Source organism: Castor canadensis, chromosome 14 (assembly GCF_047511655.1).
Source record: "Castor canadensis chromosome 14, mCasCan1.hap1v2, whole genome shotgun sequence".
NCBI lineage: Eukaryota > Metazoa > Chordata > Mammalia > Rodentia > Castoridae > Castor > Castor canadensis.
The window spans coordinates 31,577,077-31,721,255 of record NC_133399.1 but is presented as its reverse complement, the minus strand read 5'-3'; the positions used below and the strand labels follow the sequence as shown (position 1 = coordinate 31,721,255).

At 38.3% G+C, this 144,179-nt stretch overlaps 4 protein-coding genes and 2 pseudogenes across 8 annotated transcripts; 5 read left to right on the top strand and 1 right to left on the bottom strand.

Annotated features, from left to right (window-relative positions):
* The first annotated feature begins 7,555 nt into the window (after positions 1-7,555).
* LOC109701482 (lipoamide acyltransferase component of branched-chain alpha-keto acid dehydrogenase complex, mitochondrial pseudogene) lies at positions 7,556-31,336 on the top strand (annotated as a pseudogene).
* Positions 31,337-55,484: 24,148 nt separating this feature from the next.
* Positions 55,485-56,431, top strand: LOC141416221 (olfactory receptor 7G3-like; annotated as a pseudogene).
* Positions 56,432-61,669: 5,238 nt separating this feature from the next.
* LOC141416784 (uncharacterized) lies at positions 61,670-89,705 on the top strand. The gene is made up of 8 exons (XM_074054192.1): positions 61,670-61,863; positions 76,977-77,147; positions 82,402-82,520; positions 83,559-83,689; positions 84,387-84,513; positions 84,971-85,066; positions 86,766-86,848; positions 87,645-89,705. Exons 3-8 carry the CDS (start codon positions 82,490-82,492, stop codon positions 88,959-88,961), a joined length of 1,785 nt encoding a protein of 594 aa, XP_073910293.1. The 5' UTR covers positions 61,670-61,863; positions 76,977-77,147; positions 82,402-82,489; the 3' UTR covers positions 88,962-89,705.
* Positions 89,706-109,125: 19,420 nt separating this feature from the next.
* LOC109701481 (olfactory receptor 7D4-like) lies at positions 109,126-110,103 on the bottom strand. Its single transcript, XM_074054204.1, has one exon. The coding sequence runs from the start codon at positions 110,101-110,103 to the stop codon at positions 109,126-109,128; it is 978 nt and encodes a 325-aa protein (XP_073910305.1).
* Positions 110,104-110,262: 159 nt separating this feature from the next.
* Positions 110,263-139,713, top strand: LOC141410415 (olfactory receptor 7E178-like). 5 transcript variants are annotated; one of them, XM_074054198.1, is made up of 4 exons: positions 131,669-131,708; positions 132,327-132,413; positions 135,821-135,915; positions 137,133-139,713. In XM_074054198.1, the coding sequence occupies exon 4, from the start codon at positions 137,146-137,148 to the stop codon at positions 138,085-138,087; it is 942 nt and encodes a 313-aa protein (XP_073910299.1). In that variant the 5' UTR covers positions 131,669-131,708; positions 132,327-132,413; positions 135,821-135,915; positions 137,133-137,145; the 3' UTR covers positions 138,088-139,713. The 5 variants fall into 5 exon arrangements, with proteins under 5 accessions (XP_073910298.1, XP_073910301.1, XP_073910300.1 ...); XM_074054197.1 differs by lacking the exons at positions 131,669-131,708; positions 132,327-132,413; positions 135,821-135,915 and adding exons at positions 110,263-110,390; positions 122,438-122,595; XM_074054200.1 differs by lacking the exons at positions 132,327-132,413; positions 135,821-135,915 and adding an exon at positions 122,564-122,595 and having other exon boundaries at positions 131,609-131,708.
* On the top strand, positions 122,476-127,178 carry LOC141416785 (olfactory receptor 7E178-like). The gene is given in 3 exon segments (XM_074054203.1): positions 122,476-122,595; positions 123,839-124,345; positions 124,348-127,178. Coding segments are annotated over 2 exon segments (1,089 nt in total). The 5' UTR covers positions 122,476-122,595; positions 123,839-124,075; the 3' UTR covers positions 125,167-127,178.
* Positions 139,714-144,179: the final 4,466 nt, after the last annotated feature.

The following is a 144,179-nucleotide window of genomic DNA, read 5'->3' as shown; positions in this document are numbered from 1 at the left end:
AAAAAAAATCTTATTGGCATTTTTTGAAATCACTGTATCTGAAATTTAATCTTAAAATATTTGTTTCACATTTACATGTTTACTACTTGACATTGTGGATTGAAAGCAAGGGCCTTCCACATGCTGAGCAATACTGTACTAAGGAGTTACACTTCAAACTCCTGTCTCATATTTGTTAACTGAACCCTGCTTTAGCAAACTAAGTTGCAACATCCCTTTCTGATAAACAAAGGCATCAACTGAGATTCAGTCAATCTCAGTGAAGTTTTGCACATGCATTCATGTATGAGACAGTCATTTTAGTTTAAGATATAGAATACTGTCATCTCCAACTGATATACTTTATGCCCCTTCCCAGTAAATATCAATAACTTAAATACATTCCTTTTATCCTATGAGTAGGCATTAATTTTGTTTGTTCTTGAGCTGCAAATGAATAAAATTATACAAGATAAGCAATTTAAGCCCGACTTTCTTCAAAGTTTATGCCTTTTTGTTGTTCCCATGTTGTTACATGTAGCAGAATTTTTAACATTTTCATATCAATGTAGTGTTTTTGAAAATGAAGACAATGCAATTTTACTTCTCCTTTCTACTGCTGATGAGGTTTTTATTTTGATGAGGTTTTTAAAACTGATTTTCATTATTGATCTCATGGTATAACAGTTGCTGACCCTAGATACAGGCTGTGTCATAGGATAGAAGCATATTTAGGTGCACCATTGGAATTTTTCAAGTTCATTGTGCCCATTTATGAACACTCCACAAATGTAAGAAATACCAATTGTTATACTTCCCAATCAACAATTGTCAGTCTTCTTAATAGCTATGCTAGCATATCTGCAGTGTTTAATCATGATTTCAATCATTAATTTCCTAAGAACTGGTGCTATTGAACACCTTTTTTACTTTTACTCCTTACATCTCCCCATGTATGCAGGGTCCTCCGTACCTTTCTTACCATTTCATGGAGTTCTGTGAATATTGAGAAAATAGATCATATTGAAATGTACAGTTATAATGTGTGGCTTACATGTTCCTTTCTAATTTCTAACTTAATGAAAAGACAATTACATTTAGTAGAGTCAAATCAATCACTTATTCTTTTTGGTACTTTTTCATAATATTGAAGACTATGAAATAATCTGCTGTATTAATTTTATAGTAATATCTCACTTTTCTAGTACCATTAACAGGCCATCTTTCTACTTAATTAGATCAAAGATCAGGTGACTGCATGTTTTGTGAGTATTTGGAACTCTGTATTCTGATTAGTAGTTTTTTCTTTTCTTGCACTAGTACATTTTAGGTAAGGCCAAATTTTATTCAGCCACTAAGAAGAATGAAATTTTGTCATTTGCAGGTAATGGATGGAGCTGGAGAACGTCATCTTAAATGAAGTTAGCTAGTTTCAGAAGGCCAAAAGCTGCATGTTCTCTCTCCTCTGTGAAATATAGAACTAATATAAATACAGCAATAGTATGAAAAACATGCCAAACTAAGGGGAGGCTACATAGAAGAGGGGGAAGGTAAAAGAAGTTAAAAAGGTGAATATGGTTAATATGCTGTCTATCCAATAATAAGTGCAGAATTTTTAAACCTGTTGAAATCACCATAAGAAGGAGACTTAGGTGGAAAATAGAAAAATAGAGGAGATGAACCAATTCAGGCTATAATATGTATACATGCAAATGTCACAAGGAAACTACCTGTGTAGTTATCTTAAACAACAAAAATGTCATTTTGCTTTTATTTTACAAAATCATGGAACAGGAGGGTGGAATCAGTCCTACATGGAGGGTTGGTACCAGTGAGAGGGGAAGGAAGTAGAGAAAGGGTCTAGCAGGGTGAATACGGTGCAAATACTATGCACACATGTATGAAAATGTAAAAATGATATCAGTTGAAACTATTCCAGGAATGGGAGAAAAGAGGGATAAAGGAGAGTCGTGGAGGGAGTGAATTGAAGTATTGTCCATCACAATCTAATATTCACTTCCCATTGATTTGTCTGGTTAGTAATAAGTTCTGAACCATAAGTCAAAGGAGTACAAAAAGTCCATGCAGAAGGGAAGCCCTTTACACAATTACAAATATAAGGAAACATTTTACAAAGGTTCATTACTATAAGACCATTTCCTTTTTGTCCAAACTTGGCACAAATGAAGAATTTTTTCCTTTACTGTAGGAAACAAGGCACAAATAAATATTTATGACTGGATTCAGTATGGTCAAATACTTTAAATACTTTAAAGGCACAGATGTTCACATTATTAGCTAAGTCCAAGTTTCTTACATAACCATTCTTAAGTTAGGTCTCCACCACTTCTTTAAAACACCTGTGTGTTAGTTCAGCTGTTGGACTTATTCTTACTCCCAGCATACATTATCCATTATAAAGCACAGAGGATATGAAACTCTTCCATCATCATGCTGGTTTGCTCATGCTGAGCAAACGGTGGTTGCTCAGGTAGTTCATCTTCAAATTCATGTGGGAAATGCTCTCATATTCCTTGTCCAGTAACACCAGGCATTTGTCCATGTCAATTCTCATTAGAACAACAACATTGTTAGTTTCTTTATGCAGACAGAAATTTCTCAGATTTTCCACTAAATCTTATCCAAACTGCCAAGGAATTATTTATTTTCTTTCCAGCTTTCAATAGCCCATATATGTATGTATGTATGTATGTATGTATGTATGTATGTATCAAACACCTACATAAAGAAGGGATATAATAGTTAAAAATCACATAAATGAGATGATGGTTTTGATTTTAATTTTCTCTAGGAGCATTTCTTATTCTAGGTATGGTCTGAGGATTTGGCCTGAGCCAGGCAGAGAACACTTCTCAATGAGGAACCAAGTTAGGCTTGTAGTTGTCATGGTAACAACTTAGGGCTGCTTTTCCCTAAGGCCTTTACTAACTATGAGGTTCTCAAGAAGTTTGGGGAACAGAGTGGGAGAAAATATTTGCCAACTATACATCAGACAAAGGACTGATAACCAGAATATACAGGGAACTTAAAAAACTAAATTCTCCCAAAACTAATGAACCAATAAAGAAATGGGCACGTGAACTAAGCAGAACTTTCTCAAAAGAAGAAATTCAAATGGCCAGAAAACACATGAAAAAATGCTCACCATCTCTAGCAATAAAGGAAACGCAAATTAAAACCACGCTAAGATTCCACCTCACCCCTGTTAGAATAGCCATCATCAGCAACACCACCAACAACAGGTGTTGGCGAGGATGCGGGGAAAAAGGAACCCTCTTACACTGTTGGTGGGAATGTAGACTAATACAACCACTCTGGAAAAAAATTTGGAGGCTACTTAAAAAGCTGGACATCAATCTATCATCCTGTGAGATCCCCTGGGCTCTGGCTACCTGATCTTAAATAGAGATTAGTGGATTTGGGAAGTTGAATTAAAATGATTTTTTTTCTATGTCTTCCTCTTGTGGCCACTGCTTATGTCTACCTGCTACCTGTCAATTGTACTGAATGTGCATACATGTATGTTGCAATTGTATATATTTAAATTATATGTATATATAATATGGTTTTATTAACATGGTTTTTTTTTATAATTAATTATTTGGTAAGTATTGGATGGCAGTAAGCTTAAGATTGTCCTTCCAATAATAATTTTGAATGAAGTTGTTGTCCCTTGCAGGTATGTGTAAAAGTTCTTAAATGTCCAGCTAGAACATACTGAAGTGGCCCTTGTTAGTCATCCTTGTGAAAATGAAGGATCCCAGCAAAAACATATTAGTTAGAGCTTGGGAGGACTTAGTGTGGCAGGAAGGCAGGGAGGGGGAAGAAAGATAATGAGAGGTAATGAGTGCAACAGTGAAACAAAAGAAGAAGAACAGATTTGAGGAATGTCAAGTAGCACCTGGGGCATTACCAGAGAAGGGTCACCTCCCACCAGAGGCTAAAGTAAATAGTATAGGACCATGTATGGGACAAGTCGTATCCCCCATTTCTGTAACCTGCTATAAACGGTATATAAGGAAAGTCCCTTTTGTTTTTGGGGCTCAGCCTTGGGATGCAAATCTGCCTAATGAGTACTGGCCTGCTTAATAAACTTGCTTCCCAAAAGCTTTGGTGCCTCATCTCTGTCTGAGACTTCCTGCAACATTTCCAGGGGTTCGTGTCCTGGATTCAGAAGTGGTATTTTCACCTCCTCATCACAGGTTCAGCAGCCCCAGGAGGACTGACCTTGCCAGGCACCACAGGATGGCGGTTGATGTGATGGGAGGGAACCTCTCTCTCAGTGAACTAAGGAGGAGAGATTTGGTTGCACAAAGGAACCCAGAAAGGCTCAGGAACCAACTTGGGAGCCCCACTCATCAGACTGGTAAGAACCCAGGTTCAAATTTAGGCCTGCCTTAGGAGGCAGAGATGGAGTCTGATCAACTCCAAGAGACACCTGAGTAACCCCCTTTTGGGGCAAAGCCATGTCTCTTAAGTCCAGGCAGAGGGGTGGAAGTACTGTGCTGTGTGAGAATGTGTGAAAGTGCGAGCCTGAGATGTAGCCCAGCTGCAAAGTGAGTGAGAAATCCCAAAGCAGTTCCATGGTGATCCTCATATAGTCTATGGTGTGTGGCCCATTTGGGGCTCCAGTACATGGTTTATGTGGTCTCACTATGGCTAAGAGGTGCCTATGTCCTCACAAGGGGAATGGCCAGAGACAAGGTGAGTGGTGTTGTTTTTGCCTGTGTATCAGAAAGGAGGACCCCTTACCTCCTCTCCACAACCCTCATACATTCCATTTCTGTCTCTGTCTTGATATCTGGTAACTTGAGGAATAGGAGGAGGTCAGAGTAAGAACAACCCCTCTGAGTGCATGCTTAAGAACTTTAAAAAGGGACTTAAGGAAGATTACAGAGTCAAGCTGACTCCTGGCAAGCTTAAGACCTTCTGTGAAATAGACGGGCCTGCTTTTGGTGTAGGATGGCCCTCAGAGGGGTCATTAGATAAGGTCATAGTCAATAGAGTCTTTGAAGTGGTTGTAGGGGAGCCTGGACACTCAGATCAGTTTTCTTATATTGATTGTTGGGCAGGATGTGGTCTGCAGTTGGCCCTTGTGGCTAAAGCCCCATCTAGAGTAAGCATCTAGGGTCATGATAGCCAGAATGGCAGCAGCTTCCAAGTGCAGGGGAAAATGTGAAAAGCCACAGAAACCCATATTAGTGGGGGACCCCAAGGAGATCCTACCCCCTTATGTGTCTCTGTACCTATCTTTGCCACCACTTTCCATCCCTTTGCCACCACCCTCAAAAGGGGAAGCAGCATCAGACAGGGAAGCCCAGCAGCAAATATGCCTACAAGGCTGGGCCAAGGAGTCCTTGAACCTACAACAATCACACATTCCTCAGACTCTGAGCCCACCAGTCCTCACTCCACATCTCCTTGTGAGACCAGCCCCTAGGTCCAACTAGGAACATTTGAACAGTCCCAAAAATGGGCCTAGCCTCTCCCCTGGGACACACTTCCCTGCAGATGCCCCTGTGAGAAGTCCAGATCCCAATATATTATGACCAGCATGGTCAGATACAAGAAGAAAGGCAGACATTCATCTACCAGTCCTTTATCACAACAGACCTCCTAAATTGGAAGCACCATATCTATCCCCTCCTTCATGGAAAAGCCTCAAGCTCTGATTGATCTAAGCAATTCATCATCCAAACTCTTAATTATGCCCACCTGAACTGACTGCTGACAGCTTCTTCTGACTCTATTTAATACTGAGGAGCAATGCTGTATAACCTTGGCAGCTCTAAAGTGACTGGAAGATCATGCACCTGCAGGCACTTTAAGTGTCCAAGCCTATACTTATGGCAAGTTCCCTGAGGAGGACCTCCATTGGGACCCTAATGATGACTGAGATTGCCAGCAGCTTGAATGGTATCTGGAGGCATTATTAGGAAGCATGAAGTAATGTATGTGTTCCTTTACCTTCCTGATTACCCCTATGGCTTTGATGGGCAAAGACTTATTGTGCAAACTAAGGGCCCAGATAACTTTTGACCCAATGGCACAGCAGCCTTAAAGCTGAGAGGGCCTGACACCAAGATTCTAACGCTCATGGTTGCACAGGAGCAGGAATGGCAACTCTACACCCCTGAGAAAGAGATTCTTGTCATGCCTGAGCTTCCTCCTAAGATTCCAGGGATATGGGCTAAGGACAATCCCCCTATACCAGCTTGGAGCATACCTCCAATGGTGGTAGAATTAAAGCCAGGAGCCATTCCTGGTAGCCAGAGGTCATACTACATTCCTTACAAGGCCCAAGTTGGGATCCAAAATCATCTTGACAGGCTCCTAAGTATGAGATGCTTCAGACTTGTTAAACTCCCGGGAGCACTCCCTTTTTGTCTGATCAAAAACAAGGGACTGAAGATTTTAGGCTAGTTCAGGTCCTCTGTGCAGTCAACTCAGCAACTGTTACTTTACACCCTGCAGCCCCAAACCATATATGCTTTGGGGCCTTTTCCCACCTGAGGCAAAGTTCTTAATCTGCCTAGACCTTAAGGACACATTTTTCTGCATCTGCCTGGCCCCACAGAGCCAACCCATCTTTTCCTTCCAATGGGAAAGTCCTAGTACTGGAGAGAAGGGACAATTGACATGTACTAGGTTGCCACAAGGCTACAAAATCTCTCCACTCTCTTTGGGGATACCTTGGCATCCTACCCAAAGGCTCTCTCAGCTGACCAGCATGGCTGCACACTCCTCCAGTACAAAGATGACCTTCAGTTGGCTAGACCAACTCAGGAGGATTGTATGGAAGGAACTCACCTCCTTCTCTCCCTTTTGTGGAAGAGAGGACATAAGGTTGCCCAAAAGAAGGAAGGCTCAGATTTTTCAAATACCTTGGGTTTCACCTGTCACAATGACAATGTAGACTGGGCCCTGAGAGGAAATAGGCCATCTGTTCCATTCTGGTCCCCAAGATCCATCAACAGATTAGAGAATTTCTGGAAGTACAGGTTTCTGCCTGATCTGGATCCCCAATTAATCTCTCTTAGCAAAACTCTTTTATGAAGCTAGAAAGGATAGAAAACAGAAACCCATGGTATGGGGAGAGGAGCAAGAAAAAGCCTTTAAGGAAATTAAAAGGGCACTCACAAATGCCCCTGCTCTGCACTTGCCAGATGTGATGAAGCCCTTCTTTCTATATGTACATGACAGACTGGGGACAGCTGTAGTAGTCTTGACCCAGCTGCTAGTTTTCTGGCACCAACTTGTTGCAGCTTCCTGAGGCTGGCCACCCTGCCTGTGCACCCTGTTGGCTACTGTCATCTTGGTGACTGAAGCAGACAAACTTACTTTGGGAAAAAACACACAGTTCCCTACTCTGTTTTGAGTCTTATGGAATATAAAGAAAATTATTGGCCGGCAATCTCCCAAATGGTCAGATATTAAAGCATGTTATGTGAAAACCCATGTATCCAATTAGAGGTTGTTTTGACCCTAAACCCAGCCACCCTTTGCTGATTGATTCAGGCCCCTCAAGCATGACTGTTAAGAGGTTATGGACAAAATGTACTCCACCTGGTGGGACTTGACTGATCAGTCTATCAGTCATCCAGACATTGAGTATTTCGCAGATGGCAGCAGCTTTGTATGGGACAGCACATGTTTTGCCAGATATGCATTAGTGACTCTGGATACTGTCACTGAAGCATGTCTGTCAGTTGGGACCTCTGTACAAGAGGCTGAGCTTATTACTCTCACATGGGTGCTCCTGCTCACTGAAGGAATGCAGGTAAACATCTATATGGACTCAAAATATGCCTTGCTTGGATTAGGACAAGCCCCACTAAGTGGACAGGTCTCTCCCCTTTTGAAATTCTTTTTGGGTGCTTACCCTCTTTAGTCAAGGGCCTGTCAGGGGACCTTAAGGCAATAGGTGACCTCACCACAAGGCAGCAGTTGCAGGTCCTTGGGTTCACACACAAAACCCAATGACTTGATTAGAGAGAGACTCCACATTAGACTCACCACTCCCACATAGCCTTATAAATCATTGGATGCTGTTTGGGTAAAGGAATGGGATGGTCAACTGCTAAAGCCCCACTGGAGGGGCCCTTCTGTTACTTTTTTATCTACTCCCATCACAGTTTAGGTAGCAGAGATCATTCCCTGGATCCCCCACAACCAAGTGAAGCCAGCTTCCCTCAAATGGGAGTGCATCCCTGACCCAGTCCCATCATGCAAGATCACCCTCCAGAACACCTGTGCCCTTCCTGGCAAGACCCTGCTTCCCAGGAGACAAGAGACCACAAACAATGAGGCATCAGTCCTAATTATGATTTCAAATAAATACTGAGGAGTTTATTCTTCAAAATATATAACAAAAATTGTTATATCAAAATCTATAACAATATTATCATATCAAAAGGCTAAAAAGCCCTAAGCAATTCAATTTATCCCTAATGTATTTGACTTCATTGGGTTTTACACTTGAATACTTAAGCCCTAAGCATGTGTATATTTCTTTTCAGAATATTTATTTGACAACTGAATTTGAAATATGTTTGAGAGGAAATGTTATACTTTTAGGAGATTTGTTAAACTAATAATGACTAATATTCAAGATTAGAGAGTATGACATATAAAAACTGAGTTATTATTTGATTTAAACTGAACTGGAATATGTAATTATAATTTTGAAAACAATTGGAAGAGCAGAGCTTACAATCTTTAGAAACTCTTGAAAGAATGTGAGAAACATTCTCCAGGCCACTAATTGTATTGTGTGTTTTAATGTGGAGTACTCTGTAGAGGGTACAGAAGTACCCTTACTTAAAAGAAGTTCTGGAATTCACCAAGTAAAGGTAATTGATATTCATAATATTAAAATATCAATGCATTGATGACCAATTTTTGTCTATAAGAAAATATTTTTCACATGAGATGGCAAGAATCAAGATTGTCAAGGAACAGAACTTATAAAATGAGCTTTGAACGTAAACAATTATTAGCATATGAAAGAAGTCTTTTCTTAAGTAAGAGTTGCTAATATAGTTTGACTCCTACATTAATATTACTTTACCTGACTTTTAGTATTTCCAGTCTAATCCTAAATGTACATTGCCTCTTAAATACCATTATCAAGTCCATATCTGTAATGATGGTATTAGGACTTGAAGAAAACAGAAGGAAAGTTAACACAAATATCTAGATCCTCCTTGGCAAGTGGGAGCGCATTCTTAGAAAGGTTCTTAACTAAAACAAGTGTTGACATAAAATGAAATCAAAGGATTTAATTACACAATGTTCAAGGTGTCAGCCCATATGTTAGATTAACTGCTGGTTAGCAGTCTATTGTAAAGAGCATGACATGTTGCAAAAAGTAATCTATAGATTCATTGCAAAATTCATCAAATTCCATTTGCATTCTTCACAGAAATGGAAGAAAAGTCCCAACATTCATGCTTCTTTATGGAAGCATAGAAGACCCCTCAAAACTAGGGCAATCCTGAGAAAAGGTGCTGGAAGTTATCCCAAAACTTGACTTCAAACTATACTACCAAACCACAACAACAAACACAGCATGGTACTTGCACAGAAATAGACATGTAGACAATGGAACAAAATAGAGAACCCCCAAATAAGTCCACATAGCTACAGTAACCTGATTCTTGACAAAGGAACCAAAACCATGCATCAAACCAACAAAAAAGCACATGCTCTTTCACAGGGTGTTGCCAGGAAAACTGAATATTCACATGTAGAAGATTGAAACTAGATCCTTACTTCTCACCCTGTATAAAAATCAACTCAAAAAGAACTTTCTTTAATGAAAGACATAAAACTTTGAAACTAGAGGAAAACATAAAAGATACACATCATGACATAGCACAAGAAAAAACAAGGATTGACAAACGGAATTACATCAAATTAAAAAGCTCCTGGACAGTGACAGAAAAAATTATTAGAGTAAAGATCTTTGTTTATCTAGCAGAAGATTAATATTCAGAATATATAAAGAAGTAAAAAAATTAAACTCAAAATAAGCAAATATTCCAATCAATAAATGAGTAAATGAACTTAATAGGTTACTTTTTTTCTGTTTTGAGAAAGGATCTCATTTTGTTGCCCAGGATGATATTGAATTTGAGATCCTCTTGCCTCCACTTCCTAAGTGCTGGGATTACAGGAATAAAATGAATATACTCTTTTCAAATCAAGCAAAAACGGCCAATAAATACATGGAAAACGTTCAGCATTCTTATTCTTCAGAGAAATGCAAATCCAAACTTCCTTGAGCATCAATGTCCCCTGAGTCAGAATGATTATCATCATGAAAACAAAACCCAGCAAAGAGTGGTGAAGATGTAGTGGAGCAAAGAATGCATTATACCCTGTTGGTGAGAATATAAATTAGTGCAGCCACCATGGATATCAATGTGGAAGTTTCCCAAAAAATGCAAAATACAGCTACAATATGATTTGGCTATACCAGTCCCAGACACGTATTCAAAAGAATGAAAACAGGGGGAATTCCAAGATGGCGGCTAGAGGTAGGAAGCAGAAAGCGACCCTCCTATAGTGAAATCTTGGAGAGATGCTGGAGACACACTTTGCAGGCATAATCACCGAGAAAGGGCATAACTTTGACTCCTCCACATCTCCAGCCAGCGCAGAGAATCTCCACTTCACGTTAAACGGAGAACCGAGGAGGGCCCCCGGGGCCGCCAGTGGCCGGCGCCCATACGGCTTGGGAAGACGCGGACCAGGTGAGCTTCGCGGTACCGCGGTAGCCCCACAGACAAGCCTGGGCCAGAGCAGTATGGCCCCCTGGACAGACTGACCTCCACCCGGGAAAAAAAGAGAAACTGAGTACTAAGCAATAAGAACAGTTAAGACATGCTGGAAAGAGGGTGGGGCGTCCTGAGCGCTGAAGATTGGGGGAAGGGACTCCTTCCCGGGACTGTAAATAAAACAAGCCGGGCGGGCCGGAGAGGCTCTGGTGGGAGCGGGGCGCACCCAGCAACCAGGAGCAGGGACGCTTGTGAGAGGAGGGAAGACCCACTTCCCACGTGAACTGTAAATAAACACGCAGGCCTGACAACGCGGGGCAGTGTCACCTTTCCCAGTGCTTGGAAAGGGGAAAGCCTGTAGCAGAGGCCCCCCCCCCCCCGCACAGGAGAACTCAGAGCAAACAAAGCCTGTGGGACCAGGTGAGTGCTAGCTCACCCCAGAGATCTGCATAAATAACTCCGCCAGCTACAGGCTGAGAGCAGCAGGCAGGCAAGCCACAGTTGCAGATACCACTCTCAGAACTGCCTCCAGACGCTTTTTTTTTCTTTTTCTCCCTACCTTTGATGAGAGAACAACCGAATTACACCTGCAAGCCGAAAAGCTTACTGAAACTGTATTGCATTTGAACTGGGGACACTTGGTGGGGCTTTTTTTTTTTTCTTCTGTGTGTGTGTGAGTGTAGTTTTGTTCTACTTTATGCATCCCCTTTGATGAGACAACTACAGAACAACATCTGAGGCACCAACTCCAGGAGATTGAGACGGACATCCAAATTATTAAGACTGAAATTGGATTGCATATAAACTTGGAAGTTTTTTGGTTTTTTTTTTTTAATTTTCTATTTTCCATTTTATTTTAATTCATTTTTATAAATAGATATTACTTTCATATACTTATTTTTTTTATCTTTGATTTTCAATCCTCTCTCTGTCTCTCTATTGTCTGTTCAGCTTACTGTCAATTAGTACACTAACACTCCCTGTTTATACCTTTGAAACTCTCTTGTCTGATACCTTGTTCTGCTTTCTCCCTCTTGTCTGTATATTTGTTTTCCCCTTTTCTTTAACTTCTTGCTTTCCATCTCAGCTCACTCTTCCATTCTCAATATTACCATTGTTATTATTACAAGCTAGAAAATACTTAATTACACACAGTACAGGGACAGTAACAACACCAAGGACAATGACGGGAAGACAGAAAAAACAAGGAAACCAGTTTCCCCACAGCAAAAAATTAGTACAGGAACCAGAGGGGAATGAAGAGAACAGAAACTCAGATCCAGACTCCAACAAAATGAAGATAAACTATGCCAAAGGACCCAATGAAGCCCACAAGAATAATTTAAAAGAAGACATACTACAAGTACTCAATGAGAATTTTATAGAGATGATACTGGATAGGGTCAACCAAAATGTACAGGAGACACTCAAGAAATTCCAAGACAATAAAAATAGAGAATTTGAAAAAGCAAAAGAAGAAATAAAGGAAACCATAGAAGCACTGTATAAACACCAAAGTGAAAGAGAGAACACAATGAATAAATGGATAAATGAACTCAGGACAAAAATAGACAACAATAAAGAAGAAAACAGCCAGGATATGGAAAACCTCAGAAAAAAGAATGAAACAGAACTGCAAAACAAAACGGAAGGCCAATCCAGCAGAATAGAACAAACAGAAGACAGAATCTCAGAACTTGAAGATGAAATGGTAATTAAAGGAAAAACTGAAGAACTATTAATTAAACAACTCAAGACCTGTGAAAAGAAAATGCAAGAACTCACTGACTCCATCAAAAGACCAAACTTGAGAATCATGGGCATCGAAGAAGGAGAAGAGGTGCAAGCGAAGGGAATGAGTAATATATTCAACAAAATAATAACGGAAAATTTCCCAAATCTAGAGAAAGATATTCCCATACAAATGCAAGAGGCCTCCAGGACACCAAACAGACCAGATCAAAATAGAACTACTCCACGACATATCATCATTAAAACAACAAGTTCAGAAACTAAGGAAAGAATATTGAAGGCTGTAAGAGAGAAAAAACAAGTAACATACAAAGGTAAACCCATCAAAATGACAGCAGACTTCTCAACTGAAACATTAAAAGCAAGAAGAGCATGGGGTGAGATCTTCCGGGCACTGAATGAAAATAACTTCAACCCCAGGATACTCTACCCAGCAAGGCTATCATTCAAAATAGATGGAGCAATAAAAGTCTTCCATGATAAGCAGAAACTAAAACAATATGTGACCACAAAGCCACCATTACAAAAGATTCTGCAAGGGATCCTGCACACAGAAAGTGACACCCAACTTAACCATGAAAAGGCAGGCAGCACCAAACCACAGGATAAGAAAAAGCAAGACAGTAGAGAGTAACATCAAGTTAGGTACACACAATCAAACCTTCAAACAACTAAGATAACTAAATGGCAGGAATCACCACATACCTATCAGTACTAACACTTAATGTTAATGGACTTAATTCACCGATCAAAAGACACCGTTTGACAAAATGGATTAAAAAAGAAGATCCAACAATTTGTTGCTTACAGGAGACTCATCTCACTGACAGAAATAAGCATACGCTTAGGATGAAAGGCTGGAAGAAGATTTACCAAGCCAATGGCCCCGAAAACAAGCAGGAGTAGCAATACTTCTCTCTGACAAAGTAGACTTCAAACCTACATTGATCAAACGAGATAAAGAAGGACATTCCATACTAATAAAAGGGGAAATAGACCAAAAGGAAATAGTAATCATCAATCTGTACGCACCCAATGTCAACGCACCCAATTTCATCAAACATACCCTGAAAGACCTAAAAGCATATATAAACGCCAACACAGTGGTTGTGGGAGACTTTAACACTCCATTATCATCAATAGATAGGTCATCCAAACAAAAACTCAATAAAGAAATCCAAGATCTAAAATATGCAATAGATCAAGTGGACCTAGTAGATGTCTACAGAACATTTCATCCAACCTCTACACAATATACATTCTTCTCAGCAGCCCATGGAACCTTCTCCAAAATAGATCATATCCTAGGGCACAAAGCAAGCCTCAGCAAATATAAGAAAATAGAAATAATACCATGCATACTATCTGACCACAATGCAGTAAAAGTAGAACTCAACAACAAAAGTAAAGACAAAAAACATGCAAACAGCTGGAAACTAAATAACTCATTACTTAATGAAGAATGGATCATCGATGCAATAAAAGAGGAAATTAAAAAGTTCCTAGAAGTCAATGAAAATGAAAGCACAACCTACCGGAACCTATGGGACACAGCTAAGGCAGTCTTGAGAGGAAAGTTTATAGCCATGAGTGCATATATTAAAAAGATTGAAAGATCCCAAATCAATGACCTAATGATACATCTCAAACTCCTAGAAAAACAAGAACAAGCAAATCCCAAAACAAATAGAAGGAGAGAAATAATAAAAATAAGAGCTGAAATCAACGAAATAGAAACCAAAAAAACCATACAAAGAATTAATGAAACAAAAAGTTGGTTCTTTGAAAAAATAAACAAGATTGATAGACCCCTGGCAAACCTGACTAAAACGAGGAGAGAAAAAACCCAAATCAGTAGAATTAGGAATGCAAAAGGGGAGATAACAACAAACACCATGGAAGTCCAGGAAATCATCAGAGACTACTTTGAGAACCTATATTCAAATAAATTTGAAAATCTTAAAGAAATGGACAGATTTCTAGATACATATGATCATCCAAAACTGAACCAAGAGGAAATTAATTACCTGAATAGACCATAACACAAAATGAAATTGAAGCAGCAATCAAGAGTCTCCCCAAAAAGAAAACTCCAGGACCTCATGGATTCTCTGCTGAATTCTATCAGACCTTTAAAGAAGAACTGATACCAACCCTCCTTAAACTGTTCCATGAAATAGAAAGGGAAGGAAAACTGCCAAACACATTTTATGAAGCAAGTATTACACTTATCCCAAAACCAGGCAAAGACACCTCCAAAAAGGAGAACTATAGGCCAATCTCCTTAATGAACATTGATGCAAAAATCCTCAACAAAATAATGGCAAATCGAATTCAGCAACACATCAAAAAGATTATTCACCATGACCAGGTAGGCTTCATCCCAGGGATGCAGGGGTGGTTCAACATACGAAAATCAATAAACGTAATAAACCACATTAACAGAAGCAAAGACAAAAACCACTTGATCATCTCAATAGATGCAGAAAAAGCCTTTGATAAGATCCAACATCATTTCATGATAAAAGCTCTAAGAAAACTAGGAATAGAAGGAAAGTTCCTCAACATTATAAAAGCTATATATGACAAACCTACAGCCAGCATTATACTTAATGGAGAAAAATTAAAACCATTCCCTCTAAAATCAGGAACCAGACAAGGATGCCCACTATCTCCACTCCTATTCAACATAGTACTGGAATTCCTAGCCAGAGCAATTAGGCAAGAAGAAGGAATAAAAGGAATACAAATAGGTAAAGAAACTGTCAAAATATCCCTATTTGCAGACGACATGATCCTATACCTTAAAGACCCAAAAAACTCTACTCAGAAGCTTCTAGACATCATCAATAGCTATAGCAAAGTAGCAGGATATAAAATCAACATAGAAAAATCATTAGCATTTCTATACACTAACAATGAGCAAACGGAAAAAGAATGTATGAAAACAATTCCATTTACAATAGCCTCAAAAAAAATCAAATACCTAGGTGTAAACCTAACAAAAGATGTGAAAGACCTCTACAAGGAAAACTATACACTTCTGAAGAAAGAGATTGAGGAAGACTATAGAAAGTGGAGAGATCTCCCATGCTCATGGATTGGTAGAATCAACATAGTAAAAATGTCGATACTCCCCAAAGTAATCTACATGTTTAATGCAATTCCCATCAAAATTCCAATGACATTCATTAAAGAGATTGAAAAATCTACTGTGAAATTTATATGGAAACACAAGAGGCCACGAATAGTCAAGGCAATACTCAGTCAAAAGAACAATGCAGGAGGTATCACAATACCTGACTTCAAACTATATTACAAAGCAATAACACTAAAAACAGCATGGTACTGGCACAAAAACAGACATGAAGACCAGTGGAACAGAATAGAGGATCCAGATATGAAGCCACACAACTATGAGCAACTTATCTTTGACAAAGGAGCTAAAAATATACGATGGAGAAATAGCAGCCTCTTCAACAAAAACTGCTGGGAAAACTGGTTAGCAGTCTGCAAAAAACTGAAACTAGATCCATGTATATCACCCTATACCAAGATTAACTCAAAATGGATCAAGGATCTTAATATCAGACCCCAAACTCTTAAGTTGATACAAGAAAGAGTAGGAAATACTCTGGAGTTAGTAGGTATAGGTAAGAACTTTCTCAATGAAACCCCAGCAGCACAGCAACTAAGAGATAGCATAGATAAATGGGACCTCATAAAACTAAAAAGCTTCTGTTCATCAAAAGAAATGGTCTCTAAACTGAAGAGAACACTCACAGAGTGGGAGAAAATAGTTGCCAATTATACATCAGACAAAGGTCTGATAACCAGAATATACAGGGAACTTAAAAAACTAAATTCTCCCAAAACTAATGAACCAATAAAGAAATGGGCAAGTGAACTAAACAGAACTTTCTCAAAAGAAGAAATTCAAATGGTCAGAAAACACATGAAAAAATGCTCACCATCTCTAGCAATAAAGGAAATGCAAATTAAAACCACACTAAGATTCCACCTCACCCTTGTTAGAATAGCCATCATCACTAAAAGCGAGAGCACACAAGGGAGGGGTGAGGATAGGTAAGACACCTAAAAAACTAGCTAGCATTTGTTGCCCTTAATGCAGAGAAACTAAAGCAGATCCCTTAAAGCAACTGAGGCCAATAGGAAAAGGGGAACAGGTACTAGAGAAAAGGTTAGATCAAAAAGAATTAACCTAGAAGGTAACACCCATGCACAGGAAATCAATGTGAGTCAATGCTCTGTATAGCTATCCTTATCTCAACCAGCAAAACCCCTTGTTCCTTCCTATTATTGCTTATACTCTCTCTACAAGAAAATTAGAGATAAGGGCAAAATAGTTTCTGCTGGGTATTGGGGGGGGGAGCGGGAGGGGGTGGAGTGGGTGGTAAGGGAGGGGGTGGGGGTAGGGGGGAGAAATGAACCAAGCCTTGTATGCACATATGAATAATAAAATAAAAATGAAAAAAAAAAAAAGAATAGCCATCATCAGCAACACCACCAACAACAGGTGTTGGTGAGGATGCGGGGAAAAAGGAACCCTCTTACACTGTTGGTGGGAATGTAGACTAGTACAACCACTCTGGAAAAAAATTTGGAGGCTACTTAAAAAGCTGGACATCGATCTACCATTTGATCCAGCAATACCACTCTTGGGGATATACCCAAAAGACTGTTACTCCAGAGGCACCTGCACATCCATGTTTATTGCGGCACTATTCACAATAGCCAAGTTATGGAAACAGCCAAGATGCCCCAGCACTGACGAATGGATTAAGAAAATGTGGTATCTATACACAATGGAATTTTATGCAGCCATGAAGAAGAACGAAATGTTATCATTCGCTGGTAAATGGATGGAATTGGAGAACATCATTCTGAGTGAGGTTAGCCTGGCCCAAAAGACCAAAAATCGTATGTTCTCCCTCATATGTGGACATTAGATCAAGGGCAAACACAACAAGGGGATTGGACTTTGAGCACATGATAAAAGCAAGAGCACACAAGGGAGGGGTGAGGATAGGTAAGACACCTAAAAAACTAGCTAGCATTTGTTGCCCTTAACGCAGAGAAACTAAAGCAGATACCTTAAAAGCAACTGAGGCCAATAGGAAAAGGGGACCAGGTACTAGAGAAAAGGTTAGATCAAAAAGAATTAACCTAGAAGGTAACACACACTCACAGGAAATCAATGTGAGTCAATGCCCTGTATAGCTATCCTTATCTCAACCAGCAAAACCCCTTGTTCCTTCCTATTATTGCTTATACTCTCTCTACAACAAAATTAGAGATAAGGGCAAAATAGTTTCTGCTGGGTATTGACTGGGGGGAGGGGGTGGAGTGGGTGGTAAGGGAGGGGGTGGGGGCAGGGGGGAGAAATGAACCAAGCCTTGTATGCACATATGAATAATAAAAGAAAAATGAAAAAAAAATTAACAATTTATCATATTTAATAATATAAAAAAAAACAAAGGCAACTAAAAAGACGAAAAAAAAGAATGAAAACAAACTTGAATAAAGATACCTTCACATCCATTGCAGTACCATTTGCAATTGCCTAATTATGGAATTAGTCAAGGTGTCAATCAATGGATGAATGGATAAAGAAAATGTGGTATATATATATGTATATATATATCTTTGAGGAAAGACGAGATTGCTGACAGGCACCATTTCCCTGTGTCTCTACGAATCTGAAATAATCCCTCCCGAATAATCAACAACCCTTTGCACATAAAGTGAACAGACAATTTTCAAAGGAGGAAGTTCAAGTATGTGAAGAAATTCTCCACATCTCTGGTCCTAAAGGAAATGCAATCAAAACTACATTGAGATTTCACCTCACCCTTGTCAGAATGACTATCAATAATACAAAAATGATGCAAATGTGAGGAAAAAGAAACCCATAAATATTGTTGATAAGAAGGTAAATTAGTTCAATCATTATAGAAAACAGTATGGACATTCTCACAAAATATTAGTAAGAGCTACCATATGTGTCAGCCATACCATTCTTGGGCATAAATCTGAAAGAATGTAAGCCAGGAAACAATAAAGACACTTTTCACACCCATGTTTATTTCAGCACCATTCACAATACCCAAGCTATGGAAATAGTGATACAAGGAAGGTGTATAGGATGAAGGTAGAAGAAATATTTGGGGGAAACACAATAAAACAAATACACATAATGATAAAACAAAAATGGCAGTCAGTATTTCCTTCTTGCTGAGAAGATGAAGGATGGATATGGATGTTTTACTTGGTTCCACAGGCTTCTTATTTTTCAGTTTACATAGTGGGAAGAAGTTTGCAAAGTGGGGGGGGCGGAGAACTGAGTCATCTTCTCACTGAAATTCAAAGAAGTAAGACCAGAAAGGGCCTTTACAGATGAAACCCCACCTTGCCTTTCCCATTGGGTTGCATATACTTTGAGGACCACTGCTGGGCTGAATTTGTACCCGTGTTCTTCATATGCAGCCCCAGAAATGTGGTAACTATAGAAGTCACTCAGTCTGCTCCCCTCAGCTGAGCCTTACACTGTCCAATTGCAAACCTTCTTTCTCAGAAGGTCTCTTTCAGTGTATGTGTGGGCTTGGGTAAAACTCAATCAGCAGCCACATTTCTGTAAAAAACTTCTGGGCTCTGAGAGTGGAGAAAGCAGTCAGAGCATGTAATCTGGAATGGTGAAACATGGGCACTAAGTGATCATGACTGCCCTGCCACTCTGGTCACAATCCCAGCACCTGCATTGTATTCACACAAAGCTGGTCACACTCTTCATCCCAGAAATTAGATCTCAGTTCATACCTATTAACACCTTCTACTTTTCTCTGCACAGTGGCCTGTACTTCCTACTACATAAACTTGTGTCCCTGTGTCTGTGTTCAAGTCACAACCAGTTTCCTGGGCCACATTGAATCACACGATGGTTGTTCAGTTTACAACTGAGTCTGCTAAGGGGAGACTCAGGAAATAAGTAAATAAAAGCTGCAGAAACTTCTGCTACCCCTGCCAGAGAGATTTGACTGTAAGAAATGCAAGTTGATTCCCTACCCATGGCTTCAGTGAGCAAGCTAGAAATTTCCACTAGAAGTGAACCCCTACTCCAGCATCTGCTTCCTGCATGAATTACAGATGTCCTGTCTTAAACTGTACTTTTATAGAGTGCCAGACTCTAGCCTCTGGGACTCACCTAGCCTTTTTTTTCTCTCTCTCATTTAAAGCAAATGCTTGGGGTGATTCTATCCTTTACCTACAATTTGCCTAGCACTCATTGGGGCCCATTATTTTTCCAAATATAAAGATCATTATTTCTCTATTTTACCTGGTCTGTCTCCTGTTTACCATTGGACTCCCGGACCTCTCATTGCCATCATTGCCATCATTGCCATCCACCTCTCCCTGCATCTATGCGCCTGGTTGTGTATTTTTGTTTTGTTTTGTTTTTAGTGGTCCTAGAGTTTGAACTCAGGTCTTTGTGCTGGCAAAGCAGGCACTCTACCACTTAAGGGCCCTATTCCAGCCCACAGCTAATGTTTTGTTTCAAACTCAAAGAGGTTGAAGACAGTTCTGGATGTGTCTACTCCACCATTATTATCAGCCCAGGCAGGATTTTAACTCAGATTTACTAATTCTAAAATTCTACCCTTAACAATTTTATCTTGGGCATCATGTATACTTCCTGAAGAGTAAGTACCTACAGAACTGAGGTACACTCCAAGCTGTCCCACAGAGTAATAAAACAAGTAGTGTGACCCACTGTTACAGAAGCTTTATACTTTCCACCAGCTGATGGAATTTTTAGTACAGATGAGACAGTTTGAATGTAAGGGAATATTATTTCAAAGAGGGGAACAACACCCTGGTGTTGACTGGTCATCAAATACACGAAAATGTTATTGATACTGTTATTAGAACAAACAAGTCTACTAATATGAACCAGTTCATTGAAAATGTGAGTGATTTTCAGATTTGAGCAGAAGAGCAGTCTCAGTGTCTTCACAGTGTGAAGCAAGTGTCTAAGATAATAATGAGGAAGCACAGTGGACTCAAAAGCTCACAGAGTCTGGGCATTGTGATGCCATTTTACTTGCATGGGTGACAGATGTTTGCAAGTTGATCGTAAGTCACCATTGCTAGAATTCCATTTTCAACTCAGCAAAAAAGCAGAACAAATTAGATTTGTGGAAGCCTGCATAACTGATGAATTTATTCTGTGCTTGGATATTCACCAGCAACTTTATGGTCATGGAAGTGTTGAAACAAATGTCAACAAAGGAACAGTTGGAAATGGAAAATTACATGGGGATATTGTAGTTGGTGTCATAGGAGATGGCCAGGATGATGAATAGATTTCCAACCACTATGACCAGGTATATGGACAAATAGAACATAAATGGATGGGTTGCAATTTTGTATCTTCTGCAAAACCTGGAAAGAGAAAATCTGCAGGACCTAGAATGATCCTAGTTTCATGTAGTTGATGTGTGTGATAGGAAGGATAGGAGTAGGTCTGGGGGAATGGGTCAACAATAGAGAACTTGCCTAGCATGTGGGAGGCCTTGGGTTCAATTCCAATCACTTCCAAAACAGTGAAAAGAAAGTAAGAAAAGATGGAGGGGAGAAAAGAGAACTTCTTTAATCTTTTTTATCATGTGAGACCAAATCATTTACATCATTTTTTCTTACACTTCTCTTTCTCTTTTGTCCTTTTCTTGCTTTATATTTTTCTCAACAACTCTTCCCCTATCCAAATGTATTTACATATCCTTTTTAAAAAATTTTGTTAACATATGATAGTTTCACATATTTATGTGGTAAAATGTGATGTTTTGATGCATGTATACATTGTGCAGTACTCAAATTATTTGTATTGATTAAATCAGTTAATGAGGAAACTGGTATAATCCTCACCTCACTTTTTAGTGCGAGCTTTCAAAATCCTCTCTTCTAGTTATTTAAAATATACAGTCCTCTTGTTAACTCTGAAAACCAAGATTTTATTTTCCCATTATTCTTGAAATAGGTACTTATAAGAATAAGGATGGCTTAGCATGGATTCAGGCAAATCATTATAGAATGATATTTTTAAAGCTATGCTCAAGAGTATATTTTGGGAAAACATAGTCTTTGGGAAAAATACTGCCTGCTTCTTGTTTTATAAATATTTAAAGGAGCACAACCATTCTTAAATATATCCTATAGCTGATTTTATGCAAAAGATATGGAATTGAGCACTTGTAACAGAGGCAATGTGGTCCACAAAACTTAAAATATATACTATCTAGCACTTTGAATAAAATTTGCCCACATACATAAAAGAAATTTGATTAAATTTAAATTAAATATTTGTTGAGAGGTATTGTTAAATAATAACAAGAGTAAATGTATGTTGGCTGCTTGTCTTGCATCTTGTTGTAATTATTGCCTGAATCCATTAATTTACTGAAAGTTGCAAATACAAAAGTTTGGTCCCATGACTAGAGGTTGCAAAGGTAGAGAGGTGAATAATTAATTGCAAAAATTATTCAAATGCTAATGAGAGTCATTAAAATGAAATCCTCATGGATAGACTGATGACTGAAATAGATCCACTTTTGCTTTACTTTTCATGCGTATTCATAGGAGTCTTCCTCACCAACCACTTTCACTTATTTCAATTTGTGAAAATAAAAATTAACCCTTTTATGTGATAGCATAAGTCTCTCTTCCTATTTTTATTTCCCATAGCACATGTCTTTCATTTGTGTGACATGTAATGTTACAAAAAATGTATTGAAGGTGAGCCCTTGATTAGACTCTCACTTCTATCATTCCTTCTTCAGACTTCAGCCCTTGGTTCAAGGGAACATAAGACCTAGGCAAATTCTTATAGAAGCTCAGGACCAATTGGAAGCCTCTATTACTAAAATTTCTAAGAAATAAATCCTAGAGCCCCTTAAATGTGCAATTAATAAAAACTGTCATTTTGCCACCACTTCTACTGTAGCCATTTTGGCTACATGACCACCTACTCATCACAGTTCCTTCTGCTTGAGAATATAGATGAATATATAAGATCAATATTTCACTACAGAGATAAGCTCAGAAAGACAAAGGCTGCAAGTTTTCTCACATATGTGGAAGATAGACACAATACAAATATAAGCAATATTATGAAAAACAGATCACACTAAAGGGAGGTCACTAATGGGAGAGGGTGAAAGAAGGAAGTTAAGAAGGTGAATATGCCTGAAGTGCTTTCTGTACAAGCATCAGTATAGAATTTTTAAACATGTTGAAATCATCACAAGAAGTTGGCTAAGGTAAAAAGGAGAAAAATAGAGGGGATGAACCAACTTGGCTTATAATACATATGTACATATTATGTATATACATATAGGGATGTCACAGTGAAATTCTCTGTATAGCTATCTTGAACAAAACTGCATTGTTTTCAAAAACGGAGGACAGGAAGATAAAGCAATGTCTATCTGGGAATTGGTACTAGTGGGAGAGGGAAGGATACAAAAAAAGGGTGTAGTAGGGTAAATTTTGTGGAAATATTATGTGCTCATGCATGAAAATGGAAAAATGATACATGTTGAAACTATTCCAGGAATGGGAGGGGAGATAAAGGAGAATGAGGGAGAGAGTGAATTCAACTATGATAATTGCAAAAAAAATTTGTAAATGTCACAATGTACCCTGTTTACAGAATAATACGATAATAAAAATACCATAATATAAAAGGACAGGAAAAAAAGATTTCACTATGAAAAATGATACTTTAAATGGTTGGTATATTTTCTGAATTTTATAATTTTATCACTATGGCTCTGGAAGATGTAACTGATTTTGAAATCTTATATGAATGAAGGCTTGCTAAATTAGGTAACATTTAGTAAACCAAAGTAAAATACAACCTTCTTGTTCCTGTGGAAGAAGGACCAAAATCTGAATGGATTTTCTTGACAAATGCTACATTCTGGTTTATGTTAAAATGGCAGCAGAATAGAATTTTTAAATTTACATTTTAGTATTAAGATTCCTTAGGATTCCCATTAAATGGAAATTCTTTGAAGATGTATTTTATGACCATTTTTGTATGTAAATAATGGTTACCTTGAGAAAATTAGAAAATACCTTCTTCTTTGAAGATAGAAGACTAAAAATAAAGGTAGTGTTTGAGGTTCAATAATAAAATTGGTGGGTTATAATACATACATACATGGAAATTCCACAACAAAACTCTCTGTATAGCTATCTTATACAAACAAAAATATCTTTTTTTCAAAAACAGAGAATAGGAATGTAAAACAGTTCCTGCCTGGGGGTAGGCACAAGTGCAGGGGTGGGGGGAGGTTGTAGGCAAAAGGTGTAAGAGGGTGAATATAGAGGAAATATTATGTGCTCATGTATGAAAATGGAAAAATGAGACCTGTCGAAACTGTTCCAGGAATGGGGGTGGGGGGAATAAAGAATAATTATGAAGGGGGGATTCAACTATGATATATTGTAAGAACTTTGGTAAATGTCATAATGTACTCCCAGTACAACAAAAATCTTGAAAAAGATTTTTTAAAAAATTGATGTAAGACTGAGTTTGTGGCTCAAGTGGTAAAGTGCTGGTCTAGGAAGAATTGGTGTATGCTGGTGATGGCAAAGGATCTGTCTGCTATTCTGAGAACAAATGACATAAGCAATTTCCATAATGGTGCCTCTGCAGTTGGTTAGAAAAGAGAACCATGACAAAGCACTGGAGGTTCATGCCTGAACTTCTAGTTACTTGGGAGGCTGAAATAAGGAAGATGATGATTCAAAGACATCCCAGCCAAAAAGTTTCAAGACCCAATCTCATCCAATAACTTGGCAAAATATCATGTGACTGTCATCCCAAGCTATTCAGGATGCTCAGATGGGGAAAATCACCATTGCAGGCCATCCCAGGCAAAAATGTCCATGAGGCCTCATATCAATAGAAAAAAACTGTACACGTGGGTGCACTTGTCATCAGGGCTATGGTAGTAAGCATAAGTAGGGGGATTGCAGTTCAAGCCATAAAAAGTGAGACTTTCTCTCCAAAATAAGCAATGTAAAAGGGGGTGAAGTGGTAGAGCACTGCCTAACATGCCTGAACCCTTGGTTTCAAACCCCAGTACACCACAAGAGAGGTGGTATGTGTGTCTTTGAATAGTGCAGTAAGCCCAACTCAAGCACTCCTCTTTCTTCACAATTTGAAGGCTTGAGCAACAGATGACTTGTTTGGAGCAAGGAATGATAATGAAAGCATTGAGCAGTTGAGCATAAAACTTGAACTCAGACAGTTATTGATGCAATCAGGAATTTCCCCATTGTGACATAAGAAATTTCAAGAGATTCTTTGAGCAGACTCATTTCTCTCATTTATACAAGATGAACTGCTGTGAAAATGTGCAAGATTATTGTAGGAGGCATAAATAGGTTAAGCATAGGGAAAAGTATATGGAGATTTATGACGACTTCCTTTCAGTTTTTCTTCAGCTGTGAACATGTTAGAAGCATAGAAGCTTAGAAGTTGAGGGTGACAGCATGAATGAAAAATAGAAAAGAAAGACAGAGGATACCCCATAATTAGTAGCTAAATACTGAAAAAGGCAGAACCATGCTCAAATTCTTCCCTGGGAAATCATCCATGTGTAATGATGTAGAAGGAACAGAGTATTAACAAACATCAATATGGCAGTAACTATTCAAACTATGTCACAGTCAGGTAATGCCATATTAATGCTATTTATACTACTTTATATAATTTAATCATACATAATATTCAAAATTATCATTATGTTTTAAATGCTCCAAATGAATATATACCTATATATTAGTTCTGTATGTATAAAATTAAACTGAAAAATATAAAACACATTTACACAACAATAGCTAGAACCATGTGAAATCTTTACTCGTAAAGGTTGTCATGTTACACATAAAGATATGTTACGTTTATACATAAACATAAATTCCTTTCAAAATAATTAAATGTTGTTCTACTTACGATGCACTAGTTGAAAAATACTGAAAAGTACAAAAGTGGCAATGAAAGGCTTAAACCCATAGGCCAGCATGATCAAATTCAAAAGCAAATATTATGATGCACTTGCTTTGCTTTTTAGACATAAGTATATAAAATGGTCTAGATCAAACTTTGCAGTTTCAGTGAATACTTGCAATCTCAATTATGACCTTATCTCCCTAGGGACAAAGTATGGTAATGAACTTCACATTTACCATTCACCAGGAATGCTTTATCTGAACTATGATATATCCTATGCTTATGCAACATTCCATATTACATGTTCATAGTTTTATGCATGATATTATACTAAATATTTAATTCAGTAAATGTATTATTTGTTTGACACTGTATTGATGATGAGGTTTCCCAGTATTGTGAAAGGTACATGATAGCCTGACTTTTGTCACTGTTCCATATACCTGACAAAACAACATAAAAGGAGGAATGATTTACTTTGACTCATTGGTTAAGAGGTTTGAGTCCATGGTCAACTTGCTCTCTTATTGTTCACTTGAGATGAAATAAAACATCATGGCAGCATTGGCACTGAGAAAGAATGCCTGTGCTAATGGCTTTTGTTTATTTTCCCCTTTTATCCCATCTAGGCCCCAAGTCTATTGGATGGTACTGTCCACAGGAAAGGACTTCCACTATTAGTTAATCATTTCTGGAAATGCTATCTCAAACAAACCAAGAAGTGTGATTAATAATCACCCAGGCATCTATCAATCAAGTTGACAATGAAGATTAACCACCAAAGGTAAGTGGACAGAAAAATGCTAAAGAGGAAGGACTGCAGTTCTGGATCACCACTCAGTCCTGTAAGAAGGAATTCTGAAACATTTATTTGGTTTCTAGTTTCTCTGCTGTTAAATCTGAAGGGATGAGGCAGTGAAAAAATAACAAAATACATTCTCAGAAACAGCATCACTTAGAAATATGTTAGGAAAACACTCCTGCAGACACCTTGGTCTTTGGACTTCTAGACTTCAGAACTTTGAGAAAATAAATTTCTGTTGAGTCACTGAGTCCTTGGTTCTTAGTTATAGCACCACTAGTGATGAATACACACACCATATACCTCTCTAATGTCTCTGTGAGAATTTGAGTAAATTTTAGAATACATTATAACATTCACAATGTTTAAGAAATGGCAGATGAATGATTTGAAGGATATGGCCTTATCCATGTACACAGCATGAGACTAGAAAAATGAGAGAGAGGTGTGTGTCAGTGCAAATGTATTTAAGAATTGGTGAAGGGGCTAGTGGAGTGGCTCAAGCAGTAAGAGCACCTGCCTAGCAAGTGTGAGTTCCAACCCCCATGCTGCCAATAAATAAATAAATAAAAAGAATAAAGATTTCAAAAAAAGAATGGCTTGAGAAAACAGCAAACATCTGAGGTCAATACAAGAAACAAGAGAGGGAAAGAAAATGTAAAGAATGAAAAATATTGAAACATCCCATTTATATATGGGATATATATATATATATATGAATATAACATGACATAATGCACTGTAAGCTGTTGAAGAATAAGGGAGCATGGTGATAGTGAAAGAGTAAATAATTGGGGGTTAATCTTATTAAAGTATAATATATGCATTCCCAAAATGCCAAGGCAAAACTCCCTCAGACTACTAATATACACTGTTACCAAATTGAAAGACAAGAGGGAAAAACAGATCTTTTCATGGGATGGATATCACTGGAAGGGGGAGAACATAAGAAAGGAGTAAATGAGGAAATATGATAGATGTATTTTGTAATCATATATGACAATAGAGAAAGGAAACATGTTGAAATTGTTCTAAGATGTGGGAAGGGGAAGAAGAAAGAATCATGGTGGAAGTGAATCTATCTAAGATATATTATAAGCTTATATGTAAATATTACCATGTATCCCCCTGTACAACTATTATATGCTGAAGAAGAAGAAGAAAAGAAAAGAAGATGAAGAATAAAAAGGTAGAGGAGGTGGAGAAAGAGAAGGCAGACAGTTGGGAGGAAAGTCTTGGGAGTTGTTTTTCTCATCATTTCCTCTCCTTTGTTTCTTATTCTCCTCACTACTTGTCAGGATAAAATTCTGGTAAATTCAGTTGCCCTTTACCAAAGGCTAAACTAAGGGATTTAGTTAGGTGGTTGCCTCTTAGAGAAATGATGTTCATCATCTCACATGGATATAGACGATGGAAGATATATCCTTCAAAAGTGCAGCCCCACCAAATGAATCAATAAGTTTCTGGTCAACATATATCATCTATCTAAGAAGAGGCTCAGAGTTCCTTTATAACTAGGTCAGGGCTGGTAGGCAGGTGAGGTGTCACTTGCTGACTCCTATCATCTCTATATTCCCAGTGCCCCACATCCAAAGGTCCTCACTAGATCAGATATTTTACTAGTTTTAATATACCAGGAGTGCATGTCCTTAAAGATGAAGAATATAAAAGTGAGCTGCACAGTGGTGGCTCACACTTATGATCCTAGCTACTCAGGAGGCAGAAATCAATAGGCTCACAGTTCAAAGCCAGCTTGGGGAAATAGTTTGTGAGACCCTATCTCAAAATAACCCTTCGTGAAAAAGGGCTGGTGGAGTGGCTTAAGGTGTAGGCCATGAGTTCAAATCCCAGTACAACAACAACAAAAGAATATAAGATTGAGTTCAGGATAGCTGGTTTCTTGACCACCGAGGCTGGCTGTACACCATTCAGTTCTCCATATTATTTCTGCTCATTTCATAGACTTTATATACAAATACACAACACTTCTATACTATTTTCTATCATTTAATTAAAACTACAAAAGAATATCCCATATTATTAGTGATATCAGGAAGACTGCTTTCTATTTTAGGATGAAAATATTCTTCTATATATACATATTAATACTGTAATTAAATATTAACTAAGATTTTATAAAACAGAAGCATTGAGATTGTATACTATCATCTATTCCAGTTGTATATTGATAGTTTGCTCAGAAATTTCTAATCTATTTTTCTGTTCAATGCTCATTGCCAAAATGTATATAGGATCATGACTCCATTGTTTTTATAAACAGCTTTTCCATGTTATCACAATAGTTTTTATAGTTTATACAAACTAAGAACATATTTTCTCTCATATATGGAATACAGACCTAATACAAATACAAGCAATATTATGAAAAAACAGGGCATGCTAATTGGAAGTCACACACGAGAGATGGAGGGTAAAAGAAGGAAGTCAAGAAGGTGAATGTGGTTGATTTACTTCCTGTACAAGAATGAATAAAGAATTTTCAAATCTGTTGAAATCACCATAAGAAGGGGACTAGGAGAAACATAGAAATAGAGGAGATGAACCTATTTGGGTTATAATAGATATATTCATGGAAATATCACAAGGAAACTCCCTGTAGAGCTAACTTTAAAAAAATAAAGATCTGCCTTTTTTTTCTTTTATAAAATTGGAGAACAGGATAATAGAACAGGTCCTGTCTCTTGGGGGTTGGTACCAATGAGAGGAAGGAGGATGTGAGGAAAGGGTGGAGCAGGGTGAATATGGTGCAAGTACTTTGTACACATGTATGTTAATGGAAAAACTAGACCTGTCGAAACTATTCTAGGAATGGATAGAAAGGGAATAAAGGAGAATGATGGAGGGGATGAATTCAAGTATGATATATTAGAAGAACTTTTGTACATGCCACAATGTATCCTCAGAACAACAATAAAAAAATGAAATAAAAATAAACAAACAAGAAGAAAACTGAGAGTATATGTTAAAGTTGTTTCTTCTTTTTAATTGAAGCTTTAACTCAATTAAAAATCTCCAGGTAAAATGGTCTCAGCAGAAAATCACCAGTGGTTCATACCTAGCTACTTGGGAAGCTTTGATATCAAGAACATCAGGAAAATAGCTCATGAGATCACATCTGCAAAATAAGCAGAGCAAAATGGAATGGAGATGTGGTTCAAGCAGTAAAGTATCTGCTTTGCAATCACAAAGCCCTGAGTTCAAACCCCAGTCACACCAAAAGAAAAAGAGATGGCTGTTGAGCATGTGCTGAGGACCTGGAGCCAGAATGCTGGGCAGTTGTTATCAACAATTTGGTCTGTGAGCTTTCTTTTACACAGTTGTTCAAGCCAAGTCAAGCTACTCACTGCCAAATCAGACATGGTTTGTGTTCAATTTTTCCAAACATAGTAATGTCCGTAGTTTGAAACCAAAATGTATATGTTTTCTTCAGTTGTTCTTAATTCAAATAGTTATCACATTGCTTGCTGAAAACTACTGCTGCTCTGCAGGGACAGGTTCTCAAACTTTCATACCCCAGAGAAGGGATTAGAGAAATAACTGTTCAACAATGGTATATGTGGCCAGGTGCTGGTCACTCATGCCTGTAATCCCAGATGCTTGGGAAGCTGAGATCAGTAGAATCATGATTCAAGGATAACCCTTGCCAAATAAAAAATAAAATAAAAATGAGACCCTATTTCAAAAGTAACCAAAGATAAAGAGCATGTGGCATGACTCAAGCAGTAGAGCACCTGCCCTACAAGCCCAAATACCTGAGTTCAAACCCTAGTATCACAAAAAACAAAAATATAAAAAGAAAGAAGGCGATAAAGTGTCTTGGTTTGATAGAATCTAAGAAGTTCAAAGTGATAAAGATTCTGATACCATCATTAGTCATTATGATTGAGTCATTAAAAAACCCTTTCAATTTAGACAATATTGCCTATGTGGGGAAGCCATTAGTAGACATAGAAAGGGAAGTTATAAAAGATTCAGAATAGCTGAATGCTGGCAGCTCACACCTACAATCCTAGCTATTGAGAAGACAGAGATCAGGAGGATTGTGGTTCAAGGCCAGCCCTAGAAATAGTTCTCCAAACTCTATCTCAAAAATACCCAACATAAAAAAGGGCTGGCAAAGTGGTTCAAGTAATAGAGTGACTGCTTAGCAAGTGTGAGATGCTGATTTCAAACCCCAGTACTGCCACACAAACATGATTCAGTAGATGTTGCTGAAATTCCTTCTATGTACCACAATGAGCACGCACACTAAAATATAAAGGGCCAAAAAAAATCACAACTCCTGAAGTTCACCATCTGACAAAGGAATACAATATCAAGTTAAATGAAGTTGTTGGCTCAGAAAAAGATGGCAGGAAACTTAAAGAAGATATTCTCAACTCTTTGGAAAACTAGACAGGAACCATATTTCCTCCTCCACTAAAAGCTGAAATTACATCTTCTCCACCAAAACCAAAAGAGAGGATTGTTTCCATACAAATAGCAAAACTTCCAATATTCACAGGCAAAGATAAACAGAATTAGTGCCAAGCTTTCAAAAAACAGTCGTTAGGACCATAACTGCAGCCCTGAAGATACCTCATTTTGCTCATAGTGCTGAGGTTGCCTGTACTGACCTGGTAAGCCACAGAAAGAATTAAAACGCATTGCTTTGGCTGGTGGTATTAAATTCCCTTTTATGCCCTTCCCCTTAAAGCCTGCTTCTTTGAGATTGCTACAGATTCATATGCTTCATGATTCTGGGGATGAAAACTGCCAAAATATAACAAACAAGGATTCTCATAACATGAGATAGCAATTGATACTTAGTAGTGATTAATAGTACCTAAAGTGAGAAACATTCAGATATACTTTGCATTTGAGATCACCCCTGAATGAAACAACCTCCAGAAACTGGGCTTAGCACCATTGGACTTACTGAAGGAACATTATTCTTTCTAATCCTGGATCAATTAGTAGTACCTATGACAAACCAGTGATGTTGCCAAAGAGTATATAAAACCTACCTGTGCTAACATATATTATTCATTACAATTTGCATTAGAAATGTTTTGTGTTGTGTCCTCAGGTGCAATATTTATCACTATTCTATTAGACTTTCATTGAAAATGAATAATGGTGTAATGATTCTCCTGGAGCTTTCATGTTTTATAGGTCAGAGCATGACTTTTTTGGGGGGTAACAGATCAGTAGTGTGTGATTGAACTCAGGGCCTCACACTTGCTAAGCAGGCACTCTGCCATTTGAGTATGACTTCTAACTATGGTACTAAAATATGTGTCCCAAAATACGGAAAGTGGTACGGAAACAAAATTAATGTTACTAAAAAATAAGTATACATATACATACAATATTTGTCTTGTTTATTTTTTATTTTTATCTATTCCTTAATTAAACTTTTGAATTATACTTAAATTTGAAAAAGAAATTTTTGTGTAAAAATATTTTCCATTTCCCTACAATTGTGCTACTTGTTATATAAAATATGTGCAATTAAGATAACCAGGAATCTATTCTTGCTTTATAGAAGTTATCATCAATAAATGTCTTGTTTTATAAATCAACATATTTGTTAAAGGGAAAATTATTACCTGGTCGTAATTATAGTTTTATAACTAGAAGGGTATTAAAGATATTTGTCTAAAATGCATATGCCTTTAAAATTTTGGTAATGCTTTTGATTTGGGCAAAATCTTGACCTTTGCAAATTCATTCCGTTTGAAAAAGGTACTTTAATTGTAAGAGCCACTGACATTTTTTAATATTCAAAAGTTCACTGTATTTTAATTTTCTCAATCTTCTGCTAAAAATGGGATCAGAAAAAGAATTTGGGTCCACCCCATTCCCCAGATCGTGAGTAGGAACATGAAAAGAGTTTGGTGGGAAATCATAGGCATTAAAATAAAACAGTACATTTTAAACAGAAATGAAGGCTTCAGACAAGAATGTAAAACAGACTCTGACTGGAAATGGGGACTAGTTGGGGGAGGGTGAATATGGTTGATGTACTTAATACAGTTGTAAAAACAACTGAACAATGAAACCTATTGAAATTGCTTTAAGAAGTGGGGAGAAGAATGGGGGAAAATGATGGAAGGGGTGTACTAATCAAGGTATAATGTTAGCAAATATAGAAATGTTAAAATATTTGCTAGTATATGCTAGCAAGACATTAAAGAAATGAAGTCTTCATAATGATCATTTTGTTAAAAGTCCACTTACTTCAGAAAGAAAGAGCATAAAGATGATTCTAATCCAATATCTTCTTCAAAATTCAGAAATCAATGTTGTTTCTAATACTGTCCAGCTGAATATGGCATACCAAAATGGTTGTTTAAGAAGAGTTTTTTGACAGACAAAGGATAGCTTTATGTCTACATGATTTTTTCCAAAATGGGAATCATTTCTAAATCAAGATAATAATCAAATAAATGCTGTTATTTTAAAAATTCAGAGCTAGGAATTTTAGTACATGCCTATAATCTCAGCATTTCTCCCTGGAAGGAGACTCATGAATTTGTGGACACCATGGGCTACATAGTAAATAAGTTTGAAGCCTCTCTCTGATATGTAGTGAGACCATGTGACACACACAAAAAGAGAAACAGATAATAAGAGTTACAAGGCTGGTGGAATGGGTCAAGTGGTACAGTGCCTGCCTAGCAAGCATGCAGACCATGAGTACAAATCCCCAGTACTGCCAAAAAATAAAAAGGGAGAATTACTAACAAAATAAAATAGCACTTAATCATACTGTTAACATTTTGATATGTATATCTGTATTTAATGCTATCCTTTTTATAAAAATTAGATCATACTGTACCCACTATTTTATAACTTGAGTTTTTAATCTATTATTCTATTATGAGTAACTTTGTGTATTAATAAATAATTCCACATTATCATACTTTTAAATGACTATAAAAAATATCTCCAAAAGGCACTGGCATACAAATGCGTCCATATGCTCAGAACATTGGGATAGATTTCAATCATGCTTAATAGGTGGAGATTATATCCAAGATTAAGGCTCACTTTAAAATATTTTGTATTTAAGAACATCAATATTTTCAGGTGTTTATCAACATTTATCCTACATGAAATTATAATATTAAAAATAGATAATTTAAAATTCAAGGCATAGCCTGTTAGCTCTTTCTATGTCATTCAAACCCAGTTACTTTCAAAAAGTATAATAACCACTAAAGTATACAACTCAAGCAGTAGAGCACCTGCTTTGCAAGCTCAAAGTCCTGAGTTCAAACCCCAGAACCTGCCCAAAAAAGTGAAATAAGAAGTAATACAGAAATTTGCCAATGGAGTTGAAAGACAAAAATCAAATTTCTTTAAGCAAAGAACTGTAAAATAAAATAAGAAAATAAAGTATTACACTTACCAAAATAAATGCAGAGAGACATGGTTATCAGGCTAAATACAAGGGGTTCTATAGACTTAGCTCCATAAGCAAGAAAGTACTTTCTGTTCTCAGATCATGAGGAAGTAGTGTCCTGGAAGATTAGTTGTAAAGGGCAGGTATAAAATTTCTGCTAAAGAAAGCATTTTTAAGGGTGGGGGCAGGGGGGAGAAATAAACCAAGCCTTGTATGCACATATGAATAATAAAAGAAAAATGAAAAAAAATAAAAAAAAAAAGAAAGCATTTTTAAATGATTTATTTTTGTACATATATATGAGGTACAATGTATGGTTTCCTTCTTATAGACACTGATTAGTTATCAACTTAGAGTAATTACTAAATTTTTTAAACATTTTTATTAGTATATATTAGTTGCACAGTGAGGATTCATTCCATGTGTGCTTACAATATACCTTGATTATTCACCACCTCAATTATTCTCCCACACATCCCCCTTTGTTACAACAATTTCATCAGGTTTCATTGTTCTGTTTTCATACAAGTATGTAAAGTACATTGACCTTATTTACCTTCCTTCACCCTCTCCATTCACCCTGCCCACTCTCACTCGTACAAACCCCATAACAGAACCTGTTTTACATCTTAACCTTCATTTTTTGTGGGACTGGGGTTTGAACTTAAGTTTTGGTTATTTTGTACATGGGGTCTTGCAAACTATTTGCCCAGGCCAGCCTCAAACACTATTCTCCAGATCTCAGCTTCCTAAGCAGCTAGGATTTTAAGAGTTAGACACCAGTCCATGGCTCTATCCTTCACTTTCTAAACTGTATATTAATTATTCAAGGAATTTTGCCATGGTATTTCACACATGAATATTTTATTTTATTCAGATTAAAACCCTTTATTACTTTCTCTTTCCATTTCCTCCCTCTCCCTATTTTTAACAGCTTTCAGTGTGTTTTTTAATGCCCTCTTTCATACGCAGGTGCAATATATTAGATATTATTCACTATGTCATTCTCTTTAATTCTCCCACCTTCCTCCAGTCCTCTTAAACAGTTCTACTATTATAAACATGTCCTCTATAAACGCATGTATGTATATGATCATTTAAGTATATGTTTATCTTTTAGGTCTATTTTCCATATAGGAAAGAAAACATGTGATCTTTGTCTTTTTGAATCTGGCTTACGTGCTTAGCATGATGATCTCCAGTTCCAACTATTTATTGACATTTTATGGCTGATTAATGCTCCATTGTGTATATATACCACATTTTGTTTATTGATTCATTTGTCATGAAAGGTATCTGAGCTGTTTACACAGCTTCTAACCCATTATATTAAACTTCTATTTTTCCCTTTGTGGGAAGTGCATTCACACTTCCTTCTGCTAATATATATTATTTCATATAAACAATGTGTCTCTATTATTTATAGTCACCTTGTTGTGACATACATTAGAACTTATTACTCCTCTCAAACTGTAACACTGCTCCTGTTAATTGACAGCATCATCCTCTCCCCTTTCCTGTTCTCCTCAGTCTCCAGTAACCACTATTCCACTCTCTAATTCCACAACATCATCCTAGATTCCATTTTTTGAATGAGTTCATGCTGTTTGTCTTTCTATGCTTGATTTATTTCAATTAATGTAATGTCCTTCAGATCTATCCTCCATGTCACTGATGGCAGAATTTTGTGCTTTTTATATGCCTTTTAAAATATATACCCTATTTTCTTTATCCATTATGTGCTGATGGACAGTAATATTGACTACATGTGGTGGCTATCATTAACAGTAATGTAATCAGCATCACATTGCATTTTCCCCATATGTTGATTTAATTTCTTTCCTTGTGTACATCATGTCATGATTCCTGGTTTTTATGATATCACTCTTCTTTGTTTTTTGAGGAACCCCTATACTGTGCTCCACAATGTCTGTACTCATTTACATCCTCACCAACAACACACATGGTCCTTCTTTCTCTACGTCCTCACCACTTCTGGTTATATTTTGCCATCTATACAATTATAAGTTCCTAAACTCTGATGTCATTGTAAGAAGTGATAATTCTTTTTATTTTCTCAGTATATTAGAATTAAAGTTTCTCTTTCTTTGAGAAGTGACAGCATCTTTACTGATGAAATAGCAAAATCACAAAACCATCTTAAGCAACAGATTAAATTCACTAATTAAGTGAATTTTATAACTCATGATACTGAGTCTTATATGACTGCATAAGACTAAAAGTTTTCAGGCAAGGTCTCAGTAATTATGTATTTGAGTATGGAAGGTCAGTATCTTTGCCTCATAATAGGTCTGCATGTGGATTCAATCCATGTGATCCTAGCCATGAAAACAGGCCAAACCTACACTCTACACTCTGGCTTGCTTAAACTTTTCCCTGCTCTATCCGCCTTCCACAAATTTCCTTCTTTCAAGACAGATTTATAAAAATTTGTTAAAACAACACCCTCACCTCAAGTTCTGCTTCTTAAGCAAAACAAAGAAATGGAGCTCAGAGATTGAAATCACTTACCAACTATCACAGAGCAAGAAAAAAGGCAAAGTTGAATTTGAAGTCCAAGTTGAGACATATTTAAACTTAAACTGTCTAGGCATTTTTTGAAGAACTTCATGATGGATGACAGGAATTATGGCTACAGGTATTGCTGACACATTGACTATTTCTACAAATTCACTTCCAAAGTGGATGGCACAATAACAGAGATGATATCCTAATAATGAAATGTCTCAAAGCTTCCTTTCTTTCCCTGTTCCTCAAACTGTAGCTAAAGAGGTTCATCATTTGCGGAATCACAATGTGCATCATTGAAGTGACTACACTGTTGGTGAGAGAGTCCATAATCACAGAACTCATATACACCCCAAAAGCTGTCCCATAGAATAAAGAAACAACTGAGAGGTGAGACCCACAAGTATAAAATGCTTTATACCTTCCTCCCACTGATGGTATCCACAAAACAGATCTGACAATTTAAGTGTAAGAGAAATAATCCCAACAAGAGGGATACCAGCAAACAGGCTAGCCACCAAATATGTCAGGATGTTATTGACAGTGCATCATAACAGGGGAGCCTGATGACCTGAAGAAGTTCACAGAAGTAGGGGATTTTCACATTTGTACAGAGGACAAACACAATAGCATCAGACTGTGGAGCAGGGCTTGCAAAATGGTAAAGAGCAGGAAGGTTACAACCAGCAGAATACAGAGGAAAGGAGTCAAGATGACCAAGTACCTCAAGGGGTGACAAACGGCCACTTAGTTGTCCTAGGCCATTACCACAAGGAGATAGTTCTCTACACCACCAAATATCAGAACAAAACAGACCTGGGAGAGGCATCCTCTGTAAGTGATGCTCTGAGTCTGTGTTTGGATGTTCACAAGCATCTTTGGCATTGTGGTGGTGCTTATACAGGTGTCAGTGAATGACAGATTGATGAGAAAGAAGTACAGGGGAGTGTGGAAATGGGAGCCTGAGGTGACAACCTGTATGATGATCAGGTTTCCCAGGATAGTGACCAGGTATATGGACAGGAACAGACTGAAGAAGAAGGGTTGCATATCTCGATCATCTGTCAGTCCCAGAAGAAGGAATTCTGAAATAATTGTTTTGTTTCTGAAATAATGTTGTCCAGGAAGCTTGTGGAAAAGATAAAGTAAAAATATAATAATAAACTATATGGATAATAGCAGCAACAAGAGCTGAGGGCATGATGGAATTTCAAATTCTTGGTCCCCACACCATACTTACATTCTGAGGATGAAAATTGGCATTCTACTATTATCAAGATTTTGGTGCGTGCTAAATTTTGATAACTAGTTCATTGAAATTTTATAAAATAGCATCTATACTGTGAATTCAAACTACTACTTGCCCCACCAATCATGTTTACTCAAACTCATATTTTTCTCCACTCCCTTTTTTTAAATAAATGTGTACTGAATACCAACTCTGCTTCATACATGGTGCTAAATGCTGAGAATAAAATGGTGTATAAGCCATGGCATTTCTGTCACAGTTATGCTCTGCCTTCAAATAAATAGGGCTGGTGGAGTAGCTCAAGTGGTAAGAGAGACTGCTTAACAAGCGTGAGGCCCTGAATTCAAACACCAGTACCAAAAAAACTAATAAATAAATAAATAACATGACTAGCTTTATGAAATATGTCCTCTAGAACAAGGCTTCACAACCTGTGCTTCTCTCACTACCACTGAAGATCTTATTGAAGTGCTGAGATGTTCATATTACCTCTCTATTTATCACAAGGACACTTAGGTAAGGTGAAGTTGCATCAAAGGTATGAAATAAATAGTTAATACCTGATAAAGACTGTGTCAGAGATCAAATGAAGTGACTGCAGGGATGACTCTCTTGTTCCTGGGTAGCACAAAATTGGCATACCTAAATAATCACTCAGATTACATTATTTACCTTTCTAACTTTAATGTTTTCTTCCTCAGCAAAACTTCCAGTATTTTACTTGCCTTCAAAGTATGCACACCAATACCATAAAATTTCTTATAGCAAGTGAATGGCAACTGCCCAGCTGGACATGAGCAAATACTGTAAAATATGCCAGATGTAGTATTTAGGAGATAGAGATGAGAAGGATCACAGTTGGAGGGCAACCCTAGGAAAAAGTCTGCCAGACCTTATCTCAAAAAACAAGCTGGGCAAGGTGGATTGTGATCTGAGACCTTATCTGAAAAATAACTAAAGCAAAAAAGGAATGGGGACATGGCTCAAGAGGTAGAGCACCTATCTAATAAGCATGAAGCCCTGAGTTAAAACCTCAGTACCACATTAAAAAAAAAGAAAGAAAAGAGAAAAAACATTGCCTCTGTACTTGAATCTCATAAGATTCCCCATTTGGAATGTTAGTCCTCATCTTTACCAATTGATTGTAGAGAAGCAGGCAAACTTATCTATGAGATTGTCTGCTTCATCATAAGCAACTCTTTCTATAGGGTGATAAGTGGCATAGCATTTATTTATTTATTTATTTTTGGTCTTTTGTTTTTTGGCACTGGGATCGAACCCAGGGCCTCATGCATGCTAGGCAAGCGCTGTACCACAGGGCTACATCCCAGAACATGGCATAGCATTTTAAAAGACAAGTCAAATTCCTATTTACAAGATAACTGATGAAAATAAAAGTGATATGCTGCTCTTCAGGAAACAGAAACTTACCAGATTACACATACTTAATAGGATGCTCAGAAGATAATTAGAGTCTTAGTAGGAGTGTCTGTTTAGAGGGATGGACTCTGTCTTCAAGAAGAGGCAGAAGGGCTATGACAGCAGTTACCACTTGATGAAATACTGGACTCACACCATTCTCAAATCCAGCACAGGCTTTGAGAAGAGGAAAATTTATCATCTGTTTCAAAAGTCTGGATGTTCAATTTATTCAAGAAGAAATGCATGATAGATGTGTTAACTACTATGATTGATATAATCATTTTGTAAAGTATATGCATATCAAATCATCACATTATACACCTTGAATGTGTACAAATTTTCTCAATTATAATTCAGTGTAGTTGGAAAAAATCTTGGGGTGATTTCTTAACGAGAAATGAATAAAACAAAAGCACCAGCACAGTGCTCAACACATGCAACAGTATGCTGTAATTTCTTTTTCCTTTACTGTCATGAAGTATTACATTCATTTCTTAGAAAGTAGCATCAGGTTGGGGTAGTTTAAGAAAGAGAAAAGAAACAGACTATTCCTTGCCAATATCAAGAAATGCTAAAGTCAGGAAGGTATAAATGTGCAAATTACCTCTGGGATTGCTCGTCAGGTAAGAAAAATGGGAAAGTAAACATTGGTGATACCAGTATGCATTTGGCAGGAATACATGATGAAATATATAACAATTAAAATGAATTAAACAAAAAAGAAACAAATATATGACTCATACATGACCTCACTTCCGCGATACCTCCTGCCATTTTTGCTCACTTATTTTTGAGATAGAGTCTTACTTTTGACCTGGGCTATCTGGACCTCACTCCTCCTACTTATTCTTCCTATAGCCAGTGGAATGACAGGCATGTGCCATGACACTCAGATTTTTCTGTTGGGAAGAAGGCTATGAGCAAAAACTGGGGATAAATGACCAACTTCACAGCAAGTTCAGATAGGATTCTGCTTACTCCAAGACTCAGTCCTCAGAATCATCCCTTCTCTATTCATGCTTACTCCCTAAGTAATATCATCCAGTCTTGAGGATTTAAAGCATCTCTAACACATAAAAAATATCTGTCTCTACTACTAGTCTGAGAGCGTTAGTCTCACTTTCCAGGGTTAAATATAGATATGAGCACATTACATGTATGATGGAAATATTTGCTTAGGTAATAAATTATTCCATCAGAATGACCACCCATTTTTTGTGACATGGGCAGACTTTTGTCATTGTTTTAGTTTCCCAAATAGTACTAAGCAGGGTGGAGTCACTCACAACATGTAATTCTCAGCATAGAAGAAGGTTTTTATTGACTGTCCCTATACCATGAGAAGTCCTGAGATACAGATTGAGTTATCCAGGTTATTGAGATTTCAAGTTATTAGGAGATACATTCATCCCAGAGAACAGGAGTGTATTTTTAGAGAAAGAAAAATGTTTTGAACAACCTATGTCTCAGAGTGAAAATTTTCTTCCTCTGAGATCTTCTTTTATAAACAAGGAGGGTCTTGAATAGGTTAAGCTAGAGAAGGTATCAGGGTCCCCATGATTAATGTATGTATAGTTTCAATTTCTATAGACCATGACATTAAAATTCAGGAAAGTGGAGTTATCTTTAGCAACTTCATGAAACAGATGGACAGAAAAATTAACTACCTCCCTTAAATTTTCCACTCCTTCCCATCTAAGCACATATCCTTCCTCAATAATCAAAAAGTGTTCCAAGTATTCATCAGACTCCAAACCCGCTTCCTGGCAGTTCAGCCCCTCCTTTACAATCCTCCTTTATGACTACTTAGACCCTTTTAATTCTCTAAGGAATGTGAGATCCTAAATCCTAGTAAATTTCATCCACCCAGTAACTTACTAGATATAGTACATGTACATGTGGCTGCCATTTTGCAGGTTGGCAAATAAATACACCCAGATGGCAGCTAGGAGAACCATGATGCTTCTTTTCTTGCTTCTATGGTCCAAAAATTCAGGAAATGCTCTGATATGAATATTAATAAGAACGATCTGTTGAAAAAAATCTGTTCCTAGGATGTACAAGTTAAAGAATTTGTCCCTGAGTATTTTTATTAAAACAAACTAAAATCAAAACATTAAAACATATTAGTTAACAGGAAAATGTTCTGATATGTGAAGTAAAAGAGAATTGAAAGCATTATTTCCAAACCTATCATGGTAAAATCTTTGCCTCTTGGAGCTTGGTTGTGGTGATACTTGATCTTGAGGCAGAAATAGGTAATGACTGGGCCACCAAACTGGGTTAAATACAATGTTTGCCTACAATGCCACAGAAATTATACATGTAAACCATAGTATGGGATGAACCAAAGTATAGGAGCTACCAATAGCTAACTCCTTTCTCAGACTTCCATGGACCATGAGCCACATTTTCAGGAAAATGTTGAATTTGAAAGAAAACAACAGCAACATCAAAAACCTCAATGGTTTCTCTTTTGGGGCAGGGCCTTTTCTGGGGCTGATTGGTTGTTTTTTGAGATTGGTTGTTTTCTGAGACAGGATCTAGCAACATAGTCCAGGTTGACCTTAGACTTGTGATTCTCCTGCCTCAGTCTCCCAAGTGCTGGGATTACAGGTATGTATCATCACATCCAACTTGTTTCTTTCATCAGCTCTACAAATATGAAGATCTCTGCCTTCTTACCAAAAGCCAACTTTCTTATGTTGCTGTATGAGAGTCTTCTGTTATTGGCAGCATTGATGTTTGAGTCATGATATTTCATTCTTATGGGGCCTAGGACATCCTGTGTGTTGTTGGATGCTTAGAAACACCCTTGGAATCTACCAATTACATATGAGCAGTATTTCCTGTTGTGAAACCAAAAATGTCTAGATGTTACCATGTCAGGGAGGAAGCCTCATCCATTCCTTAGTGTCAGCAAAATAATTTTAAAATTGTACAAGTTTTTGACATCTGCCCTCCACATTAGTCTCTTAAAATGACAGAAAAACATCACCAATCACAGGTTTAATGGGTTTAATAAGTTTACCCTTTCAGTTCCTATTTGCAGCACCTGATATTCCTTTGAAATACCAGTCATACCTGGCAGTGGCCAACAGTAAATTTCCAATTAAACGTGAGCTCACAATTAAACGTGAGCTGCTTTCCCCAAAAAAAAAAGTACAGTCACTTTTGTTTTATGCAGGAATATATAATGGAAGGAATTGAGCTCCATACCAAAGAAAGACCATTATCTTGTAGAGCTTCCCATGATATAGTACTCAGCAACAGCCAAGGGAGATAAGCATGAAATTTGTGGATGAACAGTGGAATTAGTTTTATTCTCCCAGAAAAGCATGGCCTTCTTTTGATCAATCCATAGCGTTCTAGGACAAAGGAAAGAGTTCCCTGCAGTGGACATTTGTGTACATGAGTCCTTGCCATTGGGAGATATAATGACTTGACTTGCATCCTGCAGAGTGACCTAGGCAGAACTGAGAAGTAAGTCTGTAAGTGGAGAAATATCTCAGGAATGGAAGAGAACCTGACCTGGCTGAAAGACCCAAGGGTATGAGTAAAGACTTTCTAGTGTTTATCTTTAATGGTTACAGTCACACTACAAAAATTATTGGGGAGGGTTTCTGCCTGAGTCCAAGGGGGGGCCATTCAACCTTCAAGATTGGAGTTTGACCTATAAAACCTACAGAGTTAAATAAAGGGCTAAGGGGGAGTTTTCCATAAGTAATCAGAGTAGGTTGTTTAGACTGGCTATGATATTGTATAACTTCAATAGGAAGCTGATTACCAGAGGGTCCCCAGTGATAGACAAAGGACAGTTCTCTACAGATTGCCCCCCATAAGGATTAGGAGGGTGCACCTTTCCTGAACCCTAAGGGGAGGAGTTTATACACAGTCAACTGTTGATAGCATATAATGAGTTTGTATATTGCAATAATCTCCGTGTGGCCCTTTATGGCTCCAAAATATGAGTGTGAGGTAAAGTCAGTTTGTGTTTTCTGTTTGACAGACAGATTACATTCAAAAGGAGCATTTTATAATACAGTGTGAAGATGAGTCTGAGGGACACAAATGGTAGTTGAATGATCCTTAGGTGGAATTCATGGAAGAGGAGAAGGAGTTCAAGGATGTGATTCCATTTATGTTGAGGCAGTGAGGTTAAGGTAGTTTCCCAGGGTTTAGGCATGTAGTTACAGAAAAAAAGGAAGGAACCTCTGGCTGGAAAAGAAGAATTTTGTGTTGGGGAAAGTCAGAAAATTCACCCTACAGAAAAAGATCTTAAGACTCAGAGAGATCAGTAAGGGACAAGTGATTAAGCCCCTGGAGAATAATAGGGAAATGAGGTGATACTGTGAAATGAGATCCATAAAAAGTTATGGCACAGAAATAGTATCACCTGGAGCATGTTAAAAAGCAGATGGCGGTCTCCTGTGGTCTCACAGTGATAACTGGAATTCAGTGAGTTTCCAGATGGGAGTGTTGTCTTGATCTTGAAGACATGAATCCAGGGAGAAATACCTGAATATTTAACTGCTGTAGGGATTGGAAGTACTTGATGGGGACCTGTCCAGATAGAATTTAAGGGTTCCTTATCATAGGGAAGAATTTTAAGATATACCCATTCTCTAACTCAAGGGATAGATTTTCTGATGACTTTTCTGTTAGGTCTTGTTTAGAGTTGTTGACATGTCGGTGATCATAGATATCTGCAATGGTTGTTCCTAGTGATTTTACATACTGGGTCAAACAGTGGGCTTGAGGTCTGATAAGAGATTTGTCTGAGTTGTATGGTTAAATGGTAGGAATGGTCTACCATATAACACTTCAAATTTTTTTGTCTTTGGGGTAACTCAGGCTCAAAGAAGTGCTATTGCTGCCAGGTGCTAGTGGCTCACACCTGTAATCCTAGCTACTTAGGAGGAGGCAGAGATCAGGAGGATTGTGGTTCAAAGCCAGCCTGGAGAAATTGTTCTCAAGACCCTATCTCAAAAATACCCATCACAAAAAGGGCTGGTAGAGTGGCTCAAGGTGAAGGCCCTGAGATCAAGACCCAGTACTGCAAAAAACAAAAAAGTGCTATTAGAAGCATAGTAGGCCAGAATTTCTGAATTCTTGCATAAGTTTGGTTATATGTCTTTTTAGGGTATGGTTAGGATTTTCTATCTTTTGGGAGGATTGGGGTGGTGCTAGGCACTGTGTAGGAAGAATTTAATTTAAAGAGAAGGTATTAGTGGCTCATGCCTGCAATCCTAGCTGCTCAGGAGGCAGAGATAAGGAGGATTGCAGTTTGAAGTCACCACCAGACAAACAGTTAGTGAGGATGTATCTCAAAAATACCCAACACAAAAAGGACTGGTGGAGTGCTTAAGTAGTATGAGCACCTGCCTAGCAAGCATGAAGTCCTGAGTTCAAACCCCAGTAGCAAAAAAAAAAAAAAAAAGAAAGAAAGGCAAGAACCTGGCAGACTCTCTGAGTTACCAGTGAGAGAAAGGTTGAGTTACAATCTGATTGTAGACATACAGGGAATCTAAAATGCAATATTATATGTTCAATGAGAGTGATAATCACCTTTGAGGACTTTACCTCCAAGGACTTTTCCATTTGTGTAGGAAAAGTATCTATATATCCCATGAAAGTATCCACAAAAACAAGCAGATATTTGAGGCCCTAACAAGGGAGCATATGGATGAAGTTGAATTGCCAATATTAATAAGGTCCCTCACCTCAGAATAGGTTCCCTTTGATTATTCCATAGGTGTTACTTGATAGTGGTCCAAGGAGACTTTGGTCAGAAGATTTCAGGTACTTGCATCCTGTCAATTCTTGAAGAATTCAGGCAGGATGTAAAAATGTAGTGAAAGTGATAGTAAAGTTTATTGAAGGGAAGGGAGGCACCACAAAAGAAAGAAGTAGGCTCCAGACAAATTGCATAGACTCTTCATGTCTCTTTTAAAGGGCCTTTATAATTGAAAGGACAAATGGCAGGAAAAATCTATGCAGTCTTTTCAGGATGGAGTAGAGTGTTTGATAGGTTTGATTGACAAGATCTTATCATACAACATGGGACTCTCTCCACATCCATTTATACTAACTTTCAGGTATTTTAGTGACATGCATGAAATGAGATTAATATTCATGTTTTAAGCAGAGGCCTTTTACCCAAGAGGTAATCAAGGATAGAATACTCCCAAGGCTTCCTGTCTCTGGGGAAACTTACAACAGCAAAGGATTTACAATGAAAGAAGACTCTGCAACCTTTGCAGTTATAAATTTTTTTTTCAATTGTAAAATTTTAGAAGTTGTAGAGTCCTTTTTCATTTTAAGTCCTTTGCAGTTGTAAGTTTCTCCAAAGGTAGCATTAGGTTGAGAGGAGGAGGCATTTTAACATGAAATGCACTGAGAAAAGGCTCATGGCACCAGAAAGTTCCATGACTCCTTTCCCTATTAACCAGTCTGCCTTACCAGCACTGCAAAAAAAAGTATGCAATTCTGTAAATTGAGCAGGGGATGTAACTCAGTAATAGAGAACTTGATTTGTACATTGAAGACCTTGAGTTAAAAAAAAATTCTGAGTTCAATCTCCAGCACCACAAAAAAGTATGCAATTAAATAAATTGGTCTGAATCATTTGTTCAGTAGTGAAGTGCTTGCCTAGCATGTGTGAGGCCCTGAGTTAGATCTCCAATACTGCAAAAGTAAAGGAAAACCTTGGCATACTCTCTCCCCATTCACCATACATAGAAACCATTATTTTACACATATTGTGAATACTAATAGGACTCACTGAAATATTCCCATACATTCCAAACATGCACACGATGTACATTGATTATTTCCAACCACTTCATCTCTCTTCTGTCCCTGTACCTTTCTCAGTCCCAAGTAATCATTATGGGTGAAATTGAATTGCCAATCTTCCCTTATTAATGTCCCTCAATTCTGAATAGGTTCCCTTTGATTAGATCCCCAGTGTTGAAACCCACAATTAATCCTTGACATGCCCTTCTTCCCTTCAATGTAAATGGAAACCCATTGAAACTCAGAATAATCCAAGACACACCTTTTTCCACAGCACTCCTATCCAATCAACCTAATGGTCATCTCTTCATTAGGAAAAACCTCAAACCTTTGCACTCCCTGCCCCCATCCCTTATCACTAATAGGTAATTCTTCTTGTCATTTCTCAGTCTATTTAAAAGACATTTCTTCATAACTACCTGTGTTGTGATAAGCTACATATCCAACATAAAGTCAGTCTCCTTTGATTTTAATCACCGAGAGCTCACTTTATTTTTCTAATATAGCCTTTACCACAATTTGTAATTATATGTTCAGTTCTTTGTTTAATTAGATTCTGTCTCTTCCACTGAATTGTCCTTCCTGAAAGTACAGGAGAATACCTCTTTTTTCCCCTGGGGAAATGAAAATTATTCTATTGCTACATGTCCAGCCCCAAGTTTTTCTTTCATTAAAAATTATACCCACACTAGCACATGTTTAGCCACATCATAAATGTTCAAAATTCTGGGTGTTGAAATGAATCACAGAAGCATCAATTCTACCCTCTATGTACCCCCACAACATCACTTTGTGCTACTTTGCAACCTTCGAGTGTCTAACTCACTCTCATTTTATTTATTTATTTATTTATTTATTTATTTATTTATTTATTGGTGGTACTGGATGTGAACTCAGGGCCTCTGCTTGCTAGGAGTCACTCCACCAATCCTTTTTTGTGATGAGTTTTTCGAGACAGGGTCTTGCAGTCTAGTTGCCTGGGCTGGCTTCTAACTGTGTTGATCCTGATCTCTGTTTCCTGAGTAGCTAGGATTACAGGCATAGGCCACCATCACCCAGCTCCCTCAGGCACTTTCTTTTTTCCCTCCCCACTAGTGGTTAAACCCCACTAACAACATTTCCCTTGTCTGTATTCAGTGAACTGAAAGGATTTTTAGTAATACACATTTATAAACAATTTTAATAATTGATTAATAATGTAATTAAATTATTAATGTAATAATTATAAAAGTAGTTCACCTTAAATGTTAATAATACTCATTTATAAGCAATTGTTGATAATACACGTTTACAACCAAATTGTCCTTTCTTCAATCCATTCCCACCATGTAGCTGTCTAATCTAAGTACAAATTTAATCATGAAACTCCTCTGCTCAAAATGATTTCCTTCCAGTCTTAAAATTAAGGTCTTTATTTGCTTTTCAGGACCCAAGCCACCTGACAAGGAAACCAGTATGTCACCTTCCACCTGGCAAGAAAGCCAGTACATCACCTCCACTATTATTTTCTTTTTTAGTCACTCATTTACTGTCTTGCAATTTCTGCTAAGCTCCAGGGTTTAAGTTGCTTCAAGGATTTTGCATATATAAAGACCTCCTGCTAAAATGCTCTCCACCCACTCCCCATTCCAGGTCACACTACAAGCCCACATTTTACTGGCTGTATTCTAGTCATTTCTAAATTGTGGCTTAAATAGTTTTCTAATTTAAAATAACTTGCAGTCAGCTATCATTCACAAGGACACTTAACTTCGGGGAACCTGACCCTTGAGACATGTTTTTCCTATCCTACCACTGAGTTTGAGTAAATACTCCCAGACAATAAATCATATCCCAAGAATATTTTTTAGTGTGAATACACTACATTATAAGAATTATTAAAACACACCAGGTACAGTGGCTTACACTTGTAATCCTAACTAGTTGGAAGGCTGAGATTGGGCAGATGTCAGTTCAAGGCAAGCCCAGACAAATAATTTCAGAAACCTCATCTCCAAAATAACCAGAGCAAAATGGACTGGAGGTGTGGCTGAAGCAGTGAAGCACCTGTTTTGCAACCATGAAGCCCTGACTTCAAGCCCCAGACCCACCAAAAACACCCAAAACAATAAAAGAGAAATACTAAAACACATTTCATAACAAAAGGTGAAAACAATGAAGTTCATAAGTGAGTTTTTAAAACAAAGTGAATTATACTTGTAAGAGATGCTCAAACTGCTTTTGCCAAAAAGGAGTTAGGCAGGCCAGAATAATGGAAAGTTTGGTACTGAGACTCTACCTTGACACACCTTAAGAGCTCCATTGTAATTACAATAAATTAGAAACAATGAGAAATTCCTCCCTCATGGGTGGAAGTCAAAAGAGCCAGGTAATAATATGCCCAGTGAGGAAGAAGGGAAGGAAAGACCAGAGAAAGAAAGATCCATGATCTGAGGGTAGAAGGAATATTAGAGACTGCAAAGGGAAATAGGAGGAAGGAAGTGCAAATGGAGGGGACCAAAGATAGAAGGGTGGGTAGATATGATCAATGCTTCATATATGCATGTATAAAAGTGTCACAGTGAATCCCATCATTTGTAGTCAGTGTGTGTTAATAGTGAGCCAATAGATACCAAAATATCCTCAGACCAGCAGCCAGGGTGTACAACCTGGGCAGTTTCAGAGAATCCCTCCTAGGTTTAATACTCTGATGTCACCCTGTTGGTATCAGGGATAAGGATACCCATATTATAATTTTTGACCCAAAAAAACTGGTACCTGGTAGGTTGGTCCTGTCAACATTATTAGCATCACCTGGGGAGCTCTTTTTCATATATACTACAAAATAGGACTTATTTATGGGGTACCAAGTAATGTCTAATTCATGTATACATTGTGAACTGTTCAAATCAGTGTAAACTTGCCATCATCTCTTCAAATAAGTATCATTTCTTTAAGTGAAAACATCCAATAACCTTCTCTGTAGCCATTTTGAAATATAAAATCCATTATTAACTATACTCACCTTATTGCACAATAGAACAGCAGAACTTACTTTTCTCATGTACCTATAACTTAGTGCCCATTGACCAAAAGTTCCGCATCATTCCCTCCCCTTTCTTTCACCAGCATCTGATAACCATTTTACTTTGAACTTCTATGAGATCAACTTTTCCTATTTGTTGATACAGCTTCTCAGTATGTTACCTAAGCTGGCCCAGAGCTCATTATCCTTGTGTGTTAGCCTACAAAGTGCTGGGATTACAGGCATGAGCCACCATGCCTAGTTTAAATCAACTTCTTTAGATTACACATATGAAATGTTTGAAGTACAATTTCTCACGTCTTATAAAGTGAATCACAAACTTTAGGGTAAAGTGAATATGGTGGCACACCCTGTGGTCTCAGGTTCTTAGGAAGAATAATACACTCTTAAGCCCAGAAATTTGAGGCCATCCTGGACACCAGAACAAGAAAGAAACAAAGGGAGGAAGGAAGGAAAGAAGAAAGAAAGGAAGGAAGGAAGGAAAGAAGGAAAGAAGGAAGGAGGGAAGAAAGAAAGGAGGGAAGAAGGGAAGGAGGGAACAGGGGAAGAAAGAAGAAGAGAGGAAAGAAGAAAGAAGAGAGAGAAAAAGAAATATAAAGAGAGGGAGGGAGGAAAAAAAGTAAAATGAAGGGAAAGGGAAGAGAAGAGAAGGGAAGAGAGGAGAGGGTAGGGGAAGGGAGGGGAAGAGAGAAGGGAGAGAAGGAGAGGTGAGGAGAATAGAAGAGAAGAGAGGAGGGGAGAGGAAAGCACAGCAGAGGAAAAGAAAGGGAAGTGAAAGGGAGGGGAGGGGAGAGAAGTGTTCACTCCATTGGGGCCAATAATTTGTGATTAAGTGACTTTCATGCATAGTCATGACTGAGGTATCATCTTCTACATGAAACATCTAACTTTTCATTAACTTCTCAGCATATTTCCAAATCTGTCACTAAATTCACAATTCCATATAACTATTGACTTCTACCTTTTAGCCTAAAATTGCAGACTGATTCCCCACTCAAAATAATCAGTACTTTCTAAAATTTTCTAATGGCTAGAGGCTGCTCCAAAACTTTCCCTTATTTGCCAGTGTCAATTAATGCAACCTCACAAAGTACAAAAGTAAAAAAAAATTATTTGGAGTCATGTGAATTTTAACTTGGGAGACACATGTTCAGATAGCTCTGAAATAGTGTATCAAAGAATATGAGGGTGGTTTAAGCTTATATTATGCAAATGGTGCTTAATTACAAAACAGTAAAAATCCCTTGGTGGAACAAATTCTGTTAGAGTGGAGAACAGGTGTTGTGCCAAGTGGCAGATAGAAGATAAATAAAAGAATGTATTTACTTCACTTAATTACTGACTAAACAATAATCCAACAAGCTGTTCACATGCATTTTGTTTTTCTGGCCAAGATGTTTCTAGGATTTCTGCAAACAGTGAAGGCAATGAAAGATCCCATTCCTATGTGGCAGCAATAGTGGTGCATAAGTCCTGATTCTCTAGTGGTCCTCCAACTCCATTATTTCTTTGTTTTGTTTTGTTTTAATAGTTTTTAAATGCACACATCAGTGGAGTTCAGTGTGATACTTCATTACATGTATGCAGCATTCTCTGATCAACTTCAGCCTCCCTTTTCTACCCTGTCCTCTTGTATTTCTCAATCTCTAGTAATCACCATGCTTTCAGGTTGTGTTTTGTGTGTGTTTGAGCTTCCACATTATTAGAGAACGTCTGGTACTTGTTTCTCTGTTTCTGGCTTATTTCACTTAACCTATTGTTCTCCAGTTCCATCCATCTTGCTGCAAATGACAGGATTTCATTCTTCTTTATGGCTGAGTAATACTCCATTGTATATACATACTGGATTGTCCTCATCCATTCATCTGTTGATGGACACTTTGGCTGAACCCAATCTTAGCTGTTTTGAAGAATGCCACAATAAGTTCTTTCAGGAATGGAGCTAAACTGATCAAGATGTAACTCAGTGGTGAAGCACTGGCTTAGCATGCATGAGGTACTGGGTTTAATACCTGCACCACAAAAAGAGAAAAATAGTTCAAAATGAAAAGGTCTTTCAGAGTTGTTTTCTTTCTTTCTTCTTTTTTTTGGTGGAATTGGAGTTTTAAGTCAGGACTTTGCACTTGCAAAGCAGGCTCTACTGCTTGAGTTCTACCTCTAGTCCATTTTATTCTGGTTATTTTGGAAGTGGGATCTCACAAACTATTTGCCCATTCTAGCCACACCACCATCCTCCTGATCTCAGCCTCCTAAGTAGCCAAGATTACAAACTTGATCCCCAGTCACCCAGGTTAGAGTTTCTTTCTTACTTTCCTTTTTCTTTTCTTTCTTTCTTTTTTTTTTTTGTACCAGGCCTTGAACTCAGGGCCTTCACCTTAATCCAATCCACCAGCCCTTTTTGTGGTGGATATTTTGGAGATAGGGTCTCATGAACTATTTGCCCTGGCTGGCTTTGAAGGTTACTCCTCCTTATTTCTGTCTCCTGAATAGCTAGAATTACAGGTGTAAGTCTCCTGCACCTGGCTAGAGTTTCTTTTATTATAGTTTTTTCTTTTATTTTCATTACAGAAAGGGGAGGGTGATACCTGCCTGGCTATAAACTTACATGATTGGTTGTAGACCCAGCTTTATAAGACAGACATGGAGGTTTGAGGAAAGGAGGCCAGTTTTCCCAGTCAACTCCTTGTTATGATCAAGGGACCTAGTAGTATGTTGGAAATGGCCCTCTCTTACAACTCAAGGGTTTTTGTTCTATGGCTGTTCACTACCTCCTTCCCTCCTTTTTCTCCTTTCATTTTCCCAACCCACTCTAACACACATCTTTTTTAAATTACTTTTTATTTTTTATTTATCACACATTAATTATATGAAGAGATTTCATTGGGATAATTCCACACAAGCTTACAGTGTACCTTGAAAAATTCATCTCTTCTATTATATTCCATTGTCCCTCTCCCTCTTTCTCCCTCTTTCAGTGTTTGCTGGGTTTCATTATGCTGTCTTCATAAGTATATATGTAGCATATGTTCATCCACTTCCCCTTTAGTATCTCTTCCTTTCCCTCTCATACTGATTCCTCCAAGGTAGGCTCCCAGACATATTCATGTCCAAAATTCATCACTGTCATCTTCATTTCAGGTCTAGGTTCCACAGAAGTGTGAGAACATATGATATTTGACCTTTGAGATTGACTCAGCATGATGATCTCCAGTTCCATTTATTTTCTGGCAAATGACATAATACATCTTTTTTCTTTTTCAATGCTGAGGATAGAGCTCAGTGCTTTTACACATGTGAGTCAAGCGCTCTCCTATGGACTTACACTCCTAGTCCCAAAACAACTTTCTAGGGAAGAAATCATGTGAAACTTGAGAATCTCTTTTTAAATCCTAATATAACTATTACAATATAACCATTTTATTATATATACATACATATATACATTTATGTGATTATACATACATACATATAACCAATACATTATACATGTATACACGCATGTATAGACACATATACATATATCAGTATATATTCACAAACATATACATATATATATATGTATATAATATAACTAATACAGCCAAAATGTGAAAATTTTGTGCTACATAGTTTATTTTTTTCCCTTTCCATATGTATTTCTGGAATGTGAGAACTGAATTATATTCCCATTACACAGATGAAAAACAAAAGTTCCAGCAGTTTCAAGGTTTTACTTCCTTGACTTTCCACAGGATTTGAATCAGATGTGGCAAATTTTACTCCATGTTCCAGCAATTTCAATAGTAGTGGCACTTAAAGTTTGGTCCCACCATGGGCAGTGTTAGTGAGGCTTGTTAGACATGCAAATTCTAAGTTCCCACACTAGACCTAGTAAATCTGAATCTCTTGGGTGGGATCCAAAGTCCAGTGTTTTAACAAGCCCTTTGGGTGATTTGACTCACACTAAAGTTTGAGAGCCACAATGGTGGAGTAATTTTCATCTTCCTAGAGAGTAATTCTCTAGTCTCTGTCCCTTTTTTGTGTTCCCTGCTGTGTGGACCTGGGAGGATGGTGTTGAAAGCTTTGTGATTTTCTTTGTCTTTTCATGTCTGACCCCTGAGTGGTCATTATGGATGATCACTATACCTTTATTTGTGAGAATAATTGCCGGACAATTAGAAAACCATTCTGTTCTTTGTGACTTCTATGCATTCTCCAATGAAGAATCCTCTCCCAGGAGCTAGAGGTGCAGAGGGGACCGAGTTGAAGAAGATTTAAACCTTTCACAGACTGTGGATCCTTCCAGGATATGCCACTATCCTTTCTGAGCTGGACTTGGATGTGATCCTACCAAGAACAGAGAGAGAGAGAAAGAGAGAGAGAGAGAGAGAGAGAGAGAGAGAGAGAGAGAGAGAGAGAGAGAGAGAATGGCTCTATTTCCTTAAAAGGGGCATTTGTATCCATGAAGTTTGAGAAAGGAGGGGCAGTTGATTTCTAAAACACCAGGAAGGAGAGGGGCAGAAATAAAAGTAAAGGAGAGCCTACCACAACACAGGAGGCTTATGCCTGTGATGTTATCTACTCAGGAGGCAGAGATCAGAAGATCATAGTTAGAAGCCAGCCCCAGGCAAATAGTTTTCAAGACCCTATCTCAAAAAACCCTTTAAAAATAAATGGCTGGTGGAGTAGCTCAAGAGTTATCTCAAGTGTGAGGCCCTGAATTCAAACCCCACTGCTGCAAAAAAAAAAAAAAAGAAAAGAAAGTAAATAAAATGAATCAGAATGTGTTCCCTCAACACTTTTTAATTAAATTCTTTTAAAATTACATAATTATATAAATAATAAAGTTTACAATTTTGATCATTTTTTTTTACATTTTTACATTTTTTACATTTTTTCTGTGGCACAATGTAGTGGCTTTAAGCACATTCACATTGTCTGCAACCATCAACACTACCAGAAATTTTTTCTTCTTGCAAAACTCAAAAACTTGACCCCATTAAACACTAACTTCTCATTCTCTTTGCCCAGCCACCTACTCAGCCCTGAGCAGCCCTTCATCCTATTTCACTTATCTATGGATAGTTAGATATCAGTAGAATCTCAGTGTATGCTTTTTTGTGTCTGGTTTATGTCACTGAACAAAAGTTCATCCATGTTATAGCATAGGTGAGAATTTCCTTTCTTTTCAGGGATGAGTACTATTTCACTGTATGAATATACCACATTTTGTTTATCCATTTATCTATATACACACTCTTGAGTTTGCTTTTACCTTCTGGCTCTTGTGAATGATGCTGCCCCTAACATGGGTACACAAATATGTCTTTAAGTCCTTGAATGCAATTATTTAAGGTAGATATCCTGATGTAAAGGCGAACTGCTATTTTTACTTGATTTATTCACTTTTTCACAGTCTCACTGAATTACCCAAGCTGCTCTTAAACTCCTGTGCTCAAACCATTCTCCTACCTCAGCCTCTGGAGTAGATAGGACTAGAGGTTCAGACCACTGTGCTTGGTTTGGTAATTTGGTAATTATATTTTAAATTTTCTAAGGGATTCTTCAACATTTTAATACAAAAAGTTTGTAAAGAGTCTCTTATTGGATTTAAATTCTTCTAAATATATAATCTCCATTAATATTTCCAGAGTGCTTACAGAGTGTTAATGCAACAATCAGCCTGTCGATCAGAAAACACAGGGAAAAGGGAACAGCCTAAACCAGGCTGAACATTTGTCCTCTCATAGTGGACCAAGACAACTTCCTGCTATACCACAACTTTGTTTTGTATCAACAATAGTACTGCTACTAGTAAAAATAATAACAACAGCAATAATTATAGCTACCATTTCTAGAGTATCAACCATGTCCCTAGTAATGAGGAAATTTTTTTTTCTGATTTATTTATGTGTTTAGTTTTTGTGGTACTGGGGTTTTAACTTAGGGCCTACACGTTGAACCACCCCAGTAACCCATTTTGTGATGGGTTTTATCAAGGAAGGGTCTTGAAAACTATTTGCCAGGGCTGGCTTCGAACTGCAATCCTCCTGATCTCTGCTTCCTGAATAGCTAGGATTACAGGCAGCTGTGAGCCAACAGTGCCTAGATATACAGAGTTTTTCACTATGATATTTCCATACATGCTCACAATGTACCTTGGTTAGATTCATCCCCTCCATCATTCACCATAATCCCCTTGCCTGATACTTAAAACACTTTCAACAGATTTCAATGTTTTAATTTCATGTAAATCTATAAAGTACCTTGACCACATAAACTCTCCTTTGTTCTTTCCATTCACGCCCCCCACCCCCACCACTAATACGTAATCCCTAACAAGACCTGTAAATTTATTACAATTTAACACTAGTTTAATAATAGCAGTCAGGCTTGATAGTTTCTAAAATATGATTTTTAAAAATTTTTTTAATTTTAGCATTAGAAAAGCACACTCATTTTATTTTATATATCATAATACATAAAATTTACCCAAGAAGTAATGGTGAAGGAAAGAATGAGAGGGAGGTTATGAAGGGAAAATGTATTAATAATACTAGAAGTTAAGGCAACAATGGAATTTAAGCAAAATTCAAGAAATAATTATTAGGTGCTCCACACCTTTTTCCAACAAATGATAGTTGCATGTCTGTTTCACTGTCACACATATCTGTGTTCCAGCAGGCCACTCAACAAGATGGAATCAGAAAACCAAACAGGTGCAGCAGAATTTCTCCTCCTGGGACTCTCAGAGGATCCAGAACTGCAGTCCATCCTCTTTGAGCTGTTGCTGGCCATGTATTTGGTCACTGTACTTGGAAACATGGTCATCATCCTGGCAGTCAGCTCTGACACTAAACTCCACACTCCCATGTACTTCTTCCTCTCCAATTTGTCCTTTGTTGACATCTGTTGCACCTCCACTATAGTCCCTAAGATGCTGATGAACATCCAGACAGAAAACAAAACTATTACTTCTGCAGGCTGCCTTACTCAGGTCTATTTTTTCTTGATTTTTGTGTGTATGGACAATTTACTCTTGACCATAATGGCCTATGATCGCTATGTAGCTATTTGTCATCCTTTGCATTATACAGCCATCATGAACCCTGGCCTCTGTATCCTGCTGGTTCTGGTCTCCCTGTTCATCAGCAGTGCAGATGCCCTGCTGCACACTCTGATGATGTTGCATCTATCTTTCTGTACACACCTAAAATTCCACCATTTCTTCTGTGAACTTACTCAGTTCCTCAAGCTTGCTTGTTCTGATACTCATCAATAACATCCTGGTATATTTAGTAACCATTCTGTTAGGTATTGGTCCTCTCTCTGGAATAAGCTTCTCTTACACTCAAATTATCTCCTCCATCCTGAGAATCCCATCAGCTGGCGGAAAGTATAAAGTTTTTTCTACCTGTGGGTCTCATCTAATTGTGGTTTCCTTGTTCTATGGGACTTCTATTTGGGTTTACCTTAACTTCTGCAGTTACTGATTCTCCCAGGAAGACTGCAGTGGCCTCGATGATATATGCTGTGCTCACTCCCATGATGAACCCCTTCATCTACAGCCTTAGGAACAAGGACATGAAAGGGGCCTTGAGAAAACTCACTTTAGGATCATTTTCCTTTTCATGCTTATATTAAGGGCCTTAAGTGTGGGCTTCCAGAATCAGAGAGACTGAATTACTGGGCATGCCAGAAATCCTGTCTATTTCTTAATTCAGTTCTCCTGGCAATGACTTACCATGATATTTGAAGATAATTAGCTTTATCTTGAATCCTGCTTCCCTATGTTTTACTCTATGTCATCAACTTACTAATAATCTGTGCTCAATTTCTACTTCTATAAAATGGGCAAAGGAAAAATCTCAGTTAGTAGTGATTTTTTAAATTATAACTCTAGTGTTGTAATATCTGAGAAAATTCAATAAATTGTAAGTGAATAGAAATTTGTCTTTATTGAGCACTACTAAAATTAAAGAAATAATCACTGAGTGTATAACTTTATGTTAGGAAGCCTGTAATGGATGCTATTTTGCTTCCATGTTAATGATTAGCTCAAATCTCACTTTGAGTCATCCTCATTTTTCTTTTTACTTTGTGCTCATTTCTGCTGGACTCTATACAGATAAATGATTTTGAATAAAGTACTTTGTGATTTCTCATGTAATTTCTACATTATATAAAAATGCATTTCTTTTTGATTAGCAGGTATTAATTGTACAGGAGAATTTAATTGTGACATTTACATATGTGCTTACAATGTATCTTAATTAGATTCACCCCCTCCATCATTCTTCTTCATCCTCCATTCCCCTAGAAATGTATTTCTTTCTTTCTTTCTTTCTTTCTTTTTTTTGGTACAGTACTGACTGGAGCTTGAACTCAGGGCCTCATGCTTGATATCTCCACCAGTGCTTTGTTGAATTGGGTATTTTTCAGCTAAGGTCTCATGAACTATTTGCCCTAGAATGGCTTCCAAATGCAGTGTTCCTTATCTCTGCCTCCTGAATAGCTAGGATTACAGGCATGAGCCTCTGTCACCTAACTAGAAATGCATTTATTCACATCCAAATATAAGAGGATATCTTTTCATGTTCTTGTGATTTATTTCTAGTCTAGTCGCACTGTGGTCAGAGAATATACTCTATAATTTTATTTCCTTGAAATTAAAAATTCATCTTTTATAACCAAGTTTGTGCTCAAACTTAGTAAATATTCCATTTGTTCCAAAAAATTATATGTGTGCTATACAATTGTTGAATGCATTGTTCTTTATATATCAAAAAGTTAAGTTTGGGCCAGGCAAGGTGACCCCGCCAGTAATCTTAGCTACTCAGGAGGCAGAGATTGGAGGATTGTGGTGAGCCCCAGGTGGTTAAAAAAAGTTTGCAAAAAATGTTTGGAAGACCCCATCTCATTCATTGGATGGGCACGGTGGCTTTTGCCTGTCTTCCCAGCTACTCAGGGATGCACTAATAGGAGGACTGTTGTTCAGGATGGACCAGGTATAAAGTGAAATGCTGTCTCAAAAATAACCAAAGCAAAAAGGGCCTATGGTATGGCTCAAGGGGTAGAGCGCCTGCCTAGAAAGCATGAGGTCCTGAGTTCAACCACCAGTAACAACCTCCCTCCAAAAAAAGTTAAATTTCTTAATCATGTTCAGATTCTGATTTTGTTGATCTCATTGTATTGTTAATCACGGAATGACATATGTTAAAATCACCTACTTTGATTTTGAATTTGTCTATTTCTGTTGTAATTAAGTCAAATGACTATTAAATAAGTATACATTCAGAATTATCATTGTCATAGCTTTCTGGTGCCTCTGACCTGGAAATCACTGTGTAGTTCAGGCTGGCCTTGATGTCATTATTCTCGTGTGTCAGCCTCCAAAGTATCAGATCTTTTATATTTATGAAATCACCTTTGCTATAATTGGACAAGTTTTAACATTAATGTCTACTTTGTCTGATAGTAACAAATTGTAGTTACACGAGCCTTTTCTGGGTCCTCCAGATGATGGGAAACCTGGATTCAGTCCACACTTCCAATTGATTTACTTCCAAAACTCCTTTATTTCTAAGACATATCTTGTTATGGTCCCAGGCCAAAGAGAGAAGACCTTGACTCTCACTCTTCACTCCTGAGCCACTTTAGATTCACATTGCTCCTCAACTGACTGTTCTCTAAATTTAGTCCTGGTGCCCATTTCACCTCTTTGGAGCCATATCTTCTCCTGGTATGTACATAGTGATTTGTTCTATATTCTTTAAAAAATATGTGTTTCTTATTTTATTTTTGGTAGGACTGAAGTTTTAACTCAGGACTTTGCCCTTGCAAAGCAGGTACTATACCACTTGGGTCACCCTGCAGTTCATTTTGCTATAGTTATTTGGAAATGGGATCTCATGAGCTATTTACCCAGACTGGCTTTGAACTGCAGTACTCCAGATCTCAGCCTCCCAGGTAGCCAGGATTACAGGCATGAGACACTGTTGCCTGGCTATTTTTATTTTTATTTATTTATTTTTTTGGTGGGACTGGAGTTTGAACTCAGGGCTTTACACTTGCAAAGCAGGTGCTCTATCACTTGAGCAACAACTCTAGTCCCAATTTCTCTGTCTCTTTCTTTTTTCTGTCTTTCTTTTTCATGGCAGTACTGGGGTTTGAACTCAGGGCCTTGTGCTTGTTAGCAGGCACTCTATATTTGAGCCACATCCCCAACCCCTTTTTTAATTTTTAATAAAAACTTTTTTAGTTTTCCCATTGCAGATGGGGAAACAGAGGCATAGAGAGGTTAAGCAATGTCCCCAAGGCTGCACAGCTGGCCTGGGTTAGTGAAGATCTGGATCCAACAGCCCACTGAAATTCCACACCATACCCTCCATTCCATGTGGCCTGAATAAGCATAATATCTAAATGTCTTCTTAGTCACACAGCATGGAATTATTTTTGAAATTAAATTACTGTGAACTGAGACCACAAAGGGGCTACTCTTTGATTCAGAATCCTCAAAGTAGAGCTGTGGAGACATTGAGAGTATAGGGCCCATCGATATTTTCAACTGAATATTTTTTTATCTGGACCCTCACTGTTGTTATGTCCACAAATGCTGAACAATAACCAATAGACTGTTGAATCTATAAACTGGCTGTTTTCTTCACCAATCATAATTTTGTAAAACAGTTTATTATTTTTATTACTGACCTTTTTGCTTCCCTTTACAGCATAGTTTAGTTGCTACTGGTCCCTGGGTCTGCAGTATTGCAATTCCTTAAAAGATCCAGAATCAGTATTTTTTATTCAAGTCTCATAGCTGGTTTTGCTTCAGGTTTATTGACACCATGAACTTTGGGCAGTGATTCTTATATATAATTGCCAGATGCTAAGTACTTACATATACTCCACTAGTGATTCTCAAAATATAGTTACTGGACCAGTAGCAGCAGTACCTGGAAGGTTGATAGAAATGCAGAATCAGGGGCTGGGGGCATAACTCAAGAGATAGAGAGCTTGCTTAGCATGCCTGACATCCTTTGCTCAATCTCCATTAGGGATAAAGGGTCTCATGTCTATAATCCCATCATTCCTGAGGAAGAGATCAGGAGGATCAGAGTTCAAGGCCAGCCCAGAGAAATAGTTCATGAGCTTCTATCTCCAAAATACTCAAGAAAAAGAAAAGGGCTGGAGGTGTGGCTCAAGTGGTAGAGAGCCTACCTAACAAGTTGGAGGCCCTGAGTTCAAATCCTAGTACTGTAAAAACAAATAAATGAATAAAAACAAATAAATAAATAGAAATGCAGATTCTCAGCCCCCTCCCCAGACCTATTGAGAATTGGAAACCAATTCTCACATGTTCCAAATCAGGACTTTGCTTTACCCCCACAAAGCCCAGTATTAATTAATTACCCACACATACTTAGATATGCCCGTTATGGCTTGAAGAGGTCCCCAAGATTCATGTGTTGGAAACATAGCTTCTTCTATTTCCATGTCCTCAATATTTACAGGTGGAGCTTTCTAGGTGCAGTAGTTTTTTCTTTTTTCTTCCTTTTGCGTTGTTAGGATTGAATTCATGTCTCATGCATGCTAGGTAAGCACTTGACTTGACCCTGTAAATAACTGGGGTTAGAGGACTCATAGTGTCAGGCCCTCATGATGAGATTATTGACTTTATAAGAAGAGGAAGAGCTGGGGGAATGGATCAAGTGGTAGAGTGCTTGTCTGGCAAGCTCAAGGTTCTGACTTAAAAAAAAAAAAGCTGGGTGCTGGTGGCTCATGCCTGTAATCCTAGCTACTTAGGAGACAGAGATTCGGAGAATCTTTGTTGGAAGCTAGCCCCAGTAAATAGTTTGCAAGACCCTATCTCAAAAAAAACCATCACACACAAAAAAGGGCTGGTGGAATGGTTCAAGGTTTAGGCCCTGAGTAAAAGTCCTAGTAATGGAAAAAAAATTTTTTTAAAAGAGGAAGAGAGAAAAGACCAAGGCAGGACCTCTCTTTCACTCTTGCAAGTTCATCTGGTGCAGATACTACTTTAAAGCTGGTCTTCCTAACTTTATGACTGAGAAATTCTACAGGAGGAACCCAACATTCTATTTTTGTTTCGTTTTTTCTGGGTCTTGCCAGAAAACTTTTTACTCAGAACCAAGAAAAATCTTCCTGGCAAAATAGTCAGGTTCTGGGTTGGCATTCCAAGGTAGAATTGACAATGTTCTGTGATGAATTCCACACATATGTGCAACATATAAAGGATCCAAGGCAGGGCACCGATGGCTCATGCCTGTAATCCTAGCTACTTGGGAGGTTGAGATCTGGAGGATCATGGTTCAAGGCCAACCCAAGCAAATAGTTCTGGAGACCCCCCCGCCCATCTCCAAAACAACCAGACCAAAATGGACTGGAGGTGTGGCTTAAATGCTGGGGGACCTGTTTTGTAAATGTGAAGCCCTGAGTTCAAACACCAGTCCCACCAAAAACAAAACAAACAACAACAAAAAAAAAAACGGAGAGAAGTTGTTTAAAGTGGACAAGTGCCCTTAAAACTCCAAGTGGGGAATGCTGCAGTTTGGCATTTAGGGTAGAGGCATGGGATATGACTGCAAATTTGAGAGTTTAGATTTTATAAATAGTACTTGAGGTAGGAATAGTCATAGTCACTGCTACCAGAGATTGATTTGAGGACGAGAAGACAGTGAGGAGTGACCTACATAGCACTGGGATTATTAGAATCTGGGGAAACATGCTGTGTTGTCAGATTCCAGTAGAACATCCCCGCTGTGCTGGTCAAGTTTACGAACTACACTTCCCAGAATCCGGTAGTCCTAATTTCCGGGTTAGAGGCTACCAATGCGATCCCGCGAGATTTAAAGGCGGAAGTGAAACGGAAGCCATTATTCTCCGGAGGCAATTGCACTCAGACACATGGGCAAAGGAGAGGTTCGCAGCTGCTCCCTTCTACCTTTTTGGGGACCCAGGCCTCCCTGTAGGGTATGGGACCTTTCGTGTGAACTTCTCATCCTTCGGCTGCAGTTTCCGAGACTTCCGCTTCCTCGTTTTTTACCCAGAGTCATGTAAGCTCCGCTTTTATCACTTAACCCTTTACACCCCGGCGTCCCTGAGGACCAGAGGCCCTGAGCAATTGGGGGTAGGAATAACGGGACCCGATAGCTGGCGAAGGGTGTGTTTTAGGTTCTGATTTCCACCACTGCATTTAGTGACGATGGAGGCATCTCTAACCTGCTTTTAGAAACTCCTTGTTTCTTGAGGCGGAAGAGCCCAGCCGAAGCCATACACAGAGGCCGGATGAGCTGACGGCAGGAATTGGACGTAGCTAAGATAGAGGACTTTTTCTTCTGCACTGTAGTCAGTTTTGTCTTATATTCCATGGACATGCTGGTTTGCGTTCTGTTACCATTTAACTTGGAGAATGCCCTGTATATTTTAAGCTAAATCTTTGGTAGAGTTATTTTAGTTGACGTTCTCGTGGACGTAGCCTGTAAAGTTTATAATGCAGTTTAACATTTTGTTACTGAACTCGGAAGTTAGTTTATGTAACACCTTGGTCACTAATATTTTGCACTGAATTTTGCCATCTTTTGTACTGTTTATTCTCATTTTTAAATTGGAAAGTAGGACATGTATGCAAAATAAAAGTGGTAACTCACACTTAAAATGACAACAATAAGGCGAATATATAAACTAGGCCAAGAAGACTGGCTAGGGAGGACTGTGTTCTCTTTGTATGCTGCCTCTCCTATCCCCTGTGATTTTCTTTATGTATTTTGCTGTTTACATGTGTGTTCCCCAAAACATTTAGAAATTTTGCTAGTTATTTGTGAATGGACTCACTTGCTTAAGTATTTCACAGACATCCTTTTTTCCCAAAGTGATGGAAAAGAATTGCAAATTACGTGTATCACTTAGAGATTTCTGAATATCATGTCGATGAAAAAGTGTTTTAACACCTTGCCTTTCTCAGGAATGTCATGAGAAAATCAGTTTACCAAGTTAGTGGGCTTTTGTTTTTAAATTGTGTTGAATCTGTTTATGAATTTTCAGAATATTAGCTTTTGCTTTTTTTTTTGTTTATTTATTTATTGTGTTTTGACGGGGTCTTGCTCTGTAGCTCAGGCTGGCCTCGAAATTGCTGTTTTCCTGCTTCAGCCTCCTTAGTGCTGGGATAACAAACGTATGCCATCACATCTGGATAATATTGCATAATTGTCCTAAGTTTTATGTAGTTTTTGGATGTTCTTCATATACAGTTTTATCATCTTTATAAAATAAGTATATTTTCCTTTGACTCATACACATTTTCTATTTTCTTCCTTTGCTGGACTGGCTGGAGATTTACAGTATCATTGACTGGAGTTTGGTTAGCAAACCTTAGGCTGTCCTGTTTACTTTCTGATTTTAAACTTAATTATCTTTTTGTTTGCTGGAGATTTTTCTTCCTAAAGTAGTTACTTTTCTTTTTTGGGCGGGGGGGTGATTACTGGGTTTGAACTCACAGTTTCACACTTGCTGGGCAGGTGCTGTACCACTTGAGCCACATCTCCAGGCCCTGAGGTAGTTTATTAGTTCAAGGAAAGTCCCCTCTTTTTCGGGGTTTAAGAGATTGTCTAGTAAATTTCTGTAGGAGTTCATCAAGTGATTTTTTTTTCATTCTACTCTCATGTTTAATTAATATATTTTACTGCCTTAAAATCTAACCTGTCATAAGCATTGAGCAATTACTGTGTATTAAATGAATGAGTGAATAATATAATTTTCTCTTTTTAGTCAAGTATAGTAGAACTAAATGAGCTGATTTTCTAAGGTTATATTAAATTTGTATTGGTAAACAACTTTTTTGGAAAGACATATTTCCTGTCATACTTCCCATCAGTTTGCTAATATTTTTTTGGTGTTTTTGGATCTGTATTTCAGTGAAGTTTTCCTTTTTTATTTCAGGTTTATGCCGGTTTCCTAAAATAGGCTAGGGAATGTTTACTCTTTTTTTCTAAATTCCAAAATAGGGAGCAATATCTAAAAAATCCATTTGAATCTGGAGTTTTCTTTTGTTTTTTTTTCGTGGGCCTGGGCTTTGAACTCAGGGCTTTGCTCTACTGCATGAGCCACACTTCCAGTCCACTTTTCTTTGATTATTTGGGAGATGGAGTTTCCAGAACTCTGCCCTGACTGAGCTTGAACCAGATCTTCTCATTCTTAGCCTCCCAAGTAGCAAGGATTACAGGTGTGAGCCACTGGCCCAATTTGGAGTTTTCTTTGTGAAAAGTTTAAAGTTTTTGTGTTCCCATAAGGACCCCAGGGCATTTACGTATTTTATTAAGGTAAAATTTCTTTAGTGGGCTATAGGTGTGGCTCAAGAGACCCTGCCTAGCAACCATTAGGCCCTGACTTTGAACCCCAGTACCACCAAGAAGAAAACAAGTTCTTTAGGAATTTATCCATTCCATCCAAGGTTTAAATTATATAATCAAAGTTGTTCATAATCTACCCATATTTTTAATGTGTTCCAGCGCTAACATTTCCATTCCTAATATTTGGATGATTCCTTTCCCCGCTGCCATGGGTGGACTTGTACTTGGAATCCTGCTTCAGCCTTCTAGTGTTAGGATTATAGGCACAAGCCACCATGAGTGGCTTAGATAATGTTTTTGTTTTTTATGTGGGGTTTGAACTCAGCCTTGTGTTTGCTAGGCAAGCTTATTATTACTGGAGCTACACTTCCAATACTTAGGTACTGTTTTTTTTTTTTAAGAAAATTAGTCAGAATTTTGGTTGGCTTGATTGATCTACTTTATGATATGTTTTCTATTTTATAACATTCTGTTTTTTAATTTTCTTCATTTAACTTTTGTGACATGTTTCTTTTCCACTTAACTAGATTGGATGTCTGTCACATACCAAAGAATTGTAGTGTAGTTTTTTTTTTTTTTATTTAGGTTCTAAATATTATAACACATCAGGGCTCCTTTGACATGTAAGTTTTTTTCTTTGAATTGTTTTTCTGTGGTATTTTTTCTGGATATTCTTTTGTTTTGTTATTAGAGCAGGGATGAGGGGATTCCCACAGCTTCCCAGTATCCATGCAAAATCAAAGGTCCTTGAGATACACAAAATGTGAAAAGCATCTCAAAGCAAAAGGCAGATGGATAGAGCCTCTTTATGTCTTCCTGTTCTTGTTACTTTAATATCTAAAGAGAGGAGAGGGACCTAGCTGCTCTGACTTTTCAGTTTTTACTTCCTTGTCCCAATGTCTGAGTCTTTCCCTTTTAATATTTATTACAATAATATAATTTCTCTGTCTCCTTATATATCCTGCCTCAGTCTTGCAGTGCTGGGAGTAGAACCTTGAGCCTTGTGTGGTCTCTATAAACATTCAGTCCTTCTGGTTGTTTTGTTTGCTAACTTCATTGCACTGTCCTCAGGAGATTGATGTTGTTTTCTGAGACACATATCATGGTGTGGTTGGATTTTATAGTTAGAAAATAGTATTTTCATCTTGTCCCATCTGCATATAGTTGCTTAATTGACTGCTTGAACTGGATTAGTGAGAGCTCTTGTAAGAGACGCTTAAGCTGTTTTTACTAAAAAGCACTGACTTCTTATTTGGGCCCTTGTTTAGGTAAACACAGGAGAAAAGCTTGGGATCTCTGTTTCCATTTTGTACCTACTGTCCTTTGCTCTGATCCATTCTCTCCTGCAGCCGCATTGGAATGAAGGTAGAAGAGGAATGATTGGTAATGTCTTTATGACAAGGGACTAAAACTGTCCTTAAGGAACGGCACAGCCTTGCATGACAGACTACCCTACAATGAGGACAGTTACCTATAGTGATGAGGTTGCAAGTGATTACAGTGATACCTTCTCCAGGCACCCTCGAACTGAGATAAGGATCAACCAGAAAACATATGTGTCTGGGACTTTTTATGCTTAACTTGTCCCCTGCTCCCAGTTCTTTTGTCTACTTATATTTAAAGCTCATGTCTGTATCCTGAATGTGAGCTGAGTATTTACTCTGCCTCTTTCCACGGCATGTCCTGAGCCATGTAATACTTCTCCTTTCTCTACCTTCATCATGCCTCTTTGTTTGGCATACAGGAAGATCTGACCTAGTATGTAGAATCCCTGGAGTTTGGGCCTTGGGTCTGAAAAATTTTCTGGTGGTGGCTTCACCATTTATTAGAATTCCGTCATCCTTCCCACCATCCCTCTGTACTTTGGAGGTTATGTTAAATACATATATAGCTTTTCTTGCGTCATCACCCTTCATTATATTATATCTTTTTCTCTGTGAGCCTTTTTTGCCTTTATCCATTCTGTTTTATATTGTTATTATTATTATTGTCATTCCTGGTTTGAACTCAGGCCCCTGTGCTTGTATTTTTTTTTTATTATTATTCGTTTATTCACATGTGCATACATTGTTTGGGTTATTTCTCTCTCCTGCCCCCGCCCCCACCCTCTTCCCCCTTCTCTGCTCCCTTTCAGGCAGAACCTGTTCTGCGCTTTTCTCCAGTTCCATTGAAGAGTAGAAATAAAGCAATAATAAGAAAGACATAGCATTTTTGCTAGTTGAGATAAGGACAGCTATACAGAGAGATTCCTTTTTATTAACATATAGTAGCTGTGCAGGGGGTTTCATTGTGTCAATACCATAAATCCTTACAGTGTGTCTTGGTTAGGTTCATCTCCACCATCATTGTCCCACGTCCCTTTCCTCCCTACGTAAAGTAATTTCAGCAGATTTCAATGTTATGTCTTTATACATGTATATAAAATACATCAACCATATCCATTGTCTTCATTCACCCTCCTCCTCCCACTAGTACCTTCCCCCTAATAGGACCTGTTTTACATTCCTGTCCTTCATTGTTTAAGAATATGGTCATTGGTCAGTGCCAGTGGCTTATGCCTGGTTCCTAGCTACTTGGGAGGCTGCGATATAGGAGGATTGAGGTTCAGGGTTCAAGACCAGCCCAGGCAAATGGTTGTGGAGATCCCATCTCCTAAATAACCAGAGTAAAATGGACTGGAAGTGTGGCTATAGTGATTGACCACCTGCTTTTCAAGCACAGAGCCCTGAGTTCAAGCTCCAGTCCTGTTCTCCCACACCACAAAATATGTTCATTGTTTAGAGGGGTTTTGCCAAGGTGTTTCACCTTTGAATATATTGTACTTTAATCATTCTAACTCCCTCTGTTACACTTCCTTCTCACCCACAACAACTTTCAGTGCAGTTCCTTATGCTTTATTCCTACAGCAATGTGATATATTTCCATACTGTTTACCTTATCATTCTGTTTTTCTTTCCCTCCTGCTAGTTTCCTCAAACAGTCCCACTATTGCAAATATGTTATATATATGCATATACATACATATGATCTTGCTTGTATTTATGTATATGTTTATATTTGGATCATTCACATATGAGAAAAAAGTGTGACTTTGGTCTTTCTGAAACTGGCTTACTTCACTTAACATGAGTTCTATCTATTTACCTGCAAAATACATAATTTCATTCTTCTTTATGGCTGAATAATATTCCATTGTATGCATTACCACATTTTCTTCATTTGTCAGTTGTAGGACATGTGGGCTGTTTTAGTAGCTTGGCTATTGTGAATCCTGCTGAGATGAACATGGGTATGCAAATGTTTTTATTTATTGTATCCTGACTTGTATTTCTTCTGATATATGCCCATAAGTAGTATCACTGGATCAGACTATAGTTCTGTTTCTGGTTTTCTGAGGAACCTCCATACTGCTTTCCATAGTGATTGTGCATTTCCACCTAAATGTATAATGCCTCCCCCACCCACATTTGTTTTTGTGTTATGAATAATAGCAGTTCCAACTGGAGTGAGGTGAAATCTAAATGTGGTTTTGTTTCACATTTCCTTTATGGTCAGGGATGTTGAGCATTTCATGTATCTATTGGCTGCTTGTACTTACTCCTTTGAAAATTTCTGTTTAGTTCATTTGCCCACTTCTTCATTGGGTCATTGAATCTTTGGAAGTTTAGGTTTTTGACTTTTTTTTTTTTATTTTTATTTTTTATTTATTATTTTTTGCAGTGCTGGGGATTGAATCTAGGGCCATGCTTTGTTGCTGAGCTGTAGCCCAGCCTAGTGTGAATACATTTAGAGCACTGGATCTATACATACATACTATAAAATTTCTTTCATGTATACCAATTTGTGGTTCTAATAGTAGTTGTATAACATGATTATGCATTTTACTGTACCCTGGCCATACTTGATCTATGTAATTACTTTTTTTTTTTTATTACTCATATGTGCATACAAGGCTTGGGTCATTTCTCCCCCCTGCCCCCACCCCCTCCCTTACCACCCACTCCGCCCCCTCCCTCTCCCCCCCACCCCCTCAATACCCAGCAGAAACTATTTTCCCCTTATCTCTAATTTTGTTGAAGAGAGAGTATAAGCAATAATAGGACGGAACAAGTGTTTTTGCTGGTTGAGATAAGGACAGCTGTACAGGGATTTGACTCACATTAATTTCCTGTGTGTGTGTGTTACCTTCTAAGTTAATTCTTTTTGATCTCACCTTTTCTCTAGTTCCTGGTCCCCTTTTCCTATTGGCCTCAATTGCTTTTAAGGTATCTGCTTTAGTTTCTCTGCATTAAGGGCAACAAATGCTATCTAATTTTTTAGGTGTCTTACCTATCTTCACCCTGCCCTTGTGTGCTCTCGCTTTTATCTTGTGCTCAAAGTCTAATCCCCTTGCTGTGTTTGCCCTTGATCTAATGTCCACATATGAGGGAGAACATATGATTTTTGGTCTTTTGGGCCAGGTTAACCTCACTCAGAATGATGTTCTCCAATTCTATCCATTTACCAGCGAATGATAACATTTCATTCTTCTTCATGGCTGCATAAAATTCCATTGTGTATAGATACCACATTTTCTTAATCCATTCGTTAGTGGTGGGGCATCTTGGCTGTTTCCATCACTTGGCTATTGTGAATAGTGCCGCAATAAACATGGGTGTGCAGGTGCCTCTGGAGTAACCTGTGTCACAGCCTTTTGGGTATATCCCCAAGAGTGGTATTGCTGGATCAAATGGTAGATCAATGTTTAGCTTTTTAAGTAGCCTCCAGATTTTTTTCCAGAGTGGTTGTACTAGTTTAATTCCCACCAACAGTGTAAGAGGGTTCCTTTTTCCCCGAATCCTTGCCAACACTTGTTGGTGGTGTTGCTGATGATGGCCATTCTAACAGGGGTGAGGTGGAATCTTAGTGTGGTTTTAATTTGCATTTCCTTTATTGCTAGAGATGGTGAGCATTTTTTCATGTTTTTTGGCCATTTGAATTTCTTCTTTTGAGAAAGTTCTGTTTAGTTCACTTGCCCATTTCTTTATTGGTTCATTAGTTTTAGGAGAATTTAGTTTTTTAAGTTCCCTATATATTTTGGTTATCAGTCCTTTGTCTGATGTGTAGCTGGCAAATATTGTCTCCCACTCTGTGGGTGTTCTCTTCGGTTGAGAGACCATTTCTTTTGATGAACAGAAGCTTTTTAGCTTTATGAGGTCCCATTTATCTATGCTATCTCTTAGTTGCTGTGCTGCTGGGGTTTCGTTGAGAAAGTTCGTACCTATACATACTAACTCCAGAGTATTTCCTACTCTTTCCTGTATCAGCTTTAGAGTTTGTGGTCTGATATTAAGATCCTTGATCCATTTTGAGTTAATATTGGTATTGGGTGATATACATGGATCTAGTTTCAGTTTTTTGCAGGTTGCTAAACAGTTTTCCCAGCAGTTTTTGTTGAAGAGGCTGCTGTTTCTCCATTGTATATTTTTTGCTCCTTTTTCAAAGACAAGTTGTTTATAGTTGTGTGGCTTCATATCTGGGTCCTCTATTCTGTTCCACTGGTCTTCATGTCTGTTTTTGTGCCAGTACCATGCTGTTTTTATCGTTACTGCTTTGTAATATAGTTTGAAGTCAGGTATCTTGATACCTCCAGCAGTTTTCTTTTGACTGAGTATTGCCCTGGCTATTCGTGGCCTCTTTTGTTTCCATATAAATTTCATGGTAGATTTTTCAATCTCTTTAATGAATGTTACTGGAATTTTGATGGGAATTGCATTAAACATGTAGATTACTGTTGGGAGTATAGACATTTTTACTATGTTGATTCTACCAATCCATGAACATGGGAGATCTCTCCACTTTCTATAGTCTTCCTCAATCTCTTTCTTCAGAAGTGTATAGTTTTCCTTGTAGGGGTCATTCACATCTTTTGTTAGGTTTACACCTAGGTATTTGATTTTTTTTGAGGCTATTGTAAATGCAGTTGTTTTCATACATTCTTTTTCAGTTTGCTCATTGTTAGTGTATAGAAATGCTAATGATTTTTCTATGTTGATTTTATATCCTGCTACCTTGCTGTAGCTATTAGGTTTTTGCACTTTTGTAAATCCTGATTATTAATACCTTGTCAGATGTATAGCTGGCAGAGATTTTCTCTCATTCTGTGGATACCTTTACAGAGCAGAAGCTTTTTAGTTTCATGTAGTCCCATTTGTCAGTCCTTTCTCTTAGTTGCTAAACTGTTGGAATTCTGTTTAGGAAGTTATTGTTTGTGCCTATCTGTGTTCCAGTGTTTTCTCTATTCTTTTCTGTAGTTTCAAAGTTTCAGGCCTTACAATAAGATCTTTCATCCATTTTGAATTGATATCAATACAGGGTGAAAGACCACTGTCTTTTTATGTATAACCTACGTGGCTTCAAAGCTTCAATTTACATTCCTCTTGCCTCAGCCTTTCAGGTGCTTAGATTACAGTATGCACTTGCTTGTCCAGCTGTGATTTCTTTTTATTGCTCCTCAATATGTTTATACCTTTCATCTGATATGAAAAACCCACAGCTGCAGTATTTAGCAGGAAGTCTAATTAGCAATAGCTCAGTTCTTTTCCCTACGTGCCCCTTGGCTATTATCCATCTTCAACTCTGCATCTTTTTTTATGTGCTGCCCTCAGGTTTATTTCTAGAGCTAGTTTTTAAACTTCCATTTGTATAAAAGCCACCACTATTAGTGATTGTTAAAACTCAGTTTTTCAGCCCACTTCACAAAGTCTCATTTAATTGGACTGCAATGTGATACAGATATTGAAATGATTAAAAGTATTCCAAAGGAATGATGCTTATGAAGCTAGCCTGAAGACCATATTTTGGGTTATACCCAGGAAATAATTTTTTTTTCTTTATATAATCTACAGTTATTCTCTCATGTTTCTTGTTTTCCTTCCTGCATTTATTTCAGCAATTGTATTTGTCCTTTAAAAAAAAAATCACAACTTCTAACCAGGAGAGTGGTACATGCTTGTAATCCTGGCATTTGGAAGGCTTAGGTAGGTTGAGCCTCACTTAGACTACGTGGTGAGACCCTGCCTCAAAAGTGAAACAAAACTTGATATCACAGATTTTTAATTTCTGAACATTAACTTGTGTCAGCACATAAACAACTTAAAAGGTATTAAGTATCTGTGTTTCATGTTGCACTGAAAATAGTTTTTATGGAATGACATAGGCAGGGTACCAAGGTTTTTTTGTTGGAAACAGATATCTTACCATGCCCTTCTAGCCCCCGGGGCATTTCATCTATTTGATTGAAATCTTCAGATCATGGAGGGCATATAATTATATCAATTTACTAATGCCACTTATTTTTGGACCGAGGAAATGATCTATAATATTCTCATGCTTTGTGTAAATTTGCATGGGTAGTAACACTGGTAAAAATAGTTTTGTCAGTGAAAGAAAAGAAGTATTCTATCTGTATTATATGCATCTACATTGTGAATGGCCTGCCATAATGTGAAGTTGAATATGGAAATAAAATTACATATTGGAAGAATTTTCTGCACAAAAGAACTCACAGTGAAACAACCTGAAAGGTCAGAATTAGTTTTGGACCACAGACTTGATGGAAGGTGCAGATGTTGTGCTTTGGTGAGGATCAGGGCTGGGGCTAGGATGATGTATATGAGGTTTCCAGGTGCAGCAAATTCAAGGAGACACTGACTTTCATGACAGTTTATTTGCATGATGCCTCTGAAAATGCTGTCTTGAATTTTATACTGTAGCAGTCTTACTTTCCACACCCTAGTTCTGGTCCTGCTGAAGAGTAAAATGGATTCTAGTAAGAATAGAGTAAGATTTGTGGAAGTAAGGCAGTGCTACAACAGATACCACTATGTTGGAAAGAAATGAAAAGAGAAATTAAACGCTTCAGTAAGTCTGACAAGTTAACTCTGTTGTTGTCCGTGGTGTTTGTCTGGTGATCATTGTTTTGTTTCTGTGTATCTTGCAGAAACTTTTTCTGAGTTGATAGATCCTACAGCTATTACTACAGCTATGTTCCACATTCTGCATCTGTATTTAGGGCCACCAATTCTTTGTCACCCTCGTGTAGCACTGACAAACCTTGAATGTAGTCCAGTCACTCAGGTGAGAAATTTCTTAGAAACTCTTCTCTGGCCTCTAGTTTACATCACTACAGAGTGATGAAAAGGTTCTACAGGCCTGAATTTGATGTGGGTGCATTCTCTAAGCTTTAATCACATAGGCCCTTAGTCCCATGTGGGGAGTGATGGTAGCTGATAGGGCTCAGTGTCGTGGGCTAGATCATATGTCTGTGTCTTAGCACCTGGGTTACTCTTAATTTTAAATTACAGTACCTTCTGAGAAGGTACCTTTAAATTCCATAGGCCACTATGATCCAGCCAAGATGCCAGTACCTTGGAAGCTGTCTTTACAATGAAGGCAAATGTGGATCAGTTTTGATTCATTGTTTATTTTTTTTATTATATGAGGCACAGGGGGAACAGTGAACAAAACTTGAGAGAAGTCAAAATTTCTGCCCTGGAGCTTATTGTCAAGTTGGGCATACATGAAGAAAACTAAACAAGTGAAGTATGTAATATGTGGGAGAGGTGGTAATACTTACTGGCCCTTCTCTGTTTTGTCCACATTCCCTATGATCCTTGTAGCTAGCAGGGAGATAAGACTAGTGTTAACCAATGAGCTGTGAGCACTTCTGGGCGAAAGCATAGAAAGATTCCTTTCCTGTTTTTCTGTGAGATGAAAGGACCCAGCGTTTCAGTTGGTTCAGGTATAGGAAGATACTTTGAGCATCTGGAAATGCTCACCACCATCTCAGCTTGAGCTATTGACATGAGCAAGACACAAACTTTTACTTTAGTTTTGCTTTTTTCTGGTGTTGGAGATTGAACTGAGGCCCTCATGTCTGCTAGGAGAGTGTTCTGCCAAGAGTATTCAGAGCTCCACTTTATAATGTATTGAATCAGATTTGGGGTTGTCTGTTTGTGTTAAAATATAACCTGTCTGGTCTTAAGTAGTATGTTTAATGATCTTTGTGCTTTGGAAAAAAATAAAAGGCAAGGCTTTATATTTTAAAATTGAGTGACTGATAAATTCCATATTGAAAAACTTTAAAGTAGGTTGGTACCAGTGGCTCATGCCTGTAATTCTAGCTATTTGGGAGGCTAAGATCAGGAGGATTGAGGTTCAGGGTCAGCCCAGGCAAATAGTCTTTTAGACTCTGTCTCCAAAATAACCAGAGCAAAATGGACTGGAGGAATGAAGCCAAGGAGCTTTTGCTTTTCCAAGCACAAAGTCCTGAGTTCAAACTACTGTCCCAACAAGAAAGAGAGAAAGAAAGAAAGACTGAGAGTCAATGAAGATCTGAAGGAGGAGAGGAAAGCAGGCACACTGAGAATGTGGAGAAGAACATGGGAAGTAGCTAAAACATCAGGTACAAAGGCCCTGAAGTAGGAGCTTGTGTGGCATAGATGTGAGGCCCAGCAGGGAGGCCAATGTGACCTGAGTGAATAAGCAACAGGGAGAGGAAGTAATTGGTGAGGTGACAGGGACATGGGCTCTTTACCTGAGGAAGCCAGGGCACCAAAATAAGATTTTGAGCAAAGAAGTTATATAACCTACATTTTAGAGACAAAGTTATGGCTACTGTGAAACTAAAGAGAAACAAGCATAGAAGCTGGGAGATCAGTTAAGAAGCTGTTGGGTGCAATTAAAAGACAGGTGATGTCCTAGGGCAAGGCAGGTGGTGGAGAATAGTCATATTTTTGGCTAAGTTTTGAATATAAAACTGCCAGTATTTGCTGATGATTCAGATGGAGAGAGTAGGGAAGAAAGAAGAGTGTTAAGGATAGCTACAAGACTTTTGAGTTGGACCCTGGAAGGTGGAATTCCCCTTGAGGATGGGAGCCTGGCAGTAGCCAGTTTGAAGCATTGAGTGGGAGATCTTAGTGGACATTGCAGTGGAGATCCTAAGCAGGCCCTTGGCTGTTTTCATTCTCTGGATTGTGCTGGGGTGGGGCAGGTGCCAAAGACTGGAGGACTGCACTAACCACATGTATTCTTAGCTCTGTTAAGTAATTTGTGATATCATCAGTAGTCTTGGATATATGTATGTATTTCTGAGATGGTTTCACTATGTAGCCCAGGCTGCCCTGGAACTTAAGATCCTCTGGAGTGCTGGAATTAGGTTGTCCCACTTCACCCAACTAGTAGTGATTTATTTTAATGAATTTTAGCTTGAATGCTTAGCAAGCATGTAGAGTCCTTTCAGATGAGAAATCCGAGTTTAAGTGGACTCACTCCCTCAAGGGTCCCTAGAGAGCAGAACTCTGGGCTTGTAGCAAAGTGAGGTCACTTGGGTCTCAGGGATAGGTAGGTAGCAGTCTTCATGGAAATAATCAGAACTGGATGTCAGTCTTCAGGATGTGGACATGTGTGGGATGAGGGAGAAAGTTTCAGGAGAACCCTGACCCTTAAGGGAAAAGTCAAAAGAACTTTGGGGGTTTTCTTTGGTGGGGGTTGTGGGGCACTCAAGTCCCCCGCACGTTAGGCATGTACTCTTTATCCACAGCATAGCCCAGGAGTCTTTTAAAAAGAAAATCCATAGATGAGGTATGACAACCTGGGATGGGGCCCACAAGCAGCCCAGAGCAGAGGTGTTTTGAAGAAGGAGGGAGGTTTTAATAGTGAGCAGGGTCCAGTTTGTTGGGTCAGGCAATAAAAGACTCAAAATTTGGGTTCAGGGAGTTTACTCATAGAGGACTAAAAGTGGTGACATAGGACACATGGAAAGGTGACCCATGTGGATCTGGACAGCCTCCAGCCCTCCTCTGTGACCTTTACCCTCTTCCTTCCCCTCTGACTTAATTTCTCTAGGATAGTTAATCTTAGCAGATTGTGAGGATTAGATGGATGTGCTTGAGAACTCAGGAGAAAGCCTACACAGTAAGCACTGCTTATGCTATTATTTGTATCATTGGAATTGATGTTGCTAAGAAAAGATGGGAGGGTGTGACCTTCAGAAAGTTAATTCCACATTGATGAGTGAGTAGAAGCTCATGGTATAGATTTTGTTCCTTGGTCACTGAGCCTCTCTCAACCACTTCATAGTGATATGATATGAGAGCCCCAAAGGCAGTGTAAGAAAGGGCATTAGGGAAAAGAATCTCTTCTACTTGCAAAGGTTAACCTGAGATGGCCTGCAGTACCACTTACATACAAAAGGTAGCAGCATGGGATCTCAGTTGGAGGCATTGGTATTCATGGTGTCCAGAAGTCAGTGAGTGGTAGTTAACATTTGTAAATTATCTCATACTGCGTAAGGGAAAACAGGGCTCATATTTGTTGGAAATAGGTGTCAACAGCTGGATGGTGACAATATTGTGATCTAATTCTATTTCAGCTTCACTGTGTCAGGCAATAATGGAAAAAATAATCCCCGACTCCTACCACCTCAGTGGAAGAATGAACTCAGTTTTTGTAGTTAAGGAAGTTGGAAACCATTTCCTTTGCTGTCATTTTTCTGTGTTGCTTTCTAGCAAGCACTTAACATGGGGCCTGTTTCCACGTCTCTGATGGTGCTAATAATGCCAATTTGATTGGCTTGCTGTGGAATTCACAGAACCCCAACAGCAGACAACATGTCACACATAGCCTGGGATCTGGTTTCCACCCAGAGGCAGTGCTGTTTCTACCCTGTACAACTGACCCAGAGGTATTCACTGGCCACTGTCACCATTACCTCACCCAGAGTTTCATTAATTGTCTTCCAGAGAGATTTTAAGTTTTCTAATTTACTTGCAGGTTTGTTTTGTGTTTTTAAAGTTATGTTGTTATTTTCCTATTTCTAGGAAATAGGTAGGGCTACTGTTTGGTAACTAACAGTTAACTTAAGTCCATGAAATTTGAGCAACTTGCCTGTCCTTTTTTCCTCTCCCTTCTGTGTTGAGGAGCAAAACCAGAACTTCACTTGTGCTAGGCAAACACTTTGTCACTGAGCTACATCATCAGCTTGTCCCCCTTATTTTCAAATTAACAAAGTATAAAATTGAATTCTGTCTCTAAACATGTATTTTGTATCCTTCATCTAGTTTTTAGTTTGTTTTTTAAAAAATTCATCTTGGCAAACAAGCAAGCCTTCTCCCCCACCCCCCATGCATGGAATTATATACATAGCTAAAGGAACTGTAAATAAAGCAGTTTGGGGGATAATCTTGCAGCACTAATAAAAGGCTTAAACATATTCATAAATATTGACCAAGCATTTCACTATCTAGAAACACATACAATATCTAGAAACAAAGTCTACAGTGTGTGTGGGGTGGGCTACAAAAATGTAGGTGAAAATATTTTTTGCAAGTGGTATAGTTTTTCTTGTTAGGACAGATAAATACTAAATATTTTTAACATAGGGTAGCTCAGTAAATCTGCTTATTTAGTGAAATAGCATGTAGACAAAAATGAAACATTAGTAGTGTATTATTTTACAAATACTATAGCTGATTCTAAGTTCTACCTATAGTAAAATATCTAAGAATATTGAACATTTTTTTCATTCCTTTTTTGGGTGGGAGAGCAATAACTGTGAACTCAGTCTTTCACTTGTGAGGCAGGCTTCCTACCACCTTAGCCATTTCACACTTGACCAGTCCTGTTTTGTACTGGGTATTTTTTAGATAGGGTCTCATGAACTATTCGCCCAGGGCCATCTTTGAATTGCAATCCTGCTGATCTCTGTCTCCTGAGTAGCTAGGATTATAGGCATGAGCCTTTGGCTCAGCTAATTTCACATTTTGTTCTCATTGTATTAGATGGAGAAAGGAAGGCGTCACCAGTTAGAGAACTGCACTGTTCTGTTGTCATTCAGACAGAATTGGGATCCAGTTTCTCGTTGTCTTTATTGAGGATTTGAGTCAAGAGTCCTAAGAGGTTGAACACTGCTGCTGGAGGCTGGCGATTCCTGGGAGAATGGCAAGGAACAGGTATGGAATTGCCTGTGAGGGGTTCATGTTCCAGGTACCTGAGGATCCTTCACAGAGATCACAGGTGGAGGGGCCCACAGTAGCTCCTCAAAGTAAGCAGGAGTGCCACGGTCCTGGTATGTAGAATATGAGAGTTCAGAGCATCTTCACAGAGAGGAGCTGAGAAGTTATTGTCCTCTCATCTGTATCTCAGGATCCTGTCCTCAGAATATTGCCTCTCCATAAGGACAAGGCAAAGTTTTGTAACACTTGGCCCCTGGTTGGCCTCAGGAGTAGTACAATACACATCCTGCAAACTTACTAGCATGTGGAAACATTTTTTCCAACTTTCCTTTATATGCCAGTCAAATTGAGACATAGGGAAACTGCTTTTGATACTATGCGATTTTTCTCTCTGCCTTGCACTGCAAATTCAAGAAATTCCCATTCTTGCAGAAAACTTCAGATTTCATGGTCATTCCATGGTTTAACTGGCCTGAAGACTTTCCTGGTTCTTGGTTTTCTGGGTGTTTCTGGAATTTTCATTCTGAAGTGCCATTTCCTGTGTTTTTATTCCTGAGTTGCCTCCTGGGATTCTTCTCACTGCAGCCAAAGGGTCTATTCCAAGTTTCCAGGAAAGTCGGGGTGCCTGCATCTAACAGTTTCTTAATATCAAACATTTTTGATGAAGAAAAGTGATGTTGAGATGGCAGGTGCTTGATAGAAGAAATGAAAGCAATGTGGTGTGGACTCCGGGCCAGACACCATTTTATCTCATGTATATGAATAGTATGGTATGGGTAGGGGTTTGAGGGAATGTGGAACTGGCCTAGGAAAATGATTGCCATGGGTGTCAGTAGCACAGGTAGGTTTGATTGGGTCACAGTGTGATAGGTTGTATATGTGGAATGTCCATCTCAAGAGGATTCTGCTTGTGGCTAGTACATAGCCAGAGAGTGCTTCTCTTGCTTAGCAGGGAAGGGAGGAGTGATACTTCTGGGAGATCAGAGGAGGACTTAGGTGTTTAGGTAATGTCACTTTGCAGCATGGCAAGACCTCCAAGGGGCAGAAGTGAGTTCTTTATTGGTAGGTAACAACTGTCCAGTGAGGTCTCATGGGTTATGCAAAGCAGGTGAGCTCTAAGTGACTAAAATTTGCTTGTCTGGGCTACTTTTTAAAATAATTCAATGTGTAAACTTTTGAGTTTACCATCAGTGGGCTTTTGAGCTAAGGGACTGCCTACACTGAAGATGTAAGTGGCCCAGGGCCATGTATACGCAGGGTGTCCTTTAGCTCATGTTTAAACAATCTGATATGGAGGGATCATTTCAAATTGGGGAAAATATGGGCTCTTCAATAAAAGATCTTGAGAGAATTGTGTGCTTTTTGGGTATAATTATCCAAATGGATAAAAAGCTAAATGTAAGATGGTAAAATACTGGGGGGTGAGGTGGGGAATGCCTCAAGTAAAGAAAAGCCTCTTTTTTGAGAGACATTTAAAGAAGTCTATAAATGAAATTTAAAATACAGTTGAGGTGGGAATACAGTTCAGTGGTCAGTGTTAAAGCACTTGCCTACCATACACTAGGCCCTGGGTTCAATTCCAACACAGGACCCCACAAAAAAAAAAAAATAAAAGTAGAAAATAGTAAAAGTGTTGAAGTATTTGTCTACACCAAAAATAATTTTTTTGTACTGTAAATGAACAGCTTTGAGAAAATTCTGTAGAGACATAGGAATGTATCCTTACTATAGAAAACGAAATTTCAGTAAGAAAAATGGTAAGTAACTCAGTAAATTGATTAGGAGGAACCAGCATTTCCCAGATAAGTAGAGTCAAAATGCCAATTAATAAACAAAATAAAATCTGGGTACATGGCTCAAGTGGTAGAACACCTACCTGCCTAGCAATCAAGAGGCCCTGAGTTCAAACTCCAGTAATACTGGGGTGGGGGTGAGGGAACCAAAGTGCTTAACCTCAGTGGCTTTAGTTTTATATATTATGTTTATATATATGCATATTGAGTTTTTTAAAACTCTGATAGTAGATGTGAATTTTACCTAATATTTTATAAACTCAAAACAAATATTAGATTTTTAAGTCACAAATGAGAAAGTTTTAAAAAGCAAGGAAATTGAAAGTTTAAACCATCATTATGTTTGGGATTATTAAACATGGCATGAACTAGGGTAGATGCACAATTGAACAGCAATTTGAAAATCAGAGAGGTATACATCCTATATATTTGTTATCTTAGAATTCACTTTTAGTATTGTTTTCTTTTCCTAAGAACGTGAAGTATTTTTCTATTTGGCATTCAGTAAGCTATTTTCATATTGTAAGCCTTTCATATATATGTGTGTGTGTGTGTGTGTGTGTGTGTATATATATATATATATATATATATATATATATATATATATATATATACTTTTTTTTTTTTCTTTTGTGGTGCTGGGGATTGAACTTCATATTAGACAAATGCTAGACCATTTGGCTCGATCCCCAGTCCATGTTGCTGTAAAGGTGCAGAAATAGATGAAGTTACTAGAAATGCTCAAGGTTTGGGAGGTTGCTGTGTATTCAGTTTTCATAAATACATATAAAATTAGTATAAAGGGTGTCCTTACAGATCAGTGATGATACTGTCTCATTAAAAAAAAAGATCAATTTTGTGCCTCTGTGGTATCAAATAAGTTAGGAGAGAATTAATAAAATGGAAGCCTGAAATTAAGAAAAAAAATTACAACAAAAGGAAAAACAGTTGAAATAATAAAAAAAAAACTTCCAAAGAATAAACTCAAGACTAATTTTTTTAAATTTTAATTTAAATTTTATTTTTTAATTGATAGATGAAAACATAAAATTGTATGTCAGTGGGGTAATGTCTGATACATGTATACATTGTTCAGTGCTTACATCAGATTAAATGTGTACTTATGCAAACATGTATAATTTCTTACGGTGAAAGTTTCCACCACACTTGCTTCCTTTTCAGCCTTTTGAAATGTACTGTGCATTGTTGTTATGAACAGTTATCTGTAGGTACTTTCCGTGCAATATTTTTTTTTGGCACTTTTATAAAAATTGTGACAAAATAAAAAATTTACCATTAAGTGTAGAGCTCATTGGAATTTTGTTCATTCACATTGTGTTACCACACCTGTTTCCATGTGTAGTGATAATCACCTAAGTCACACATTGTGCTTTGGCCATTACTGTATAGCTCCTGAACTTTCATGTAATTATAAACTGGAACAGGAACCCGTTAAAGAATTAGTTTCCTATTTCTTCTTTCCACAGCCCCTGGTAAAGACCATTATACTTTCTGTCTTTATGAATTCGACTACTCTAGGACTCATGTGAGTGAAGACATAAAACATCTGCTCTGTGTGTCTTGTTTCTTTACTTAGCATAATGTCTTAATGTGTTCAGAGTTCATCTGTGTTGTAGCATGTATCTGAATTTCATTCCTTTTAGCACTGATTAATAGTCCCATTAGTTACGTACACACATCACATTTTATCCATCTGTTGCGCTCCCTTTCTCTTTCCCCTTATCTCTCCTCCTCTCCTTTTCTGCCTCATCCTCCAGGCTAGAGGCACACACCACTGCAACCACCTGTGATTTTTTTTTTTTTTTTGGTGTGTTGTCTTTTCATATAAGTCAAGGTTGTTGAAGATTTTGGTGTCTGATTCATCTTAAAAAGGTTTTTAAACTCAAATTGAGTAGAGGTCAGAGTTCCTTTTTATTGCAGTGTTTCAGCACCTTTTGTTAGAAAAATGCTTTTCCCTGCTGAATTCTTTTATACCCTTATTAAAAATCATTTGTCTGCACATGGAGGTCTCTTTCTAGCCCTACTCTGTTCATTGATCTGTTTGGTTATATTTAACTCCAGTAGCTTTTCTAATTCATAATACGAAGTTTCCAAGTTTGCTTTGTTCTAATTCTTCTAGATTTGTATGTGTATATTTTTTTGGAGACAGAGTCTTGCTGTGTAGCTCATATTGGCATTCAGACTTGCAGTCTTCCTGCCTTGGCCTCCCAAGTGCTAGGAGTACAGGCAGTTGCCACCATGCCCAGCTTTCGCATTGATTCATGCATTCATTCAGATGTGCGGGAGGTAGGAAGGGATGCCAGAGATGGAACCTAGGGTTTTGTGCATGCTAGGCAGGTGCTCTATCACTGGTTCACACATGCAGCCCCAAGAAAAGGTTTTAATTCAGAGAAAAGCTGGTGAGATTTTACTTGATCTCCTTGGGAGACTGTTAGCTGGGATTACCTAGTCAACTTTTCTTCAGTGCAGATGCCCATTTGGGGTTAGTTTCTGTACCACTTGTGTGACTTAATTGGTTCTGTGCAGACTAGTCTTTCCAGTTGCCTTCAGGGAAAAGGCAGATGGTTGGAATCAAGCAGGGCTGGTCTGTTGCTACATAGGAGTTCTATTAAGCATGAAGATAAAGGAATTTGGATAGGTAAACTGTTGAAGTGGTGGATTATGACAAATCTCAGCTTGATAGATGGCACAATGGGAAGAGGAGGTAGCTTTTAGGCAACATGATGGCAGAGCAGAGGTGGCCTAGAGTCCTCTCCTAATTGGGAGAGATAGTGAGATAAGAAAGTTATGTGGGAAGTTTTGTTCGTAGAGTAGTTTCCTTCCTTCCGTCTCCTTTTCCCTCCCTTTCTTCCTCCCTTCCTTCCTCCCTTCTTCCTTTCTAGAGAACTAGGGATTGAACCCAGAGCCTGGTTTGTGCTAGGCAAATGATCTACAACTGAGCTACACCACCAACTCAAGAGAACAGATTTCAGGATCATTGGGAGGGGAGGCTGATTCCAGTGTTAATAGGGTTTAGGCACTGGCCTAAGGGTGTGTGTGGTGATGTGGAGTGTGGACATAAAACGTATGGGAGATTAGGACTTGTCCAAGATGGATGTCCTCATGGATAAGAGCCATCCTCAATGATGGTAGGTGCCTTAAACATGAAAGGAAGAACACAAGTCTGGTGTCAAGAGTATTTGATAAGTGAGAGAGTTGAACAGAGTTGTGCGTGGTGACATCACTTAAGTAGAGTGAATTTGGATCATACATGAGGAAGATCAGGGACTTACCACATTGCTTGGAGGTTTCACCTAAGTGAGATAAAGGCCTAGGAGCAGAAAACCTGTTGCTCAAAAGAAGAAATGCCAAGAAACAAAACTCAGACAATTGCCTCAGTGAGCAGGAAAGATGACAGACAGCTTTTAACTTCCCCTCTGTCCTTTCATTTACCACAGATGCCCTGCTTGGAGTGTCCCATGAGAATAAGAGAGTAGCTTCCTAGTTCTCCCAGTGCTTTGCTGTTAAGGCAAATTGACTGTCAAGATGGCAGCCCTTGGTCTGACTTCCACATTTGGTAAGTTATAGGGGTTTTTTGTTGCTGTTTTTTGCAGCACTAAAGTTTGAACTCAGCCTCATGCTTGTTAGGCAGGTGCTGTACCACTTGAGTCATTCTGCCAGCCCTTTTTATGTTGGGTATTTTCAAGGTAGGGTCTCATGAACTATTTGCCTGGGTTGGCCTTCATCCATGATTCTCCTGATTTCTGCTTCCCCCTTAGCTAGGATTTTAGGTGTGGGCCACTGGTGTCCCACTAGTTCTTGGGTTCTTGCCTTTAGAAATTGAGCTTATATGGGCCCTGCCACTTGAATAAGTTAAATGGAATGTGTAGACAGAGCAAGGGCTGCAAGGGATGGCAGTTGAGCTAAAAAGTGGTGGCGGCAGGGTATTTGTGGTCCTGGAACAAGTAAGAGCATGTGTGTAGCTGATATTTGAAGAAGGTGCAAATGATAAGTGATCTTGTATTACATATTTATTGTCTCATGGAATTTGAGCAAGGCAATAATTTCACCTCTCAGAACTTCAGTTTTTTAACTCATAAATTGGAGATATACCAGTTGAGAATCTGTAATCAAAAAATACAAAATGTGAAATTTTTGCAGTATGGACATGATGCCACAAGTGGGAAATTCCATACCTGATCTCTTGCAATGTGTTGCAGTCAAAACTCAGGTGACGTAAAATACTATATAAGATTGTTTTCTGTAATCTTTCTGTGAGGCAAAAATGTAATTTGTGTTTAGATTTGGATCTCATCCCCAAGGTACCTCATTTTATGTAAAAATATTCCAAAACACAAGAAATGTGACATATGAAACACTTCTAGTTCCATATATTTCGAGTGCAGGATTTTTAACCTGTGTATTGCTTCTCATAGGTTTGTGGGCCTAGCATCTTCTTTTCTGTCTTTGAGAAAGGAGCAGGGCTGTTCTCATTTGTTAATAAACATAGTGTGCATATGTGTGTGTGAGTGTGTATGTGTGTGTGTGCGCACTTGGGGATGTGGATACTTACAGGCTGGTAGTTGATTGACATGGATCTCATTTTCTTCTCTAGCTTTGTCTACTCAGGATCCTGCCTGTCTCCACGAGTCAGAATTTCCTCTTCCTTCCAAACACCATTCCTGTCCCCAGAATTTGGAACTGTTTGCTTGCCATAGTTTGGAGCCAACCAGTGTTCCTTCTCAGGTACCCAAGATCTTAGGGCTCCAGGACAGGATGTGTACTTCCTAGAATGCCCCTACCATCAAGCTTTGGATTTCTTTCAGATCCTCATCCAAATCTGATCAGGGCCCAAGAGAAATCTAGGGAAGATTGGATGGCTGTCCTGGTGTCAGGGAGTTAGAGGAAGGGATTTATGTACATAGCAAGTGTTTCTCTCATGCTTGAGGCCTACTCATGCTCAATCCAAGAGACAGAAGGGAAAGAAAGCTAAATGCTCTAATGAAACCTACTAAAAACTGTTTGAAAAGTGTGTATGTGGAGGGGTGCTAAGGTAATATAATGGAGACGGGTGAACTTATTTAAGTACACTGTATGCATCTATGAAATATTGATAATGAAATTCCCTTGTACTATTAATGAATCCTAAAATTAAAATATTTTATGGAAAAAAAAAGAGCTAAATGCTCTCAGGTCAAGCTTAGCTGTGGAGAGTGATTTGGTCCCTTGCCAGATTTGAATTTGAAGCCATGAGACAGGACAAGATTGCCTCCCAGGGAAGAGATGTCTTGGAATTGGCTTCTGAAATACATGCAGAAATCGACAGCACACCATCTGTAAATCCTGTTTTGAGTCTCTTGTGCCCAGTTTTCAGCTGCCAACATCTTCCTCTGAACTTAAATAACTGGTTTCTCACTGACTTCAAATGTATGTGGTGTTCTAGGAGTCCTTGACTTTCCAAGACATTGCTGTGGACTTTACTGAGAAGGAGTGGCCCCTGCTGGATTCCTCTCAAAGAAAATTATACAAAGATGTGATGCTGGAGAACTATAGCAACCTGACTTCACTGGGTAAGGCTGGCCTTGTTTCCTTATTTATTCATTCAGGAATCAGATGTTTTAGTACAGGTGTTTGCTATGACCTAGGAACTAGTCAGTGGTATGGAGCACAATCATGAAAAAAGCAGAGCAGGTGCCCACTTTCACAGGGTCTTTTGGCCATCACATTGTTCTTGGGACTATCTGAAATGTGTGTGTTTGAACTTGAGCATAGGATTCTGAGATTTTTTTTTAGAAATCGTCATTCTTTTGTTGGGCAGAGGAGGACAAAACATACAGGTTTTTGTAGTTTTGTTTTTTATGGAAGACTTTTACTGTGTTCCTTAGAAATGTGACACTGTCATTTTGCTGCTCCTGTATCACACTTGTTCACCTTCAGAACCCTGAAGACCAAAATGTTGACCCCAGTCTAATGGAAGGGGTTTTGCTCTGCAGTCTTCCTTCAACATGTGTCTTTCCCTGTGAGTAGGGTATCAGGTTGGCAAACCCAGCCTCATTTCACATTTGGAGCAAGAAGAGGAACTGAGGACAGAGGAGAGAGGCATTCACCAAGGCACTGGTTCAGGTGAGTGAGTGGGAGGCAAATAAGTGTTTTGAGTGTCATCTCTAGTTAGTGATTGGAATGGGTACATATCCTATTTCTATTTAAAAAAAACCAAAAACCTAAAGCTCATTAATATATCAGAAAAAAGGTTTGTTTGGTTTATAAATCTGTAAACTCAGAAATAAGGGGCCATCATCCTGGTAAGGTCTTCCCCTAGCTGTACCATGACATAGCAGATGACATAATAGTGTGAGCAAATTTGAGAGGCAGTGATCTCTGGTGAGACAGGAGCAAGAGACCTAGGAAAAGCTAGTCTTAGTGTTTTTATAAAAGACCATTCTTTTTTTTGGTACATTTGTTGTACAGGGGGGGATTCATTGTGACAATTCTAAATAGGCTTACATTGTACATTGGTTAGATTGCTCTCACCATCTCTCGCTCTTGACCCCCTCCCACTCTGCTTAAAGCAATTGCTAAAGGTTTCATTGTTCTATTTCGTATATGAAGTCTATCATCCATACTCCCTCACCTTAATCTCCTTCAGTCACCCTTCCCCCTCCTACAAGTATTCCCCCCACACTGTACTTGTTTTACAATCCTGTCTTTCATAAAAGCACATTCTTAATGAAAACTAACTTATTCTATGAGACCAATGTTGGTCTCATCTGAAGGCAGCATCTCAAGGACCTAATTACCTCACAGCTCTTAAGGGTTGTACCACCTCAACATTACCACACTTAGAACCAAACATCTGATGCAAGCCTTGGGGGACATACAATCTCCAAACTCTAGTATGGCGATTTCATTAGGTAATTTCACCCAGGAAGTTTGAAAATGCTCTCTTTTATTGTCCTTTCATTCTCTCACTGATTCTTTGTTCTACTAGTTCCTTTACCTTTGAATGTGATGTTTACATATGGTGTTTTTTACTTACTCTTTGACACTTGACTTTCCTGATGATACTCTGTTGTTATCAACATCAATCTGAATCAACTGAGATTTTTGTCCTTTCACCATTGCTAAATACCTCACACAAGCACTTTTTGTTTACTAGTTAATATTAATTTGTATATAGTACTTTCATTATGGCATTTCCATACACATATATTTTGATCATTTTCACCCTATTCCTTTTTTACCCCCTTTCCCTTCTCTCCTTCCCCTTCTATCTGCCTAGTAGTTCCCTTTCTACTTTCATGTTCTGTTCCCCCCCCTAGATTCCATACATGAGAGAAAGCATGTGATACTTGTCTTTGCAGGATTGGCTTATTCATTCAACACAGTGATCTGAAGTTTCATACGTTTTTCTGCATACTACATAGTTACATTCAGTTGTATATATATGACACATTTTCTTTATCTGTTGTCTGTTGATGGCACATTGACTAATTCCATAATTTAGCTGTTGTGAATAGTGTTATGATAAATGTAGCTCTGCAGGTATCTCAATAGTAAGCTTTGCCTTTTATTTTTGGCAGTACTGGAGTTTGAACTCCAGGCCTCACATGAGTATGTACCCAGAAGTGGTTTAGCTGGATCATATGGTTGCTGTATTTTTAATTTTTGGAGGAACCTCCAAAACAATCATTTTGGTTATTTCCTTTTGCGTTGCCTTTTATTATGTATAGTTGGTATTTGCAAAGAAACCTGCCTGGTTTTGTTTCCAGAATCTTACCATTTTCTTTTTACATCAAGTTTATGTTTTTCTAATTTGTTTCAGATTGGGATAGTCCATCTAAAACCAAGTGGTCAATGCTTATGGATGATATTTTTGGAAAGAAAGCATCCAATGCTGTGACAGTGGTAAGATTTCCTTTAATAGATAAGCCTGGATCTTCCACATTAGAGGAGACTGGGGCAGCTAGAGTTGGAAAAACAGCTTACTTAGGAACCAGGCAACTGGCATCACCAAGAGGAATCTGTTCCAGAGATGAGGGTATAATTGTCCTTTGATGCTTGTGGGAAGCTGGTTCTTGGGCTCCCTATGGATACCAAAATCTTAGGGTGCTCAAGTTCCTTAAATACAGTGTTGTTTTGTATTATCTACATAAGACTTACACATATTTTCTGACATGCCTTAAAGTTTCTCCAGATTTCCTAAAATAACTTAATACAGTACAAGTGATTTATGAAATAAGCTGTCATACTGCATTTTCTAGGGAATAGTGACAAGGAAAAAATTGTGTAATGTTCAGTACAAATGCAGGTTTTTTCTTTGAATAATTTGGTTGGTTGAAAGGATGTGGAACCCACTGATACGGAGGACAGGCCTGGCACTTATGGTCATCCTGCAATAACCTTTTAAGTGCTAGGGTTACAAGGTGCTCAACCACATTTTCTCTTGGATAGAGCTCAAATGCGACAGGAACAATACATCTGTACTGCAGATTATAACATCTTGATACATAGTGATTTGCTTCTATTCATGTTAATGTATGCAGAAATAATTACTGAGAGAGAGTAGGTCTGTAGCTCCAGCTCAGTGGTAGAGTACTTGCTTAGCATGCATGAGGCCTTGGGTCAATCCCCTGCACCAAAAAAGAAAGAAAGAAGTGAATGTGGAAAATGCCAAGGTCACCTCTCCTCTCTTTACCAACAGGAAAGAACTCATCTTGGAGAGAAATCCACGGAATATGCCCACTTGTTTGAAGTCTTAAGCATGGGTGCTCATCTTACTCAGCCAATGGGAAAGCCCACTGGCAAGAGGCCCTATCATCCTCACAACTATGGGGTTGCTTTCAAGAATAGGACACACCTAACACAGCATATGAGCATGTATGATGGTAGAAAAATGCACGAATGTCACCAGTGCCAGAAAGCCTTCACAACAAGTGCTTCCCTTACCCGGCACCGTAGAATCCACACTGGAGAAAAGCCCTATGAGTGCAGTGACTGTGGGAAAGCCTTCAATGACTCCTCAGCCCTCAGGAGCCATGCGAGAACTCACCTTAAAGAAAAGCCCTTTGACTGCAGTCAGTGTGGAAATGCATTTCGGACACTCTCTGCCTTGAAGATACACATGAGAGTTCACACTGGTGAGAGACCATACAAGTGTGATGAGTGTGGCAAGGCCTATGGCAGGAGCTGCCACCTTATAGCTCACAAGCGGACACACACCGGAGAGAGACCCTATGAGTGCCAGGACTGTGGGAAAGCCTTCCAGCACCCCTCACATCTGAAGGAGCATGTCCGGAACCACACTGGGGAAAAACCCTATGAGTGCACACAGTGTGGCAAAGCCTTCAGGTGGAAGTCCAACTTCAATCTGCACAAGAAGAACCACATGGTGGAGAAAACCTATGAGTGCAAAGAATGCGGGAAATCCTTTGGTGATCTCTTGTCGCGGAGGAAACACATGAGGATTCACATTGTGAAGAAACCAGTTGAGTGTCGCCAGTGTGGGAAAACATTCCGAAATCAGTCCATCTTGAAGACGCACATGAACTCTCATACTGGAGAAAAACCATATGGATGTGATCTCTGTGGAAAAGCCTTCAGTGCAAGCTCCAACCTCACTGCACACAGGAAGATACACACTCAAGAGAGACGCTACGAATGTGCTGCCTGCGGGAAAGTCTTCAGTGATTACCTATCACGGAGGAGACACATGAGCATCCATCTTGTAAAAAAACGTGTGGAATGTCGACAGTGTGGAAAAGCCTTTCGGAACCAGTCCACCCTGAAGACTCACATGAGAAGTCACACGGGAGAGAAGCCATATGAGTGTGATCACTGTGGGAAAGCTTTCAGCATAGGGTCCAACCTTAATGTGCACAGGAGGATCCACACTGGAGAAAAGCCCTACGAGTGCCTTGCCTGTGGGAAAGCCTTCAGTGACCACTCATCGCTCAGGAGCCATGTGAAAACTCACCGGGGAGAGAAGCTCTTTGCACCCTCTGTGTGGAAAAGGCTCTAGTGAGTACAGAGGCCAAAAGGAAATCTGGTAGATGAGAAGAAGGTAGGAAGCATTTATCAGTTCTCCTCTTACTGTGCACAGAAGAATACATGGAGCTTAGGAACAATTCAATTTGTGCAAAAACTAAAAAACCTTGTTTCTTCTCTCTTAAAAGATTCCTGAGAATGTACACACTAGGGGGGGAATGTGTACCATGGTGTGGAGACATTGTGCATCAAGCTGTTAAGTGCACAGTAACTTAGGGAAAGAAATCTCATCTTGGAAACAACTTCAGCAATATATCCTATCTTGTGGGCACATTAGGGAGAATCTTTATCAATGCAGTGACAGGGAGTCTCCTGGTCTCTCACTTCATGAAAGAAACCACACTAAAGAGAAGAACCTTTAAAAGTAAGGAATGTGGCAAAGTCTATAAACATAGTGAGCCATCTGTCTGGTTTTTATGGCCTGCAAGCGAAGATGTTCCATTTTTAAAGAGGAAGCATATGTGCCAGAGACCTTACGTGGCCCTCAAAGCCTGAAATACTATTTTTGCCAGGAAGCGTTGCTGAATCTTGATCCACCGCAGTGATACTCAACTGGGGGCAGTTTTACTGTGTAGGGGACACCTGGCATTATCTGGAGATGTTTTGGCTTTTTGAATGGGAGGAGATACTATTGGCTGTAGCAAGAAGACATTAGGGATACAGCTAACTATCCTGTAATGCACAGGAGTCCCCCACATTAAAGAATTATGTGTCATTATTGCTGTGTTAAGAATAATCTGTTATGATTCAGCTATTGCCTATAGCAATTCCTCAGTTTTTGTGATTGTGTGTGCACTCTCACTAGGAGAAACTTCTTTTTAAAATGCCAAAAAACAGATCCAGCTGTTTGAGGAAGTTTGTGAGATCTTGCACTGCTGATGATCCCTCTTGGAAATGATTTCCATCATAGTCATCTTGCCATTGTCATAGGGAATCTCCATGGAGAGAAATCCTAATGATATTTTCCTGTGAATGTGGGATTGCATTTATCGGTCTTTCATTGTGAAATGCGCCTGGCTCATTCATTTCTCTTTACTTTTAAGTTTATGCTCCTGACCCTCAGGCCTCATCACACAAGGTTTGTATATAGTATTTTTGCTACAACTTCATTTGTGATATCTTAATTTTCTTTTGAATAACTTACTTGACCACAGGCATATTTAGAATTGTATTGTATCACAAACTGGATAAGGTGGGTATTTTTTAGACCTGTCTGTTACTGATACCTGATTCAAATGTACTGTGATCATAGCATGACATTTTCATCATGTGGATGTTTTGGTATGTTTGTGTTCTGTCCAGCCAAGAACAGCATAGACTTCTGGTTGTTTCTTCGGTGTTTGCTGTCAGCTTTTTCCATATGGAAAGAATCTAGGTTCTGTCAGATAAACAAGGTGTGCTGTTAAAAAAATATTTTACAGGTTTTCTTGCTACTACTACTGTTCATGTCCTATGTCCTGGCCATTGGCAAGTAAGCAGAGGCCACTGTGTGTGTTCCTGAGGAAAGCTCTTGTAAAGTGGTCCTTACCTGGGTTTTTCTCTTCACATTTTGTTTTTTCCTCTTCTCCCTACTTCTTCCTTGCAAGCACCTGGTGCTAAAAGATCCATTTTGTGACCATGAGGGTGAAAACACAGTCTAAGGAGCATACTGCAGAAAAGTCACAGTGATCCTGGCCTGTCCTGTGGCTTGAGTATTTGCACCAGTCCTGGATTTGTTACTTTCAGAATTCCTATTACATGGATTAAAAATAAAATTAGTTACTGGTATAAGCTTCTGTGAATATTTTGTTATTTTTCTGTTTGCTTTACTTACTGATCAGAAGAGGGTTCCTTACTCAGTGGATGATGTCTGAAACCTATACACCTGGTCGTTGGTGAGTTAATGATTGCTCCCAATACCTATTGATACAATGTGTGCACTTTAAAAAAAATAATTAATTTTTTATTTATTCATATGTGCATAGATTGATTGGGCCATTTCTCACCCCCACCTTCCACCCTCTCCCTTCCCCCGCAATCCCCGTTGCTTCCAGGCAGAACCTGTTCTTCCCGCTTCTCCAATTTTGTTGAAGAGCAGGCATAAGTAATAATAAGAAAGTCATAGCGTTTTTGCTAGTTTGAGATAACTATAACTTTACAGAGAGATTCCTAGCATTGCTTCCATGCGCATGTATATTAGAACCCGAATTGATTAATCTCTACCAGACCTCTTCACTACTTCCCGGTCACCTTCCCTTAGTGACCTCTGTTGTTTTAAGGTTACTATATCAGCTCCTGTACAGTGGGCACATCAAACACTTTCAAGTTTTGGGTTTCTTACCTTTCCCTATTCCTCCTGTATGTATTCTCCCCTTAGGGTGTGACCCACGTCCAATATTACTGCATTTGTTTTAGGTCTGAAGTCCGCATATAAGGGAGAACACAAGATTTTTGGCCTTCTGAACCTGGCTAACTTTGTTTAAGATGATATTCTCCAGTTCCATCCATTTACTTGAAAATGATAAAATTTCATTCTTCTTCATGGCTGAGTAAAATTCTATTGTGTATAAATACCAGATTTTCTTAATCCATTTGTCAGTAATGGGGCATCTTGGCCGTTTCCATATCTTGGCTATTGTGAATAGCGCTGTAATAAACATGGGTGTGCAGGTGCCTCTGGAGTTACTTGAGTCTCATTCCTTTGGGTATATCTGTAGGAGTGGGATTTCTGGATCACATGGCAGATCTGTGTTTAGTTTTTTAAGAAGCCTCCATATTGTTTTCCAGAGTGGTTGTACTAGCTTGTATTCCCACCAGTAGTGTAGGAGGGTTCCTTTTTCCCCACATACCAACATTTGGTGGTGGTGTTTTTGATGATAGCTAAACTGATGGGTGAGGTGGAATCTTAGTGTGGTTTTTTGATTTGTGTTTCCTTTATGGCCAGAGATGGTGAGCATTTTTCATGTGTTTTTTGGCCATTTGGATTTCTTCTTTTGAAATAGTTGTGTTTAGTTCAGTTGCCCATTTCTTTATTTGTTCATTGATTTTGGGGGAGTTTAGTTTTTTGAGTTCCCTGTATGTTCTGGTTATCAGTCCTTTGTCTGATGTATAGCTGGCAAATATTTTCTCTCACTCTGTGGGTGGTCTCTTCAGTTTAGATACCATTTCTTTTGTTGTGCAGAAGCTTCTTTATTTTATTTAGTCCCAATTGTCCATCATTTCTCTTAGTTGCAGAGCTGCTGGGGTTCTGTTGAGGAAGTCCTTGCCTTATATCTATGGCTTCTAGAGAATTCCCTGCTCTTTTTTTGTACAGTTTCAGAGTTTCGGGTCTTATATTAAGGTGCTTGATTCGTGTTGAGTTGATACTACTACAGGGTGATAAACATGGATCTAGTTTCAGTTTTTTTGCAAGCAAATAACTACTTTTCCCAGCAACATTTGTTGAAGAGGATATCTGTTTTCTTTCCATCATATGTTTTTTGGTGCCTTTGTGAAAAATAAGGTGGGCATAGCTGAGTGGATTCATATCTGGATCCTCTATTCTGTTCCTCTGGTCTTCATATCTGTTTTTGTGCCCGTACCATGTTGTTTTTCATTGCTATTGCTTTGTAATATAGTTTGATGTTGGGTATTGTGATACCTCCAGCATTGCTCTTTTTGCTCAGTATTGCCTTGGCTGTTTGCAGTCTCTTGTGTTTCTAAATGAACTTTTGGGTAGATTTTCCAATCTCTGTGATGAATTTCATTGGGATTTTGATGGGAATTGCATTAAACATGTAGATTGCTTTTGGTAGTATAGCCGTTTTTACTATGTTGATTCTACCAATCCATGAACATGGGGGATCTCTCCACTTTCTGTAGTCTTCCTGAGTCTCTGTCTTTAGAGGTTTGTAGTTCTCCTTGTAGAGGTCATTCACATCCTTTGTTAAGTTTACTCCTAGGTATTTGATATTTTTGAAGCTGTTGTACATGGAATTGTTTTCATACATTCTCTCCCAATTTGTTCATTGTTGGTGTATAGAAAAGCTAATGATTTTTTGTAAGTTGATTTTCTATCCTGCCACATTGCTGAAGCTGTTTATGGTGTCTAGGAGTTTTTGGGTAGAGTTTTTTTTTTTTTGGCTCTTTGAGGTATAGAATCATGCCATCTGCAAATAGGGATATTTTGACAGTTTCTTTACCTATTTGTATTCCTTTTATTTCTTCTTCTTGCCTTATTGCTCTGGCTAGGAATTCCAGGACTATGTTGAATAGGAGTGGAGAGAGTAGAAATATGTGCACTTTGAATTACTATTGGCTGTAGGTTTTTAAGTTTTTAAAATTAAGTTCTAATTACACTTCAAGTCGTTTATATACTTAAACATTTGTTTGCCTGAATTGTTTATTGATAGAAGTGTGTAGATGTTACTGAGCTTACTATGGGGATACATACCCCATAAAGTCATCATAAAGTTAGAAATTGTTAGGTTGTACTGTTATTGAATCCAGTAGCTGTTTAATCTAATGATGGGATTAAGTACTGGTAAATCCATCATAAAGTTGAAATACCCAGTCACATCACCCTAAGTCAAGTATTGGTAACCACTTTTCACAAAAGCCCAAGAAAGGGAAAACTGTCAGCATCTCCATTTTGCACTTGGGGATTCTGAGGCAAGTGTTTAAATTACTTGTCTGAGGCTATCCTGTAGCAAGTGGTAGGACTTGGATTTGAATCTTGGTATCTGGCTACAAAGTCCAAGTCTTTTTTATGCCTGGCATTGTTTTGTGATGTTCAGGGTCTTGGCAGTCACTCAGGCTTCTTGGCCTGTTGATGTTTATATTCTCTTTGGGATTGGGGCACCCGATGAAATAAGTTTTGTGTATCAGATAGGGGCAAAGGCAATGGATGAAACATTAAGCATGGTAATGCTGAAAAGGAATGTGGACCTTAAGCAGAGGTATTGGGTGGGTAGGAAAGGGTAGGGAGGGAAAGCCTTCAATTTAGGGAGAAGCTTGAGCAGACATATATGGCAAACATGCTGTGATATAATCCATATTGACAGCCATGCAATAGCAGAGGGGCCAGTGTAATGAGCATAGCACTTTTTCCAAGTAGAAATATGTGTTTGATGAAGCAAGATTGATTATTCCTTATGTCTATGTATTTTGTTCTGTTTTTCTGTGCATGCAGTGTATAAGTGTATAGAAAGGGCAGACAATTCCTAATGTACAACATCTAGTCTGACTTCTAGATGTTAAAAAGGTTGCCAGTGATGACAAAAGTACAGTTAGTAAACTAACACATTAAGTACACTTTGTGTTAAAATTCATAGGAAAAACTATTCTTAAAAGCACTTAGGAAGGGAAATTGTTAAATCCCCTGGTAACATTACAGATGCATAAAACTGACCACTGGGTGGATAGAGATGGGAAGCGTTCTAGGCTAGATTGTAATTTTCAAATTATAGCATATATTAGGTGTGTGCAGTTCATTCAATGCTACTGTGTATATAATGGGAAACTTTAGTCCTTTTTGGGAACATCTAGTCTTTCTAGATGTTTAAAAGTGCATAATATATTAAAATAGAGGGCTAACTTAATGCTCTTTAAATATTTTTTGTGATTTGATAGGAATGGTTGCATTTTGGTAATGGAATTGTTAAACTTGATGTATTGGAATGTATGCTGACTATGGGGTGATGACAGGAGTGGGGTGGGCAAAGAAGATATGCGGAGGGTGCATTGCTTTGTACCCTTTAGATTGGTTCAGGTTGTCTAGCTATTCTATATGTATTTCAGTTAATATTGTTGGGTATTTTTGTAAACAAAAAGTTTGCCTGGTAGAAGATGACAAGGTCAGAGTTGTACCAGGGACCACCTAGTAGTCATGGGTATGTTGCATGAATGAACTGAAATTACTTTGCCTTCTATTCTCAGTGCAGTAGAAAGTTAATGGTGGGTTTTGCTTTCTTTATTTTTTTGAGTCAGGGCCTTGCAGTATTGCCCAAGTTCTTGAACTGTGTTTAAGTTACCTTCTTGTTTCAGGCCTCCTGAGAGCTTGGGACTACAGGCTGCTGGAGAGTGTTAAACAGAGTAGTGAAAACTTCCTTGCCTCTGTTTTCCAAAGAATCACATTGGCTTTTGGGTTGATGACTAAAAAGGAACCAGAGCACAAACAAAACCAGTTAGAAAGGATTCCTAGAAGTCAAGTTAGGCACAGTGATGGCCAGGTAATTGGTGGTCAGGGTGGTTAAAGAGTGAGTCACATTGATGAATAGAGCTGTGGTTTCATTGTCCCTTGAGACAGTCATCCTCTGTATTATCTCAATTTATTTTCCCTTTCTTCTGCTAGTTGTACAATTCATTGTTTCCATTTTTTTCTCAGTTAAGAAAAATGCTGCTGTAGGAAGTCTTCTGGCACATTCATTTCTTCAGGAGTGAATTTCCAGGTCATGTCAGTAAAATGTCAGGGTCATTTTTCTGGTGATTGCATAATACTATCCTGTGTGTGTTTTGAAACAAATTTTATTGAAATGTAATACATACACAGGAAAGTACTCAATTTAAAAGTGCAGAGCCCAGTTAATTATTATTATATCATGTCAGGTCATGGAAAAATTAACCAGTATCCAACTATCCCCTTCTGGCCTTATCCAATTAAAAATCTCACTTAGTTTCCCCTAGAATTTAATCTTTTATAATAAATGGTATTTCTCTACAATTGCATCTTTGCAGTTTACATAGATGAAACCTAACTTTGTATTTTAATTTTGTAACCTCCTACTTCACTGAAGTCTTTTATTTATTTATTTTTTAATTTTTATTATTTTATTATTCATATGTGCATACAATGCTTGGGTCATTTCTCCCCCCTGCCCCCACCCCTTCCCTTACCACCCACTCCGTCCCCTCCCTCTCCCCCCCACCGCCTCGATATCCTGCAGAAACTATTTTGCCCTTATCTCTAACTTTGTTGAAGAGAGAGTATAAGCAATAATAGGAAGGAACAAGGGTTTTTGCTAGTTGAGATAAGGATACCTATACGGGGAGTTGACTCACATTAACTTCCTGTGCATGTGTGTTACCTTCTAGGTTAATTCTTTTTTATACAACCTTTTCTATAGTTCCTGGTCCCCTTTTCCTATTGGCCTCAGTTGCTTTTAAGGTATCTGCTTTAGTTTCTCTGCGTTAAGGGCAACAAATACTAGCTAATTTTTTAGGTGTCTTACCTATCCTCACCCCTCCCTTGTGTGCTCTCACTTCTATCATGTGCACAAAGTCCATTCCCCTTGTTGTGTTTGCCTTGATCTAATGTCCACATATGAGGGAGAACATACGATTTTTGGTCTTTTGGGCCAGGCTAACCTCACTCAGAATGATGTTCTCCAATTCCATCCATTTACCAGCGAATGATAACATTTCGTTCTTCTTCACGGCTGCATAAAATTCCATTGTTTATAGATACCACATTTTCTTAATCCATTCGTCAGTGGTGAGGCATCTTGGCTGTTTCCATCACTTGGCTATTGTGAATAGTGCCGCGATAAACATGGGTGTGCAGGTGCCTCTGGAGTAACCTGTGTCACAGCCTTTTGGGTATATCCCCAAGAGTGGTATTGCTGGATCAAATGGTAGGTCAATGTCTAACTTTTTAAGTAGCCTCCAAATTTTTTTCCAGAGTGGTTGTATTAGTTTACATTCCCACCAACAGTGTAAGAGGGTTCCTTTTTCGCTGCATCCTCGCCAGGTGTTGCTGATGATGGCCATTCTAACAGGGGTGAGGTGGAATCTTAGCATGGTTTTAATATCCATTTCCTTTATTGCTAGAGATGGTGAGCATTTTTTCATGTGTTTTTTGGCCATTGAATTTCTTCTTTTGAGAAATTTCTGTTTAGTTTTCTTGCCCATTTCTTTATTGGTTCATTAATTTTGGGAAAATTTAGTTTTTTAAGTTCCCTGTATATTCTGGTTATCAGTCCTTTGTCTGATGTGTAGATGGCAAATATTGTCTCCCACTCTGTGGGTGTTCTCTTCGGTTTAGAGACCATTTCTTTTGATGAACAGAAGCTTTTTAGTTTTATGAGGTCCCATTTATCTATGCTATCTCTTAGTTGCTGTGCTGCTGGGGTTTCATTGAGAAAGTTCTTACCTATACCTACTAACTCCAGAGTATTTCCTACTCTTTCCTGTATCAGCTTTAGAGTTTGTGGTCTGATATTAAGATCCTTGATCCATTTTGAGTTAATATTGGTATAGGGTGATATATATGGATGTAGTTTCAGTGTTTTGAAGACTGCTAACCAGTTTTCCCAGCAGTTTTTGTTGAATAGGCTGTCTTTTCTCCATCATATATATTTAGCTGCTTTGTCAAAGACAAGTTGGTTATAGTTGTGTGGCTTCATATCTGGATCCTCTATTCTGTTCCACTGGTCTTCATGTCTGTTTTTGTGCCAGTACCATGCTGTTTTTATCATTATAGCTTTGTAATATAGTTTGAAGTCAGGTATTGTGATACCGCCAGCATTGTTCATTTGACTGAGTATTGCCTTGGCTATTCGTGGCCTCTTGTATTTCCATATAAATTTCACAGTAGATTTTTCAATCTCTTTAATGAATGGCATTGGAATTTGGATGGGAATTGCATTAAACATGTAGATTATTTTTGGGAGTATAGACATTTTTACTATGTTGATTCTACCAATCCATGAGAATGGGAGATCTCTCCACTTTCTATAGTCTTCCTCAGTCTCTTTCTTCAGAAGGTTATAGTAGAGGTCGTTCACATCTTTTGTTAGGTTTACACCTAGGTATTTGATTTTTTTTGAGGCTATTGTAAATGGAATTGTTTTCATATATTCTTTTTCAGTTTGTTCATTATTAGTGTATAGAAATGCTAGTGATTTTTCTATGTTAATTTTATATCCTGCTACCTTGTTGTAGCTATTGATAATGTCTAGAAGCTTCTGAGTAGAGTTTTTTGGGTCTTTTAGGTATAGGATCATATCGTCTGCAAATAAGGATATTTTGACAGTTTCTTTACCTATTTGTATTCCTTTTATTCCTTCTTCTTGCCTAATTGCTCTGCCTAGGAATTCCAGTACTATGTTGAATAGGAGTGGAGATAGTGGCCATCCTTGTCTCTTTCCTGATTTTAGAGGGAATGGTTTCTCTTTTTCTCCATGAAGTATAATGCTTGCTGTAGGTTTGTCATATATAGCTTTTATAATGTTGAGGTACTTTCCTTCTATTCCTAGTTTTCTTAGAACTTTTATCTTGAAATGGTGTTGGATCTTATCAAAGGCTTTTTCTGCATCTATTGAGATGATCAAGTGGTTTATGTCTTTGCTTCTGTTAATGTGGTATATTACGTTTATTGATTTTCATATGTTGAACCACCCCTGCATTCCTGGGATAAAGCCTCCTTGGTCATGGTGAATAATCTTTTTGATGTGTTGCTGAATTCGGTTTGCCATTATTTTGTTGAGGATTTTTGCATCAATTTTCATTAAGGAGATTGGCCTATAGTTCTCCTTTTTGGAGGTGTCTTTGCCTCGTTTTGGGATAAGTGTAATACAGGCTTCATAAAATGTGTTAGGCAGTTTTCCTTCCTTTTCTATTTTGCGGAACAGTTTAAGGTGGGTTGGTATCAGTTTTTCTTTAAAGGTCTGATAGAATTCAGCAGAGAATCCATCAGGTCCTGGAGTTTTCTTTTTGGGGAGACTCTTGATTGCTGCTTCAATTTCATTTTGTGTTATAGATCTATTCAGGTCATTAATTTCCTCTTGGTTCAGTTTTGGATGATCATATGTATCTAGAAATCTGTCCATTTCTTTAAGATTTTCAAATTTATTTGAATATAGGTTCTCGAAGTAGTCTCTGATGGTTTCCTGGACTTCCATGGTGTTTATTGTTATCTCCCCTTTTGCATTCCTGATTCTACAAATTTGGGTTTTTTTCTCCTCATTTTGTCAGGTTAGCCAGGAGTCTGTCAATCTTCTTTATTTTTTCAAGGAACCAACTTTTTGTTTTATTAATTCTTTGTATGGTTTTTTTGGTTTCTATTTCGTTGATTTCAGCTCTTATTTTTATATTATTTCTCCTTCTATTTGTTTTAGGATTTGCTTGTTCTTGTTTTTCTAGGGTTTTGAGATGTATCATTAGGTCATTGATTTGGGATCTTTCAGTGTTTTTAATATATGCACTCATGGCTATAAACTTTCCTCTCAGAACTACCTTTGCTGTGTCCCATAGGTTCTGGTAGATTGTGTTTTCATTTTCGTTGACTTCCAGGAACTTTTTAATTTCCTCTTTTATTTCATCAATGACCCATTGTTCATTAGGTCATGAGTTAATTAGTTTCCAGCTGTTTGCAAGTTTTTTGTCTTTACTTTTGTTGTTGAGTTCTAGTTTTATTACATTGTGATCAGATAGTATGCAGGGTATAATTTCTATTTCCTTATTTTTGCTGAGGCTTGCTTTGTGCCCTAAGATATGATCTGTTTTGGAGAAGGTTCCATGGGCTGCTGAGAAGAATGTATATTGTGTAGATGTTGGATGAAATGTTCTGTAGACGTCAAGTAGGCCCATTTGAACTATTGTGTAATTTAGATCTTGGATTTCTTTATTGATTTTTTGTTTGGATGACCTATCTATTAATGATAATGGGGTGTTAAAGTCTCCTACAACCACTGTGTTGGAGTTAATATATGCTTTTAAGTCTTTCAGGGTATGTTTGATGAAATTGTGTGCGTTCACATTAGGTGCATATAGGTTGGTAATTATTATTTCCTTTTGGTGTATTTCTCCTTTTATTAGTATGGAATGTCCTTCTTTATGTCATTTGATTAATGTAGGTTTGAAGTCTACTTTGTCAGAGATAAGTATTGCTACTCCTGCCTGTTTTCGGGGGCCGTTGGCTTGGTAAATGTTCTTACAGCCTTTCATCCTAAGCCTATGCTTATTTCTGTCGGTGAGATGGGTCTCCTGTAAGCAACAAATTATTGGATCTTCCTTTTTAATACATTTCATCAGGCGGTGCCTTTTGATGGGTGAATTAAGTCCGTTACCATTAAGTGTTATTACTGATAGGTATGTGGTGATTCCTGTCATTTAGTTGTCTTAGTTGTTTTAAGGTTCGGTTGTGTGTACCTAAGTTGAGGTTACTCTCTACTGTCTTGCTTTTTCTTTTCCTGTGCTTTGGTGCTGCCTGTCCTTTCATAGTTATGTTGGGTTTCACTTTCTTTGTGCAGAATCCCTTGAAGAATCTTTTGTAGTGGTGGCTTTGTGGTCACGTATTGTTTTAATTTCTGCTTGTCATGGAAGACTTTTATTGCTCCATCTATTTTGAATGATAGTTTTACTGGGTAGAGTATCCTGGGGTTGAAGTTATTTTCATTCAGTGCCCAGAAGATGTTTAATGTTTCTGTTGAGAAGTCTGCTGTGATTTTGATGGGTTTCCCTCTGTATGTTATTTGTTTTTTTCCTCTTATAGCCTTCAATATTCTTTCCCTAGTTTCTGAACTTGTTTTAATGATGATATGTCGTGGGGTAGTTCTGTTTTGATCTGGTCTGTTTGGTGTCCTGGAGGCCTTTTGCATCTGTATGGGACTATCTTTCTCTAGATTTGGGAAATTTTCTGTTATTATTTTGTTGAATATATTGCGCATTCCCTTTGCTTGCACCTCTTCTCCTTCTTCGATGCCCTTGATTCTCAAGTTTGGTCTTTTGATGGAGTCGGTGATTTCTTGCATTTTCTTTTCACGGGTCTTGAGTTGTTTAATTAATAGTTCTTCAGTTTTTCCTTCAGGAGCGTTCCTGCTCCTGATTGCTGGCATGTGCTGCTGCTCCTAGTAGTCGGCGTGTCTGTTTACAGCTCACGTGGGAGGTGGGCCTTCCCCTCTCCTGTGAAGTTTTCCTCCCTCCACCACTCTCACAAGGTTTCCTGCTCCTGGTTGCTGGGCACATGCCCCCGCTCCCGCCGGAGCCTCTCCGGCCAAGCCTGGCTTGTTTATTTACAGTTCCGGGAAGAATTCCCCTCTCCTCCTCTTCAGAGCTCAGGGTGCCCCACCCTCTTTGCCACATGCCTTTATTGTTCTTATTGCTTATTACTCAGTTTCTCTTTTTTCCCCAGGTGGGGTTCGGTCTGTCCAGGGGGCTATGCTGATCTGGCCCAGGGTTGTCTGTGAAAGTACCGCATACCGCTTAGCTCACCTTGTCCGAGTCTTCCCAAGCTGTCTGGTTGTGGATGTCTGGCGGCCTGGGGGCCCTCCTGGTTTCTCCGTTTAACGTGAACTTGCGCAGGCTGGAGGTGTGGAGGGGCCAAAGTTTTCCCTCTTCTCAGTGGCCTTGCCTGCAAGGTGTGTCACCAGCATTTCTCCAAGGTTTCACTCTAGGAGGAACGCTTTCTGCTTCCTCCCTGTAGCTGCCATCTTGGAATCCTGAAGTCTTTTATTTTTTTAGTTGGTTTTATCATTGTTTTTCTGGATTTTCCACATGTAGTGCTTGGTGACTTTAGAGACCTTTATTCATTTACCTGTTCATTGGCCTGTACTTGTCTTTATTTTTTGGTATTTCATGTTCAAGATTGAAGCTAGGGCCTTGTGCATGCTAAGCATGTGTTCTGCCATGACAACAGTTTTTTCGGCTTTCTCCCATTCCAAATTTATGTTTTTAAACTTTCTTAGTCTAACACTTGGTTTCATGTCTTCTTCCTGTATTGAGCCTTGTTCCTCACATGAGTTAACACACTGGTATCACACAATGCTTAATATTTTTGTCCTGGGGACATGGCATGGGATTTGGAGTAGAGTGGCTAAGAAGACAGATGAACCCTTGTCACCCTTGAGTTACATTTGAGCAGCTTTACCTGGAAAAGATCTATGTATTGTGCTTTCTGGTTTGTAAAATGGTTTGGGGGACTGCCAAGTGTTTTTCTGAGCCTGGGTTTAGATTTCTTAGACTAGAAATTCTGCAGTCCTTTTGATGCTTGATTGTTTCTTATGTTATATGTGTTTCTTTTTTTATTTGTTTCCTTTCCTTTATTTTTGAGACAGGCTCTTGCTTGTACAGCCCAGGCTCTATTGGAACTCTCCTGTCCTCCACTTCAACCTTCCAAGTATTGGGATTAGGCTTTGTACCAACATCTGGTTATGTTTCTTTTTCTTTTTTGGGGGTAAATCTGGGGCTTGAACTCAGGTCATGGTGCTTCCAAAGCAGACACTTTACTACTTGAGCTATAACATCAGTCCATTTTGCTCTTCTTATTTTGCAGATGGGAGTCTCAAGAATTACTTGTTTGGGCTGGCCTCAAACCTTGATCCTCCCAATCTTACCCTCCTAAGTAGCTAGGATTGGCCCAGCTTGGTTATGTGTTCCTTGAGAAAGTCAAGAGTAGTTAATTTCGTAGCAGAGTATTTTAGAGACCTCATTATAATGTACAACACATTTGCATCATTTATTTAAACAACTATTTTTGTCAACTACATTAAATGCCACGTGTGTTATTTAAATTCTCACATATTCTGGAAATTAGCTGGTTAATTCCATTAACTATATACAGCTGATCCTCTGAATCTGTAAATTCTACATCTTCATTTTCTGTCAACCACATGGAAAATATTGAAAAGTATTGCTGACATGTTCTATGCAGTTAAATCTACTATGGTTGTATCTGTACTGGAAGTGCAGTTTTTCTTTGTTATTTTCTTCCCTAAACAATACAGAATAACAGCTCTTTAGGTGGCATTTACATTGTGCTACATTGTATGACTCAAAATGCATAGGAGCGTGTGCACAGGATATATGCAAATACTGACATTTTATATAAGGAGCTTGAGCATCTGGATTTTGAGTTTTACAGGGGCTTCTGGCACTAATCTGCCTGCTCATCCTGGGAGGTGACTGCATTGTGTACTTTTTCGAGATATTGTTGGCACTTGCTGTGCCATAGTATACACAGTGAGTCATATTCACTTGAACCTACATTAAGCTTTTGGAATCAGAGTACAAGCACATGTATGGCACTATGATAAACACTTGAAAAGTGATGTTAAAAAAATTTATCTTAAAAAAATATATGTGATTGGTTGTTAAACTTGTGCTAGGTGTGATGCACAATCATTTGTAGCTGCTTTCCTTTTCATCAAACAGTTATCACAGGAATCCTTGAGACAGCGCTGTAGATTTCAGGCTCCCACTATCTTAGAAGAGAGGAGGGAAATAAGCAGATTGGGAAAACATTTAGGAATCAAGCATTTTTTCCTGCTATGACAGCAATTCCAGCTTGCTCTGATACACACTTTATTACTGTATTTGTTTGATTCTTGCTGCAAGAATTGCAAAGTGCTTACTTACTCATGTTAAAATTTAACAGTTATCTTAATGCTTGTTTTCAAGGACAGTTGAATGTGTGCTTTTCTTCTCCGTTCTCCCACCCCCCAGTAATGTGGCTGGAACCCAGCATCTGGACATACTAGGCAAGTGCTCTACCATCAAACTATACACCCAGCCCAGACTTCACATCTATCTGGTTTGACCTCCAAAATCTCAGTATCTTACCCACAAAATTTACCTTCATTTTAAGTACATGATGTACACTGTTTGTCTCTAGCCAACTGCTAACTTTTCTGATTTTTAAACCAATCCAGTTACTTCTTCAGAGTCTAAATAAATAAACCTGTTTCCCAAAGAGAAGTGCTGATTTTGGGCTTTGACTATAACCTCAGCTTATGTTTGTGATCAGTTTTTAATAGTTCTCTTTACTTCACCTAAGAAGATGATAGACTTGAGCTCTTTCCATGGATTAGCTAGTCATCTTCCCAGCCCCCTGCAAGATGGTCATTTATCTTCTACAGAGAAAGAGATAGGTGAAAAGAGCAAGAGCCAAGTCACAAGCTGTAAACTGGGATGAGATCATTAAGTGATCACGTGGACAGTCAGCCTTCACTTTCTTCTGATTCCTACCATATTTGTGCATCTGACAGGTCACTGGGCTCAGTGTATGATGGGAAGGTGTATGGTCATGGGCTTGTAAGTCTTCCATTTGCTTTCCTGGAGTCCCTATACCCTTCCTTTCCATTCAATCTTCCACACAGTTCTTTGTGTGATTGGGGGAATTGCACTTCCCTGAATGAGATTGCTGAATGTTCAGTGTGTCTTGGTGAAAAGTTTTCCTAGGCTCATTAGTGAAGAAATAGCAGTCATTTACTGGTTCTTGCCTAGGATTGCAGAAAAGGATGTATACCCAGGAGGCAGGGCCTGTAGATAAGAGAATGCTTTCTCTCAATGTTGAGTAAAATGGAATCATTTCTTTAATTAGGCGCCTTGGGAATCCAGTACAATTGCTCCCTCTGTGTCCAGTTCTTCCAGCACATTAGTTGTCTGGGAGTAGAAAGTAGTGAATCCCCATTGATACTAAAGTGGCTCAGCATTCTTGCATCTCATTGCACTTTTCCTCCCAATTCTCAGGACACTAAAAGTACCTCAAAGTCTCTCTGGAGGAGACCTCTGATCACACACTAATTCAGTCTTACTCTGGTTTTTAATTCCTGAGACCTCTCCAGCAGGACCCATTTCTGTCGTGTGTAACTTGTGAGTAACTTCCAATCCACTCAGGAATTTTTTCCCACTTTAAGGAACTTAACTATATTATATACATTGAATATCCATCAAGTTCTGTACACTTAGGTTTTGGGAAGAAAGAGATCAATAAACCATGGCCTGTTCTTAAGGAAAAGTCTAGGAAGAGAGATACAAACAATAAGGTAGCTATTAGAGGTAACCCAGGAGGCCCCAAAGGAAAGGATGTTGAATTTAGGGCAATCAAAGCTGCACAGAAGTGATGTAAGTAAAGTGTAAAAGGCTGATTAAGAGTGTCTAGCAGCAGAATTAAATAAGCATGCCAATCTTGTTCCAGGGACACAGGAAGAAAAAAGGATATGTCACATTCCATTCATAAGATTTGCCATTTAGCAAGGTGATTGATACTCTGAAGGAGTAGAATGAAGGTGACCTGTTTTAACTTTAGACTTATAACGCCTTTCCCCCCAACAACCATTACTTTAGGGTTGGTTGGTTGACAATTTGTATTGTGCTCAGCTGGAGAGAGAGTTCACTTGGCTGACATCTGCAGTGGGTTGCAAGGTTGGATGGCCAGGGCCCTTGCTCTCAACTCTAGGTCTTATCCACCAGCACTCTAAGCAAGTCCTGTGCACATTGTGGAGGTCACCAGAAGAATACACTTTCCACTGGTTTTCAGGCACCTGCTTGTGTCAGGTTTGCTTACAGCCCATTGGCCAGAGTAATCACATGGCGACCCTAAAGCGGAACAAAACTACATGGAAGCAGCAATCTTCCACAAGTCCAGTGTATTTCTATTGCAAGACAAAGATGAACAGCTTCATTGTGATACAATTGACTTATAGGAAGTTGCACATATACAATGTGGTTGGGTCTTTGTATATATCCATGAAACCATCACCACCATCATGATAGTACCCCAAAAGTTTTACCCAGGTATCTTTCTGGTTTCCCTGTTCTTCAGGCAACCAATGATTTTCTTTTGAGTAGGAGTGGATTATGCTTCTTCCAGTGACTTTTTTATTATTGAACAGCTCAAACCATGTTTTCCTGTAAAGAATCAAGGCCAATTTCCAATAAGTAGATTCCTTTTCCTGTTCCCCCTTCTCCCTTGTCCTCTAATCCTTTATCTTACTATCAGAGTGAGCCTTTGGAGCAGCCCTGTTTCCCCCTCTACTGGGAAATGTGGAGCTGCAGAAATCTGGGCCTGCAATTACCTGGTGTCCAGAGTTTGGAAACTACACATGGAAACTCCAGAGAATGTTGTAGAGATTGTAACGAAATAGTGCATAAGTGGAGGGAAAGCTCCTTAGTCCTTTAGGTGACAGAAGTAAAAACTTACAGACTCCTGGGATTAACTTCCTGCATTAGATATAAGAAGCACAGAAGCTCCTCCAAAGAAGAATGAAGGTCAGCAGAAAGGTATCTCTCCCTAAAGTTATTCACTTGCAGACAGAATTGGTAGGAAAAGATTGTCTTAAATATCAAACAGTGGAAATTTTCAGGGAACATTGACAGGTCAGTGATTTCTGTAGATATTTTGTGTTTGCTTCCCTTTTTAAAAAACAAAGATAATCAGTAGTACCTGCTTCATAAGGAGATGTGAGGATTAACTGAATTAACACATGTAAAGAGCATGAATTAAGGCTTTCCTACTGAGCATGAAACATAGATTCAATTTAGCAAATAATTTAGGGTCACCCACACAGTAGGCTTTTGAGATAAACACATATTCCAAGAATTTTGAGATCATTTGAAATGTTCATTTAGTTATCCAATCAGTGTGCTTTGGTGTTTCTTCTATTCCAAGTCCAAGGCTTTCAAGCAGAGGCATTCATTTATTATATTTTAATACATTTATAATATCATTGTACTGGGGTACATTGTGACATTTATTAAAGTTCTTACAATATATCATAGTTAAATTCACCCTGTCTGTTCTCCTTTAGCCCACCTCCCCCCATTCCTGGAAATTTCCACAGGTCTCATTTTTCCGTTTTTGATCATGAGTACATAATATTTCCACCAAATCAAAGACTTCACTGGAGACCAGTTTCTTAGATCCACTCTGTTTTGGGACTTAGGACAATCAGCATCTTCCCCTCAGTTTACTTTCCCTACAGTTCAATTTCCCTTGACTTTAGGTTCATGTTAGATCAGTGGTTCTCATAGGGGTGTGGGGTGAATTTTGCCCTTAAAAGATGTTTAGCAATGTCTAGAACCATTTTGGATTGTCATGGCTTAATGGGGGAGGGGACATTTGTTAGTGTTACCTAAGGAGTTGAGACCATCTAATCCGGTTAATTGTCTTACAAGTACATGACAGCTTGCACCAGAAAAATAATTATATGGCCCCAAATATAACAGTGCCAAGGTTCAGGACCCTGTGGTAGAGTAATAGTTTTTTGACCAGGATGAACAGCTACTTTTCTTGGCTCATAGGTTTGTTATCCTCTTGGCCCTACCTAATTCACTTCAGATCACCAGTACAAGAGGTTCCATAGAGTGGTTAGAAAATAAGACCTTATTGCACTGAATAAAGTCTTTTCTTCATTGGGAGCAGCTGGTTTATATCTCACACTGTGAACCTACTGGAGAAAGCTGCACCTTGGCAGAGTTTTCAGGGATGCAGGGTTTGCCAATAGATCTTATCGAGAAGATGGGGGCACAGGTAAATAATATGAATGCTGTGTTCATAAATATGTCCACAGCTTTCTGAGGAACTGTATTAGTGCTGATTTTTTTCATACTCAATCCAGCAGTCATTTACAAGTGAAGAATCTGAGGTTGTAAACATCCTAATGAATGGTAAAGTTAGGACTCAATCATTGAAATCTGTCTAAATCCAAATCCAGTGCTCACCAAGAGAACTCAGCAGTCTTCAAACCAACTCATGACAGGTTTTAGTTTTGTGTTCACGGTTTAAAGACCTTTCCCTATGGAGCTGGACAGTTTCTAAAGTATGTTTTGAACTCTCGGTTCCTGGTGTAGGGGGTTCTAATCCTTAGAGTGTACATCATGGAAAGTTCTTTTCTGGACTCCACAGATTGGAATTCCAACATGCATTGCTAGGACTATTCAGAGGACTGAGCCTTGTACAGGGCATCTTACAGGACCTCCTGTGTTTTCTTGAGTCAAGACTGAGAATGCACTCAGCCACGTCCAGCCTACAGACTGATCAGCCCTTATTGGTCAGCTTTTCTAACTTTGTTCTGATAATGGATTCCCTCTTCCCTCAAGCCCATGTCACTCCACTGTGTGGCAGTGCAAGCTATTACAGTTAAAGGAAGAAAATTGTTAGGGCTAAAGGGAAAGTCCCTTACTGGCTCCTTGCAAGCTCTGAACCTTCATGTTGCCAATGTAGACCCTCATGGCCCCTATAGGTCTTATGATGGCTAATACTTATTGAATGTCCTGAGAGGCACGGTTTCGTGCTCTCTTGCATATGCCATATAATTGTAACTTTTCATTACCATTTTTAATACAAATGAGGAAATGAATGCACAGTGAAATTAAGTAACTTGGCCTAGATTGTACCATTAGCAAGTGATGAGAGATTTGAACCTAGAGTACTCTTAGCCATTGTGTTCTGTTGCCTCTCAAAATATAAGTGTCATGAGAACTGGACTGAAAGGGAGAGTGATTGTCAGGCCTCTGTAGAAACGAGACAGTTTTGAAGTTTTAAGTTGTGAGGAGCAGATACAAAGATTTAGGAAAGCCTGGCTAGGCAAGGATGCTAGCAAGCAGTTTGCTTTATACTTTTATTTCAGATCTATTGGATTATATAAATGGACAGTATCCCAAGCTTTTATTTTTTAAGCACTGCTGAGGATTAAACCCAGACCTTCAAGCAGCTAGGCAAATGTTCTATCTGCCCCAGTGTTCCTTCTGTTAAGGTAGATTTAACAATTGGTTCACTAAAGAAGTTTCTTACAAAAGTTCTTCAACAAAGATCAATAGCAATCACCTATCATCCAGTCACCTGTCTTATCTACCTATCCATCTATCTATCTATCTATCTATCTATCTATCTATCTATCTATCTATCTATCTATCTATCTATCTGTGTATCCTTGCAGTCTAGGTATGTTCAATACTCAGGGCCTCTTGCATTCTAGGAAAGCACTCTACCATTGAGCCATACCCCTAGCCCTAACAGCAACTACCAATGTAAGATTAAGTAAAATATTACAGGGAAAGAGATCAATTTGAGGTTTGTAAAAGCATCACCCTTTACAAAAAACAAAAGGGGAAAGCACAGTGTAGCAGGCGTGGTGCTAAAACAACTGAGTGATATAAGTGAGCCAATATTGTGTAAATGTTGTGGCTCTTGTCCTCTCTTCTTCCTTGCTGCATTTTCAAACTTGTTTTGTCTTCCCTTTGCTTGTCTTTATAACTGAAATAGTCTGTTTGCATGAGAAGTCTAGTTATTAGTTGGTCATCTTTCATTTTCCTTAGCAGGAAATTGATGAACTGTTTGAAGTTTATCTTCAATTCTAGAATACTATCTTTTAGTATTTCACAAGTAGTTCTTTTCTGTGTCTTTACAAAGGAATGTAAACACACCAATCATCAGCACTCTAGTTTCTGTTGTCTGTCTTGACTCATCTGTCTGAGACTAAACTCCTATGCTGAAAAATTCTCTTCAGAGCACTCTTCAAGTCCCTGTTCCTCAAGCTGTAGATGAAAGGGTTCAGCATAGGGGCAACCACTGTGTACATCACTGAGGCAATTGAACCCTCTCTAGAGTGGTTGGCTGTTTCAGAAGTGAGATAGACACCAAGGCCTGCACCATAGAACAAGGAGACAACCAAGAGGTGAGACCCACAGGTGGAAAACGCTTTGTTCTTACCCCCTGAAGATGAAATGCCCAATATGGAAATAATAATTCTAGAGTAAGAAAACAGAATCCCAGACAGGGGAATAATACCCAACAGGCCAGTTATACAATGTAGCAGGACATAATTAGCAAGGGGGTCTGAACAGGTGAGCTTGAGGATCTGAGCAAGTTCACAGAAGTAATGAGGGATTTCAGTTTGTTTGCAAAAGGACACCCTCAAAATCATCAAACTTTGTAGCAAAGAATAAATCAGGCAAATTAGCCAAGAAAGTAGAAGCAGAAGACCACAGAGGTGAGGGTTCATGATGACTGTGTAATGCAGGGGGTGACATATGGCCACAAACCGGTCATAGGCCATCACCGTCAGTAGCAAACTATCTAGTCCAGAGAAAACCATGAAAAAAAACATCTGAGTTATGCATCCTTCATATGTAATAGATTTGTTCTGTGCATTGTTGTTCACTAACATCATGGGGACTGTGGTGGAAGTGAAACAAATGTCCGTGAAGGATAGATTGGAGAGGAAGAAGTACATGGGTGTATGGAGGCGGGTGTCAGAGCTAATGGCCAGGATAATGAGTAGGTTTCCTACAACACAGACCAGGTACATAGATAGGAACAGCCAAAACAAGATAGGTTGCAGTTCATCTCTTGAAAATCCCAGAAGGATGAATTTTGCAATAGTCGTTTGGTTCCTTTGTTCCATGTAACTTGTGAAGATAAGCTGTAAAGAAGAAAGCATAGTTAAAAGAAGAATATACCATATATTTCAAATTTATTTGCTCATGAAACCTGTTGTTTTATCCTGGTGTTTTGGGGTTATATTTTGTAGCTGATCTTTGATTCCTTTGCTGCCACTACCATTATGTTGAATAATTTTTCTTCAAAATGAACATTCCACAGTATGCAGGGATCTCCTTTGCATCATCCCTGACTCATGGCTATTCCACTTCTATATAATTGCTGAGAAGGAGCCATCATTTTCTTGAACATCTTCCTTATAACTTCAAGTCCGAGGAAAATGTGCAGGTAAGTGACTGGGGGTTGTAGTATGTGGTGTTTTATTGCCCTTGTGCCATTTGCCAGTTTTGTGAAATAGACTGTTCTATCTCAATTTGGTCTCAAAGTTGTATGTTATACAAGTATTTCGTAGGAAATCCCTCCATTATTATAGTAACATTTCAGTCCTCTCCTAGTTTATCCCTTTACCTCCATCATGATGATCAATGTATCATAATGTGCTTCAATTCTAAAGATCAATTCATACTGTCCATCATACAATCTCATTGTGCCGTCAACCTGAGTTGAGGTTACTTTTCTATTTTTTCATTTCGTATTTCAATCACTGAGCACAGTACCTTGTACATTCAGCCTTTCTTATTCCACATTCATAGATTCAGCCAACCAGTTGTCTATTATGTGCAAGACTGGGTTTGACCCCAGCACATCAAGAAAGAGAGAGAGCCAACCTGTAATTACAGCATTCTGTAGGCTGAGGCAGGAGCATCATGTCTTTTAGGCCACTCTGGGTTACATAGTGAGACTGTGTCTCAAAATAAAAAAACCAAGGAAAATTGTGGCTGTACTGAATCTGTACAGATTTTTTTCTTGTCATTGCTCCCTAAAAAGTATAGTATAACAACTTAGATTGCATAAAGTATACTGTAAGTTATCTAGCGATGATTTAAAATATGCAGGGGGCTGTGCATAGGTCCTGTGCAAATATTACACCATTTTATTTAAGAGACTGAGATACATGTTTTTTTTTTTTTTTGCAGGGGGTGGGCATGATATCCTGAAACCAATGTCTTGCTTAGCATGCATGAGATCTTGCCTAGCATGCATGAGACCTTGGGCTCAATCCCCAGGACTGCAAAAAAAAAAAAGTCTTCTGTTTTTGTTAGTTGCCATACTGTGGTGGACCCTAAAGCTCTTTATACATGTGAGGCAAGCATCTACCACTGAGCTACATATTCAGTCCTCTAAATATTACATCTCTGCCATAGGATGGAATTTTTAAACTCAGAAGCAACTGTCTTTGATCTCATACATGTTGTATATGAGAAAGTTTTCTTCCTTTCAGAGGAAATATCCTTTTTTATAATTTGCATGGTTTTAGTTTTTCTCTCTGAGGATCATTTCTTGAGTATAATAGTTTAGACACTTGGAAGCAGCCACAAAACTCTGTATATCTTCATCATTTACTTAACTCAGTTATTTGAGTGCCTGGGTTTAGACCAAGGATAGAAACCTAAGAAGGTGCTGGGTACTGATGGATCATGCCTGTAATCCTAGCTACTCAGGAGGCAGAGATCAAGGCCAGCTTTGGCAAGAAAAAAAAATGTGAGTCCTTATCTCAAAAATATCCCTCATAAAAAAAGTAACTGTAGGGCAGCTAAAGTTTAGAGTGCCTGCCTAGTATGCATGAGGCTCTGACTTCAAACCCCAGTACCACAAAAAAAAAAAAAAAAAAAAGGTATAGGCTCTGCCTTTGTGGACCTTAAAGTACCATGGACATGTTGCCTTTGACTTCTCTGCAGTAATATTCTGATTAAGACCCACCATGATTCATGTCAGGAACAGGATTCTTAAATGTTTTAGATATATTAACTGGTCAAACTTAAGAACTACTGTATTAACTTTGTTGAAAATGCAACGTTACATACTCAATGTCATAGTTATAGAGACATTCCATGGAGTTTTGTGGTCTTTGCACTTACCTGTCTCTTCACATGGAGTTCTCTTTCTTCTTCCTTACTCTTCTGTAAATGTTCTTTTCTTCCATACTTTATTTTCAGTGCTGGGGATGGAACAGAGGACTTTGTTCATTCTATACAAGTTCTCTACTACTGAGCCACACCCCCAGCCTTCCTTCCACATTTACTCCTGATAACTTCATTGACATCCCAAGGCAGGGAGGACCATGTTCTTTGGCTTTCACTGTACTTTGTAGAAAACTGGACTCCACATAGACTTGCTTTCACATTGTAACTGTACCTTTGTTTCCAGATTTTTTTCATCCTTGCAGGAAAGCAAGGCATTAGAGCTATCTCTTTATGTGCAGTACCTAGCTAAGTATCAGGCCTGGGGAGATGCTCTATAGATGTGGAAATGTTCCCTCTACAGCAAACTTTCAAGTGTGTGGAGAGATGGTTATGAGGGGAGGTCCAGAAACAGAGGCAAAGTGAAAGGAGAGAAGTAAAGGTGAAGATGAGAATGTAATGTATAGCGGGGCTTGGAGAGTCCTGTCTAGATCCAAGAACTTTCGTTTGATTTCAGTATACTTTTTCTCCCTCTACATACCTGCCTATGCACTAAGAACATGCACAAGTAAAAGCTTTGTCCTCTTCTTACCTTATTTCTGCAATACTTTCTGAAGAAAGCAAGGTCATCAACATGGAATTCCTGAAGATGGGGCTGTTACTCTTTCCTTTTTCCAATGGTAGACTGAGAAGGACCACACCATGTGCCCAGAGGGCAAGGAATAAAGCCAAGCACAAGGCTAGACTGAGATCTGGAGTAGCCCATGAGCTGTGGTGTAGGACATGGAGGGATTATTTTGGGATTAAATCCTTTTGCTTCTCATTAAATAAATTGCTGTTTTTATTGTTTGTGAAAAGTTTCCCTTATGGGGATCAGGGGAGTTAACTGTTCTGTCATGTATACCCATGGGAGCAGTTGGAGCCACATAGAGGATATACCCACTTCACTTCCAACTCCCTCTTCCTATCTTAACTGGATTTTGTTCATCCTAAAGCAGTTCTTCCCCTCTTGTATGTTGCTTCCAGCATAGGCAGCTTCCTTTCTGGAACATTTTACCACATCTCCAGCTTCTTTACAAGTCTAAGAATCCAGAACTTAGAGAAATCTCTAAGAGAGCCAGAGAAAAGAAATGTACAGTTCATTTATATTAACAGGAATATCAAATAGATTGTATTTTTCTCCAACAAAATCTACAAGTTTAACTCATAGAATAATGGGTGGAATTCTAATGTTATATAAATGGAAAAGTTGTATGTGTAAGTTAGCTTTTCAACACTGCGGCAAAGTAACTGAGATAAATAACCTAAGGGAAGAAATACTTATTTTGGTCCTTGGTTTCAGAGGTTTCACTGTATGGATGACTGGCTCCACTGCTTTTAGTCTGTGGTGAAGCAGTACATCATGATGAGGAATATGTATGGTGAAGCAAAGTTGCTCACCTCATGGCCAGGAAGCAGAGAGCAGAAGAGACTGGTGACAAAATAATACCTTTCAAAGGCATTCCCTCTCCCAGTCATCTCACTTCCTCCAATCATGCTTCACTTTGCACAGTTGCCACCAACTCTCAGCAATCCATTCAGTTATGAATCCATCCATGGATTAGGTCAGAATCTTTATGATCCAGTCATTTTCCAAAAGTACCACCACTAAACATTGCTTTGAAGACCAAGTCTTTAGCACATGAGCTCTCAGGAGGCATGTCTGATACAAACCTCAACGTTATAAAGGAATGAGAATAGAATTTTCGCAATTACAAATCTTGAAAGTGTGAGAAGTTTGCCACCTCCCTAGTTCTTACAAGGACACATCACCTGAGCAAGAATTGGCAAAAATCTCACAAAAATGACATTCCATTGTACAAATACAATCTTTCTTTTTTGTATGCCTGTCTTCTACACTCATTGGCAATGATGCTAGTGTCTGCTCCCTTATATTTACTGTGAAGTGACCATGATGTTACTTTTTTTGTACTGTCCAAGTATTTTAATTCTACACTCAACTTCTCTCTCTTAAACCCTACACAACAGCCTTTTGATCATTCAGTCTCCCAAAATTACCTTCCATTTATCCATACAATTTAGGTATACAGTTAAGTTTTTTACAGTTAATGACAAACCAGTAACTGATATTCTTACCCAAAGGCCTCTGTGCTAGGATGGTCTCATGGATTGGTCATAGAAGATTGCAAGGGACTACAATTCCCACCCAACTCACTTTATCATGTAGTAAAAGCAGAGGGACCAAAAGCACGTTAAGTCATGTGTCATATAGCAACCTTTTGATTAATGATGGACCACATCTGTGACTGTGATCCCAGGAGATTATATTGCCCTATGACACTGTAGCCACCTTGGTGTAAGTACATTCTGTTATATTCATATAATGATGAAGCTGCCAAACAGCACATTTATGGATGAGTGTATTTACAACTTCAAGAACAATGGACACAAAGTAATCTAAAGAAAATATATTCTGGTAAGTAATGCAAATCAAGATACTGGAGAGAAACCTGCACACCCATGTTTACATTAGCACTATTTACAATTGCCAAGATATGGAAGCTGCCTGGGTGCTCAACAGCCGATGATTGGATAAAGACAATGTGATGCATGTATGCAATGAAGTATTGACTAGCCAAAGAAGGAAAATGGATGGAACTGGAAGTCGTCATGTAAAGCAAGACAAGTCAAGCTCAGAAACACAAACATTGCATGTTTTCACTCATGCAGAACATAAACCTAAAAAAAAAATGACATTGTAAAAAGAGACTTGTTTGGAGGGGTGACCAGTGGGTGGGAGTAGGGAAACAGGAGAGGGCAAAGGTGAATATTATAGAAGAACAGTACAGATATATAATTAAATAGCATGATAAACCCTACAAAAATGGAGGGAGAATATAGGGTGATTAAGAAAAAGTAATATAGATGAGGTGAATTTGTTCAACTTAGGGTCATGTTGTAAATACCACAAACATCTTACAATTAATCTTAAAAACAAAATGAGGGTGAAAATATATTCTACAATAACAAGAGCTCTTTCCACATGAGACTTTCAGAAGCTATTGGAGATGTGTCAAATTTGGGCATGAAATAGCTGTAGCATAATGTGAATTGACCCTGCTGACAGGAGAGGACCTATATTGGCATTCCCACTGTATAACCTGCTACAACAAGATGGAATCTGCCAAAAATTCCCAAATCAGAGGTAGTTTCTACCCAAATGTCAATTCTTTAGGGTATTTTTACTAGAGCATGGTAGTGTAATTGATTGTGGGCTAGGCCAGAAAGAGGGAACGATCTCCAGAATCTTACTGCCTACAGCCAAATATCTTGATACGGGGTAAATATCTGTAGCGTACAGCTTCTAATATGTTTTCAACCACACCCATATCTTGTATGAATGATATTATCCAGAACCATCACTTTGAACACATGTTCCTAAGCTAGTGACTTGTTCCAACCAATACAATGTGCCAAAATTCAGGTATTGGCCTTTATCTCTAGTATATTTGTAGTATATTTTTTATGATACCTGTCTGCTCTCCCTGATGGAAACAAGTTGCCATAAAGATCTGCTTCATGGAGAGACCAGTATAGCAAAGAACTGAGGAAGGCCTTTTATCAATAGCCAGCATGGACCTAAATCCTGCCAATAGTCACATAAATGAGCTTGAAAGCACATCTACCCCTGTCAGAGCCTTTCGATGCTTGCAACCTTAGCTAACTATTGCTTGTATCCTTGTGTGATGCCATGGATTGTTTAAAGGAATTAGCAAGATGTAAATAAACATAAAATCAATAATTCTCCAGTTTTATTGATATAAAAATTGACAAAAATTGCACATATTTGAGGTTTGCAACGTGATGATTTGATATACCTATACATTGTGAAGTGATTACCTCAATAAAATTAATTAAAATATTCAGCAACACACATAATTACTGTGTGTTGAATACAATCTTCTCTCAGAGCTAGACACTGGTGGACCACATCCATAATTCTAGCTACTTGGAAGGCTGTGGTCGGGAAGATTGCAGTTCAAGGCCAATCCAGGCAGATAGTTCAGGAGACTTCATCTTCAAAATAATCAGATCAAAGTGGAGCAGAGGTGTGGATCAAGCAGTAGAGTGCCTGCTTTGCAAGTGTGAAGCTCTGAATTCAGACTCCAGTCCCACAAACAAATATTTGTTTTCACAAATTTTAGGTAAATAATAAAGGTTCTCTCACCCAAACTCTGAATATAGTGGTGGTTCTACATTTTGCTTATATTCGTCCAGACTTTTTGGCTTCCACATATAAGTGAGATTATTCACTAGTTTTATTCTTGGGTCTGGTTTATTCACTTAGCATATCCTCCAGGTTCATCCATACCATAGAAAAGGCAAGATTTCCTTTTGCAATCACCAAAAAAAGTTCCATTGAGTATGTGTACCCACACTTTCTTTAACCATCCATAATGGACAATTAGCTTTTTTCTGTATCTTGATTATTGTAATGATGCATTGGGGTGCAGATACCATTTTGAATTACACATTTCATATTCATTATGCATATACATGAGATCACTGGATGGTCATTCTAATGACTGTACCAATTTACATTCCTGTCAACAATATATGTATTCCTTTTTCTCCACTTCCTCATTAACATTTTATATGTCTTATCTTTTTCATTCTATCCATCTTAATGGCATGAAGTGTTAACTCATTGTGGTTTTTATTTGCATTTCCCTGATTATTAGTGATATTGAGCAACTTCATATATTTGTAGAGTATTTATATATCTTTTTTGGTAAAATGCCAATTCATATCCTTTGCTTATTCTTAAACCAGTTGTTTTTTCTATTGAGTTATATGTATTCCTCAAATATTTTATACTAACCCATTATCAGATAGATGGTTTGAAAATCTTTTCTCCTATTCTGTAGCTTGCCTTTTTGCTTTGTTCATTTTTTTCTCTGTTGCTGTGCAGAAGCTTTTTAGTTTGATGCAGTTAGTCCCATTTAAAAAAATTGCTTTTGTTGCCTGTGCTTTTGGTGTCATATCAAAAATAATTACGAAGAATAACATCAAGGACATTTTTCTCTATGTTTTCTTGTAGAATTTTTAGTTTCAGGTCTTAAAGTTAAGTATTTCATCTGTTTTGAGTTACTATTTGCATAATGATTTATTTTCATGTGAACATCCAGGTTTTCCAATATCATATTTTTTGAGACAGTAGATATTACTATGTAGCTCAGGTTGGACTTGTATTTGTGACCCTCTTGCCTTAACCTTCTGCTGGAATTACAGGTGTGAATGACCATGCCTGGCTCTCTAATACCAACTGTTTAAGAGACTTTCTCCCATTGTGTATTCCTAGCGTGTTTGCCAAGGAATATTGATTTTATACACAGAAGTCTTTTTTTGAGCTCTATAATCTGTTCTTTTAGTCCTTGTGTCTTCTATGGCAGTGTTATACTGTTTTGATTACTGTAACTTTGTAACATAGTTTGAAAGCAGGAAGTGTGATATTTCCAGCTTTGTTCAACTTTCTCCAGACTGTTGACCATTCAAGGTCTTGTATTGTTTCATATGAACTTTAGGATTTTTCTTTCTGTTTTTGTGAAAAATGCTACTGGAATTTTGGTACGGTTGATGTTGAATCTGTAATAAATATTTTGGTACTAATCTTCTGATCCATGAGTAGGAAGATTTATTTCCATTTATTTTTATTTTCTCAATGATAGTTTCCTAATTTAACAACTTGTACCATATTCAATAACAATTAGGAGTTGGGCTGTCATATGAGTAAACAAAATGCCATAAACCTCCAACACTCATAACCATAACTCCAAGAAAAGTATGCCTAAACATTCTCCTGGAGATATAAAAGTAGTTGAAAAGATGGAATTTATATCAGATTTTTTGTAGTGCTTTGGATAGATCATAGATCCTCACACATGCTAGGTACGTGTTGTGAGCTACACCCTGCCAAGCCAATAACAGATTTTTATTTTATCAATTACTGTCAGGATCAAATTGGTTTTATTCCAGGAATTCAACAATGTTTTAACATACACAAATCAATCAGTACAATCATGTACAAAGTCCACATATCATCTCAATAGAAGCAGAAAAAGTCTGACAAAATTCAACATTCTTTCATGATGAAAGCTTGGAAAAAACTCGTAATAAAACACACATGTCAACATAACAAAGGATATATATGGACAATCTACATGTAACATTATACTGAATGGAGAAAAACTGAAATATTTCTTCTAAAGTTAGGAAGCAGACAAAGATGTCCATTCTCCCCTTTCTTATTCAATGTAGTACTGAAACTCCTAGCCATGTCAATAAGGCAAGGGAAAGAAATAAAAAGAATTTGAATAGGAAATGAAGAAGTCAAATCATCCCTATTTGCAATGATATAATCTTAAATCTACAAGATCCTGAAAATGCTACCAAAAAGACTCCTAGATCTCATAAACACTTTAAGGAAGTAGCAAGATACAAAATTAAAATACAAAATATCAGTTGCTTTTCTATATACCAACAAAGGACACACAGACTGAGAAAAAAATCAGGAAAACAATTCCATTCATGATAGCCTCAGAAAAAAGCTAAGAGTAAGTTTAAGTATGGAGGTGAAAGTCTTCTGCAATGAAAAGGGCAACACTTTGAAGAAAGAAATCAAAGAAGACACTAGAAGATGGAAAAATCTCCCAAATTCATGGACTGGCAGAATCAATATTCTAAAAATTGCTATACTACTGAAAGCAATCTACATATTCAATGCAATCCCCATCAAAATTTCAGTGATACTCTTCACTAAAATAGAAAAATCAATCCAATGGTATTATGGAAGCACAAATAATATTCAATAGCAAGGTGAACCTGAGCAAAAAGATCAGTGCTTTAAGTATCACAATACCTGACTGCAAACTATATTACAGAGGCATAGTAAAAGAAAAACATGGAACAAGCACAAAACAGACACATACACCAAAGGCATAGAATAGAAATAACCCTACACACTTAGAGCCAGCTGATTTTTGACAAAGGTGCCAGAAAACATACATTGAAAAATGACAGCTTCTTTAACAAATAATGTTTGGGAAACTGGATATCCATAATAGAAAACTGGAACTTGATTCTTGTCTCTCGTCCTCTATTAAAATTAATTCAAAATGGATCAAAGGCTTTAATGTAAGACCTAAAACATTGAAATTATTACAGGAGAACATTGGACGACCTAGGCATAAGCAACAACTTCCCAAAAAGGACTCCAAATAGTACTCCAGGAAATAAGATCAAAGTTCGACAAATGAGATTTCATCAAATTAACATGCTTCTGCACAGCAAAGGAAACAGTCACTAAAATGAAGAGATAGCTTACAGAATATGTTTGTTAGCTATTTATTTGGCAAGGAATTAATTACTAGAAAATATTAAAAAGCTCAAAAAATGCCAAACAAGCAAGAATGCAATTAATAAATGGGCAAGTGGATTAAATAAACAATTATAGAAAGAAAAAATACAATGGTCAATAAATAATGAAAAATTGTCCAACATTCCTGACCATAATTGAAATGCAAATCTAAAGAACACTGAGATTTTATGTCACCTCAGTCAGAATGTATCATCAAGAACAAATAATGCATGTGAGTTGAAGACATGGGGAAAAAGGAACACTTACACACTGTTGGTGGAAATGAAAGTTAGTCTAGTCCAGCCACTATGGATATCAGAATCCATGTTCCTCAAAATACTAAAAATAGGACTACCATATGATCCAGCAATACTTTTCTTGGGCATATGTCCAAAGGAATTTAAGTCTGATACAATAGAGACACCTGCATACCCATGTTTACTGCAGCACTATTCACCACAGCCAAACTAAGGAATTAGCCTAGATGCCCTTTACCTGATGAAAGGATTAAAATGGTATATATACACAGTGGAGTATGATTCATCTAAAAGAATGGAATTATGTCATTTGCCAGAAAACAGATGTGTTTGGAGATCATTTTGAATAAAGTGAACCAGGCTCAAAAAGACATATAAAATGTTTTCTCTCAGATACAGACTCTAGACCTGAGAAATATACATGTTATGTATATATATAATACATGTATAATATATACATATATTACATGTATATATTATATATATATATATATATATATATATAACATGAATATAGTTGTGGCATTATTTTGGGAAGTTGAATATGAGGGGAGGAAAGAGAATGATGGGTGATGAATTTTATTGAGTTACATTGGATCTATGAAGATAGCATAATGAAACCAAATAGAATTGTTAAAATAAGGGGTTGCTGTGGGACTGAGAAAAGAGAAAATAATAAGGGGTATTAATCTGATCAAAGTACAGTATATGAATGTTTGTAATATGGTGAAACCCATTTGTGTAATTAAAATACAATTATAATAAAATAATAAAATAGAAAAAAGAAAACCAAATTCCCTCTTAAGTACATAACTAATACAATGGATTTGCTGATATCAAAGCCATAGGTCATCAATTAAATTGACAAAAGTCCACATTTTATTAAGATTGTTGAAATTGGAAGTCAGAAGGAAAATGCTATAAACTTTCTCTTCAGAAAAGGAAAGACCCAGACCCTACATTTTCTCTTTTTCCTCTTCCATTACAATTGGCATTTCCTGAGAGACTGGGATAAAATGGACTAATTAGACTAATTATGACTTCTGTGCATTGGGTCTTTAAGGCTATGTAAGTGCAAATAATAAGAATTTTCTCTTGAGCTTTCCAGGTTGCTGGGCCCAGTCCAGTGAGCTCTGTATTTCTGTATTTCCTCTTCCCAGAGTCTTCATTCCATCACGTTTTCCATGTCTGGCTTTGCTTCCCTGCAAGTCCTAAGAAAGAAGCCTGAACCCTTATTATTCACCAGGTAGGGGAAGCCAGTGGACCTGAACTCCTAGACATGCCCCAACAGAGACTGGAACAAAGTCCAGTGAGTGTTGGGGAATGGTGTTGGTGGAGAGAGTGTTAGGATTCCTATTTCCTTCTTATCTAGACATTAAAGAGTGGAATAGATAGATGAGAGCCCCAATATGCAAAATGTCATCTCAGAGCCCAGTGAAGTTTATGGTCTTTTTTTTCTGCTAGGGATTTCAGAACTTGCATTCAGAGTTCACTTCTCATCCACCATGTCAAAATTCCTTAGGCATCACTCATCCCACAGAAAGAAATGGTTCTCTTTAATAATGAATACATGAATCACCCACACATTTTCCTCATGCTGTTTCATTTTCTCTTCCCAGTTCTCCAGTCATTTATTTACTCTCTATAAAAGATCAATTTGCATGTTGTAGAATATTGTATGATTGAAATTCTAAATAGTTTTCTGTTTTTTTCTGGTTTTCTTTAGGTTCCATAATTATTTTTGTGATAAATCAATGAAGTTTATATAAATTGTTCACTTTGTTTATTCCTACGTATATTATGCTCTATAGACATACCTCTATTTGCTTATCTACTTATCAGTTTATGAATGTTTTGGTGGTTTCCAGTTTTTGGCTGATGATAACAAAAATTGATCCAGAACATTTAAAAAAGTGGTTCCTCCAGATTGTCCCACACATTCAAAATGATGATGGTTGTAATGGCAATGGTGACACTAACCACAATATCACAAAACTTACTGAGAATTTCCTACTGCTAGGCCATGATATGTGTTATGTAGAATTTTAAATTTTCATCTACATAAATATCCCTCAGGTGTCAGTGCAAACCTATACCTAGTGTTATTTTGAAGTTGAAGAAAGGAGCACAACATTTTAATTTAATTTTTACCAAATTGTGGGCAAGAAGAGGGTGAAGTCTGGTTTGGTTTCATTTTAGTATAAATCCATTTACAGGGCACCTAGACAGTACTCTGGGTGGTCAACCCAAGCTTCTTTCTCCAGGTAACTCAAGGTAGAATACCTGGAGGAAACAGACCAATCTCATTCATTTCTGATCCCTTATACTTTATGGTATGGTTGATGCAGCATAGACAACCAAACCAAACAAAATCTGTGTTCAGTATTGCTCATTTGTTATTAGGTGACAGAAACAGAGCATAAGCAGTATGATTGTTATATAATTGCCTGTGCTTTCATTCCTTTCTGAGATATCCATATGACTAGAGAAATGAGTGAGACTTGGTTGTTTCCTTCTTATTCACTCTTTTGTTTTTGGTGCTGGGGATTGAACCAAGACCCTTACATATGGTAGGCAAGGGCTCTATTACTGAGCTACATTTCCAGCGAGGTTAATTTTTTGTTGTCATTGTTTTTCAAGATGTGGTCTCACTGTTTCGCCCATGCTGGTATTAAATTTCTGAGCTCAATCAATTTTCCTGCCTCACTTTCTCAAGCCATTGGAACAATAGGCACATACCCATATGACCAACTCTTTGAAATGATCAGGAAAGAGAAATGCCTGGTTGAGTTGAATTGGTAAGTAAGAATACTTCGTAAGTGTCATGTGTATAGAAGTTTATTGCTCAGAAATATTCATAAGAAAAATGTTTGTGTTTGTGTCATGAATTTTCTATAGGACCTACCATTATTCCTGTAGTAGGAATTGTGATATTATACTAACGATGGGGAAATTTTTCATAAAATGAAAATAAAGAAGAGACAACTGTTGTGAGCGTTTGAATCCTAAATGAGTGTTCCAAATGAATATTGTCAGAAAAAGGTGCCATCAAGTTAATGTCATACCTGTGCTCCTAGAAAAGATGGGTCCAGTTCAGAATAATGCCAAGTAGTTAAAATTAGGTTATTTAGGTCTGTTAAAGAGAATCCCAGGAGTCAATAAATTTAACAGAGCATAGCCCAAAGCACAAACTTAACCAGGAGCCAAGAGTTCAAAATGCAAGACATCCACCAGACAGTACAGCCAGTCAGCAAACCAGACTGTTGGTCATGGTGGTCACTGGTGCAGTGCTCTGCCTATAGTGAATGCTGCTGGAACAGGGTGGACTACCACCCAAAATTTGGCTTGTATGTAAAAACTGACAAAGCCAAACAAAAGTATAAAAGGTTTTATTTTTCATAGAAAAACATTCCTGTCTATGAAGTTCATAGAAGCTATACTAAGCTGGTAACACATGTGTAGTCAAGGAAAGTGCTGGCTTGTGGTTTTCACTGTGTTTAGGGTATGGAAGTTTCTACTTGTGAATATGATCTTCTCTGGATTGTCTACTGCTGCCTCTGAAGGAGGAAACTCTGAGGTTTCTTATCAGCTTGCCCAGATGTTGGGGGAAGGAGAAAGAATGAGGCTTAAAAGCAGAAAACAAACATCAAAAGATAATCAGTCAGGTTCTTTACTACAGTTTATTTATTTATTTATTGTGGTATTTGGGTTTGATTGCTAGTCAGGCACTCTAACACTTGAGTCACACTTACAGGTGTGTTGCATAGTTCTTAAAAGATGTTTATAAATAGCCTACAAGGAAATTTATTGAACCTTGTTTGAATAAAATCAAGTAAAATCAACTGTTTAACTGTTTTATTTAATTGGAACACTCAAAGGAAGAGACTAATATGTTAGTGTGTTTATGGATTTTTGTTTCAGTATTAGGGATCAAATCCAAGACTTCATTCATGCTAGACAAGTGGTATACCAATGAGCCACATCCCCAGTACTTGTTTAGAGTTTTTTTTAAAAAATCTCTGAATATCCTTGCTCCTTTAGATTATTCGTTTTAGTGTTTCTAAAGTGGAGGTATATAGAAATGGGTGAAGGTAACAGAAACAATTCAGAAAGAATGCTAAGAAGAATGTATTTGCCATCACTAAAGAAATAATGGTAAGTGTAATGTGTATATCTTTCACAACCTTAACTATGAGGTGCTTAAATTCACAACATACATATAATAATGGGTCTCTTTATGCTTCTTTGCCTTATTCCAGCCTTTAATCATATACCAAAATGTGTCTGTGCTACATGGAACCACAGAATCTGACAGGTATCTTGGAATTCCAACTCCTGGGTCTCTCAGATGATCCAGAATTGCAGCCCCTCTTCTTTGGGATATTCCTTCCTATGTACCTGATAACCTTGCTTGGAAATCTGCTCATCATCTTGGCCATCAGCTCTGACTCGCATCTCCACACTCCCATGTACTTCTTCCATTCCAACCTGTCCTTGGCTGACATTGGCTTCAGTAGCAGTATAATCCCCACAATACTGGTGAATGTACACACACACACCCAAAATCTATCACCTATGCAGACTGCCTCACTCAGGTGTCCTGTTTCTCTCTTTTTGGTTGCTTGGACAGTATAGTCTTGTCCTTGATGGCTTATGACCAAGTAGTGGCCATTTGTCACCCTTTACACTATCCAGTCATCATGAACCCCTACCTTTGTGGCTGGTTGTTTCTGGTGTCATTTTTCATCAGTCTTTTGGACTCCCTCATGCACTGCTTGATGGTATCACAGCTTACCTTCTGCACAGATGTGGAAATTCCTCATTTCTTCTGTGACCTTCCTCAACTCTTTAAGCTTGCTTGTGATTATATCTCTACAAATAGCATATTAATCTATGTTATTGGTGCAATCTTTGGTGGTGTTCCTGTCTCAGGAATTTTTTACTCTTATATAAGAATTGTTTCCTCCATTCTGAGAGTCCCATCAACAAGTGGGAAGTATAAAGCCTTTTCCACTTGTGGCTCTCACCTGTCAGTTGTATGTTTATTTTATGGAACAGGCATGGGAGAATATTTCAGTTCAGTGGTCTCAAATGCCCCTAGGAAGATTATGATAGCTTCAATGATGTACATCATGGTCACACTCATGCTGAACCCCTTTGTCTACAGTTTGAGGAACAAGGACATCAAGCAGGCCCTTTGGAGGCTTCTCAGCAAAACAGCTTATCATGAATACATGGGCCACATATTTTTGGTCTGTGGATTAGAAAAGATGGAAATCGAAGCATCTAGAATTGAAAACCAGGCCTCTTTGGCCAAACAGGTTTTTGTAGGTCTTAAACTTTTTATTACTTTGATGCTTCATATCTGAACATTGATTCATTTAGCCCTGGTATAGTTTGGATCTTATTTCTCCTAAAGTTCCATGTATTTAAGGCTTGATCTACAGCCAGTGCCACTATTAGGGCGTAGTAGAACCTTTAGAAGGTGGGGTCTTGTTGGAAGAATTTGGGTTGCTGATCGAGTGCCCTCAGAGGGGATTATGGGACCCTGGCCTCTTCCTTTTTCTCCTTTGCTTTTCAGGTGCCATGAAGTGAACAGGTCTCCTTTGCTACTTTCTCCCTGCCATTGATGTACTATCACATTACACACCCCAAAACAACTGGGCCAACTAACTCTGGACAGAACTCTCTGAAATTGTGACCTATACCTAGCCTTTTCCTCCTTATAAATTGCTTATCTCAGGCATATTTTTACAGCAATGGAAAGTTAATACAGGAACACATTTAATGAAACGGGAAAATTCTGGGATCGTGCATGTGTCAAAACTACTGCACAATTGAACGTATAAAATGTAAAAGGTGTTTTGTATTTGTCATTCATAACTCAGGCATCTTGAGAAGTGCACAACTCTTTAAAATATGCATAAAATTCATGTATGGACATATCACAGTGAAACCCTTTTGTACAATTAATATCAGCTAATAAGACAAATGAATAAGTAAATAAACTATGCATACAATTCTCAACTCCAGTACATGTCTTTTTTTCTATACAATTTCAGCATCATTCAAATTTATTTATTTACTGGTATTACTGAAGGTTGAACTCAAGGCTTCATGCTTGCTAGGCAGGTGCTTTACTGAGTGAGTCACACCTCTAGCCCCATCATTCAAACTTGTTAATGCAAGTTATATGCGATGCTGAATGTCACTGTCTTTTAACATTGACCTCATATAGGAAGCACACAGGAGCTGTAAAAAGCTTCATGCATTTTCCTAGCACCAGGATTCAGATGTAGTCAGGATGGGACTTGTCAAGAGCATGATGAGTTAAAAAATCATCTCATGTGGTCTGATGTGCAGTTATGGAGAAGGATTATGGATTCTTGTCTAAATGTTCATTGAAAAATGACTAGTATGCCTCAATTTTTTTTTCTGCTCAGATGCAGAAGGTCTTAGAGCAATCAGAGCTCACAAAGTAGAATAGGTGAAAGAGCTAGTAACAAGCCCTAGCAATTGGTAATGTGATTTTTCTCAACATTCCTGTTAATACTTCTTCATTCACATTCTTCCTCCATACTTTATACCTGGGGAAAGGGGATGGGAGGATGAATATAGTTCAAATACTGTGTACAATGTATTTAAATGGAAAAATGATACCTGTTGAAACTGTTCCAGGAACGTGCAGAGTGAGAGATAAAGGATTCTGGAGGGGATGAATTCAAGTGCGGTATACTTGATATATTTCAGGAACTTTTGTAAATGTCATAATGTACCCCCAGCAGAACAATAACAAAGAAATAAAGAAATGAAAAAAAGAAGTTGTAATGTTTCCTCTCAGTTCAGGGGGATACAGTTGAGGTTACAGTTGATGATATCCTATTTTCAATTAGTATTTGGCTGTAATCATGCCAAATACATTAAGTGATACATTAAGTCACTCAATTTCATACAAATAAATGTAGTATTGTCTTCTTTTTCATTTCTCAAGGACAGCAAGAGACTATGTCCAATGGTAAGGGGAGCTCTTTTTTTTCAGTCATGCCAGCCTCATTAGGATTTCACTGTGTAACTACATTTCTGTATCATTTGTCATGCTCAGTCTTTCCTTAGGCTCTTCAATATTGTGATACATACTCATGTCCCCAAGTACCTATCCACCTGTTCTGTAGGGATGGTGCACAGAGGTTCTGACGTAGTAATTTTGGTTCTTTGAAAAAATGTCCAATAACTAGTACAATTTACTTTGTCTTTTACTAACTAAGCTAAATGACCTACCAATTTTACTGACAACTTTAATAATTAATATCCACTTCTTATTTTTTGGCAGCACTGGGGTTTGAACTCAGTACCTCATGCTTGCTAGGCAGGGGCTCTACCTCTTGAGCCACTTTGCCAGCCCTTCCAAGTCTGCTTTAATCGATTTCCTCTATACTACTTAGTCTTTTTGTAAATGAGATCTTGAACAAGTTAAGGGCAGGGACTTAACATCTTTGTCATTCAGATGTTCCTTGATATCAATAGGGGTATGTCCTGATGAGCTCATGTTAAGTAAGTTGAAAATATAGCGCAAAATGCATTTGATGCACTTGCCCTACTGAACATCATGGCTTAGCAACACTGTACACTGTAGAGTATCCATTACCCTGTGGTGACATGGCTGACTGGGAGCTGCTGTTTACTGCCACTGCTTAGGATCTAAAGATAATGTTGCACCACAACATTAATAACTAATAATGTTGCTAGCTTGAACAAAGAACAAAATTCAAAGTACAGTTTCTAATGAATGCATATTATCTCTGAACTAAAATACTTCAGTTGAAATATCTAAACTTGGGCCTATCAAAATCTAGCACAATAAAGTCACAGCCTAGGCATATCTTTACTTTGAATAATATTGAGTAAATTACATACCACCTTACCAGAAAAATAAAAATGTTTTAATCCCTGTGCCTGACATTTTTCTTTTCCTTGGACCACTAGATCTTATGAGTATATTAAGTTCTCTATGTACTTCTAAGAGCATAAATATATAACCCATGTTCATTGTGGGATAATTCACAATAGCCATGTTATAGAGTCAGCATGTATGTCCAAAAAGGGATGAATGGATACAGAAATTGTTGTATTTATACATAATGTTGTATATTAAGCCATAAAGAAGTATGAAATAGATAATTTGTAGGAAAATGGATAGAACTACAGATCATAATTTTACAATGAAATAAGCCAGACAAAGTGAAAAATATGGCATGTTGTCATATAAGAAATATAGATATAAAAATGAAAAAATACTTGAATGTTTGAAAGGGGTCTATTTAGGGTAGGGGATGAGTTTGGTGTGGGAGCAAGATGAGAGAATGTTGGGGATAAACATGGTCAGTGTACCTTGTATGCATGTATGAAAGTATAATGAAACTATTTTGTAAAAAGAATAGATTAAGCTACAGAAAAGAGAGATGTATACTTTTTTTCTAACACATGTTCAGTAAGATGGATTTATATCCCTTTAATAGTATGTGCAAAATTAAAGGTTATAGAATAAAAGATGAGCTTATAAATTCTCAAATAACAACAAAAAAGTCAAACATGTTACTGCCTGTGCTACTTGGGAGGAAGTGTAAGAAGATTGCTGTTTATGGCCAGCCTGGGCAAAGTTAGATCCAGACCCTATCAGAAAAACAAACTCAAAGCAAAAGGACTACAGATGTGGCTGAAGTGGTAGAGCTCTTGCCTAGCAAGCATGAGGCCCTGATTTCAGTCTATAGTTCCATAAAAATAAATAAAGGGCAGAACAGGTTCTGCCTGGAAGCAAGAGGGGTATATGGGGTGAGAGGGAGGGGGCAGGGGGCAGGGGGGGAGAAATGGCACAAACAATGTATGCACATATGAATAAATGAATAAAAAATACTAAAAGATAGCACATTATATTCAAAGAGGGAGAAGTTGTGTAGCCTATGACTAATTCCCCAAAACTATCAAATGATGTCATCACATCCACAGAGACGAACAAAATCTTTCAAATCTTCTCCCCCAAAAGACAAAGAGATAAAAAAATGAGAAATTTCTTAATTGGACATCTAAAATAGAGAATACAAGAAACTGTTAATCTCTCTGTTTCCTTCAAGAAAACTCACTATGGGAGGGGGAATTGAAAAAGGCACAAAAAAGTCAATCATAAATACAACTGTCTGATTTTCATGTGCCATCCTATTTAGATTCAGTTTGGCAGTGAGAGTTTCTGATACACTTTTCACAACATAAATGACCTTTTTCAAGATTGTATTTCCTGTACTGCCCAAACATTCTAAACTGTCATAACCCTCACCTCTCCTTTCCTAAACTTTATGTGTACTCCTGTGTTTTTATTGGTTTCATCTGCCTACATTATCATTTTACTATCATCATTTCATCTGCCATTTATTATTTGTTATTGTCTTCCATATCCAGTCCATGATCCAAGTTTCCTTCATATCAGTGAATGAGAACTCAATCCGTGAGTTACTTAGAGATCTCCAAGCCAGAAGGCCTGCAACAATAAGTTGTAGAAGATGCAACAGAACATAATTTAAATAGAGTCCATTTTATTCCACTGTATAGTGTGCCAAGAGCACATTTTATTAAAGACTTGAAGAGTCCAAATGTAGAGATTCTGAAGAAAACATATTTAGGAGACTCAAACACTTCTAGCTGAGCAGGATTCACAAGCCTCCAGGGAAATTTGTTGGATCCTGGCATTGAATGGGTTTGGTTTGTCCTGACATTATTGGAGGTAATCTGCTCATGGAAGAGAAACTAGAAGAATTTTGAGGAAATGTTCAGGAACACCATAGCAGAATCCAATACGTACCCAAAACAGCAAAACATTCCATGTGAGAGTTCCTCTCCAGATTAAATTGATTGAAAATGGTGCTGTGAAGGTTTAGGTACTGCTGGAAAACATCTCTTTCAACAATTCATTAGTGTCTATTAATTATACAAATCAAAGGATTTCCTTGTAACATTTCCATACACGTATATTAACATACTTTGATCATGCTCACCCCCTCTATTACTCTTTCTGAATCCCCTCACACATTCACTTCTAGCTTCCAGTAGTTCCTCTTTTATTTTTATGACTTACTTTTCCTCCCCATAACTTCCAAAATCTTCCAATCATTGTTATTATGGTACTGGCTTATTTTAGTTAACATGATAATTTCCAATTTTACCCAAAAAAAAAAGAATGTCCTTTCCAAAATTAATACTGGGGTGAAACACCCAGCTTTCCTATTGTCAGCTCTCTCCTATTCTCTTACTGGATGGAAGCCAGCTATCATGTTGTCAGCTGCCTGATGGGAGGCAATCTCTCAAACTGATGAATCCTAAATAATAATGATGGTGAAGATAATAATAATAGAAACTAATCAAATTTTAACCCCATGGTACATTCCCATCTCACCTGTTGTACATTTTGAAGGTGGATAGCTGTAAGACTCCCTGAATTATTTAAGCAACCTATCAAGTTTCCAGATAAGTGTGTCAAAATAAATAGTTGCCCACTGTAAGAGTATACATCAATTTGATGATGAAACTTAACCTGGAATATCATTCAAAATAATGAAAATCACACAGCTCCAGCACATAAAATACAAAACCTGAACACAGGGCTAATGAAAGAAATATTGGACATACGTCTTTTTTGGGGGGAGTAGGGCATTCTAATAAAATGATTTATGAGCACTGACATTTGAATTTCATATAATTTTCATGTCTCAGAACATTATTCTTTTTTCACATTTGTTTTATTTTTGAATTAGCATTCACTAATAATATGAGGGGATTCCACTGTGATAATTCCATACATGCATACAGTGTACCTTGAACATACCCTCTGTATTATATTTCCTTTCCTCCCCATTTTTCCTCCCACCCTTTTCAGTGTTTGGTGGATTTCATTATATATTCTTCATATGTATATATGTAGTGTTCTTTGATCCTCTTCACTCCTCTGTATCCTTTCCTTTCTTCACTCCCCCTCCTGCTGATCACTCTCCTAGATAGTCTCCTATATACATTCATGTCCCATTCTTATTATTATTATCATCATCATTATTTTGGGTGTAAGTTTGGGTGTAGGTTCCACAAATCAGTGAGAATATGTGATATTTGGCCTTTTGAGCTTGACTTATCTTGCTCAGCATGATGACCTCCAGTTCCATACACTTTTCTACAAATGACATAATTTCCATTATGACTGAGTAATATTACACAGTATAAATGTATATATATATATACATATATATATATATATATTCTCTGTACCCTTATTAGATATGAGACATACTCCTTAACTAATAAAATGGAAGTAGTATCAGATTCTTCATACAGAATACTTGATTCTTAAAATTACCTAATTACAAATCAATGGATTTACAGTTATCCAAGTAAAATATTGTTTCTCTAATTGAAAACAGTAAGTGTTTGGATTTCATTAGATCCATACAACTTGGAAGGCAGAAGCATACACTTGAGCTTCCTGAGACAGGAATGGCCAGACCATTCCTAGTACATTCGTTTGCTCCCTTTCTTTCTCCATTATGACTATAATGTCCTTAGAGATTAGGATATGTGGACTAAATTGACTAATTATCAGCCCTGAATTGAGCCACAAGGATAGACAATTATAAATACCTATTCTGCATTCCAGACCTATAGTTTGTCAGTTCTATCCCAGTTTACACTGTACCTGTTTCTCCACTTCCAAGTTTCATCTGCTGCGGGAGAAGGTTCTGATTTGTATTTTAATGTCTGCTTCTGTCTTCCTGTCAGTCCCAAGGATGGAACCTGGACCATCATCAAACATCAAGCACAGGAATGTCATCAGATCCTACCATTGGGTAATGCCCCAACAATGATGCAGTTCAGCCCCGTAAGTGCTAAGGGAGACACTAGATGTAAGAGGGACTGAGATATAATGCTTCTTCATCATCAATAGCAGCAAGATAGTTGGGATAGCCATATGGGAGGGAACCAGTATGTAAGGTTTAACTCAGAGACTTTGAAGTTTATATTCTTAGTTATAGTTTAGGTGTAAGAAGTCTCATGTACAGTTCAGTTGTTCTCAAGTACTGGTTCAAGCTTCTCTAGTTATCGCTCCCATCAAAGCAGGAAGGTGATTCTAAACTGTCCCTGAAACACTGAAATTGTCATAAAAAGATGGCAATGATAATGATGACAGTAACCATGGTATTAAGTACCTTTACCTGGGGCATCCAATTTTTTCATGGAGCTTGTTACCTTTTCTCTGCATAAAAGTTACCTTTTATCTACATTTTGTTCTCCCCATAGTAAAGAAAGGAAGGTAATGTTCATTATCATCATATCGTGCTTCAGAATAGGAACATAGCATTTTAGTATTATTTTTACTGTGTTCTGGAGTATAGTGCTATGAAGCCATGTTTGAATCTAGACAGCCTCCCTCCACAGAGCACCTCATATTATTCTCTCCTGCAATCCAAACCTGATATTTCTCTTCCTATTTCCATAGGCAGAGCCTCCTGATCACTGTGCTTGCTCTTCCCTTTGGGTTTCTGCTAGATCACAGTGAAGAGAAGTAGAGCCCATACTCTGTCAGGTACAGGAAGCATGGCTGAAATCACAGTGGGAAGCACAGACAGTGTTGACACATGATAATTCAGGACACAACTGACTCTTGCCCTTGTTCCTGGATTTTACCTTCACTGCTCACTGCCACCTTCATGCCTTAATTTATTCCCTGTCCATCTCTGGGCAGGGTGCACAAAGCCATGGTGTTGGATTCCATTCTTAGCAAAAAGAGTTACTGGTGTACCTTAAGAAATTTGGAATTTACCTTAACTTAAACCCTATCAAGTATAGGGAAATAGTGAACAAGTTCTTTGCATGGATCTCGAAGACCAATTGGTTAATTTGAATCTTGTATGTTCTGTGTTTTCTGTGTGACACTGGGCAAAGTCTTAGTATTTGTGAGTCTCAACGTTGTCATCTCAGTTGTGTCTGATTGATACAACTGCAATAAGTAAGAGTTGAAAATCATGGTACAGAATATATGACTAAATACGTGATAGATTTATTTAGGAGAAGAAAGTAAATTTTAGGTATTATTGGCATTATGTTTTAACAAAGCTAAGTGACATAGCCTTCAACTAAAACACTCTGTCAGCTGAAGTTTTGACAAGATCAGTTATTTTTATTACTTACTATTTATTTTGTTGTTGCTGCTACTGCTGTTTTGTTATTTTCACAGCTGGATATCAAATTAGGGCTCCATACTTGCTTGGCAAGTGCTCTATCTTTGAGGTATATCCTTATCCCAATCATTTTATTTTACCCTTTCTATGAGTAGATTTCTTTTGTTTAGCTTTTTTTTTCTGAGACAGTTGTTCACTATGTAGCCTAAGCTAGACTTGAATTCACAATCCTGTTGTTTCGCTCTCTGAACTGATGGGATTACAACTATAAGCCACCAAGTCTGGCCAAAAGTAGATTTTAAAAAATTATTAGTGTAAATTAATTGTGCAAAGGGATTTCCTGATGATATTTATAACATGCATATAACGTACTTTGATCAAATTCTGTATTAGTGTTATACTAGTCTGCCTTAACTAATTCCTCCTCCCCATCCAAGAAACAGATTCTTAATGCCTGAAGAGAAATAATTTGTATTTTACTTCTGTTTCTTCAACAAGAGCAATCTGAGATATTTGGTAAATACTGGGCATGGTGGGGTATGCCTGTATTCCCAGTACTCGGGAGGCTGAGGCAGGTGGATTGTGAATTCTGCTTAAGCTAAGCTACATAGTGAGACCTTGTCTGGAGAAACAGGACTAAACAAAAAAAATGAGTTCTAGGCCTATCTTAGCTATATAATAAGATCTTCTACCCCAAGAACTGGAAAATATCCCCAAATATTGACTAGCACAGGCACAGAACATGTACAATATGGCATTTATATACATTTGACTTTCCCATCTTTTCTTTCTTCCCAGCTCTGTACCTATAACTACTTACTACCCATGGCACAGACTTTCCATGGGACCTCCATTTTCCATTTACTAGAACCTACAATATTCAAGTATAGAAATTGTGATGATAGTCATAAAATTAAAAAGAGAGTGCAAAAGAGAAAGGGAAGTAAATATCATGGAGACATACACATTTTAGAATTTTCACTCATTCCATGAAGAAGGTCCCTGGGGCATGATGATTTTCTCTCTGTGGTGAAATAGAATGAAAGATTATTACAACATTCTTGTGATTGTATTTCATCAATAAACCTACAATTTCAGCAGTGATTCAGGTTTGATGAGGTAACACATATCCCTAGAGCTGGCAACTCAGGGGCTAAAGCAGGAGGACCAGTTGAGCTCAGGAGTTCAAGCAAGGTAAGTTCACAAAATGAGACCTCATCTCAAATAACAGTGATTCAAATTCTCATAAAAAGGCATGTTTTAATACCTGGTGTTGTGTTACCTGCTTCTAATCCAGGCACTAGGGACACTGAGGCAGGTAAATCCCAGCTTTGAGTCCAATCTGGGCTACATAGAAAGATCCTGCATTCAAAAATATAACATGACAATAATTTCAAACTTGTACCTTGTTCCATCAATGTTATTTCCATAAATATTGTTCATTATAGGGTTATCTAATAGCTGTATGTTCCTCAAAAAAAGAGAATTATATATTGCTGTATTTTCTATAAAAGACACTAATTTCCATGTAGATATCTTGTGGGAAATCCATGATTGCCTGACTTCAGCAATATTTTAATTCTGTACCTTTAAGATAAGATCATTTATTTGATATTGGGATTTTTTTCTTTTGGGAAAACATGTATAGTATTTTAATAGGAGAATGTAATGTTTTAAATTTCATAAGTGAAATTGCTGTCATAAACATAACTTATAGAGATTCTTACTTGTAATATGTAGAGTGACATAAAAATTTTCTTAGGAATGCTTTCATAAATTGAAATAATAAAATTCAATTAATTCATTAGGCAGTGGTATGCATAATGTAGTGTTAGAAATATTGATTTGTACTTTACAGAAGGATGTAAATGAAGATGTACTTCAGGAAATAGTACTGTAGTATGATAGAAAATTGATAATTTTAAAATAAATTCCTCATGGATATAAATCAATTCTAATCATATGGAAAATTTGGAAGAAAATCACTCCTTCTAGACTCCTGATAATGTTTTCCTTTGAATAACTAAAGTGCAGGGAGTGAAAATCATTTAGAGATAGCAAAAAGATTTTCAAGATATACCTATAATAAATGTGAATTCTGAGGTGGGTGTGTTGTTGCTCACTTTCATCCTGGCATTCTAGGAGCTGAGGCAGGAGAATTGCAACTTTGAGGTTACCCTGAGCTGCATAGTAAGACCCTGTCTGAAAAAATTAAGAGGGAAAGTGTTATTGTTATATCATATTTTTGATAAAAGGGATACATTTTAAAAGGTACTAGGTAAAAGTAAAATATTTTAAGTGTCTAGGTGTGGCAAATTCAGGGAAGATGACTGTATTTGGGGATTAATTGTCTATAAGAGCTGGTTTCAACAAGGTTTGTTGTATAAAACCCTGGGGCATGTATTTTCACTGACATGACATGAGAAATGTCTAGTTATTTTCAGTGATTTAGTCCTCCTTCCCTTGCTGGTAGAAATGGGAGAAGGAAACCTTTACAAATTTATGTCTTGCTTTTAGATAAATAGGAAGGCAGATAGCTTCTTTTATGTTTCTTATCAATTGCCTTCACTTCAAAATATGCCATATTGACACATATTAGGGTGACATATTTTGTTACTCTCATCAGATTCAATCAATATATCCACTTTATGGATGAACAAACTATTCATGTGTTTTTAGTAGTGTTTTCTGCCCTTTCCCTTTTGCACTCTTTCTCAAATAAAATCATTTAGAAATTATAATTTATTAATGCATGTTAGTAGTACATATTACTGGGTTTCACTGTGATATGAAATCACATTTTCTCTACCAGGAGAAATGATGACCTGAAGTGCCTAAATTCCAGTAGCTGACATTAGGGAAATGAAGTTCTGCAATGAGAAAGGATTGAGTTGAAAAGTTCTTAAGGTAGTCCAAATGAAATTCTCTCTCTCTCTCTCTCTCTCTCTCTCTCTCTCTCTCTCTCTCTCTCTCTCTCTTTCTTCTCCCCTCTGCTTTCTCTTTCTGTTCTGGGAGTTAAACTCATGTCCTTTGCGTGTGCTGGGCAGGTGCTCACCACGGAACTACACTCAGTTTCTAGATTCCATTTCTTCTTCTCCTTCTCCTTTTCTTCTTTCTGCTTCTTCTTTTCTTCTTCTTCATCATATTATTGTTTTACTGGAGGTACATTGTGACATTTTTCAGAAATGCTTACAATATAGCTCAGTTAAATTCATCTCCCCCACCATCATTCTCCTTTATCCCCCTTTCCCCCATTCTTAGAATAGTTTCAACAGGTCTCATCTTTCCATTTCTATACATAAGCACAGAATATTTCTTTTTCTTTTTTTTTAAATATTGTCCCTTTATTGGTCAAAATATTCAAGTCTAAATCTCAACATAGTACATTTGCATTTTGACATTCTCCAGGATTTTTTATAAATTCAATTTATAAAATCAAGCTGTTACCCTTTCCTTTTTAGAAACTTAGAATTCTGAATAAAGTAGTCTCTACAAATGAGCTGAAATGAACACACATTGGTGTGTAGTTCATTTATGTCAGTTTTTTAGATTTAAAAAAAGCCTCTCTTTCAAATAGAGTTCATAATAAATAACCATTGCATAATAAGATATCTCCATACCTTACCACTACCAGAAAAACGTAAAAGATTGCCACTAATCTGCCAGAAATAAATAGGTCAATTTTTTTAACAGAACTCATAGGTACTCTCATAAAATCAAAAGTTATAGTATTATATGATCTTTCAAGCAGAAAGTAACAGAAACAATTAGTGGAATTTGTAGGCAAAAGGAAAGCACATAATATTTCAATCATACTTACCTTCCTCCATCCTTTCCTTCTATCTTCCCCCCACCACTGGTACCAATGTCCAGACTGGACCTATTTCGTTCTTTGAAAAGACTTTTTCATTTTTTAAAAAATACCCAGGTTCCATTTCTTAAAAGACCCACGCCATCAAACTGAAGATGAAACTCACAACCCATGAGACTATGAAGAACACGTTTAAAACTTATCAAGACCAATGCAATGCTTAAGTCTGAATATTTGATTGAATTCTAAATACATTTTATTGATGATCTCTATACTGCTTCATTTCTTTCAACAATCTTTTCTTTTTCCCAAGGTGTCCTAGCTACATGGAACCACAGAATTTAACAGTTGTCTTAGAATTCCTCCTCCTGGGACTCTCTGATGATCCAGAAATGCAGTCCATGCTCTTTGGAATATTCCTGCTTATATACCTGATCACAGTACTTGGAAACCTGCTTATCATCCTGATGGTCAGCTCTGACTCCCACCTCCACAACCCCATGTACTTCTTCCTCTCCAACCTGTCCTGGGCTGACATTGGTTTCAGCAGCACTACAATCCCCAAAATGCTAGTTAACATCCAGATACACAGTAAATCCATCACCTATGCAGGCTGCCTAACTCAGGTGTCATTTTTTTTCTTTTTTGGGTGTTTGGACAATATACTGCTGGCTGTCATGGCCTATGACCGATTGGTGGCCATCTGTCACCCTTTATACTACCCAGTAATCATGAACCCCCACCTGTGTGCCTTGCTGGTCATGGTGTCAAATTCCATCAGTCTTTTGGAGTCGCAGTCCCACTATTTGATAGTGTCACAGCTTACCTTCTGCACAGATGTAGAAATCCCTCATTTCTTCTGTGACCCTCCTCAACTAATTAAGCTTGCCTGTGATAATATCTCTACCAATAACATATTAATTTATCTCATTGGTGCAGTCTTTGGTGGCATTCCAATCTCAGTGATCCTTTACTCTTATACTTGCATTATTTCCACTATTCTGAGAGTCCCATCAACAAGTGGGAAATATAAAGCCTTCTCTACCTGTTGCTCTCACCTCTCAATTGTGTGCTTATTTTATGGAACTGGCCTGGGGGCATACTTTAGTTCTGCTATTTCACATGCCCACAGGGAGGTTATGATAGCCTCAGTGATGTATACAATGGTCACACCCATGCTGAACCCCTTTGTCTACAGTTTGAGGAACAGGGATATCAAGAAGGCCCTTGGGAGGCTTCTTAGCAAAAAACTTAACATCAGTACCTAGTCCATATTTTGATCTGTCGATTAAAAAACTGCAAAACATCTGTAATTACAAAGCATGCTTCTGTGGCCTCATAATTTTTATAGCTCTTACAGTCTTATAACTCTTTGTGCTTCATATCTGAATATTGGTACAATTAGTCTTGGTGTAGCTTAAATCTTGAATATTCCTCAAAGTCTACAGTTTGTACCACTATTGGGTGATGGTGGAACTGTTAAATAGTGGGACTTTCTTGAGGAGTTTGGGTCATTGGTAGAGTGCCCTCAAAAGGCATTGTGAGGACACGGTCTCTTCCTCTTTATCCTTTGATTTCCAACCACAAGGAGGTGGTTGGTGCCCAAGGTGGGTGTTAAAACATGGAGATATGGTCTAGGTCTACCCAAAACAGGAACAATAGGTGACAATAGGTGAATTTTAGGACTTCCTATTGCTAGAAGTCCTTTCATTTTCCTGTCCTTCTACTCATGCAAGGAGCTTTGCAGCTTCTAAACATCTCAAAGGGTAAGGCAGATGCAGATAGTCTCCCTATTCTTGTAACTTAACATCTAAAAGGAGGTGGGAGGAGGAATATCTGCTGTAACTTTTCAGTTTTTACTTCCTCTTCCAGTGTTTGATTCTGGCCCTTTTAATATTTATTAAAAATAATAAATATGTCTCCTCATCCAACTATCCTGCTTCATACCCCTGGGTGAAATCTGAAGGAACAGAACATTAATTTTTAATGGCCAGGTAGTGGTAGGGGAATCCACAAGTCTGATTTGCCCCTGTTACATGTCAGTGTCGAAGTGTTGCAGGCTGGAGTCAAGGGTCCTTGCCTTCACAGGCCAGGGAACTGGTTCATGAGGCAGCTGAATGATGAGCCAAATCTGGTATATAAAGTAGGATTTATTAGAGAGAAAGGAAAGGCTACAGTTAGAGAAGTGTAGCAGAGCCCGGAAGCTGGTAACTCACTGTACAGGTGGAGGCCGGGGCTTTTAATGGACACTTTAACTCTAGTTAGGATGTCAGTTAGGTGGGTTTTTTCTATTGGCCATGTATTTGCACATGGGCTCTCTTAGATGAGCTGGTCTATTTGCCACTTATTGGGGGTGGGGAGGGACAACTTTGAGGGCATTTTGTTTATCAGCCCTGTGGCAGATTTATAAGACCCTGTATCTCCTCCTCAGGATGTAGTAATGCAGGTTTATAACTCCTTCTCAGGGTACAGGGCTCATGGTGCTCTCCATGGGGGATGGGTTACTTACTCATCTGCCTTAGATATCCTGACCCAACACCCCTTTTGGCTCTTTTTAATATACTTTCAGTAGAGGACACTAAAAGTCACTGTGCCCTCATGAGTCCAATATTTTCCTTGTACCTCTTCATCAGTGGTGTTTTGCTACTGTTTGGAGTTATGATTCTGTTTTAATTTAACATTTGGTCATGCCTTCTATCTTTCAATAACTACTTGTTCAATTATCCCTAATAAACTATGCTTACTAATGTGACTAGTATGCTTTTTTTATTCTTGAACAATACTCTGACTAAAAGTGGTAATGTGAGGAATAAAGGTACTTTGTGAGATTCTAAAACTGGAAGATTGCAAAGTGTTAGGAAAACGCCACACACCGCACACAAAGGAGGCTCATGAGAGGTATTTCATGTCCAAAAGTTTCATAAGCAGGCTGGCCAAGAAAAAATGGCAAAGCAGCTTCTCTCGGTGGGTCTAGCCTTAAATAGCATTTGGGAGAAAGCAAGGGCTAGGGATGGGCAAAGAGAGGTGGTGGGAGATCAGGGACAGTGGGCTTTGTTCTATAAGGGATGAGAACAGCTGTAGCTCAGGCTGCAGAATGGTGGCCAGGGGCAGTTCTTATCATTCTTCCATTTTTGGTTTCTTAAAGAGAGAGGGAGAAGAAGAGGGTTGGGTATTGGGGTGCAGTTTGATCCTCTGGCTGCTTGCAGCTGGTGGGGGGCAGTGCATGTTCTCAGGTGGGGTCCTTAGGGTTTGTTGTCTTCATAGGGGTTAGCGTGGGGGGGTCCCCTCAGTGGCACCGGAGAGGTTGATATCCTTGGAGGAGGTTGGTGGCTACAGGTATGTGATCTAGTAAAAAATTTTGTAAAGTTTTCATAATGCAGGGGAGAAAGCTCAGGAGGATAAAAACAACAATAAGGGGTGCTAGGAAAGGCAGTAGCCAAGAAAGCAGAGGGGATTGAGTCCAGTCTAGGACAGGGGAATTTTTAGTCCTGCAAAGTTGGATTTCTTAAGTCAGACAGGGTATCAAAATTTTGTTCCACTAGGCCTAACTCATTAATGTAGTAACAACATTCCTCTCAGAGGAAAAAGAAGTGCCTCCTTTCTCAGCAGTTAAGAGATCTAGGGCCCTGCAGTTTTGTAAGGCAACCTGAGCTAATGAGGTAAGTTGTCATTGAAGAGAGGCTAGAGAAATTGAAGTTGATTCAAGAGTGACCTGTAGGCAATTCTTGAAGTCACTGGCTGAGATGAGGCTGTGGCCCAAAGCTTCCCCTGCTAGCCCCGATGCAGCAACAGAGGAGGCTAGGCTAATCCCAACCATGACAGGCAAGAGAGCAGCCCTTCTTTATCATGGTGAAAGGAGCCAGGAAATCTCAGCCTCTCCATAAAGAGTGAGCTGAGGGATGATTACCACCAAAAGGCAGGGACCTGGGGTGGTGGTATTCACACAGGTGTATAAAGTACCATTGCACCAGAAGGATAGTCCAGAGGGAGGGAAAATCTGTGATGTCACAGGGATATTAAAGCTGCAGAGGCCATGTAGTCTCACCTTGAGGGTGGAATATTGAGTGAAGTAACAAGTACAAAAGGGAAGTAGGTATTGGTCTGGCTTAGGTTCCCAGAGAGGTATAGAGGGCAGTGGGGAATAGTGAGGTATCTGGTATAGAGGTGAGAGTAGGTTTGGAGAAGTTGAAGGGGATTGCAACCAGTAAGGGGCATTGGAGGGAGGTACATAGAAAGCAGTGGGTAACATTCGTAGGGCTGATGGAATTAAGAACCTGTATGGAGGCTTGTATAATTTGGATCCAGGATGAGAGGGTAGTCGTTGTGGAGCCTCCTGGAAGTTGATCTTGGAGGGTCTGCTCATCCTCTAGGATGTTTGAGGAAATTTGTACTTGTGAGTGGGGGACCATGACTAACTGCCTAGATATCCAGATATGTCCAACAGGAGATTTTACTGTACCCATGGGGGTAGGCTGTTCCCTTTACTGCTGTAACCCATCTCGAGTTCCAAGGGTCACTTATTTTCATATAAAACTTGTTGTCTTGGGCATAAAATGTGTCCCTGCCACTTTGGGCTAAATGAATGTGGCAAGACTAATAGGGACACCCACCATAGAACAGGCCACCATTTTTACAATAGTCTCTGGTCATATTGAAAGCAGACAAAGGGCTTGTAAATGGGGGATATAGACTGCAGGTCAACAGAAATAGTGATTGTAGAGGAACATCCCAGTATAGGGCAATCAGTGGTTCCTGCAGCGCGACAGACTGAGGCCTGGTTGTGTATGTAGGTTTCTTGGACCTTGAATCCCCAGAGATATAATGGAGATGGGGAACTGACTGGAAGGATAGTAAAGATCCAGATCATAAGAATGAGGAGAGTATAGGGAATAAGGTGCATAGGGCAAGGTACCCAAGGCAGAGAGCTGTATAATGGGGCCATCTCCACTCAGAAGGAGAAGTTTCCCACAGGCCAACACTCAGGAGAATGGGGACAAGGACAAGAATTACCCACAGGAAGGGATGGAGTGAAAGCATAGGTGGAGTGGTTTACAGTAATGCAAAGAGTAGGTTGGAAAATGAGTAGACTTCTTCAAGAGTAAAGTCTGAGAGAGTACCCTGGAGATGAAGATCAGATATCCAATCTATAAAGCAAAGGTAAAAGAGGTATGAGAAAGGAGGGAGGTTGATTGTGTTGGGAGGTGGGAAGTCTAAAACCTCAGAGTAGAGTGTATATATAAAAGAGTAAAAGCATGGGCAGGCACTGACAGGAAAGAATGGGAGAGGAGAAGTACAAAGAGTGAGTAGGCGAGATGCCAGGTCCCCGGGCATAGGGCTCCTGTTTATGCCCTGGGAGTCTCCGTGGGTGTGTCTCCATCTTCTGGGATCCTGGGGAGGCAGGAGATCTTTATTTTTGTTGGTCTGCAAGAAGAGATTGATAAGGCTTTTGTGGGGCTGCCAGATTTAGATTTTGAACATGTACCCTGGAGGGAAATCCTGTAGCTTAGCAGCCGTGGGTGTGGTGAGAATGACCTTAAATTGGCCTCTAGAGTTTTCCTGCAGGTGGCCAGGTGTGGTTGTACTTTTTAGATAAACCAGATCTCCCATTTGAAGGGAGGGAGTTATTTTGGTGGTGTCAGAGGGCTGTGGCAACTGATCATGAACATGAGACCAAAGGATAGAGCAAAGAAAAGTGAGGAGAGGATTGAGGAGAATGGGGGAAATGTTAGGGGGTTGTGGCTGAACCGTGACAGGAAGGAGTGGACAGCCACAGAGGAGCTCGAAGGCGCTGAGCATGAGTGGTCTTTTTGGGAGGGCCCAGAGGCGGAGAAGGACTAGGGGTAAGACCTTTGTCCAGTCTAGGTGGAGCTCGAGGGAGAGTTTGATGAGAGTATTTTTTAGTGTGCGATTGGCATGCTCAGCTTTACCTGAAGATTGGGGGTGATAGGGAGTGTGAAATCTCCAGTGAATATTTAAGGCTTGTGCCAAGTTTTGGGAAATAGAGGAAACAATCTCAGGCCTGTTGTCTGACTGGATGGAGGCCAGGAGACCAAACTGTGGGATGATGTCTATGACCAAAATTGTTGTTACTGTGGAAGCCTTTTTATTGGTCATAGGTTAGGCTTCCACCCATCCTGTGAAGGTGTCTACCAATACCAGGAGGTACTTAATCCTCTTTACAGGAGGAATATGTGTGAAGTCCACCTGACAGGGAGGCATCCCCTGGCTTGGTGGGTAGGAAAAGGAGGGGGCCTAAAATTGGAGTTGGGGTTTGTATGCTGGCAAATTGAGCAGGATTGGGTAATTTGTTTAAGGTATTGTATGTCTCCTGGAGATAGGGAAAGGGATTGGCAGAGAAAGATGTAAAGAGCATGAAGATTAGAATGGAAAAGTGTATGTAAATAGGAGAGAAGAGTTTTAACTTCAGAAGGGGGGAGAGAGATTTTAGTGAGAGAGGGGAGGAAGCTGGGGTAAGGGGGTAAATGGCCAATTGGGGTGCAATTTTGAGGGATGCTCGCTTGGCCTCTGTATCTGCTTGGTTATTTCCTTTGGTAATTATGGAAGAGTCAGTTTGTTGGGCTTTGCAATGAGTAATGCCCACCCTGGAAGGAAGGCATAAAACCTCTAAGACCTGGGCTATTAAGGCAGCATTGGTAATGGGAATTCCTCTTGTAGTTAGGAATCCCCTTTCTTTCCAGATAACAGACTGGGACAGTAAAATGTGAAATGCATACTTAGAATCAGTATAAATATTGACAGTTTTGTCTTTTGCCAGGGTTAGAGTTCTGGCCAGGGGAGTCAATTCTGCCTTTTGGGAAGTAGTGCCCAAAGGAAAAGGGCATGCCTAAATGATGGCAGAATCAGACCCAATGGCATATCCAGCTCTTTTCTGTCCATTGTGAATGAAGGAGCTGTCATCAATGAACCAAGTGTACTCAGCCTGAGAAAGGATGCCCTCCTGAATGTGGTCTGGGCAGGGGAGGAACTCTTTAAGGATCTTGGAGCAGGAGTGAACTAGGGGTGTTGAAGAGAGAGGAAGAAGAGTGACTGGGTTAACTGGGGGACATGAGATGAAAGTTAGGATGGGCTCCTCGCCCAAGGCTACTTGGAGGGATACGATACAAGAGGGGGGCACGGAGTAAAGTCCCTTATATGTGAGGAGTTCTGAGAGGCTATTGAGGGAGTAAACAGTAAGGAGGGGGACCCAAAGGTTAGTTTTTTGCTTTCCTGGATCAGGAGAGAGGCAACTGCCAGGGCCCTAAGGCATGAGGCCCATCCCCTGGTTGTGGAGTCTAACTGTTTGGAGAGGTATGCTACTGGAGTGAAGGAGAGCCCTAAGTTGTGTCCCAGAACTGCTAGG

Bases quoted from the DNA above. Each gene is read 5' to 3' on its own strand.
- LOC141416784 (XM_074054192.1), top strand. From the start codon at position 82,490: ATGGCAGCCCTTGGTCTGACTTCCACATTTG. The intron at 83,690-84,386 runs GTACCCAAGATC...GTGGTGTTCTAG, and splicing joins CAACCAGTGTTCCTTCTCAG to GAGTCCTTGACTTTCCAAGA. The intron at 86,849-87,644 runs GTAAGATTTCCT...CTTTACCAACAG, and splicing joins CATCCAATGCTGTGACAGTG to GAAAGAACTCATCTTGGAGA.
- LOC109701481 (XM_074054204.1), bottom strand. From the start codon at position 110,103: ATGCTTTCTTCTTTACAGCTTATCTTCACAAGTTACATGGAACAAAGG.
- LOC141410415 (XM_074054197.1), top strand. From the start codon at position 122,438: ATGTGGTCTCACTGTTTCGCCCATGCTGGTATTAAATTTCTGAGCTCA. The intron at 122,596-137,132 runs GTAAGTAAGAAT...CTTTTTCCCAAG, and splicing joins TGCCTGGTTGAGTTGAATTG to GTGTCCTAGCTACATGGAAC.